This window comes from Melanotaenia boesemani, chromosome 18, assembly GCF_017639745.1.
Source record: "Melanotaenia boesemani isolate fMelBoe1 chromosome 18, fMelBoe1.pri, whole genome shotgun sequence".
NCBI lineage: Eukaryota > Metazoa > Chordata > Actinopteri > Atheriniformes > Melanotaeniidae > Melanotaenia > Melanotaenia boesemani.
The window spans coordinates 1,907,509-2,050,551 of NC_055699.1; the positions used below are offsets into that span (position 1 = coordinate 1,907,509).

At 40.4% G+C, this 143,043-nt stretch overlaps 8 protein-coding genes across 18 annotated transcripts in view; 2 read left to right on the plus strand and 6 right to left on the minus strand.

The window, feature by feature from the left end:
* Positions 1–252: 252 nt before the first annotated feature.
* Positions 253–27,801, minus strand: LOC121628671 (cullin-1). Its single transcript, XM_041967845.1, has 22 exons — positions 27,638–27,801; positions 17,372–17,768; positions 13,875–14,049; positions 13,622–13,789; positions 12,834–12,884; positions 12,650–12,740; positions 10,607–10,770; positions 10,312–10,474; positions 9,602–9,732; positions 9,208–9,315; positions 9,024–9,130; positions 8,585–8,633; positions 8,054–8,185; positions 7,829–7,946; positions 6,452–6,528; positions 4,632–4,750; positions 3,876–3,981; positions 3,701–3,748; positions 3,086–3,168; positions 2,895–3,000; positions 2,501–2,614; positions 253–1,018 (listed from the first exon to the last, which is right to left on the minus strand). The coding sequence occupies exons 2-22, from the start codon at positions 17,509–17,511 to the stop codon at positions 938–940; spliced, it is 2,331 nt and encodes a 776-aa protein (XP_041823779.1). The 5' UTR covers positions 17,512–17,768; positions 27,638–27,801; the 3' UTR covers positions 253–937.
* Positions 27,802–31,069: 3,268 nt separating this feature from the next.
* On the minus strand, positions 31,070–35,576 carry zgc:194621 (uncharacterized protein LOC795037 homolog). Of its 2 annotated transcripts, XM_041968461.1 has the most exons (6): positions 35,009–35,576; positions 33,966–34,024; positions 33,774–33,857; positions 33,614–33,690; positions 32,009–32,114; positions 31,070–31,896 (listed from the first exon to the last, which is right to left on the minus strand). In XM_041968461.1, the coding sequence occupies exons 1-5, from the start codon at positions 35,416–35,418 to the stop codon at positions 32,046–32,048; spliced, it is 699 nt and encodes a 232-aa protein (XP_041824395.1). In that variant the 5' UTR covers positions 35,419–35,576; the 3' UTR covers positions 31,070–31,896; positions 32,009–32,045. The 2 variants fall into 2 exon arrangements, with proteins under 2 accessions (XP_041824395.1, XP_041824396.1); XM_041968462.1 differs by lacking the exon at positions 32,009–32,114.
* A 1,949-nt stretch (positions 35,577–37,525) lies between these two features.
* Positions 37,526–62,778, plus strand: si:ch211-230g15.5 (polyhomeotic-like protein 3). 5 transcript variants are annotated; one of them, XM_041967924.1, is made up of 13 exons: positions 37,526–38,080; positions 40,979–41,576; positions 45,394–45,546; positions 47,175–47,267; positions 48,148–48,355; positions 49,902–50,294; positions 50,331–51,131; positions 52,999–53,333; positions 53,978–54,143; positions 55,870–55,981; positions 56,210–56,330; positions 58,210–58,534; positions 61,925–62,778. In XM_041967924.1, the coding sequence occupies exons 2-13, from the start codon at positions 40,995–40,997 to the stop codon at positions 62,077–62,079; spliced, it is 3,444 nt and encodes a 1,147-aa protein (XP_041823858.1). In that variant the 5' UTR covers positions 37,526–38,080; positions 40,979–40,994; the 3' UTR covers positions 62,080–62,778. The 5 variants fall into 5 exon arrangements, with proteins under 5 accessions (XP_041823858.1, XP_041823860.1, XP_041823859.1 ...); XM_041967926.1 differs by having other exon boundaries at positions 49,902–50,258; XM_041967925.1 differs by having other exon boundaries at positions 49,902–50,072; positions 50,109–51,131.
* Positions 62,779–64,210: 1,432 nt separating this feature from the next.
* On the plus strand, positions 64,211–68,459 carry cldn11b (claudin 11b). Its single transcript, XM_041968377.1, has 3 exons — positions 64,211–64,566; positions 65,157–65,321; positions 67,872–68,459. The coding sequence occupies exons 1-3, from the start codon at positions 64,341–64,343 to the stop codon at positions 68,129–68,131; spliced, it is 651 nt and encodes a 216-aa protein (XP_041824311.1). The 5' UTR covers positions 64,211–64,340; the 3' UTR covers positions 68,132–68,459.
* A 4,689-nt stretch (positions 68,460–73,148) lies between these two features.
* Positions 73,149–80,344, minus strand: slc7a14b (solute carrier family 7 member 14b). The gene is made up of 7 exons (XM_041968370.1): positions 80,044–80,344; positions 77,292–77,528; positions 76,945–77,162; positions 76,669–76,815; positions 76,127–76,335; positions 75,259–76,043; positions 73,149–73,921 (listed from the first exon to the last, which is right to left on the minus strand). The coding sequence occupies exons 1-7, from the start codon at positions 80,342–80,344 to the stop codon at positions 73,560–73,562; spliced, it is 2,259 nt and encodes a 752-aa protein (XP_041824304.1). The 3' UTR covers positions 73,149–73,559.
* A 5,710-nt stretch (positions 80,345–86,054) lies between these two features.
* Positions 86,055–87,642, minus strand: rpl22l1 (ribosomal protein L22-like 1). Its single transcript, XM_041967780.1, has 4 exons — positions 87,544–87,642; positions 86,734–86,850; positions 86,417–86,538; positions 86,055–86,272 (listed from the first exon to the last, which is right to left on the minus strand). The coding sequence occupies exons 1-4, from the start codon at positions 87,550–87,552 to the stop codon at positions 86,128–86,130; spliced, it is 393 nt and encodes a 130-aa protein (XP_041823714.1). The 5' UTR covers positions 87,553–87,642; the 3' UTR covers positions 86,055–86,127.
* Positions 87,643–89,223: 1,581 nt separating this feature from the next.
* Positions 89,224–94,949, minus strand: eif5a (eukaryotic translation initiation factor 5A). The gene is made up of 5 exons (XM_041967779.1): positions 94,862–94,949; positions 92,973–93,160; positions 92,463–92,567; positions 90,637–90,768; positions 89,224–90,394 (listed from the first exon to the last, which is right to left on the minus strand). The coding sequence occupies exons 2-5, from the start codon at positions 93,138–93,140 to the stop codon at positions 90,329–90,331; spliced, it is 471 nt and encodes a 156-aa protein (XP_041823713.1). The 5' UTR covers positions 93,141–93,160; positions 94,862–94,949; the 3' UTR covers positions 89,224–90,328.
* A 3,512-nt stretch (positions 94,950–98,461) lies between these two features.
* tnikb (TRAF2 and NCK interacting kinase b) overlaps positions 98,462–143,043 on the minus strand; it is a 77,860-nt gene continuing 33,278 nt past the window's right edge. The window contains exons 10-33 of one of the 6 annotated variants that reach the window (XM_041967781.1): positions 141,242–141,417; positions 141,082–141,148; positions 140,775–140,973; positions 140,231–140,347; positions 135,568–135,654; positions 131,206–131,403; positions 129,504–129,800; positions 125,607–125,771; positions 123,739–123,981; positions 123,043–123,149; positions 122,846–122,961; positions 120,765–120,856; positions 118,740–118,748; positions 117,039–117,220; positions 115,598–115,712; positions 113,529–113,637; positions 112,391–112,567; positions 112,162–112,305; positions 111,139–111,273; positions 110,809–110,909; positions 109,959–110,108; positions 108,861–109,020; positions 102,974–103,113; positions 98,462–101,958 (exon numbers count right to left, since the gene is read on the minus strand). In XM_041967781.1, the coding sequence (XP_041823715.1) occupies positions 101,875–101,958; positions 102,974–103,113; positions 108,861–109,020; positions 109,959–110,108; positions 110,809–110,909; positions 111,139–111,273; positions 112,162–112,305; positions 112,391–112,567; positions 113,529–113,637; positions 115,598–115,712; positions 117,039–117,220; positions 118,740–118,748; positions 120,765–120,856; positions 122,846–122,961; positions 123,043–123,149; positions 123,739–123,981; positions 125,607–125,771; positions 129,504–129,800; positions 131,206–131,403; positions 135,568–135,654; positions 140,231–140,347; positions 140,775–140,973; positions 141,082–141,148; positions 141,242–141,417 (3,370 nt within the window). In that variant the 3' untranslated portion in view covers positions 98,462–101,874. The remainder of the gene's footprint in view (positions 101,959–102,973; positions 103,114–108,860; positions 109,021–109,958; positions 110,109–110,808; positions 110,910–111,138; positions 111,274–112,161; positions 112,306–112,390; positions 112,568–113,528; positions 113,638–115,597; positions 115,713–117,038; positions 117,221–118,739; positions 118,749–120,764; positions 120,857–122,845; positions 122,962–123,042; positions 123,150–123,738; positions 123,982–125,606; positions 125,772–129,503; positions 129,801–131,205; positions 131,404–135,567; positions 135,655–140,230; positions 140,348–140,774; positions 140,974–141,081; positions 141,149–141,241; positions 141,418–143,043) is intronic. The other 5 variants (XM_041967783.1, XM_041967782.1, XM_041967785.1 and 2 more) reach the window with 5 other exon arrangements.

Genomic DNA, 143,043 nt, shown 5'->3' on the forward strand with positions numbered 1-143,043 from the left:
ATCATCTCAACTGACGGCCTGGTTCAGTTTCCACAGAGCGGGACAGTTCAGGCTGGTAAGGTACACGACTTTGACTAAAGAGGTAAAGAGCTTTTCATCCTGAATCTTAATATTTATATGAACTTATGTAGCTTAAAGCGTTTCGACTGACCGATCTTTAAACGTGTTATTTGCTGGAAACTGAAACGAAGTGTGTGATCGAATCCTCTGACCAGAGACGACTTTAAAGGAACAGACTCTCAGAGGCAGGTGTTAGAGAAATCTTTCCTTGTTTTTATTTATCACACATTTAGAAAATGAACCACACTATACAAATGTCCACCGTTCAGTGATGAAACAGGCCTCCTGCATGAACCCCACCTCCAACCAAACCTGACGACGTCAGCAGATCCAGACGCCTCATGCCGGCTCTAAACTCACCGCCTCTGGTTCGGTCACGGTTTGATCCTCGTTCGGTGGACTGCGTCAGCGGCCCAGTGACTCGACTCTTATTTTTACTTTGTAATCTTTTTCGTGGTCACTGTTGCGCAGGTAGGCAGTAGCATGCAGAAACCTTTGGATGCGGCTCTCCTCTGATTGGCTGTAGACTAATTCATTATGTTTGCACTATGCAGAGAAGGGTTTGTTTATTCCTCTTAGAGTCTGTTGTTATTTACAATATGACAAGGAAGTGAGCGCTTCAGAAGGGACGGGACGAGCGAGCATGTAGCCGGGGTTTCCCCGCCTCAGCAGGAGGGGCGTTTGTTCCTTCATCGCTGCAGGGGGAGCACAAAGTCCTCACCCTCCTCCGGGTGGAGGTTTGTCGTCATCTCGAGTCTGCCGCTCAGAGGGATCCACACTTTATTACTCAGACATAAAATTAAAAAGAAGAAGATTACAAATAAAAATAAAACTGAGGAGAGCCGGTGAGCGGGCAGGTGTGTAGGGGCGGCGGCATTCAGGCCAGGTAGCTGTACGTGTCCTTCTCGCCGTCCACTCGCTCCAGGTATTCCTTCTCTATCAGGATGTCGATGCATTTCTGTCCACAAGAGGGAGACAAAACCAAACTTTAACCATCAAGATCTTAAAACCTCTTAAAAAGTTTTAAAACACTCAAATAACCAACTACCGAAATAAAGAATCAAAACCTAACAAAACATGAGAAAAGACTTTAAATTTTACTCTTCGGCTGACTTAATGTCCCCATGTCTTTAAAACAAAAACAGCTTGTTATAAATAAATGGCTTTATGGATGGAAAGATGGACAGAAGGATGGATGGATGAACAGATGGATGGATGGACGGATGGATGGATGGACAGAATGATGGGTGGATGGGATTATTCTACTTTTACAAAAGCGATCCCACCAGGTTTAACTGGTTTAAATGCTGGAAGTTCTTTCCCTTTGATGGAGGCCGTAGTTCATTTTCCCTGATGGATAAAAAGAATTTTGATGGTAAAATATTTCTTTTGGGGTGAAAATGACCCTGAATGAGAACACGAGGATGAAACGCTTGGTCTTGAAGGGACTCTCGGTGAACTGAGGACCTATCTAGGAATCAGGTTTACATGCATCTCGGCTCCATGTGCGGAACCTGGATGTAAATAAGTCTGGACGGTTAAATGATCCTGATTAATAAGCTTTCATACAGACGTGTTTATAAAGTTTATTTAATGAAAACCTTGAATAAAAATTGGGCCTGAACTGCATTTTAAAGCAGCTGATTGGTCTTCGTTGTGCAGATCAGGCTAAAACTAAATTATTTTACAAGGCAGGTGTTGGATTATTTTATTTGGCAAAACTTTGAATTTTTATTACAAAAATCTGGAAATGAAGTCCATTTGCTCGCTTTTTATTTGGAAAGCTGTTAAAAAAACTTTAAAACTGGTCTACCTTTGAGTCCATCATTTCATTTCTTTTGTAGTTCAGGGTGCACACGCAGCCATGTAGCTTCCTGGTCTTTGCTAGCTTCCTGGTCTTTGCTAGCTTCCTGGTCTTTGCTAGCTTCCTGGTCTTTGCTAGCTTCCTGGTCTTTGCTAGCTTCCTGGTCTTTGCTAGCTTCCTGGTCTTTGCTTAGCGTTAGCTGCTAATGTGGGAGCTAAATAAGCTGCAAAATGGTCTCCACATGAACGTTGTAGCTGCTGCTACACACACACACGTTCTTCTCTGTTCCGGTGTGACAGCAAGAAGGAAGATTTGCTGTTTTATTTTACACACATGCTGATGGAAAAAACTGAATCAGGAGTACGGGGCGACGATCAGGGAGAAACCTCGATGTTTTCGTCTGATTTGTGTTGTAATCAGATAACTGCCATCCTCAAATAAAGCAGACTGGATTATAGTGTCTACACGATGACTTGAATAATCTGATAACCCAGAAATGAGATTTTTGCTGTGTGTGTGTGTGTGTGTGTGTGTGAGAGAGATCAGCGTGTCTATGATGCTCGGGCGTACGTGCAGTACTGTGACGTCTGACGTTAGCCTGAGACGATGAGGGGAATGAAAGCTGTGTTTGGTTACCTTGATGACGGGGACTCTGGGCTTGAACCGGGACGACAGCTGGTTCAGGACCTCAGCCAGGAGCTGCTGATGCTTCAGGACCTTCCTCATCTTCATGATCCTCACTATGGCCGCCTGCAGAAACACATCTTTATTCCACATGACCTGCAGCATTTAAATGTTTTTGACAGCAAGTTTACTGTAAACGTGATTTTCTGAAAAAGAAACTAAACAAAAACAAAAAGTTTCTTCGCTTCAATTCACATCAGAACCCAAACAGTTATTCACCTTTTAGTTTGTTAGTTTGGCAAAATCAGCTCAACTCGTATGATTTTAAAGTGGAAAATAAAAATCTGGGCTGCATTTTACACTGAAATGATCTGGCTGATGTCTGAGAACACAGGGACCTCCTCACCTGGATGAGGAGCTTTCTGTCCTCCTCGATGTTCTTGTGGGTTGTTTCCTGCTCCTGTTTCTGCTCCGTCTTCATGGGGACGTTAATGTTCACCCTCAGCTTCTTGCTGCAGAGAAAAACAAGATGTGTGAACAGCTGAGCGTCGTTCTTTATGTCCGAGTGTGTTAAGGTGGAGGAAATCCGTTTCTCACTTCTTGTATCCGAGGAAAAGCTTTATAACTGTGTCGGGTTTGAACTCCACCTCGTCCACGTTGGCGTTCTCGTCTTCCAAAACCTGAAGGTCAGAAAGTTTGCATTTAAGTTCAGACCTCAACTCTCACTAGAAAACCAGAAGACCTTAATCTGCACCAGCGTTTGAAAGGTTTCACTCTGTCAAGAAAACTTCTTTGATTTAAAAGTTTCATTAATATCAGAAAAAGATCTGATTTAACGTTTAAACGTCGTCCTCTGGTGAAGCAGAAAGGCTGACACATACTCTACACGATGCAACAACTTTTTTCTTGTTTGAGGCCACGAGAAGAAAATGACGCCATTTTGTTCTCGTAGATGTGTGTGGAGACATCTTGCAGCGTGCAGCATGAGTACATGAACACAACATGCAGTAAATAACCACACGGAGGCCGCTGCAGGCCCCGCCCCGTCATGGACGAAGCTTCTCGTGGAGAATGAAATTACCGGACCAATGCAAACTTTTTTTTCTTGCCTCGAGAACAAGAACAAACTTCTCGGACTTTACTGGTGTGAGATCGTGACTCGCAGCTCGTGACAGCCGACACCAACAAACACACAGTTCAGATTTTACGCACCAGCAGCTTCGACTTTAACAAGATTTGCAGAACTTGAACCAGAATGTCCTGAAAGAAAAAAAGAGAAACCTGGTGTTAAGAAATGTAGCCGAACGAAAGAAAATCCACCAGTTAAATTTTTACTGGATGTTTCAGGGTTTAGAAACGCTCGTTGGACGTGAATACTGCTGCTTACCGTCTTAATCTGCGTGCTGTCGGTGAGCTGCTGCACGGTGTAACTGTCCTCTGTGTTGTACTGCAGCAGGATGGCCATCTGGAAGGTGGAGGCCTGCAGCGTGTACCTGTTCACAACAACAAGGACTCAGCTTCATCAGACATGAGACGAATGTCTCCTCCTGACTTCAGACTTGAGACGAATGTCTCCTCCTGCACATCGTTCTTTAAAGATGATTAAAAGACGGCACCGAGACGCCGTCTCTGAGGCTGCCGACGTCCTGCATCAACAACCTGCTTCCACCAAAGCTCGGATTCTCAGACCTGAACCGACGCCAGCCAACGACAGCGGGCAGGTGTGAAATCTTTAACCCTTTCATGCATAGTGGACACTACAGTAGAGACCAGATTAAAAATGTTTTCTAGTTTGCCTCATCGATAAACAGGAGTAGAGGGTACAGCTACATTTTAATAAATATATCAGTATGATTTGTCATGATTTTATAAAAGAGAAAAATAAAAAGTTATTTAAGTCTAATGAAGCATAAAGTATCGGTGTACATCTATACAAGTAAAATGTACTACATGGAAAAATAAATGTGGTAGTTTTTAAATGCAGAGAGATGAAAAAGGTCTGACTTCCAGAAAAATGGTGTAAATTATCTGCATAGAAATCCTACATTTAACTTAAAGAGGCCCATAAAGAAGACAACTTTATGATAAGAGACAGTTATGTGTCCGTTTTAAGGAGAAAATTCTGCATTTTCAGGGTGCGTACCTGTTCTTGAAGCAGTTGGTGACCAGCTCGCCTTTGGACAGGTGATAGAGCCAAGTCAGCTTCCTGCCGCTGTGTCTGCTGGCGTAAAACGCTGTGAAGCGCTGGTAGCTTCGCTCCAGCTGCACACGGAGAGAAAGTTCAGAGCTAAACCTCAAACTGGTCTGGAAACAAAGCTGGGACTGAACGTCACACAGTGACAGGTCTGCAGGCAGGTAGCTAAACCCAGTCGTATGAACATCTGGACCCCGGCACCATCATCCCTACAGACATGGCAGACTGGGTCCAGATTCTTATTTCCAACCCGATAACTTTAAGTTAAGCCATTACAGGAGGAAGAAAACCGATTTATGGATCATATCATTTCTGGCTCCAGCGGTGTGGAAAAGTGTTTGCCCTCATCCCAATTTTTTTTTTTTTGTCACATCCTAAATGTTTTAGATCAAACAAATTTAAATATTAGTCAAAGACATCACGAGTACACAGAAAATGCAGTTTTAAATTGAAGGTTTTTATTATTAAGGGGGGAAAATCCAACCCCACACGGCCCTGTGTGGAAAACATGCCTGTGTTTTATCACACCTGAGTTCAGTTTCTCTCACCTGATTACTGCCACACCTGTTCCCAGTCAAGAAACCACTTAAACAGGACCTGCCTGACAAAGTGAAGTAGACCAAAAGAACCTTAAAACCTAGACATCATGCAGAGATCCAAAGAAATTCAGGAGCAAATGAGAAAGAAAGTAATTGAGATCCATCTGTCTGTAAAGGGTATGAAGCCATTTCTAAAGCTCCAGGACTCCAGCCAGCGAACCACAGGGAGAGCGTCATCCACAAACAGCCAAAACATGGAGCGAACAAAATTACCCCAAGAGTGTAGCGACGACTCATCCGAGACGACTCATCCTGCAGGCCTCACTGCCTCAGTTAAGGTCAGTGTTCATGACTCCACCGTAAGACTAAGACTGGGCCAAAATGAAGGCTCGTCTCAACTTAGCCAGAAAACATCTTGATGATCACAAAGACTGCTGGGAAAACTCCGGACTGACGAGACAGAAGCTGAAGTTTTTGGAAGGTGTGTTACATCATCCCAACAGTAAAATATGGTGGTGGTAGTGTGATGGTCTGGGGACCTGGAGGACTTGCTGTGATAAATGGAACCATGAGTTCTGCTTCTACCAAACAATCCTGAAGGAGAAGGTCCAGCCATCGGTCTATGACCTCAAGCTAAAACAAACCTGCATCAAAGCAGGTCCACCTGGTCAAAGTCCTGACCTGAATCCTACTGAGATGCTGTGACATGACTTTTAAAATGCAGTTTGTGCTTAAAAACCCTCCAATGTGGCTGAATTACAACTCTGCAAAGATGAGTTGGCCAAAATGTCTCCACAGCGCTGTAAACGACTTATTGTAAGTTATCCAAACGCTACTGCTGCGGAGGGTGGCCCAGCCAGGTATGAGGTTCACTGTTCCACAGGGCCATGTAGGCTTGGATCTCCTTTCCTCCTTTAACAATAAAACTTCACTTAAAACCTGCATTTTGTGTTTAACTGATATTTAAATTTGATCTGAAACATTTAAGCCTGAAAAAAAAGAAATGAAATGGAGGAGCAACCACTTTCACACCACTACGTTGTATTTTAGTGTAGTTGTGGCTGTTGGTCGAAGTCGTTTCTGAACCTATTTGTTCTCGTTTTGATTGACCTTAAAAATTAAAAAATAAAAAGACTTATTTGATCTTTTTGGACCTTTCCATAATTAAATATGTTCATTATGAGCTGAGACGCTGCAGGTTTACAGGTAAGTGTGTGTATGTTGGATTACCTCAGACGGCAGAGCAAAGGTGCAGGACTGCTGGAAAGGCCAAGACCCGGAGCTCAGAACCTGGATACTGAAGTCCACTGAAACACACCACAAAACATCCTTTTTAGTTTATGAGCCCTCACACACACACACACACGTATACTCATTTAATCATCATGCAAACAGATATAAATACACACGTTATAAATTCATTGGCCACATTAGTTATGAAAACACAATCATGTACAAGGAAGTCGTTTGTTGAAGTGGTTCAGTAAACGTGGCTGGCGGGTATCCGGTGGATGTGTGAACCCGAGTTTTTCCTCTGATTTAATCTGATCCATGTGAATTAACACATGCGGTGTGTGTAAAACACGTCTTGGCTTACGATGCCTCTGCATCGCTTCTCGTTCATACTAAACAAACATACTAATCACAGATGCTCAGCCAATCAACAGCGAGAGATCCTCAGCAAGGATGCAGGATCACCTTCAAAAACACCAACAACATCCTGCTGCGCGGGATCATGTGACCCGCGTCATGTGACAAACGTCATGTGACAAACGTCATGTGACCCGCGTCATGTGACTCGCGTCATGTGACTTGCCGCCTCTAGCAGACACACGAGGCATCACGATGAAGCTGTGATGAAGTTCCACACAGAAGGTTTTGGTTTTATCAGTAAATTAGTGTCTTGAAAGCAGCAGAACAACCAATCACAGCTTTTCTGACCACAGACGTAAAAATTCCTGTATTTCAGTTTAAATGGGCGATGCAGAAACAAGGGCAGGTGGTGAAGTTTTAACATTTACATAAACATAAAATTAGATTTATCATTTATCATTATTTGTATTATAGAATAGATTTATTTATTTATATATACATTTTTTAGCCACATGGAAGAATTAGTTTAAACTTCGGTGGGATTTAATGATAGGGTTGGTCTTGTACAACTGCCAGGAATTAAACTCTCCTCATTAATTTAACACGTCACATATGTCACACCAGGCTATAAAAGCAGGGGAAACAGCTCAGGAGTGAGGATGTGCTTGTATGGAGTGGATATATCGATGCAGGTCAGAGGGCCGACTCCCAGCTGCCACTGGTGTGAGGTCATGGCAGCAATAAGAGCTGTGTCTTGTCTGTTTTGATGTGCCGTCAGTAGCTGAAGGACTGACCAGGTCTTAGCTTGTGATGGTTTTCTGACTTTGACACAGCTTTAAATTCCATTAAAGTTTCAGCTGAGCTGCTTCAGCAGCTGCATAAAACAAGTCGTTTTTTCACACAATATGCAGCAACGGTAGCCCTGCTAGTTTTTTAAAGCTGCTTATGGAGTACACACGTTTATTAAAAATAAATCTAAATCTAACGTGTGTGTGTGTGTGTGTGTTTTCTTACAGTCCAGAGGTTCTGAGTTGGTCAGGTGTTTCTTGAACTGCTCGTTCAGGTCTTTACTGACTCCGATGTCCTGGAACATCCGCTGCAGTTTGGACGTGTACTCGAAGCCACACGCTTGCTGCAGCAGAAGAAAACAAAAGTCAGCGGGACTCTGAGCGGCTTCGGTGGCGGTTTGCTGCGAGCAGGCGGCCGTGTTTACACGCCACACCCGGCTGTTAAGCCCACCTTGAGTTTGGAGATCATGCTGGCCTCTGCGTCGTCGCTGGCGCTGTTCTGGTGGACCAGACGTTTGGCTAGCATCTTGGCATAAAACTTCTGGAAAACATCCTTGTCCTCTATGTACTTAAAAACCACCATCTACACAACAGGAGAAAACACGTTAATTCATTTATTCACATATACTTGATTTAGCCATTAATCTGTTACTGAGGTTTAAAAACCCTCTGTTACATTCATATGTAAATGAAGCTCAATCAAACCCTGGATTAACACACTAATAAAAGTTATTTAGTTATTTAAGTGGATCAGCAGCATCTACACTAATCTACAGCACAGTGTAACAATCTTAGGCCACCCCCACTTTCTTTTCTTTATTCTGGAAGGATAAATGAAACAAGTGCAGCTGAAACGTGTAAACAAAGGGAAATGCAGCTTAAAAAGGTTTGTAGAACAATCTGGTGGCTGTGTTTACAGATCCATCAACTCTGCCGTGAACAGCACGGTGACGCTCAGGCAGCAGACAGATAAGTGTCGTACCACTTGGTTGAGTGTGTCCTCCAGTTCGGCCTCCTCTGGGTTTTTGGAACTGAGAAGAAACATAAACAGAAAACAAGTTTTTCTTCTTTTGTTCTTCACAGATGGTGAAAACTCATTTGTCTGAAGTGACTGAGAACATCGTCAAACTGTTTGAGTTGCTGATCAGAGTCCCTTCAAGTTAAAAAAAACACCTGTGAAAGCATCACCGCTCTGGGAAAACAGCTGACCAAACAGGCTCCACTCGGGTCCATTTTCTAGTTTGTCTGAGAGCTTTTAGTCCCCCAGTCGTTTGTGGTTTGTTCAAAACTTTCACAACCTCGTCTTTAACGTTCAACCTCAGCTCATAGTTAATTGGACAAAAATACTGTGTGTGTGTGTGTGTGTGTGTGAGTGTGTGTGTGTGGCAGCTCAGCAGCTACAGTCACATTTAACAACCCACCTCTTCTTCAGTAAAGAGTCGCAGTATCTGGCCAGCAGCTCGGGAGACTTGCTAGATGACTGAGCCATCCTGGTGACAGCGTTGTTGTTGATGAAGCGACCACACGCCTGCAGAGACACAGGTCCTCACAAGGTTTAATGGACAGAAATATCACCTTTAACTCACCTCACAAAGGATCACTGACCTTATCGAGAGCTGCCACAAAACCGGCGTCGTTGTTGAAGGCAGACATGACCAAGGCGTTGTACTTCTTATGGACATCCAAGGTGGTCTGAACGTAAACTTTGGGGTCCTGTGGAAACAAGTACAAGTTGTCTGTTTTCACCCATCAATTTAATGAGAAACCGTCTGAACTGTACAAAGTATAATAGTGAGCAAGTGGTGCTTTTAGCCGAGTAAACAGTGACATGAAGCTAATTCTTAACTTCAGCTGCTGTTGCACATCATCTATCCATATATCCATACACCATGCACCACGGGGAGGAAAGGAAAGGAAAGGAAGGGAAAGGAAAGGAAAGGAAAGGAAGGGAAAGGAAAGGAAAGGAAAGGAAGGGAAAGGAAAGGAAAGGTGTCCGTACATTGAGTGCAGCCTCTCCACACTTCTCGATGGCTGCCAGGCCCTGGTTGTGGATGTGAGTCTCTAAAAGTTTCTTCAGTTCGCCCAGCCCGTCTGTGATCCGCGACACCAGGTTGTACATCCGACCCAGATCTAAGAACAGAGACAGCAGCTTTACACTCGAGGTGATAATGAGACATGATGCCAAACACAACCATCTTTTAAATGTCAGTTTGTGCATCAAAGAATAGTTTGTGAGGGAATAAGAAACTCCAGGCAACCGTCTCTACCTCAGAAATGTCTCAAATTCAACACTTCATTCAAGCATCAATCTATTTTCTTGGGTTTTCTTTGAGTTTTAACTTTTTGCAACTTGCCTGTAAATTCACACACATCTAATCCATCACATACTCTGTTAATCTTATTTATCTCACATCTCATCTTGTTTTATTATCTTTTATTTACTTAATCTCAGAATTTTGTGGCTTACTTGACTTTCAGATGAAAAAAATAAACTTGCTGAGATTCAATAAAACCAAGGCTCTGAAAAACTAAACGTCTTTAATGTATATTTGTGATTCTGGTTGCAAAAAAACCCATAAAATCTTTTAAAACCACAAACAGAATCATTTGTTTTCTGAAGAGTTTTAGTTTTAAAACACTAAGTCCTAGGTTTGTGTAACATCAGCCTGCGGTTGTTCAAGCACACAGAAAAATAAATCTCAGGTTCACCTTCATTCTTGTCTGCATCCAGCAGGTTCTGAAACTCTGTGTGGAAGATCTCCAGGTGTTTCTCAATCAGGACTTGCTCGCATTTCCTGGCAAGTTCATCCTGGGTGGATTCGTGGAGGTAAACCTGCACACGCCGCTGCTCCTCCAGGAGACGGGCCTCCGCCTGAGGAACAGAACATTAACAGAAATAAACAAACCTACAAGTTTCAACTCCTCTCTGAGGGTTTGGTTTAGAAAGCAGCAGGAAATCCTGATGCTGCAGAATCCTTTCATCCATGCTCAGCTGCATCCTCACCTTCTTCATGTACTCTGTGACCGGGTTCTGCTGCAGGAACTCGGTGCTCTCACGCGTGTAGAAACGTTCTGTGTCAGTGAGGAACTGACACTCAAAGTACTCTTTGTACACGGACAGCGTGGGACCTTTAGCAAAGGCGTCCTCTTCGTTCAGACCCAGCTCAACTGGAGGACACAAGAAAGAGCAGCTACTAATAAAAGCCGTTTAACATTGAATTAAAATGCTGCAACACAGAAAGTCCTGTTAATCTTCAAGTTTGAAGGATTTCATTTTTGCTGCATATTTATTAGCTGCAAGCGTTTGAATTAAATCTAACATGCAACACAAAAAGATATGCGAGTCTTCATGAGAGGAGTTCTGTCTAAACAGTCTAACAGAGCCACTGAAATGATCACGTGAAAACATGCTGAAACACGTCTTTACACAACATGTGTTTACCAACAGAGCGGATCCTCTGTCACCGCTGGTCTTTATCCTTCAGAACAGGCTAAGCTAACATTAGCTCTCTGACAGCTCAGATTAACGGCTTCACGCCTGCTGCTCGTACAGGGAAGGTGATGAGTGAGAAAAAGGGTGAAAGTGGCCCAACGCTGTCACAGCATGCTGCGGCTAAAAGCTGAAAGTGTTTCTCTAAAGCAGAAGACCCACAATTCTCAGGTCATTTTCAGTATTTTGTTAAGTTATAAAAACAGTTTATTTTAAATCTGTGGGTTCTGTGTCCTTCTTGAAAACTTGTGTAACTTTTGTTCTTTTTGAACATCTTATTGATAAGGAAATCAATAAGGAACTCCAATGAGCTGATCAGCTTGTCATTGGTAGTCAAAAATTTAATCCTATCCCTAATCTTAAGTATGAATTTGAAATTTGACCTTTGGCAGGTGTATGCGGTTTAAAGTTTAAAAATAATATGGTTGAGTGGGAAATATGAGTATTTGTTAAACTGTGACCCAGTTAAAACTAAAATAAGAATTTACTCTTCACCCAATAAAATGCTCAGTAAAGATATTTGCCATCCATCCTACACACTGGAAGAAGATGAAACACCAGACATGTGGTGATATTCTCCTACAGGCTTCTACAGGACGTAATTCCCTGGATAAACAACTGAAGGATGCTAATACATGGATATTGATTAATGCAGTGGGTTGCTTTAAATTAGATTTTGCTACATGATTTGAAGAGAAAAAATGCCTCATATAAAAAGGAAAAACAGGAAGAGGAGGGACCATTTTTAATGCAGTTGGTAGCAGGGGAAAATAAAACCGTGGGAAAGCACTTCCTCTCCGTCATGGAGGTAGTTTGGATGGAAGAGTTTGGTGACGGTTTTTCACAACATCTGATTAAACAAATTTCCACAGAAAAAGTTCATGTGCTGGAGATCCTGTGGTGACAGATTGAAAATCATTTCCATGTATTTTGCCGGTTAATCAGCTGTATTGGATGGACAGTGGATGGACAGTAATGGGAAATGTACTGGAGGTAATTCTAATTCTTCCTAATTGCTTTTACACTTCATATTTGGACCTGAGGCCACAGACAGTGAAAGGATGGCCAATAGATATTTGTTCAATCTTATACTGATAGCTACTAAGAAAGCACTAAGAAGGAAATGCATGTCAGACTCCTAGAAATCAAGGCTGGATTAACGTTGCTCACGATATTTATGTGATGAAAAGATGAAAAATGACCTTAAGGTAGGATGTGGACAAGGTGCTAATTACTGGGAATCTTGGATTACACATGAACATTTAAGATCCAACTTCACAAAATTACTGTTTCCAACAAATACTATATTTGCTGACTCACAGTTCAGTTTCTGTCACTTTTTTATTTTTACCTCTTTTCTTTTGTTTTTAGGGTTTTCTTTTATTGTATAAAATAAAAACTTAAATAAAATGCTCAAAATTTAAATAAACCTTTTGCTTGGACATGTGAGTGCTGTTCTTGATCTAAACTCCAACATCACTATTTTTTTACATTCTCATGTCTGGTGACAACAGGAAGTTGTTTCTCTTCACTTCCTGGCTGTACTGGAGGACCTACCATAAGACTGGACGACACCACTGATCAGCCTGGTGTTTATGGTCTCACCGTTCCTCTCCCTCTCTATCAGCTTCAGAACTGCATTTGTTACCTAAAGGAGACAGAAGTCGGTTTGGTGAAAATCACCAGGGAGCAGGAGTAAACTGTTGTGTTATTTCTCACTTAACATAAGAGTCACACACACCTGTTTGTTGAGGGGTCGGAATAAACATTCCCTCCAGGTCACGAGAGCCAGCTGGGAGGAAACAGAGGGGAGGGTGGAAATGAGAGGAATGAACCGTCAGAAAGAGGTCAGTGCTTAGGGCGCATTCACCCCGGGATAGTCTGCTAGACTCGGTCCGATTAGGGACTCAGTTGGGGTCCGGACTGCATTCACGCTGCACTCCTCAAACGAATCGACCTTTTAAATAATGTGTTCCGCTCTCTGCCAGAGGTGGAACTGCACAAGAAATAACGGAAGCAGAAGCCGAGACATAACGAAGAAGAAAACTCCATCACATCCGAACACCCGAACAACTTCTGTTTTTCCACATAACAGTAAAACATGGAGCTGCATCAGATCCTGGTGGTCTTGGTTTTCCCGAATTCTTCCAGGTCTGACTGCGAGCTTTTTCTGAAAGCGAGGTGGACTTTCCGAGCAAACTGACTAGGATTCGAATTAAACAGGCTGGAGTGAACGCACCCTTCGTCTGGTGTTTCTGAGAAAACAAGTTTGGGATATTTTTAATTCTAAATTCTTTTATTAATCGATGTTGACAAAGACATGAGAAGGTTGTACTTAAACTGAAAGGTGATCACTGTGCACATTTTCTGCTGTGTGTGTTTGGAGAAAGACTGCAGGGAGAACCCATCAGCTTACAGACATATGGGACTCCTAATCACTTAATCCAATCATATCATCCCCATCAGCACCAAACCGGTACCAGTAATAAACTGCTAACTTCTAAAAGCCTTAACACCGATCTGACTTACAGAGTATATTTCGTAGATACCCTTGCGTCCCTCATCACACTCCCGTCTGACCCAGTGCCGATTGAGGTAGGCACAGATCCCGTTGAGGACTTTACTTGAGAAACGATAGTCCTCCCACTGCTGGGTGTAAAACTTCAACACACACTCATCCATCAGATCCTCGCCGTCCTGAAGGGGAAAACAGGAAAGAGAAAAGTGAGGATCTGTAAAACAACTCACCTGAACCTCGGTGTGTATGTGTGTGTCTGCCGACCTTGAGCAGGCTGGTCAGATAGTTCTTTAGGAACTCCTTGAGTCGCTTGTAGAGCTCCAGGCCCACAAACTGAGCCCCGCCCGGAGTGGTGGACTTTTTGGAGGGCTTTGCTGGAGGCACAGAGCCCCTGCCCTGGCTGGACTGGTGGACACTGGTACAATAGTTATATACATGTCTGAGGGAAGGGTTAAGGAATAAACACAAAGATGCTCACAGACTAACAGTAAGACCACAATTCGTTTCTGGAGATTTGCATCTTCACACCTTTCTAACCAAATTAAATTTCTCACATCTGGTTGTTCTAGTTTAAGAATTTCAGAAATCTACTTTCCCCCCAAAATTCCTTTATGTAGAAAATCACTGGGCAAGCACACCAACCATAACAACAACAAAAACAAAAAAATAAATAAAAATAAAAATTACCATCATGGATTTTATCATCTAAATGAGTACTGATGTTACAGCATTGAGCTCATATGAGCTCCACTTCCTACTTCGGGGAAACGATGGCAACCTTTGGTGCAGGACAGGAAATATGTGCTAACAAACTAAACTTGCTGTCAGACAGACGTGTGGCCAAACCAACAGGTGGCCACACACACACGCCACAGAATGAACCCTAACCGCCTCGACTTCCCCTCCCCAACACGATTTACAATAAAAATATTAAGTCTGTCAAACACAACACGTTAAAAGCAGAAACTACAAGTAATTAAGATTTTTAACGCATGACCAGTCCCAAACGTCAAGCAGTTCTCGGTTATCACATGGAGGTTCTTCTAGGCGCTCAGTGCCGTCTCTCTTCTTTCGTTTATTGTTCAGCTGATAAGGAGGAAACTAGCGGTTCATGGTTCACACCATCACATATTTACCTCGAAATGTTGTTTTGGTCAGGACCTTCTCTAACACAGCAGTTGACAGACTCCTTAATACTTCATGTATGCAGTGAGTCTAGAAAAGTTTTAATGGGGGCCAGGCAGGCCAGGAAAATGGCACAAATGAGGCCTTTTTAAGGTCTAGATTTTTTAAAACAGCAAACTGATCATTATAACTAAGTGATCATCTAATGTAAAAAAAAGAAAAGAAGTGAAGACAAGCCTCTTAAGAATATCTCATTGGCTGTTATTTTTAATCAACAGTAGTTTCTGGGTGATGCTGCCTTGTAGGACTTTTATCACGGCTGCACAAAGACAGACCGTCAGTTTCCACATCAATATTGTTCCACTTTAATCTGGTGGTTTTATGACAGATATTATCACCATGGAGTTGGTTGGTGAGATGATGTTGTTTGAATTCTGCATTATGACCCAGAACATGGTCGAGATGATGCAGAGCAACATTACATGCTGCATTTACTGACCTTTGGGCATCTGATGTTTACCTGGGGGACGGTCAGCTAAAACTAAATATTTGTAAGAACTGGCTGTTTACACAATAAACTAAAAATGGGTTTATTTCAGGCATAGAAGCGAATGATAATTAAACATGGCGAATTTATAAGCTGTCAATAATCTAATAAAACCTAATAAAAAGGACTTGAGCTGGACACCAGATAAAATTAAAACAGTCCCGTCTGAAACAGAACAATGTTTCCTGCTTTCAGGACTCTAAGGACAATCAGCCATCCAATAACACATATCACACACACCAGACCCGGGAAACGTGGGTAAAATGTAACTAAATACTTATTTTAAAAAAACCACTGCTGTATTTTTTAAGTTTTAGTTTAAGTTTAACATACTGTTTGATGGCACTTTGACATCTATTATGCACATTTTCAGCATCCTGAAGCGGAGAAAATATACTTTGCAACTTTTGCTTCCAGGACACTGCGTGATGTTTCAACTGAGTTTCACGTTACACACCACGTCACACGACAGAAAGCGGATGTAAACACACCAACCATTTTAAACACAAACTGTAGCTGAGTCAGCCCTAAAAAAAAAAAAGCAAGAGTAGGAGGAGACAGACAGAATAAGGGAAAAGACAACAGTCCACATCAGACTGGTCTGGTACAGGTAGGATATAAGATGGGGGCGCATCACTGGAAAAAAGTCTGCCAAAGTTTTGTAGTGCATCTTTAAAGATTTCTTGGCCAGTTTTCTACACTAGTGTTAGGGTCGCTGGCTCAATTTCAACATTAAAGCAGCACAGAGATCCCTGGAGCGAGTAAACTATGTTATAAACCAGTTAACAGTCTGATTAAAATACTGAAGTGTAACACCTTCTTATTCAATAAAAGCGGCCACGTCAGAGTGGGTCAGCAACATTAATGTGCTGGTTAATAGTCTTTAAATTAGTGGAACAGTGATTTCATCAGATGACAATAAATCTATAAAATAAAAAAAAATAAATCTGCATTTCATTAAGAGTGAAAGTCTAAACATGGTTCATGCAACAGCCAGTTGACAGTCTTAACAGCATTTCTTTTCCACTGATGCTCTAATCCATCACTAAACTAGGACCGAAGAGTGGTTGTTAAGTAAAAAAGAATATACAGAAATATCTTGCAGATATCAGAATTTTGTGATAATTGAACTGGTGTAAATTACTTTGGGAGGAAAACGTACCCCTTAAACAAAATCCTCCTTCCCAAACACACACCTCTACCCTTCTAAGGTCTCAGTTATTTTCCTCTTCATGTTTCTGAGTTCTCTAATTTACTGTCTTTATTTAAATGCCAAGTACAGGGATGTCCAGCTCCGGTCCTCGAGGGCCACATTCCTGCAGGTTATAGACGTCTCCCTGATCCAACACACCGGATTCAAATTAAATTCCTTTACCTTAACAAGTACTGTCCCAACATGTTGTACCCATTAATCTGGTTCAGGTATGCTGCAGCAGGAAACATCCAAAAGTTTCAGGACAGCAGCCCTTGAAGACCGACTTTGCACACCATTGCTAAAGAAAACTGTGTGGAGGTAAATACAGAGAGGGCGTGGTACTGCAACGCCTACCTGGTCATAAACTGCCTCAGTGAAAACATTGAGTGTAATTTGTCCTGATGAAGGAAGAAACCCTTTGTTTAGTTTTATTTAGTTTAAGACTAAACTACAGCACCGGTGTCATGCCTGGCAGTCAGATGTTGCATCGTAATTTAACTATTTAGACCAGGGGTGGCCAACGTCGGTCCTCGAGAGCCACAATCCTGCAGGCTCCAGCACACCTGGCTCAAATTAAATGGATCCAACAGCCTATAAGGATCTGCACAATGACTCATTAGTTTAAGTCAGGTGTGTTGGAGCAGGGAAATTTGAAAAACCTGCAGGATTGTGGCTCTCGAGGACTGACGTTGGCCACCCCTGATTTAGACATATGCACAGTTAGAGGCAATGACCAACCCCAGCCCTTGCTTGAAAATGTTTAACCAGTTTCCTGAAAACAGTTGCCAATTGCTCAAGAGTCACTAATCAAGTCAGCTCATTACATGCATTTAAAAATCCACACAACATTCAAACATTAGCCACAGCCATGCAGCGTCGACCTTTCCAGGATACGTGTAGAGTTCCATGTACCGTGACTTGGCCATGCTTTGCCGCGTGTACACCTGCTGGATGCCTGCCCGCAGGTCGTCCCATATCTGGTCCAGACCTATCTGTTTCAGTCCGTGGGGGTTCTGGGTTCTGTTTGACGACATCGTAGAGCCCCTTGTCCTTTCTTCTACTCTCCCAAGCTTTCCTCCTCCTGTGAGCGTTCTCCCCCCCCCCGGCTCCTCTCCTCAGATGATTTCAGTCCTGTCTCGCTGTACTTTCAGAGCTTGTAGTCCATCTGGCAGCCGCGATGGAGCTTCAGGAAGCTGGATGTCGGATGTGAGACAGGATGCAGTCCTATTCTGCACGCCTGGATGGCGCTGTCTGCCACTCCTCGGCCTAAGCACACGCTTCACCAGATGACCTAAGAGGGGAAAATTCTCATTAGTGACTTTTGACAACAAGGTGCATCAAAAGTTGTGCTTTTCAGAATTTATTTTAACCATCAGGATCAAAAATCAACACTGAAAGTTTTTATTGTCATAGTACTGTGTCAGTCATTAGCCAGGCAGGTTACAAGGATTTATCTACCGACACCTGGCTCTGAGTCCTAGAAGCCCAAAGCTGACCTGATCCTGACGTCACTAAGCTAAAGACAGATTAGTCCACTTCTATGCCTCCCTGATTTCTCTTCTAGCACAGTTAAGACAACACACAGGTCCCCTGCCTACATCTAACCAAACCAACCCATTATTTACATCTGAGCAACTTGTACAAGAAAGTGGCAACTTGCCTGCATCTGAAACTGCTTTACATTTCAGAACAATCTAAACACTGCTCAAATAATACAAGGTCAGGTCATGACTATCGTACGGGTAAAATCAGAGGTGAACAGCAGCAGTGACAACAGTCCATGAAGCCAGATCATTAAGGATAACAGAGACCTAAAGCTGTAATTTCATCCCTGCTGATGGGACACAAGGAGAAGGTAAATGAATGCCAGAGTTTGCAGCATCGACATCTCTGAAGCCACAGAGGAGGAGGGAAAAGGAGACATGCAAGACCGTGACGGAAGAAATGCAAGAACTGCATGAACTTCATGTAGAGAAAAGCTCTTCCAGACCAACACATCATAGTTGCTGTTTACGTTGTTAGATAACAAACCTACTAAAATATACAACCAAAACTGTCATACAGGCCAAACCATGTAGGGAGACATATCAGTTGGTGGCAGGAACTGGATGGTTTTCATCTTGATCAGTAAAACATAGGTCTCTCTCTCTCTCTCTAAGCTGAAATTCACAAGAGTTCACATTATTTCCTCGGTAACAAACAGCAGCATCAAGGCTTTGCTCACAGCTGTGACATCCATGAACAGTCTACAAGATGCAATGCCAAGAGGAGCATCAGCCTCTGCTTCCTTTCATTTCAGGTAACGTGGGATACATTGCACTTCAGTTTCAGGAAAAAGGTATTTGTCTTAAAAATTCAAATAAATAAATAAAAAAGCTTTAGTCACCTTAAATGTAAAAGCCATTCGTTTTGGTTCAAGATTTTGTTCTGATCACTTAAAAAAAGTGAGATTAATGGCTTAGCAAGTTCGTAGACCCAGTCAGTGTGGCTCAGTGTTGGTTCTCAGCCTTGATCACCGCGGTAGCTCGTGTTCAGATGTTTAGATTGACTCACGTGTAAAAAGCTCCACCGTTCACAGATTCTTTTCCTGATGATATACAAGGCAACAAAACCAGACTGAAACCTTTCAACAACTCAGCTAGTCAGTCAGAATGGGTTATATAGGTACATTTTTCCTGGTTAAGTAAGACGAGCTCTGCAAGGCTGTCATCGGGTGTTTAAACATTTTAGAAAGCAGTCAATGAGTTGTATGCTCCAACATGATTAGAGGATAAACTATTAGTTGAATCCCCAAATTTCAGTAGTTTTCAGTCATTTTTGCAACTTAACATGAATGCAAAAGCTAAAGAAAGACTGTGTGAGACATTATTGTATAAATAGTATTTGTGAGAAAGTACTATTACAAAAATACCACTGCATATTCAAAAATACCCCCAGAGCAGTGTGTGAACGTAGCCAAGGAGTCTGGAGAATGAGGGTAGATAAGTAGAATCTGCCGTGTACATGTAGGCAGCAGTACGGCTATATTTAGAAGCACCAGGCAGCGATGCCAGTCTCTGGCCATTCCCAGCTTTTAGAGCCACAGAGGCAGGACGTGACACAAGAGCAGGAGCCTGTTAGTGGAAGAGGGGAGGAAGCTGAGCGGCCAGTTCGGTGTACTTCCTGTTGGGCTGCTGACAATAAACATGTGACGTCTGAACAACCTGGCTGCTACAAATCCGCCGGTGACTGTAAAGATGTGAGCAGGAAACTATTCTAACATTTTGGTTTTTAAACCAGAAAAACAGTAGTTTTCGTCGTCGGTTGCTCAGGACATTTTTATGCAGTTAACATTAAACATTCATGTTCAGATAAAAACTGAAAATGAAGCCATTTTCTTTTACAGCAGGACTTGCTGTAAAGTACTATTACAATCGGACTGCAACTTATTTATATATATATTTATTAAATATATATATTTATATATAAATATATATTATATATAAATATATATTTATATTATATATATAAATATATATTTATATTATATATATAAATATATTATATATATATATATATATTTATATTATATATATATATATATATATATATATATATATATATATATATATATATATATATATATATATTATATATTTATATTAACAGAACAGGGAAAATTAAAGAATTCTTAAATGCTAAAATGCTCCAATATGATAGTATGATGCCTTCAGACTGTTGGTCATAACGTTAAAGCATAAATTGTAAAAAATAAATTTTTTCAACATCAAATTGTTATTTTCCACTCTTTTAAAAACATCCTTGAACTATCTACCAAACAAGTTATTTATTAAGGTCTATTCCTACTTATCTAATGGTTGAATTAAATCATTGATGTTATTTGCCATAAAAATGACACTAACATCGTAACATTTAAGTAGGTGGAAAAAATGCACATGCATTCATTCTGTTGACTGCGTGAGTTGAACAAAGTGAAGAATTACCTTCATAATTTCTACACCACCTCAATATATTGTTTTCATAACAGCCCCCCAAACGAATGGTTTTCTACTATAACTATGAGAATATGGTTGTTTATTTACTCACAAGGCAAAGCACGAATAAACAATGAAGGAATAACCCTCACGACTACAAGCTTCCAGTTCAGGTACCGCAGTGTGTTTTCTACTAGTGGCTCTTTAGAACCAGTAAGGGCAAAGATGACAAACAGAAGCACTTAGGCCACTGAGGCAGATGAAAAGAGACACCACAGCAAAAAGCTGCAGGCGCATCAAGACTGGGATTATATCTTCAACCAGTAAAATCTGTTGATCGCACCACGCCCCACCTCCGTCTCCATCTTCCCACCATCAGACTGTCCACAGGACTGCAGCTGCAAGGTGCTGCCACTGTCCTCCTCAAACAGCTACCAACGTCTTGCACAGGCACGAAACCTCACCTGCAGACTACAGACAACTCTGCAAACATTTTTCTGCTGCTACTGGAGCAGAGTTTGATTCACCAACATGATTAAAACCAGTGGATCTTTGTGCTGGGAATTAAACAAAATATATGTCATGAAATGATGAGTCAGCTGTTTATCAACTAAACAGAACAAACTGCCAACATATTCATCAATAACCAAAGTAATTACTCTGAACCATATCTACACTTTAGTTCAATAGGAAAAGCAGGGCCTGAGCAACATGACATCTCTTTAAATTAGCATGAGAACATTTTGTCCTGCTGTCGATGACTCAATGTCAACATGAGCACAGGAACCGAGTCTGACTTTCTGAACAGTTCATTTCTAAATCTAGTAAGACTTTAGCAACACTGCTGTGACTACAGCTGTCTGACTTCTAATTTATGCCGACATCTTTCTAGAAGAGAAATAAGTTTATTTCAATTACAGTTTGACAGTGTTAGACTATTTCCCCAGTGGAGTCGCTGGTCTGGTTTTTCTTCTTTCCCTCCAGGTTTGTGGACAGACCTGCTTACAGTTCCTCCTCGATGTCGACAACCTCATGATTTTCTTTTCCAAAAGATCGACCATTACAACATACTGAGAAACCATGCCTACCTGCTGGTAAAGATGGTCTCCAACACACTAAACACACAAAATAAATCTAATAAAATAAATTTATACAATTAAAATGACCTGAAAGCATTTGAGGGCATCTAATCCTAACTGATGTACCAAGAAAGGAGCAGACCAGACCAACTGATGTCTACAATTAAATGATCCCTATATGCTTAATGGAAAGTAGGTGTCAAAACCTTTTACTTTCCACCTGTCAGTTATTTAAAACAGAAGGAAAATGAGGTTGTTTTTTTTTTTTATTAATAGAGCTTTGAATTCTTTGAATTCTTCGGAGTGATGCTCAGACAAGTTTCTCTATAATAATTATAATCTATTGGTAGATCACATTTTAATCCCCCTCAGGGGTTTAAAACAGTATTTTGATATCATAAAGTCGAGGTAATTATTTCTACTTAGCTATTGATCTATGAAAGATTATGACACATTCATGGTTAATTAATTGTCTCCATCTACCTGCTTGAGGCAGATTAATCATAAGTTGAAGTCAGAACCTGGATATACTTGTTTTTTTTTAACGAGTAGGTCTGTGGGAAGGTCTTGGTCATACTTAGAAATTGAATATGGATTAAAAATGAAGAAATGAAAGAAGACCAAGAATTTAAATAAAATGACTTCAAACAAAAACTTGTCTATTCTTTAAAAGTTATTCCCTGACTTTTTACAGTTGAATTAGACAGAAAAGGTGCAGGAACGAAATTCTTGCATGTTGGACATGGAGGGGTTGCTGCACCAAGAACTTCAGCGTCATGCAATGTATGCACAACCAACTGACATGTCGGCACGCCACGTTAGCTCAATAAACCTTTACAATACTTCTGAGACTCTGAGTACAAAAACTTTTACGAGCACCAAGATAATCCTTTTACTTCTCACCCGGAGCTGAATAGGATCAACATGTTGTTGGTATGTTAAGTGATGGAAACTGAGCTTGACCTGTCGGCAGCGAGCTCACGCAGCTCGGCCCATCTAGACCCGTTTCGGCCTCCATTCCTTGCTGAAGTCTGGAAGGCAGCACCTCTACCTGAAGTGCTCCACTAGTTGCCATGGCAACTGGAGCAGACAATGCCTCAGAGTAGCCATTGGACTACAAACGGCAAAGTGTTGAGGTCTGTCTCTTGGGCTTCTATTCACTGGTGGTAAGAAAAGTGCCCTTCATAGCAGCACTGGGATCAGATTTCAGATTCCCACACCAGAAGGTATCAGATGTGTGTCGCCACAATATCTGACCTACAATCAGCTCCACGGCTATGTGCCTGGGGTAACGCGATGTGGACAGTTTGTTGAGCAGGAAGTGTTTCTAGAAAGCTTCTTGTGAAACAGGAATCTCATCCCTGTTCATCGGCACCAGCTCCATGTTTGGTGCATTCTTCCTTCAGACACCAGGAAGGTAGTCAAGTTCAGAGGTCAGACCTAGTTACAGAAAACAACTAAACTATATGCGTCTAATCCACACTATTAAACGGAAAAGACGCACTGCCGTGAGGCTACTTGTGCTTAGGATAAACTTGGAGCGCACCTTTCTGCTTTTTAGAGTTCACCTTTCATACAATGGCTTTCTTTTAGTTTTGCTGTTGATCTGATTGTACAAGCAGTGCTGATGTATTACTTTAGAATTATTACCTGAGAAACCACAACTGGACACTATTTTCTCACATTTTAATGAAAAACTAACAGATCAACACTTGGATCTATAGTGCTGCAACTATTAAGAGAGCAACAACAACCTAATAAAAAAATATCTTCTGAGATTCATCACAGTAAACATGACGATGACTTTTTACAGTACACTATAAGTAAATCCAGGACCTCTCCAAAGAAGGGCGGAAAAGACTAAGAAGGTAAACAAGTAAGCCTGTCATCAGCCGCCAGCACGAGAAAAATCAAAACACTTCACAAGTTTCCAGAACTAATCATTTTCTTTACATTTAAATATAACTGCCAACAAAAACAAGCGCTTACCCTGCTGTCAGCAGCAATATATTGTCTCCAAAGTCCAATCAAACCTTGATATTAGTGGTTCTAGATGGCAAAGGTCTGCTGGAGACCTGGCAGACAAACTGACAAACCCCACCTGCATTTAGTTCCATTTCTGTTCTCCACCCTTAACTAAGTCCTTACAGAACCTGTAATGCAGCTGAAACATTTGCTGAACTAGAGAGATTCAGGAAGTGGTGGAGAAACGAGGAAGAAAGGGAGGGAGAGCAGTGCTCGTGGGGAAGAAAAATAAGGCTCAGCTCAGTAAATCAGATTACCCTGGTCACCGTGTGTCCTGGCCAGACTCAAAAGCCTAATACCCTACTTTTGAAAACACAAACAATGCAAACTTAGCTGAAAAAAACAAAACAAAACAATAAAAACAAAGCACCTGTCACCTCAGAGTAGAGTCAGAACATCTAAACTTGATGCTGACTGGATCTCCTTCCTTAAAAGAATTGTTTTAGTAGCTAAAACAAACGCATGAAACTCCAGAGGCGACTCAGGTGTAACAGAACTTCAGATGAGCACTGCGGGTCGGTCACCAGCCTCTTAGACATGTTTGCAGCACACATTAGGGTCCAGAAACCATCATGTGCTCGCTTTAGTCGCAAAGATGGACATTTAATCAGCGTAAGCAGCTGCTGATATCTGCTGCTCTGGTCAGAATTTAGAAAAGCAGACTCACGACTCACTTTAAAATCACTTCGGAAAGCTCTGGAAGCGTAACAGAAAACGTTGTACAGCATGACAATGCGACATGTTTGAAGTCCTCTAAGAGGAAAAAATCATAAAGCATATTTTGTACCTATCACCTGAAAGCAAACATTTTCTACTGAAAGCAACATGTATAATACAGCTGGTTTGTAATTATGCTGTCCTAGAAGGGGCATTAGTCATTTTTACGCCGCTACACACAAATAAAACCAACTTCAGTTGTGCGGACCGACATGATGGTGAGCACAGAAATGATCAGTCAGCTACACTCGCTAACAGTAACCTTTAGAGTAATAACCTTTAATATTTCCATTCACATTAGATAAAGAAAAACAACACCACTTTTAGCCACAAAAAATATGTAATGTACAAGCTGCTGCTGAGGGGAAATAAAACTCCTCTCAAACCAACAGGTCCCACAAAACATGACAGATCAGATGTAGCAGGAGAAAATGAGCCTTTTCTTTCCAGCTTTTTATTAGTGAACAGAAAACTTTCATACAAAAAATTCAGCCACGTTCCTATTGTCATTTTTTATCTGTATTTCTAAGATCTGAAAAGGAAAATCCAGTTTACACATTCATTTGATGTATTTATTATATATATTTTGGAGGCCTGATGCACATTTGGGTGAATGGTAACAACGTTGTGTTTCGTGTCTGACTCTTCACTATTAAAATTTTTCCCACCAGCTGTTTCTGCTCCAAGCTGGAAACCTACTCACATGACTGACCACAATCTTCCCAGATTTCACATCAAAATTAGTCCTAATGACAAACTCTCCCCATTTTTCTGTCATGGATGTCAACCACAGCTGCTTTAGGACCGCTACCTCTACTGACTTAAACCAGCAGCGTAATCTATGCTGCCGTCCTCCAGCATTATAACAGCGTGCCTTAGTCTCTTCACACAAGTCGATAGAAATATTTCTGATTCACTCTGCTTTTCAAAAAATCTCATTAATGAATAGGAACACAACTCCACGTTTCAATAGTTTGATTCTTAACACAAAACATTTTGCAACTGTATTAAATAATACAGGACAAAACTGTAGATGCCACGTTAGAGCAATAATACCTTGTCAAATTAAAAAGTTTACCATTTTTACATGGCTGGCTCAGCAATACTAAATATGTATTTCCTTATCTTCTTTCCATTCCAGTGAAAATGTTGTAAAAGGCCTATTAAAGCTCTACCCAAAGTACACAGAAAGCTGATTTTGAAATATGCAGAATAAATGCTTAACTGGTCCTTAAAAAAACAAAAAGGAACTTTTTAAACTTATATCCCAAAAACAATTTTAAAACAAAACAAAACAAAACAAAAAAACTCTAGCGTTACTGGGACTGAGTTACACATGTTAAAGAGGTATGCTCAGTCATTCACCAAAACGACTTCAGAGTCCTCCTAAATGTTTCTTTCTTTGTCAACTATTTCCTCCATAGACTCATGGAGTCTCTGGCTGCTGCAGGTCTGCACTACATTTTAAATATAGACCTTAGTTTGCTGCTTGATGGGTCGTATTTTGACCACCGAAACTCTAGTAAACTATCAGCACACAACGACTTTAATTTGCACGCTGCATTTAGTAGGACTTTCTTTGTTGGACAGGTAAAGTTATACATGCAAACAATAGATCCTCTTTTCTGAATTTCACTGTTTGATGCATTCGTCCTTATGAGCTCATCAGCAGATGCTTGGTATACACACAGAGGAGGGACATGTAGTTTTTTTACTAAGTGGGCTCTTAGTTGGTTGTTGTATGTAGCCTGTGAATATTTGCAAAATAGCTTCTATAGCAGGGGTGGCCAACGTTGGTCCTCGAGAGCCACAATCCTGCAGGTTTTCCAAAATTCCCTGCTCCAGCACACCTGACTCAAATTAAATGGATCCAACAGCCTATAAGGATCTGCACAATGACTCATTAATTTAAGTCAGGTGTGTTGGAGCAGGGAAATTTGGAAAACCTGCAGGATTGTGGCTCTCGAGGACCAACGTTGGCCACCCCTGTTCTATAGTCTCATGAGAGGTGTTACTCTAAGCTAAGAAAGCTAAGAAAGCTGGCTTTATTATTATTATTATTATTTACCACATCAACTGGACTCAAAACACAGAATGTGTGTCAGATTTGGCACAGCTGCCAGGAAGAAAAAAATGGGAAGGGGCAGACTAGATTGTCTGGACTGTTGTCAGGAAAACAGGGCTACCTATGTGTTAGTAAAATACCATTCAGTACATTATTAATGTTGTGCTTTTTATTTTGATTTCAGTAGTGTTGATTTTACCCTTTTATGGTCACTATGTGGTAAAGTGTTTAAAAAATAACAAAATCAAACTAAAATATCTGATTTTCATCCTATTTTTTCCACATTTCCAGCTAATAAAATGGTCATGAAGCTATTTAAACCAGATACAACCTTAAAAAGAAAGAAAACAACTGACTGACTTTTGATATAAGAAATACAGTATTCTGTCTGTGTGAGCAAATAATGATGCAATATTTATAAGTGAGCTGAAAACTAACAGAATATGAAACATTTATATGATACTGGAGCAGGACTTCTACAGGTAATCAACTGAAATACTTCATTTCTGCTCATCCACAACTATAAACGACGTAGTTGATGCTAAGGTTTGGCAACAGTTTCAAACGAAGAACAAACTGTTGGGCAAACAACAATTACTTTGTTTAAGCAGCACAAGCTGTGATAGAGTCAGGGGAAACAGAAATAATAACTTGCCCCGCTTAAAGAGTTATTCACAGGTCTCTAGGCCAGGAAGTGAGTGGTTTTAACACTGGCGTTTTCCAGGTTCTCCAGGAGTGTTGGGTTCAAATCCCTATCCAGCACACCAACGCGGCAGAGGGCCCATCGGTTCTGTTCAGGGACGTGCTGCTATTGAGTAATTTTATTCAAGACATTGTGATCCCATAAATACGCCCTCAAGCTGTGTGTTGGTGGCTTCCTGAAATTATTGTTACAAATACCTTTAACTACGCTACGATCAGTCTGACACTACTACGCAACACTGCTAAGTCTTATTAGCTTCTTTAGATTAGCCAGTTAGCTTGGCTGCCTTGCCGTTGGGTGGACTAGCGCGTAATCAAACTACTGTATTTGTTCATACTTATTAATCACCTGGATGCAGATGAGGTATTTGGAATATTTGAATGCCTAAGGTAATCTTCATCGAACGAAAAGCAGTGGTCAGGACATACTAAATGCCTGGTGTAAAATGGCAGCCTAGCTTCTGGGACTGTTCAATAATGAGTCAGGAAAACAGTTGGCTAACCGTTCAGTATTAGCCTGCTAGCTTTTAGCCACATTGATTGTCATTAAATATGAGTGCCACAGGCCCACATCCAGAACTCTTAAATGTCTTCTTACCATTTTAAGGCCGTCGCTGTGACTGTAAAGTCGCCGTAAGGATTATTTTCAGGCTAAAAATCGGTCTCGCCCGCCGTCTTTCGCGTCTCTGTGTGTGCTTGCTGTGTCTTGCTAACTGCGACCGCTTTGCTGCTTCGTTCGCACAAAGATCATCTCAGCAGCCACCGAATCATGCCACCTTCAGGTGCTGTGGGAAATACCGACGTTAAATTACAACTTCCCCACGAACACGCAAATAAAGTCGATCTAAGGTTAAATGTTCCAACTTAGTTTATTTATATAATTTCACTTTAATGAGAAAAAACATTCTTATAGACAACGACCGCCTGATGGAAGTCCAACCTTTTGGAGAAATTTGGATTTAAAAATATTACAACATATATAAATGAAAATTATTTTAAAACACCAACTGTTTGCATCAAATTACATTTAGCATAGTAGGTGTGGACAGAGCTGGCCTGCATACAATCCTCTGCAAGGGGACTTTTAGAAAATACTTAATTGTCAATTATTAACTATCTTGTTTAAACTGAATGTTTTATTTGTTTGCAGGCGAACGCGGCTTTGGGGGTCACTGAGGTAAAAACTCTGACTAGGGGGAGTTTGGAAAGGCCATGGAGAATTACTTCGGGCGGCTTTGAGGAGATTCTGGTCCATCATCTGACGGTTCAGAAGGGGGAAGCAGTGCTCCATCAACACTGTGTACAGGGACGATGGAGGGCTGCTGACCTCGACTCGGGATGTTGTGGGTCGGTGGAGAGAATACTTCAAAGACCTCCTCAATCCCACCAACACATCTTCCAACAAGGAAGCAGAACTGGGGGACCCTGTTGTGGGCTCTCCTATTTCTGATACTGATGTTGCTGAGGTGGTGATAAAGCTCCTCGGGGCAGGGCCCCAGGGGTGAATGAGGTCCACCCAGAGTTCCTTACGGCTCTGGATGCTGTAGGGCTGTGTTGGTTGACACCTCGGATTGAGGAGGAGCAATGTGGGGTTCATCCCAGTCGTGGACCAACTCTACACTTTCTTTAAGGTTCTGAAGGGGGCATGGGAGTTTGCTCAACCAGTCTACATGTGTTTTGTGGACTTGGAGGAGGCGTTCGACTGTGTCCCCCGGGGACTCCTGTGTGGGTACTCCTGGAGTATAGATTACCGGACCCGGTGCCAGAGCTTGGTCCGGCAGTAAATCAGATTTGTGTCCAGTGCGGGTTGGACTCCGCCAAGGCTGCTCTTTGTCACCGATTCTGTTCATAACTTTCATGGACAGAATTTCTAGGTGCAGCCGAGGTGTTGAGGGAATCCGGTTTAGTGGCCTTGTGGAAAACAAGAAATGTATCAATGTTGTTGAATATACACAAACATAATTTGAAATACAGTAAATAAGTTTTATTTGTTTTTATTTATTTATTTATTTTGCTTTAAAAAAAAACAGAGCTTTTAAAATTTTAATGAGCTTGGAAGTAAATATTTGGCGATATTTACTCTATACAACCTGCTGCTGTTTATTTTCCAGTTTTTCTGTCAGTTGGCATTAGCTGAGCTTATTTTCTTGTCCTTTTGCTTATTAGTTTTTAGTAACACATTATGATGACACTAGTTGAAATAAAAAGCCACTAAGCAACCTGACATGTCTTTAAATTTATCTTTAAATAATCTTTGTTAATAAAAAAATAGTATACAGCAATTTCCCTCTGGGATTAATAAAGTGTTTTTCATTTATATTCCAGAAAACCTTGCAGTGCTTTTATAATTGAGCTCTTTAATCTTTTAAGCTGAACACATAAATAATAAACAGGTATATGTGTTGTTATTTCTTTATAACCTTCGCAACAGTCCTATGTACTGTCCACTTGATTAAAAAGATGCATTTGTAAGTGTAATTACTGCAAAATTTACAAAAAAAGAAAAACACCCTCCTTTCAAACAGTTACTCTAGAAAATCTGTCAAAATCTTTACATGTAGAAAAATACTTTTCTCATCAGATTGGATCATTTTTAATTCTTCCTCCCAAAATTCACGAGTATGAAAAAATAATATTATTTTGACAAATTCATATTAAATAGTTTATTAGTTTTAATTTCCAGGTATGTAATCAACAACAGATTCTCCCATCTTTAATACAAAATATAGTCCCACAAGATCTATGCACAGCTCTCAACCTTTAATCTTCCGAACCTGCAAATGACCTTTGAATGCAGCATTGCGTCACATTGAGCCTCCGGTCAAGGACTACAATCATGGCTACAGATCCGCTTTTCAACTACATACACCCGCAACACCTGTGGCGCATGCGCAGTTTGCTGTTTTAGTCGCCTGACGTGACATAAATTTTGCATCCCGGAGGCAGAAGCACGACTCTGACATTTAGCCCTCTTTGCTCTTCATTTGTTTTTTTGTCTGAGTGATGCAAACGTTGAAAATGTGACTTTAAACTAATCGTGATTTAAAAACAAAAACACACACGTGACCTTATATTGTTGTTACTGTATTTTATTGCTTTAAAAGCCTACTAGTATGTAGAAGTCTTTGTGTTTAGCTGTTCCTCATTATAATTATTATGTTAATCTTTTAAATTGTTTTTGTTTTTATAAATGTTCTCCAGAGACTTGCGGAAAGATCGTCACTCTGTCTGTGAATCGCGCGGAGTGCGACCTCTGCTGGAGGATTGAGACAACTACAGAATTACATGCTAACTTTTTATAGCCACGAAAGTGGGGGATGTTGACTTTAGTCAACAAAGTGCCATGAAAACAGTAGATTTCCTCCTTTAATAAACTAATAATAAACCCCCAGAATGATTCCTGAAAACTTACAATAAGAGTGTTATTGTAATTTGTTATAATTAAGTGAAAAATCTGATTCAGTTCTGGGCAAGCATCTGTTGACAGTTAATGTAAAATCTTCTCAAAAATATCATGAAACACAATCACACACAAACACACACACACACACACACACACACACACACACACATATATATATATGTGTGTGTGTGTGTGTGTGATCAATAATTCCAGTCTCAGAATAATGTTCACCAAATTATATATAAAATATTAGTCTTAAATCAAGAAAATTTAGTCATGTAAAACACAATTATTTGCTTAACCCATAAGAGCCATTAGAACAGTTTCTGAGACATTTTGCTTCAATTTATGGTCTAAACTTAAATTCCTGTTGAACACAATCTGATACTCGTCTTCTGTCCCCTAATAGATACCCAGAAGCAGAAAACCACGTTATAATATTTTTAATGTATGAAATAGTAATAAATGGTAGATATCCCTCCAAAAAAATGTTAATTTTTTTGTTACATTTTGTTAAAGGGCCAAATAAAGAACTCATATTAAAAAAATACTATTTCACCCCCAAAAGCTAAAAAAGCATGAATGAACATACTCTACAAGTTATTATGTAAATATTCTTTATTCCTTAATGTCACAGGGATTTTTGTCCGAAACCACTTTAAATCCAACCAGTGGACCACATTGAGGCCAAACTGTTGCTTCATAATATTTATTTAGATGTTTTAAATCTTGTGTTTCATGTCAGTGTCCCTGACAGATTTCATCCTATCTGAGCTGCCCAAACCCACCACTTACACAGTGTTCTACATAAGAAAAGAAAAACAGAAGAAACAGAAAAGAATATCTATGTGTTTGATGTTTTCTTATTCCTGCAACAGTAAAAAGACTTTCAGAAATCCTGACGACGTGATGTCCCAAAGGTCAGAGGACATAACGGTGTAACCTGCCTTTAACTGCAAGTCAGAAAGCAACTGATAATATTAGGAACAGCTGTAGTCCACCAAAACCGTGTTTTTACTTGATTTTGCTTGATTTGAGAGCAGAATTTGATACAAATGATAATTAAATGAGTGAAAAAGCAGCCCAAATAAAGACTTTCAGAAAGCCTGGCAAACTATTGCTCAAGATCACTTAAAAGATTACAAGAGAGTCTGAAGGAAAATGTGAAGATTTGCTGATCAAGGCTTTTGCACCGTCCTGTTTCTGGACTTTCTCATGAGGCAGAAATGCGTTGGATCCTTCTTCTGATAACTAACTTTATACATGAATACAAAAGTGATGATGTATGTTATTTTAAGGGAGTTGTGAATAATATTCTTACATTTTTATCAATAAATAAAGTTATTTCTACATTGTTCATTAACTCTGTGAGCAGTTGAGCTGCCAGCGGAGACGAGATGAGGGACGAGTCAGCTCGTCAGGACGGCAGTTTCCTCCCTCACCTGCTTTTTCACCTGAAATAACAAAGAACACAAGAAACACCTTGAAATAACTGACGTTTGCTTATCATGTCTTTTTATATTAACACTTAGAAATTTGTATTTTTTATGAAGAAACGTAGCCAACCCTTTAAAACATTCAGGAAAACCCGAGATGAAAAAGTTTAATCCTCTTCTGATGAGGTTATATTTGCTGGTATTGTCTTAAAATGCAGAAAAGTTGTTGTTATGTCCTGGATACAGTAAATTAAGAAGAACAAATATGCAGTTAATTAAAAAAACACTCTTGTATGAGCAAAAGTAAAAATATTAAAGTGTAAAAATGACAACAACTTACATTGTTAAGTAAGCTGAAGTGTCAACGGAGGAAAAGGAGCCTCTGTTCATGTTATTAAACTTCATAATAGAATTATTATTATTGATTATACTAGTAGAGGATTTTACTGCCACAACTGGCTAAGGAGCTGAATTCTTCATACCTAGTTAAAATTTTTCAGTTAATAAACTTAATTAACTGATTATAAAATCTCTGAAAACAGCAACCATAACAGCTGTAACAGGTAAATGTGATAGTCCATCTTTAAATTAATCCACAACAGGTTTATATTATTAGAATAAAAGAAGGTCACAGAAGTACTTTTGAGTTGTTGTCAGGCTTGAAGATCCTCATATGCATTCTGAGAAATAATCTTAATTTATAAAGTAAGAAGAGCTTCAAAAGAACATATTAACTAAAGAACAAGATCTTTGAATGTGTGCTGAAGCTGCAGCAGTTTACAAAATATACTTGGTTTCTTGTTTTAATTGTGATAAATCAGATAATCTGGCCTCAATCTGAATCCCTGACGCTGTTTAGGACGCTGTCTTTTCTAAGGTTTTATGAATCAGGATAAATCAAAACAAAAGAAACAAATTCTTTGATCCTTCTCAGGAAAACACACTGGTGTAAAAATCCAGACTGCAGCCTGTGGTGGAACCTTCAGAGAACCTAAACGAACTGAAGCAACGCAGTAAAGAATCAAGGACTAACTTTACTCAACAATAATATGACAGACTAATAAAATACTGAAAAGTATTACTTTACATGATGGAAACTAGTCTTCTGAATTTTGATTCTTGACGCCACTAAGAGAAGTCTCTACCGATCTTCTGTGGTCGGGATTCTGCTTTTAGCCATTTCTTTGTTATCGCTGTAATGCTGAATATCCCAAACAAACATCTGTCTTCATTATTTGCAGAAGTTGAGTATAGAAACCCAAAAAACAGTTATTTCTAGCCGAGCATAATTTTAATAGCAAACATATTTCATTATTTTTCATAGACAAGTGACCAAGAAGACTGAACTTTTGGACATTTCACCAGCAGCTGGAAGAACTTGGGAAATATGATATTTATAATTGGAGTAATTAAACATCTACAAACAGTCTTCCAGCCAAAAGCTCTCCTGGAGTTTAAATTTGTAATTTTCTGCTACCTTCTCGCTCCCATTTCTGCCTTATGTAAGATGAATTTACTATTTTAATTTAGACTTTATCTCAGATTCTAACCTGTTCTGGAGCACGTTAGGTTTTCAGCATCAGTTACCATGGTGATACAACCTGATAAGAGGTGAACCAGCTTTGTGATGCCATAAAACCCAGAGCTGAACCTGAAGTCACCTTGATGAGCCAGTAATTCTGCTTCCAGTTGTATAAATTAGCACGCAGTACGTTTTTATGCTCTTAACACACACCTGTTTCTGTTTCCTCTTTGTCAGCAACATTTCCTGCTGCTGCTTCAGCCGCACTTCCTCCAGACTCATGCAGCCACCTGTTAACCAACACACACACACAGTCAGAAAATCACGCAAACACAAGAAGACATCAGATACTTTTTCTTTGCAGGTCTCCCACCAACACTGCTGGGGTTGATGGACACGTAGGTCATCGCTCTGCTCAGCCGAAGCTCCTCTAAAGCGACGAGTTCAGCCTCCGCCTCTGCTCAGCCAATCAGAGATGACACAAGGATGAACAACAGCACGAGCACAACGACTTACATCCAGCTGCTTCAAGGCAGCGCTGAGGAAACGCAAACATGTGACTCACTTCTCTGGATCTCTCTTCTTTTCTTTGGATTCGGGGGGATGACGGTGAAAGCTTTGTTACTGAAACACAAACACATTCATTCTCCATCACTTCTTATTTAACAACATGTCAATATGCTGCAAAACTTTTTTTAATCCTTAAATTATTCACACATATCTGTATTTAAACAAACCTCCAACCAGTTAACTTGTGATCACACGACCCAAACAGACGAATAACCATAACTTCACAAGTTTTCCAGCTGTTGCAGCGATGTTAGCCGTTGGAGTGTTTGAAGACAGGTAAAATAAAAAAATATCTGTTTAGCAGCTTTGTGTTATTTTTGGTCTTTTTTGGCAAGAAATCCATCGAACCAGCATCAGATGGATTTCTCTGCCATGCTGGACTTCACGCTTCTCACATTTCTACACAATAAATGTCTGTAAGGAGGCTCTACTGGTTCCAAGCAGGGCTGAGGAGAGGAGATAACTATTACCATAGCTACCAGGGCTTTATTAGTACATTTTTAATTGTCCTGCATGAAGAATAAAATAGCAAATAGAATGATTATTCCTGTTTCATTCACCAAAAATTCTACTTCATACTGAAAGCAAACATGCAAAGATTTTAACTGAAGGTGCAACACCAGGAAAACAGTCTTTTTTCTTTGGATATTTGCAGCACATGCGTGAAAAGACAATACGATGAATATGTATGTAAAGGGAAACGGAAGGATGTGGCTCCTGTGGTTGTGGCGTGCAGCACTTCACCTGCAGGGCTGTTGTGCCAGTAGGTGGTAAAACGTGTGGGGATTAACTCGCTGCAACAGATGGCCACAGACAGCAACATGAAGCAGGATACTGCCTTTCAGAAATGCTACTGGAAGCTTTTCTAAAACCTCTGAATTAATAAAGAATGCACTAATAAACAATACTGATGTTTATAACATAGCCAAAGTTCTTTAAGTACTTGAAGCACCAGGTTGTATTTGTGACTTAAATGTTCACTGGTTTTTCTGGTCGGGACCCCTTGAAGTCCCCAGAAGCCCCTCCTGTCTGCCTCACCTCTGTTCGGCATGCTTCGCCTCAGCTCTGGGGCCCCTCTGCCCCACACACGCGGTCGCGTCCCGGCATTTCTGGTTGGCATCGGCTTGTCTCACAGAGCTGGTCGCCCTCCGGTGGTCCGTGTTGTTTTTGGGGATCTTCTCTGTATGTTTGGGGGCAGTGGATGTAGACCTGGCTTTCCTCTCGCTCGGCTTGGCGGGTGAGTCCCGCACACCTGTGGAGGTCCTGTCGCACCGGCCCCGCTGCTGCGGGCACCGCGGGCAGCTCGACGCGCGGCTTTTACGCACAGCGGGCACTTTGAGTTCACTTTCTGTCCCGTTGGGTACTTTTGATCTTACCGATTTGTTTTTTTCGAGATTTGTCTTGGTGGACTCCACAGGTTTGGGCTTAATGAGCTTTGTGGAAGGCATTTTTATTTCAGGGCAAAGTTTCTCTTTCCGGTCTTGAGTTTCTGGAAAGACGCGTCATCTTCTGCTGCTGATCTGTCCTCAGTTTTTAATGATAAAAACGTCAAATCTTAACTTTCTCTCCTCGTGATCCGGTTGCCATGGAGCTTGTACCCTAACAACTCCAGAGTCAAGTCCTGGCAGTACAGGCACACTTCCGCTTCAAAATTTTAAAATAAAAGCCCACCTTTTCCAACTTAAAAAAAAGTGGTGGATCAAGTTCTACAGAAGCCAATTCTTCTTCTTTTTTAACATGTCAATTTATGTCATTATCTCCAGAAAACAAAAATGTTTTCTTGCGCCAACAGTCTTAAAAATGATAGAAAAACAAAGAGGTGTTTGGTTGGGACAACACGCATGCCTGAACTAGCTGTTATAGGATTTGACCCAATGAAACAACTAAATTAGCCTAAGTGTTAACCCCTTATGTTCAACTTTATCTTGATCATCTCATAAGCTTGATAAATTACAGAGCCCCTCTGCTGCCATTAACAAAAAAATATGAATCCAAGAAGGTCGCTGGTTCGAGCCTCGGCTGGGGGGAGGTTCGAACCTTGGGGGGAGGTGGCCTTTCTGTGTGGAGTTTGCATGTTCTCCCCTTGTATGCGAGGGTTCTCTCTGGGTTCTCTGGCTCCCTTCCACTGTCCAAAGGCATGCATGTTAGGTTAATTGCTCACCCTAAATTTTCCCTCGGAGAGAGTATGTGGCCTGTCCAGGGTGTACCTGCCTCTCACCTGCTGAAAATGCTGGGATAGACTCCAGCTTACCCACGACCTGATATGGATTAGACAGTACAGCAAATGAATGAATGTGTGGGAACTGATAATAAACCAACCACAATATAATGAGCTCCTATATGGCTGCAGCATGTAACACGGATCATTTCTATGTTGTGATGAATCATCACAATATCCCGTGATGTAGTAACACGTGATGTATGACGTAGTTTCAGTGCATAAGTAATCCATGGCCATCAAAATCTACTATCACCAGACAGGTCCTGAAATAACCAAGCAGTCACCTGAAAAACTAAAGATAATGAGAAAAATGACTTATTACATGAAATGGAATAATTACTTCAAGATATCCAGAATAAAGGTAAAAAAGATCAAAAAGTAAATAAACAAATAAACAAAAAAAAATGTTTATTTGTTTTGTGTGTTTTGTTTTTGCTTTTTTTATTAAGAAGAGATCATGTCTCAGTTAAAGATGCTAATAAAACCTGGGGCTGTTCTCCATGTCCTGTGAAAGTCAGGGGACTCAGTCTGAATTGATGAAATGATTGCACAGCGATTTTATCTTGAAGGCAGACCCACCTTGTTTCCGGTGAGCTCGTGGCTGTCTGAGCACCTGCAGATTAAAGTTAGTGACGCAGCAGAGTTTTTGTCAGTTGGTGCTCGTCCAGCTGCCTGTCCAATAACAGAGGCTCATCGGATTACTGACACGCGCACCAGTCACATGACCACATCATTCCAGATTACGGAGCGCCGTTTGACAAAAAATGAGTTTGCTTACAAAATATACAGCATGTCCTACAACTATATATATATATATATATATATATATATATATATATATATATATATATATATATATATAGAGAGAGAGAGAGAGAGAGAGAGAGAGGGGGGAACTAAAGCAGTTGGAACAAATAACGTTGTCTTTGTGACAGGCTGCTAGTGTTAGGATTGTTTCTTTAATGTATTTCCATTTATGTTTGCACATGGTTCAGAAAATCGTAACACACATTTCCACTCTTCAGATATAAATAAGGATGGGCCGAGATCTCTTCACAGTACTCTGATACAATAGACAAATTCTATATGATTCTATAATTATTCAGAAATGTGGGCTTGTCTAATACTAAAACAGAACGCATAGAATTTTTTCTGCATACTTTACGCACAGCTTTCTGTAATGTTCTTTCTGCGCAGTGTTAAATTAACCTCTTTTTTCATATTGTTTATTTACTCTGTGCCAACAGTGACTGTGTTGTTCCATTGCTGCACAGTGTTACAGTGTGCGTGGCGCAGTCCTCCTGAACTCTGAGTGGAGCTGTCTCGCTTCTGTCACTGTGCTAAAAAACGGTCTTCCATCGTTTTTCTCCAGCAGCGGACTGACCAGGCCCTTGCAGCCGCTACACGGTGGCCCCGAGCCGGCCTGATTCCCGCCGCAGACCCGTCAGGTGAGACGGCGGCGGTTCACCGGAGGACGGCATGCTGCATAACGCCTCTGGCTGCAGGATTTACGGACTGCTTCGCTGGGGAATGCCTGGTCTGTGATGAAACCCTAAACAAAGTGCGACACAAACGCACACAGACCCATGCACATTACAAACGGACCTGTTTTGCATCGTAACTTTGCTGTTTTTGCCTCAGATCAGGGGGCTACAGGGGGATAACCACACAGTAGGTGAGGCTGGTGAGATTATTGTCTGGGGAAGGGTGACGCGCAGCCCTCGCGCTGTCAGACGAGGAAGTGAGTCTTCATACACGCCCATTTCAGCCTGCTAAAAAAGCCCAGGCTCGTTCATCAGATAACAGCAACAGACTTTATAAACATGCGCTCACTTTCGGATGGACGACACCACGGGGAATAAACCGCCAGACGACGCCGATCTCAGCAGGTAGGTGACCAAACGCTTTACGCAGAGCGTGGACATGCAAGCTCCTCTAATGTATTTATCGTGAGACTTCTCTGTGAAGGCCTGTGTCCATCTTTTTTTTTCTTCTTCTTTTTTTTCTTTCTCTCTGATAGTCACATGTATGATTTCTGGCCTAACTGGCACCAGCGTGTGTTAGTGACTCATTAGTATCAGCAGCCTCTCGTGCAGCGTTAACGTGAAACTGACTCGTCCACTTTACAAGCTGCGGGCCAGATGTCAGCATCTGGAGTGGCACCTGTCTGCGTGGTTGGTTGTCTGCAGTCTCAGCACCCTTTTAAACCAAAGAAACCTCGCTGCTGGTGAGACCCCGAGGCCCAATTTTGCGCCCATGTCTGCAAGTGATCGTCTGGTTGATCTTTGTTTTGCAAAGTGACCGCGCGGCTTCTAAAGACTTTAAAAGACTAAAGACGGTTTAGTTGCAGGATAACTTAATTAATCTTTTAGGCTTTCTTTCTATATAGTCAGATCACTAATTTAAGCTACAAAAAGAACGTTATCGTTATTCTTTTCTAATTAACGGAACATCTTTGAGTTGTTTGAAGCCCATGTTTTCTTGGACTTAAGAAGAAAGCGCTCTTTCATTTCTAGGGTTTGACATGCCAGCATACACACAAATAAACATATCTTCTTCAAAAGGTTTTATAATTAGGTGAATAAAACATCAGATTAACTACAAGGCATGGCATGTCTTTATTATTTAGTCAACATGCAGTATTATGTGAAAAGTCCACCATTACTGCTCCTACGGGAATAAAGTAAAAGACCGGCGCAGCTGACCAAACGCATTTGATCAGCTGATCATAACCAGTCTGAGTACACTGATAAAAGCAGAGGTTTTTCCAGTTTGCTGCTCTGCAGTGTTCTGTTAACACATTGTCAAGGAGGAGAAACATTGTTCTGTCAGTTTAGCATACATTGTCATATCAGCATACGCATAGTGCAAACTGACGACTGCACCCAACCCCAACCTTAACCCGCATGCGCATTAACACACTGCATGCTACTCTGATGCGTATGCTAAACCGACAGAACAAACATCAGCAATGATCTTGGAGAGATAACTGTTGCTGCCCATCAGTCTGGGAAGCATTATAAGACCATTTCTCAACCATTTGGAGTCCATCATTCTAAAGTAGCATAGATTATTAACTTGAGGAGAACATTGAAGACAGTTACCAATCTTTCTGGGAGTGGACGGCCCAACAAGATCAGCCAAAAGTCCATGCAACGCACAGAGAAACTGCAAAAAAGTAGAAGAGCTACGTCTAAGTCTTACAAAATAGAAGTTAATAACCATACAATTAAATAAACTGAACAAGAATGACTTGTTTAGAAAGGTTCCAGAAGAGATTAACAGGAGCTTTTTATTCTCACACAGACTAACTTTTGTTATTCAGATTAAATAATAGATGGAAGTTTAATTTTTACTTTATATGGTCAAATATTTACTATAATGATATGAACAGACACTTTTCAGTTTCCCTTGCTTGGCGGGTCACATAAACTGCTCCTGCAGCTCCAATCCAAAACACATGGCTGCAGGTAGATACTGTCGGTGTCGCGTGTCAAACAGATGGCGGCTCTCGCTTTAACATCAGTGAACCTATGTGCTTCACAAGAGGGCAACTGGACTTCTTCTCTTGGTTCTCAGAGAAGTTTCCCTTCTCATCTTCAGATCTGACTGACTGGTGGAGAGTTTCAGGTTGGAGATGTTCAGATAACATGTGAAGAGCCTCCATGAAATCTGTTTTAATTTCTTTCCAATTTCTGTGTTTTTAGCTTCTTTCCTCCTAATTTTGTGTTTTACTATCTAAGCCCATGTTTTCTGGGGGGGCTGTGTCTAATCATGTAGTGGATGTATGAAATTTCAGCAATTATTTTGCGTCCAGAAGCTTTTATGCCAGTTGCTAGAGAGGAAAGGGGGTTAGAGACAAAGGGGGCAACCAGCAGCAAAGGGCTCCAGGCCAGGATTTGAACCAGTGCCATCAGCTGGCTGCTTACATACTTGCTTATATACAGCATTATAAACATCCCTTTATTTATTTGTTTACATTATTATGTTTCTTCTTATTACACGACAGGCTCTCCTACAAGTAGTTTTGTGGACAGGGGCCGATGATTTTTTGCCCACCGATCAAGCTCCAGCTGCAGCTCAAACACTTAGGAGAAGCAAGTTTGATCAAAGCTGATCTCATTTTCTGACAAATATCCTGCTTTTTTTTAACGCTTCACCCACAACGGAGGTAGCTTTTTCATTTTCTAAAGACATTTCTCGATTTGTTGGACAACTTTGGTGTTTCTGTTGGTCTCTGAGCTGTCGTTGACTTTCTGGGGGAGACGTGAGTCCTGCCAGTTCAAATGACGCCTCACAGACAAGATGCTGCAGCGGACAAAATACGCTTGACTCTTGTCTCACTTTTTTTATATATGTGGCTCAGACACTGTGAAAAACTGTTAGATTACTGGGAGAAACAGATCACACCTTCGTATGGTGGGGGTAGTGTTTAGTGTCTTTGTAGAGTACCCACCACATGTACAGAGGCTATAGGTCCTCAGCGCAGCTGGCCCAGGTTTGAATCCCGACCTGGGGCCCTTTGCTACACGTCACTTCTCTCTCCCACCATCTTTCCTCTCTAGCTACTGCTTAGTAAAGGCCACTAGTGCTAACAAAATCTTAAAATAAACAATAAACAGGTTCTCCTCTTGTGTACAGAGGATTTCATGGTCCATGTGATGACTGCAAACTGACCAGGTTCTGTGGCTGCTAAACAAGCCCATGCCATCAGCCCTCCACCACCATGCTTGAGAGTTGGTATGAGATATAAACTAACCCTAAATCTGTCTTTCTTTGTTTCTCAGTGTGTTTCAGTGTTGAATGATGGAGAAGGAGCTGGTTCAGCAGAGCCAATCAGAACAGGCCACCAATGGAACCAGTCCTCAGACCACAACCCCAACATCCGACCCCTCCACACCTACAACGCCCACCCCTCCTCGGCTCACCCCTAACCCCATGCTCCTTGACTCCCCTGCACCCACGTTAACACCGACCACCTCCTCCCCTCCTCCCCCTCTCACCCCTGCTCCCTCCGTCTCCGTAACCCACAGATCGAAGTCGGCGGGGGTTGCCCTTTCCCCCCACATCCTCATCCAAGCTCCCCCTAAACTCACCACCACCGCAACCCCAGCCCTACGCACGTACTCTCGACCCATCCTTCCTTCCCCGTCAGGCTCCTCCAAAGCATCTCCTGCCACACAAACTTCCACCTCCTCCTCTTCTGTTACAGCAACCACAAATTCGCCCCTTCTCTCCTCCACACCATCCTCCTCTGCAACGCACAGCAACACCACAATGTCAACCAAGACCTCCACCAGCCTGACAAATGGGAACACCAGGCCTGGGTCCAACTCCACTCTAATCACACCCTTTCATACACCAGCCAGTCCACCTGGTAGACAGGTAAGTGATAAAGTCAATATTGCATTGGAGAGCATTTAAAAAAATTTCTAGATAAGTTGAAAAACCATCATAGATGCTGTTTTTTTTACAGCTTTCTCTGATAAGAGCCTGATAACAATCCATGTAGCGTGTTATTTGGCATGTAGAACCAGTTTTTCCAGTTAGATCCCATCAGCTGCTGACCTTTCACAGCAGCTACTCTTACTGGGGTCAAAATCAACTAAATTAAACATTTTATTGTATTTGGTGTTGTCTTGGTTTTATGTAGGGCGGGTATCCTCACTAATTTTCTGAATGGATTTGATTCACAGCAGCTTATTAATTTCTCAGATTGATATTGATTTCTCAGGTAACTATTTTTATAAAGCACTGAGTCCATTTATGTGACAATCAAAATCAGTTATCTGGGAGTAATCAGATTACTGTAATCATCTGATCTGACTCATCTGTATGCATTTCTGAAATACCATAAAAATACCAGATTCAGAGCCAGAAATGCTGTGATGAACGAAAAAGAAACCAAACAAAACAAAAAAAAAGTTTTAAATGTCCTGATGAACCCGTTTCATTCACTGGAGTCAGATGGCAGATAAAGGGTTGATGTTAATAAAACCTACAAAGAAGATCGGATCCATTTTAAGCTGAACTACGACTCAGGAATTCCTACAATGATGTAGATTCAGCTTGTTCAGCTGTGCACGTTTCCGTGACGACCGCGATGCTATCGCCATAACAACGGAGGAGGAGAAATCCTCCATCTGCTCCTCACTGGAGCAAGATGCTTCCATCTCCACTTGCTGGAGAACATTTTTAAAACTCTCACAGATTTTCAGCTGGTTGACGTGTTTTCTGACGTGTACTTTTTGATAAAAGGACGAAGTGTAAACATCACCTCCTGTTGTTGAACGTGGAGGTGCCCTCCCTCCTCTATTTTTCCATTGTTGTGCAAAAGCATATTAGCTGTCAGTATAGATGCTGTTAGTCCTTTAGCTAATTTACAGGCTTCAGTAAAGCTACTGATCCTAATTTGTCTCCATAAGGCTGCAACAATACTGAAGTCATGTGTCCATCTTTAGAGTCAACAGTCTGAATAAACTTTTTTTGTAGTCTGGAAAAAGCTACCGTGCTGTTAGAACAGTTTTAAGAAGTGTTAAGGCTTCTTCAGCTTCTGGAGTCCATTTTAATTTATCTGTCATTGCTGTGACGTTCATCATTGATAAGAGCAGAATTCAGCATAATTTGGTATCCAATTTCCAAAACCGTTCATACCTGATAATGACATCATTTGCCTTTTAGTAGCAAGCTGTGGAGCTTTTAAGACGACTTGTTTCCTTTCAAGGTCACTGAGTTTGTTATCAGAACTCAGAATGTGGCCTAAATATTTTACCTCTTCTTTCCACAGCTGCGTTTTTTTTTACCGACTTTTGTGACCGTTGTAAAAAGAAATTTAAGTAATGCTGTAGGATCTCAGATGGAGGAGGTTCAGATGGAGGAGGTTCAGAAGGAGGAGGCTCAGAAGGAGGAGGTTCAGAAGGAGGAGGTTCAGAAGGAGGAGGTTCAGAAGGAGGAGGTTCAGAAGGAGGAGGTTCAGATGGAGGAGGTTCAGATGGAGGAGGTTCAGATGGAGGAGGTTTTAAACCTGGGCTGCTGTGGGAACCTGCTGGGGGAGGAGCACTGTGTTCAGATCAAGGTCATCCTCCTTTTCCTTCATCATGAATTTCTTTTCTCCTTTATCTTCTGTCTGTTCCCTTCACTTTAATTTCTAATAATAATAATAATAATAATCAACAGCTGGACAATGGAAAACTTAATTTACCAACAAATTGATGTATTGTTCTATTTATTGACATATCCTACTTTATCCCTGGTAAGAGTAAAATTATTCATAAAACATTCAAATTCTTGTACGACTGAACCCTGGAGTTGACTGCTTTGGCCTCCCCGTGTGAAAACATAAAATAAACACAATCACATTTGTACATGGTGATAATTTTCTCCGCCTGTAAAAGTTTATCCCAAAATGTCATAAGTGTTAGTATCACGTCTGATGTTGAAATGCACATACACATGTTTTACGAAAGAGATTTAGTGTACATGTCTTTTCCTGCAGACAGATCCGCGTCATCAGTCCTGTTTTTCAGGAAAATAAATGTGTGTAACTGTTAATGGCGTCAGAGTTAGCAGCGTTATAAAACAGCAAGCAGCCGAAGAACCTGCTGGAAGAAAAATGTTAGAGGAAACTTCAGTCGTCTGTCTGTTCAGGTCACTCAGAAAACTTTGTCAAAGTCACTCGTTCTGCGAATGGTGTCTTTTAAATAAAGGTTCAAAGGGATGAAAAATTTACAACTTTATTTTTATTGCATTTTAGAAAAAGCTTTTCGTAACCTTTAAAAATGGAGTTTGTACACTTATTGTACTTATTATTTGTCCTTATTATTGATATTTGCTCACAAACTGTTCCCTTTAATATCTGAACATTAAAACAAATCTTTTGTTTAGATTTATTTTCTTTTTAAGAGCTTTGCATTCAGAGTTCCTAGTTTAAAACATCATTTTGATGATTTTAGGCTGTATATTCTTTTATTTAACAAAGGAGAAGTTTAACTTAAATGAAAACAAGTTTTTGTGTGGAAAAACTGAGATATTCCTCAAGGAAAAGCATTTAAAAGAAATGACCCTTCATTGTCCAAAATTTCAAACAGCATCTAATGATAATAAAAATGTTAAAACTTAGAACATTACTAAATCAAAACCACATCTCTGCACCCAAGCTTCATTTACTAGAACTGAAATCATGGTAATCATTCGAAGCATGTGCAAACAGACTACTTCAGCTCAAAAGGCTCAAAAGCACATCTGAGATGTTTATTTTTATTCTAATTTACTAAAGGAGGTGTGTTATGTAACGCCATGATGACATGCTGGTGTTAGCTGACAGAATAAAGGACTCTTCAGGTACCGATGGATGCTGCATCGGCCGAGTCTGTCAGGTAGTTTTTGCTGTCTGGGTCAGTGTCAGTCTGAAGGTTTCTAACTGTTTTCTTTCTGTTTGCGTTCATCTGAGAACGTTCCGCCTCCTCAACCTCAGCTACCTCGTTTGTTTACTTTGTGCCTCAACATATAGTTAAATTGTGGGCAAGCAACACACGCACACAGTTTACGTGCACAGACGTTGCTGCATTTGTTTTTCTGCACTTTGATTCCTGAGGGAGGCTGAGACGTGTGATCCCCCTGTGGTTGGAGGAAACCCTCCATTCCCCTCTTCTTAAGAGGAACTGTCCCAGGTGTCCATGCAGTATTTCAGAGGCGTGTCAACCAAGACAGCCCCACAACATCCAGAGCCTTGAGGAACTCCGGGTGGATCTCCTCCACCCTGGGGCCCTGCCACCAAGGAGTTTTTTAACCACCTTTGAGTTTAGATGTAGCAGCTTGAGGTGTGAGGAGCTGTAAAAGACTTTTTTCTTTTATTCTAATAAAATTCTCTAGAAATTATAGCAACAGCTCAGTGGTTTTTTCACTTCTCAAATTGCAGTTGTACTTGTTTTGTTAGTTTTAAACTGTGGAAAGCAATGAATCACTTTCCCTGTTTTCCAGTACTGCATGCTAACCATAATTATCATTTATGTTTTGAGAAATGTTGGTATAATATTTCTCCTGTTTTTAGAGGAATATGTCTTAAAAAAAGATTAAACGAAACCAAACCAGTTCCTACAATATGAAAACAGGTCCTTCAAACGTGTGAAGAGTTTACTTGAACGTTACCGTTTCTTTACTGTCATTCTACCCTCCATCCTCTCCTCTCCTCCCTTTGTTTCAGGTGTCACAGTCTCATCCTACAGGCACACCTGGTCTTGTGCGAGCCAATCAGAGCCCATCCCCTGTCAGGCAGAGGGTATCCCAGCAGACCTTGCTCCTGGGTAAAGGCCTCAAGGGGTCTGGCCAGGACCAGGTGCTGCTTAGAGCTCAGATGGTAAACAGACACACACAGACCCACATTTACATAGATTTCCACATGTAATCCAGTTTGCCGCAGACAATGTACACGGCAGTGAGTGCAGCTGCAGGAGATGACCAGTATTAAAATGAACCAGTTGCATGTCAGACTTTAATCATGTGTTCAAGGTAGTCTAGAAACCCAGAAACAAATAGCTTTTCTGCCTGAAAATATGCTTTACATCAGCTTTTACAGCAAGAAAAACTCACCAAAAAATTCTCTAATATGCACCACAGAATATTATAAAGAAGTATATACTGCAGTTACTGTTTTATACTTGATCTGGTCTGAAATGAGCTGGTTTAGCTGCAGTAGAACCAAGAAATGAATAAGTGACGTTGACATGGATACTTGTTTGATGTTACACTGTATTCTTGATTTATGTTGTACAATATTTAATGTTTTTTTGGGGGAAAACTAAACCTAGGAACGATTGATAAGGAATGTAGGTTCTTTCATTTAAACCCATCTAAATCGGGAGCTTATGGGTGATGTGTGTTCCCCAAAAAATGTGTCCTCCACAAAAACAGTCTTTCTTGATTTATTAAAAACAACGCAACAAAAATTTAGAGCTTCAGTAGATCTACTAAACTCTAACTTCAACACAAATGAACACGGTCAGCACAACGCCGAGCTCTCCTCACCCAAAGGTTCTCGTTTTTATGTCCATCTCACTGAAACACTTAAAACACAAGCTGTATATCGCATAACAGATCAAATATCTGATATCAATATTTGTGCAAATAAAAACTCAGCAAATTTTTAAATTTTTACCAAAATTTAATGCTTAAAATGTAATAAAACAATGAAACTAATGCATATGGCACCTAAATGGACTATAATGAAAAAAGAAACCTTTTCACCTAAAACAGACCAAATTAAGCTGTTTAGGAAAAGTCAGTTTAGTCATAAAAGTGTATTTTAATGACTAAATGATTTAATGTACCTGGATGTAATCAAGTGAAATTAATGATAATTATTATTACTGTTATACTTTTTATTTATAGGTGCTTTCAGGGCACTCAGCCACTATATAAATACAAGATAAAAGAATAAAGGGAAAGTAGTAAAAAACACACAATAACATATAATTAAATATAGTAAAAGCAGCAGTAAAGTGCAACAGCGAGGTCATTCCAGTCCCAGAACTAAAGGGAATATGCTCGTCTAAAAAGATGTTTTAAGGTGAGAAATGAAGGTTTTATGTTGTCGGAGTGCTTTTATAGCCAGTTTGAGAGGTGAGGGAGCGATACCAGAGGTGAGAGAAGAATGGACGATAGCAGTTAGTGCAAAACAAATTTTTAGTACAAAAATATTTAACTTGTGTTTCTTGGATTAAAACCTGACATTTAGCTCAAAGTGTCCGTTTTATGGCCAAACCAAACATAGATGGACATAAAGCACAACCACATCTACAGCTATACAAGCTCCTTCTGCTTGTTTGTGAGAATATATCTGTTATACGTCTCTAAACTGTAGATTTGAGGAGTTTTTTTGTGTGTAAACAGGAAACACATTCACACTTGCACCCCTGCTGGCCTGTTTTTTTTCCTTCTTCACTTATATTCTCCTCATCCGCCCTGTTTTTCCTGATCTCCATGCAGCTTATTCTTACGTCCGCTATGCGACCTGCACAGTCATCCTCTTCCTCCTTCTCTTCCTCTTCTGCCCCTTCCTCTAACCCTGCCTCCGCTCAGGTAAACACCCATGCAGATACACTTTTTGCTTGTGCATGAACCTTTTTTTTTATTTTAACTAGCAGTTTGCTGAACACTGTTATTCCTTGGCTACTCTTGCTGTGGCTGCCAATCTCCACATTCACACACATGCTGTTAACAAAGGTTAATAAGTGCTAAATTTAATTCAGTTTAATGTTGACCTGTGAGAAACCTGGTTGAGAGTACAGATTACTGTCTGTGCAGTATGTGGATTAGCCATGTTTGTACTGTTTTTGTATCACATCTAATGTCTGCCTGAAGTTTGTAAAGAGGCTGAAAACTATATAAACTTAAAAGTCACGTGCATTTCACTGCACACAAACCAAAGTGCAATAACTGAAATATTGACTTAATATTTTCTGATCTGCAGACTAATGAACTGTTTAATCTGTGTTTAAATCAGTATCACTGCCAGTCTGCAGTTTATTTTACTGCCACTGAAAAACATTTAACTCTTGTTTTGTAAAAAGAGAAGATTTTAGTTCAACATTTTAGCAGATAGAAGACTGTCAGTGTATTATGATTAAATTTGACAGCGAACAGAACACAGTCTGTTTGTCATGATAAAATGAGATTTTTTGTCAGTTATTTGACAATCAAGAATTTAAGTTTCCATCACGCAGGATTCATTCAGAGCACGAAGGACAAGTAAAACAATAAAAAATTAGAAAATGGATGCTACATTTTATTTGTCTCATTTCATTCTGCTTGGTCTCACACAGAAAAAGTCAAATTGTGATCCTGAATAGTTCTTCAGTTTTCATTTAGTCCAGTATGGTAGAGGCCAAGCCTAGCAACTGTTGCTAGGCTTTCAGAAAATAATGAGATGAACCTGAACATTTTCTTTCCTCCCCTGCAGCTGCAGAGTCTCACCTTGAGGCCACCTCCCCCTGGGACCCTCACCATCCCCCCCTCCCTTCGACTGAAGTCCCCCTCTTCGGCTCCACCACCACCGTCTCGCCCTCACGGCGCCCTCTTCCCTCCCCTCAGGCCGCGACCGCAGCCCAGCACCACGACAACAGAGAGCCCGACCACGCCCTGCCGACACCTCTCCGTCCCTCCTCCAAGTAGGTTCTAGCTGGAAGAGCAGCTCACACTGGATTATTCTCTTCCTTTAGTTATAGAGGGATTCAAAACATTAGCCCATTATCCAACAGGTGAGGTTACAGTAGCTTTGAACATCTTTATTTACAGTCTGCAGTTTCTCCAAGCCAAGAATAAATGCTGTTTATATCCCATCTAGATAGACGCTCCATATTTTTGGGTTTCATGAAGCTGTTTCATGAAAATTTGACTCTTTTTCCTCGCTGAGTCAACCTTTTACTCCTCTGCTTCTTCCATCATTTGAATAGGAAAACCGAATTAGCAAAACGTGAATGAAGCAACAATTGAGCTTTGATAAAAAGGACAAGACGCTTCCTGTCCGTGTGTGAATGGAGACCCTCCAAGGAGCCGGCAGCGTTGCCTCAGGTGCTTCAGAGCTGGTCTCACAGCAACTGGGCTTAAATCATCTTTACACACATGAGCAGAGTTCAGATCCACACGGTCTGTTTTAAAATGTCGTCCAGAGAGGAAAAAAAAAAACGATTGCTTGATCAAAAATGAGATATTTCAACATTTTCTGGTTTTAATGTTTGTTGGTATTGTGCTTTGTTTTGTTTTACAGCTCGGGTTTACTTGATGTTTTTAGGGTTCTGGACTAAAAAACAGATAAAATACTGTCTAAAGAATTTCTTTGGTGATTTGGAAAAACACCTAAAGACAAATTATTTAATCTTAAAAGCAAACATCAAACTAAAAGATTTTATTTCAAGATTAAGGTTTTAAAGTCAGGTTTAGCTTTCATTTACTTTTGGATTACGTATCAAGTGCTACGCTGTACAACCCTGTTCCTGTGGTACATATAAAAATAAGTAACTTAATATAAACAAAATATATGAGATGGTAAAACCTAGAAACCACAATGTTTTTCTTTTCAGTTTCTTTCCAGCAACCTGCAGGTCTGGATTTTAGACCTGTTGACAAGTCTGGCTGCTTCTTATGGTGTTTGGTCCAATGCACACTGAATTAATTGGTTCCATAAAAGACCTGGAATAATGGTCTGTGTGAACAGAATAACCTGGACAAGATTAACATGCAGTTTCTTTTCTGCACCGTAAAGCTAGAAGTGGTATTTGTGACTGTAACTCCATGTTGTAAAGCTTCTCTGTGCGGTTCTATCGGTTAGTAAAGAACGGTTCCTAATGCAATGATGTCTGAGGGGGAAACATTACACAATGAAACTCCTCCAGGTTTCTTATTTGGTTTGATAATATTCTGGTTTGTAAAAGGGGAAATATGCACATTCTTTCCAATCTTTAAGGAATATTATTTTGAAACAGTTTATTCATGTTCTCAGATATTTACTGACAAACTGAAGATCCTCCGAAATGCAAAACTGGGTGTAAATTAAGTAAAATTGTTCAAAATCATTAAATATTGTAGGTTTGTACTGCCTGCAATGGAAAAAGGTATATATGAGAATCTGTATGTCTTTTTTTTGTTTTCTTTTTTTAACCTGATGCTTTGTTTGTCTCTTTTTAAAATTTCACTCTTCATCATCTCCTCCCACAGCTCTCTACTCTCCAGTTCGAGCCGTCCCTCTGAGGCCCAGGCTTCATTCGCCCAACAGTCACAGAGCGGCAGCTCCACGCCAATCCTCGACCCTCCAACCGATCGCTGCTGCTCCCTCCAGTCAGGCCTCTCCCACCAGCCAGCCACCAGCAGGGCTGAAACCGCCGCCTGGTCCAGGTCAGCCAGCAGGGCTGAAACCGCCGCCTGGTCCAGGTCAGCCAGCAGGGCTGAAACCGCCGCCTGGTCCAGGTCAGCCAGCAGGGCTGAAACCGCCGCCTGGTCCAGGTCAGCCAGCAGGGCTGAAACCGCCGCCTGGTCCAGGTCAGCCAGCAGGGCTGAAACCGCCGCCTGGTCCAGGTCAGCCAGCAGGGCTGAAACCGCCGCCTGGTCCAGGTCAGCCAGCAGGGCTGAAACCGCTGCCTGGTTCAGGTCAGCCCCAGCATGACCCGTTAACTTTAACAAACCATTTCGAACGCTCGCCGTCTGCAGCGAGGCAGCTGCAAATCATCGCCCTTTCTTCGGGTCGACAGCCACAGACGAGCACGTACACTCATGCTGCGGTGCGGCCCACATCTCCAGTTATAGAGTCACCGGAGCTTCCCAGCCAATCACAGAGTGCTGCAAGCGGTGAAGACATATTTCCTCTTCCTCGAAACCCCTCCCTGCCAAAAAACACCTCTCCTCTGTCCTCCCCTCCATCTCTCCTGAGTCCAGCCTCTCCTTCGAGTCAAACTGGCCCTCAAACACAAACTTTGAGCCAGAAAGGAGAGAGAAAGGACAGTGATGAGCAGGGAGAGAGAAGCAGAGTGAAAGCAGGAGTCAGAGACGGCCTGCAGGTGGAGAGAGATGACCAAAGACAGAAAGTGAAGGAGGAGAAGCCGACTGAGGAGCAGATAGTTGAGACGGAAAGAGAGGAAGATCAAATGGAAGTAACAGAGGAAGGTGAAAGTGACAGAGAGAAGAGAGGGAAGGGTGAGGAGAGGAAAATGGAGGAAGAGAAGGAGGAAGGGGAGGCTCAGATGGAACAGTCTGATCTTGTTCCAACTGATGATTCCAACATGCAGTCAAAACCCAACCTGGGTCTCCCCTCAGCTCCAGTTCCAGATCAACCACCCGCTCCAGAGGTCTCTGTCCAGAGTCAGAGGCTGCCAGAACCACACCGAGACCAGCAGCCCGGCACCCAGGAGGACTTCTGCGAGAACATGTCGACTCAGTCTGACAACCAGTCAGGTACCTGCAGGCACACACCTGTAGATAAAACGAGCGTTTCCTGGACGTTCTGCTTGCTTATCGCAGCAGACGTTCATCAGTGAGAACTTTCTGTTCCAAAAAAGCCCCAGAAATTAAACTTTTTACATCATGCTTCAAGGAAAAGACAGGCAGATTATTCCAGCGTATTTGTGTTGGAGCATGAGATTAACTTCCAGCACAAAATAAAAATAAAAGAGAACCACCACTTTCCCTCAGAACCTCCCCGGTCCTCCCAGTGGACAGAGATCCTCTGCATTAGGAAGCTGTTCAGATTATCATGAAATCTGGACTGAAATTACGCCGCAGGAAGAAAACTAAGCTGACAGCTTTCTTAAAACTGGTAGCCATGAAAAGAAAGAGATTAAAAAAGTTTAAATACAGAAAAATTAGCTGCCATGACTTAAGTTAGACTTAAACTCAGTCTTAAGCTCGACTCTGATGGCAGCATAAGAAATCTTTGTGTTTTTCTTTGATATTATGCCAGAATAAAAAAGGGTTTATTTTGGAGGGAAAATGTGGTTTACTTATTTATTTTGGCTCAGGGAGCATTTTACAGTTGAAAAGATGCTTTGTGTGCAGCTCTGGCCACCAGAGAGAACACATTCAGCGCTGCTTCAAAAGCTTTTTCTCCACTATTAAGAAAAATAAACAAACGAGTCCATCCATCATCAGCTTTAGTTTCCACTGAGCCAGCAGCATATGGAGGTCCAGGCGGCTTTCAAATAGTAATACAGCATCACGATGATGAGTGATTAATTGTAAAATAAAAATAGAGACAATTAATTCATACAAAAAGAAATCAAATTGCAAAGTAATTTAAAGTAAATTAAAATATTAAAGAGGAATTGCATATTGAAATAATTCATAATTAAATACTGTGATATGTAAATTTCTAAAAGTAAAAATAAGTAACACAATTTATAAATTTGGCTATAAATATCTTTCTATTTCATACATTTAAAACAGTAATTCCATTTTCCATTTCCATTTTCTTTTCCCCTGCATTTTTAAATCCTTTTTGCAGCTGGATTTATTTACTGGTTTTTTATATCTGTCATTTCTTTCAAACTGTTCTTAAAATTCATACAAAGCTAATTAGGAAAGTTTCATACTCAACCAAAATCCTTTGACTGATTTATTTTCTTTGTTACTTCATTTATATATATATATATCTATATATATATATATATATATATATATATATATATATATATATATATATATCTATATATATATATATAGATATATATCTATAGATATATATATATATCTATATATATCTATATATATATAGATATATATCTATATATATATATATATATACATACACATTTTATATATATATATATATATATATATATATATATATATATATATATAAAATGTGTATGTATATATATATATATATATATATATATATATATATATATATATATATATATATATATATATATATATAGATATAGATATATATATATATATATAGATATCTATAGATATATATCTATATATATATATATATATCTATATATATCTATATATATATAGATATATATCTATATATATATATATATATATACATACACATTTTATATATATATATATATATATATATATAAAATGTGTATGTATATATATATATATATATATATATATATATATATATATATATATATATCTATATATATATATATATATATATATATATATATTTCTTATTGTTGTTAAGAACCCATCATTCACCACAGAGCCAAACCTAACAGTAACTCAGACACGCGGGGTGACTGTTGGATTAACGCAGACTGAAACATCATATTTATCAGATGATTTTCTTTGCTCTTCCCAGCTTTGTCCAGCCTCTCCTCCCAGTCTCCCCCCTCCTCGCCTTTCATCACCCCATCAGCAGAGAATCCTCCTCCCCTCCTCTCATCTCAGACCGCCCACCCGACTGACCTCAGCCTGTCCCAGCACGAGACAGAGAAAGTGGACAAAGAGGTGTGTGATTCGCAGCACATGGATGAAACTGGGGCGGGGCCTGTTGGACAGTCAGAGGAAGAGTCTGACAGCTTCATCCAATCGCTGAGCGGCCCCTGGGAGCCGAAGGCATGGCCTGAGGGACGGCAGGTTCTGACTCACCTGGTGGAGGGATTCGTCATTCAGGAGGGGCTCCAGCCTTTTCCTGTAAGCACACTTTTAATTTATTTTATTTTATTTTATGTAAGTTATTATTATTATTATTATATATATTTTGTTACTAATAAAAAATATATATTTTTTTTAATCAAGCTTTATCTTTTCATAAGGAATAAAAATAAACAGAATTAAGTTTTTCTTCACTGATATTTTTCTCACCAGATGTAATCTTAAGAATAAATGTTAACATTTCTTAATGCTAAAAACAAATTTCAGAAAAAGAAATTCAGAAGAACTTTTGTTATATTAAATTAATTAAATCAGAAATGTTATCCTTTCAGAGCTTCTGTGTATTTGAATAACTTGGGCTGATAATATCAATTAAGGTTGCATTATATGTACTTTAAAAAGCTTTATTTGTCTCACTGTGACAGAATGATGTGAAACCTTAGAATAAATAATAATAATAATAATAATACATTGGATTTATAATGCACTTTATATTACAAGATCTCAAAGGGCTACAGGTTGAAGAAAGAAAAGAAAAAAAAAAACTAATTTTTAAAAAATATCTAAAACTAAAGGATGTCTGAGAGAGGGAGTCAAAGCTTTTGTTGAAAAGAAATGTCTTTAGACCTCAGTTGCTGATTATTATCACCTTGTATTTACTTACCTGTGTTGTGTTGATGCAGGTAACCCGTTCATCCCTGTTGGTTCCAGAGCAGGTGGCCAAACCACAGGAAGTCAACGGGACCAATGGGAGAGCAGCACTTCCTGTGAAGGACACAATAAAGCAGCCTGAGCACTCGACAGATTCAGATGAAGAGGAGGGAGGAGACACAGACGACCCCGGGACCAGTAAGAATTTAGGGAGCTGCACACATTTCCCTTTTACCTGAGTGAAAACTCTGTCGGACATTTAAACCCACACGAAGAGTGTAAAATTTAAACTGTATGCTGCATTCAGGGACCATTGGAATGGTAAAAAAAAGGATAAAATAAAAAGGATATGACCTGATACACCTTTGAGCAGCCTGCAGGGGAAAGAAACAGTAACCAGCAACTGCTTGGAAAGTTGAACGAACTTAGGTTAGCAGAGAGGAACCGAGCTTACCGGTTAGAACGGGATTTTCTCAGTCTTCTGATTGACTGTTTTACTTTGAGATTGTGACAGGAAATTTATATTTTATTGAGTTTCATACGATGTAATCACATTTCAGTAAATACTAGGGCTGTGAAATGATTAAAAATCTGATTATTCACAGCTTACATATTAATCACGATTAATCACCATTTGCGACTATGTCTGAAATTTGCCCGTTTTTACTGTATTGTATCAACAGAACGAGCTGATGCTGAAAATATTAATGCAGAATTCATCTATCATCATCTCACCAACCGTCTCCATGGTGATAATTTCTGTCCTAAAACCAACAGACGGGACGACTGAAGTTAAACAGCCGACATTGATGAAGAAACTCGGATAAAACTGATGGTTCTCAAACTACATCCATCAACATTTCATGCATCAGAGCGTCTGCAGCTTTCCCTGAGCTGACTAATTACTTGCAGGTTCAGCTACAGCAGTTAAAGGGAAGGCAGAAACAATGGTTTCATTTCTATTTTGGCACATAAACCACATCAGATCTGAGGCCTGGCTTTGTGACAGGTTCAGCATATCCAGAGTATCCTCTGATTATCTGGCTTAACCAGTCCTAACAATGGCGAACCCGTTCAAAACGTTTGATTTTGATTATCGGCTCAGTAAGTCAACCCAGGTTTTCCAGCTGTCTGTCACAAACAAGGACTGCTGTCTTTATGTAAAAATTAAAACGTCACTGCATTGCATGAAATATTGCTTTGTTTTGGGCTTCAAGGCCACCGTAGCTTTCCAATGTTGTGGATTAAATAAAGGACCTACAAACATTTATTTGGGCTTTAAAAAATCTCTGAAAAGGTTTTCACTATTTTCTGATGCCAGTGCATCATGTAAACAACTGCATTATCTGTCATTTTTATGGTCTCAAACAACAATTTGACACTTAAATTTAGTCTAATTATATTAACAAAAAAGGAAAAACTTTCAGCTGTTATCCAACAGGAAAGAAAGAATGAAAGCATAAAGAGCAGAACATGAACTAATAATATAAACATTGGTTAAGCAGAGAAAACAATAGACGGACAAAAGCCGGATAACTGAGGACATGCAGCAATCTCATGATGAATTTATATTTTAAGAATAAATACAAGTGACATTAGGATAAACGTGATGGTGAAGCAGAAAACAGTAATTCTGTTTCATATATTGGACCTTTATTAAAGTAAAAATCTGTGCAGCCTTTCTGCTCTCAGGTAAAATGTTTGCGCTTAAAAATCTCAGTTGTATAAATGTACTAATGTATTAGTTTTTAATCTATGTTCTTTGGATTTGAATGTGTATTTTAACACGTGTGCTGCTAAACTCTTGACAAAGACATCTTAATCCCAGTGGGATTTTTTTTTCTTCTTTGCCTGGTTAAATAAATATATAATAAAAATAAATGAATAAAACACACCTGACCATGAACATGTTTGTGTCACACAGGGTCGGGCCATAAAGACCGAACGGTGCTGCACTGTCAGTTCTGCGGGAAGAGAGGCCACGCCCACAACTTCATGCGTTCCAAGCGCTTCTGCTCCACTTCATGTGCACGCGGGTAAGACATTTCATTGGCTTTAGGGCAAATGTGAAGGAGGGGAAGCTGTGGTGTGGTGTATTGTGTGTGTGTGTGTGTGTGTGTGTGTTGCTGCTGCTGCAGCAGGATGTGGTGTGCGGTTCCCATGCAGAGGCACACAGGTGTTACATGCAGAGCTGAGTGTGAATCAAAGCTGCAGAAAGAGGAAGTTTCGGTTTCTCTCACAGCCTCTCCTGGTTCCTCTGTCAGGTTCAACGTGCGGCTGACGAAGCGCCTGCGAGCTCTGAGTGCAGGCAGTCGATCGGAGAGGCCTCGTCCGGCCCTGAACAGGGCCGAATCTGTACCTGGGAAACCTCTGCTGCTGCGGCTGGTAGGAACCCATAAACCAATCAACACTTTAAATCCATCCGTCCATCCACCTACCATCCTCTATACCAACGACGGGTCGCGGAGCACTTTGAAACCAGTAGTGATATTTACACCTAAAGCTTCTTCTCATGTAAATTCTCCACATATAATCTCAGCTTTTTAAATAATTTCAGAGTAAACATACTGAAGTGTTGTAAAGTTGCTCATTGTTACGACCCTCTCTTTAACTAGGGGTATCAGGGTTGATAACAAAACAAGCCGGACTAACAAGATGATATACAATAATAATTTATTAAACAAACCCCAGATTCAAACAAAGAAATATACTCAGTAGATAACAAAAGGTGTCCAATTACAGCTAATATATCATGTCCAGGTAACTCAAAATACTTAACAAAAAGGTGTCCTTAATTAGGTAACAATTACAAATACAATTAACTCTATAAAAAGGAAAATAAACCAACTTATATCTAACAATTAACTAGAAATACAATTAAAATGATCAATTTCAAACAAAACGTCTCCTAATGAGAACGTAACTTAAATTATCTACGAATCCAAATTCACAAAAATTACTCCTAATGAGTGAACCAAAATCTCTTTAACCAAAACTCAAAATCACTACTCAAAGGTGAGAGTGTCTCTTCTACTCAACCAAACTAACAAACAGGGAATCTGAAGGCTTACAAACCACCAGGGTCAACTACAACCAGCGTCTACCATCCCAAACTGGCTAACTGTGCACGTAAGGAACACAGCTGCCCCCAATGATTACATTTCCTCCTTTTTAAAGACCCAGAGTCCCACAGAGGTGGGGTAGAAGGTTGGTCCTGCTGTAGGTGGAGCTGTCCGGGCATCAACCAATCACTGAAGAGAAGGAATCTGTAACCAATCCTCTTGGTGCAACCGAACAGCAGAATTTACACATTGACAGGCTGTAGGCCCGGGGATGTGACACTCATGATTATTTCGCCTTAAACCCTCTAAATATCCAGTTTGGTCAAACGGTTCCCACCATAAGGCTCTGGGCCCTCAAACTGCAAAGGGTTGGTGACTTTAATTTTAAGAAATAATTATAATTATATTATTATATATTATTATATAATAATAATTTTGCTTCTTTTCTGTTTAATTTTCAGTAAAATTTACCTCTTTAGAAATGGGATTAAAACCATATGATAGACTTGTGGTAACGACAGTACTGCTATTAAAACAAATTAAATCATAATATTGGAGGATGTTCGTTCATTGTTATTTTATTTGTACTATAATGATGAATGACATTGACGCAGTGGGATTGAAAGGGTTAAAACCCAGATTACATAAAACTGCTCTATGAATAAATAAATAAAAATATCTATATATTAATTAAATAATAAAAATAATGTAATGGATAATAAATACTTGTTCAGATCAAATAAAGGAATCCATTGCATGTAATTTGCATTTTTATGAATGCGGTTGGTGAAGATTTTGGTTGTTTCCAGACAGATATGTTTAAAATGTGAAGCAAGTAGAAACAAAAAGTCCATTAAAAAGCTTCATCCAGGCTGATTTGGTTTAAAAAGCTGGAACCTGATTAATGAAGAATATTGTTTTTCATTAATAAAGTGCTCAGATAAGTTAGGCTGTTTATAAAGCCTGAGGAGCTGCAGCACAGGAACAGTAACCGTCTTTCTGCTCAGTGATTCCAGGTTTTTTCTTCTTTGATCTAAAACAAAAAAAAAGTTCCCATTAATCAAAACAATTTTATTTCATTATTTGGTTTGACAATCATTTTTCACACCCTGCTTCTGCATGTTAAACCGTTTCATTCTCACACATCTTAGACAGCTGGAGACTTAAATCTGACCTCACCTTGTTTTATCAACACGCTCCAGCCTCGGGATCTCTGGAGCTCCAGTCGGCGTGAGAAGGAGGGGAAGGAGAAGGCAGCGTCAGCAGTGGAGCACGAGGAAGAGGAGGAAGAAGAGGAGGACGAGGATGTGGAGGGATGCAGAGAGGAGGAGGAGGATGATAGAGAGGAGGAGGATCATGTGGTTGCCATGGCAGCCAGGATGGAGCACAGGGCTGCACGGAGAGCAAGGAGAGCATCTGCGCCTGCTGTCACGACCTCCACGCCCTTAACGCCCACCACTACGTTTAAGCCCGCCCCCTCCCAGTGGACCGTGGAGGAAGTGACCGCCTTCATTCACACGCTGCCAGGTTAGTTTACTCTCTGAGCTCCTCCTCAGGCTCACTCCGCCTCCTCTGGATTGGCAGCCTCTACTCAAAGTGTCTGTTTGATTTACACCAGTACTCTGAGTCCTTACCGTCAGCAGATGATCGGGGGGGTTTGTGTGTGGCCTCTCTGGCTCCACTCAACCAATTATATGTTTCGCAAAACGATTAAATTAACCACAAGGTGAGGTAACGTGCATTCTTTTAACCTCAAACTGTCAGTCTCAACAAAATAACCATGAAGCATCTGGAAGACAGAGAGAGCCCAACGCTGTGGAGACGGAGATAAGAAGATTTTCTTCTTCAAGCCCTGATGTTATCTTTAATACATATTTATTAATAACTAAAAGATGGGTTTGTGTTTTATCACTCTAGGCACATTTCTCAAGGTACAAAGTCACAGAAAAATACACAAACCCAGAAAAGAGAGGATTTCCAGGTTGCTGCAGAATTAAAAAAAAATAAAAGAAAGAAAATCGAATGCAATAAAAAAAAAAAAACAGGAATTCAGGAGGGCACCGAGGATTGGCCCAGACCCACGTTAGGCGGCGTGAACCGACAGATTTACAAGCAAAGAGGAAGAAAACAGGACTGTATATAAACTCAGGGGCTGACAAGTCACACGTGGCATCAGTTAGGACTGAGAAACAAGCAGGAGCAGGAAAACAAGGACGTTTTGTCAGATTTAAACCAACATACATCCGTTATCTATACCTGTTTACTGCAATTCAGGGTCACTGTACATGAATAAAGCACTTCAAATGAAACAGGAACGTTTTTGAAACGGGAATTTTCAAAACCATGAGCAGCAGGAATAAACACCAGGTGATCAGATCTGATGTCGATCATATGGTCGACACAAATGCAGCAAGTTTGCTTGGTTCTAAACAACAAGGTAGTTTACTGAAGCTATTTTCTGCCTGTGTGTACTAACCAGCAAACAGCTGCTGGTAGTTTATCTTCTCTGCAGCTCGTTCATCTTATTAATTATCAGTGACACAGTAAACCTGGATCTCCGACGGATCGTGAGATTTTTTCTCCATGTTGGCAAACGATTGCCCTCCTTCGACAAGACAACTCCTCCCTCGCTGCTTGTTGTCATTTCTAGCCGGCTCCTTCTCCGATGATAACAAAAGGACTGGAAAAGAGGAGTGAAGGAAGGCACATGCCCTGCTGCAGGAGGACAAACTATGCATGTTATGCTTATTTAGACGCGTCAGCAGTGAGACTAAAACGACGTTTCTAAGCTCAAAGTTGCTCATCATACATTTACAGAACAGCTCTGCTACTGATTCCTCCCATCGCTTCTTTTTCTTTTCTTTTTTATTAAAAAGAATACAATTTAACAAGTATTACAAAATATACACATTTATTTTTTGGTTATAAAGTAAATAAACGTAAGCATACATCAAATATATTTAAACAGTCACACATAACATTGAAAACAAGACAAGACAAGACAAGAACTCCCCACAGTTTAGCAATTCTGTTTATCTGTCCGTATCCTGGAATAATAGCCACACATTTACCAGGGGAATACCGGTAATCCTTTAAAATCTGAAATTTAAAGGGTGCCATTAGTGAAGAAACAGATCTGTAGATCCCTACAGTGCATATTTTATTTTCTCAAGCTTTAAAAACAGCGCCGTGTCCCTGAGCCATAATGATATTTAGCAGAACTCTGGTACAATAACACACGGCGGCGTCCCAACAACGTAAAAGCTGTCATTTCATTTTGTGCTGGTGCATGAGGAAGCCCAAACAGAGCGATCAAAGGGCAAGGCTGCGAGGTCCTTCCAAGCACAGCCGCCATGATAAAGAAATGGATCCGGAAGTTGAGACGTGGGGAGCCGTGGCATTCACACATTTGTCTTCCACTCTGGAGACATTTCTGTAAGTCTGGATTTAGAGAAATAAACCCAGTGGACAACCTGAGGAAGCACTTTGATATAAAATTTCGAATTGGAAAATATCAGAACAACGAGATGTGGGGAAGTCAGCAAAACTCATAAAGAAACCCTTAATATATAAATTGTTTAATTGTTAAAAGCCTTTATCATCTCAGATTGTTAAATACAGGGTCCTCCATCTCTTCTGTGTCAACATCTAAACAATATTCTTCTGCTCGTGTGTTATGGCGGTAATGTCCCTGTTTTTCTGTACAGAAGAAGCTGCTGCACTAATAGATGGAAATAGCTCACAGATATTTATTGTTGCACACTGCAAACCTCTTCTTGACAAGAGCCCCCTGTACAGGAGGCATCATGAGGTATGTGCAGCACACACTAAGAAGCAGCAGTCCTAACATGAAGCTAAACAAAATGATGGGGAGAAACTCTGCTGAAACACTACACCAAGCACTGGCATCCAAAAAGCACAATTTAAACCCCAAGAAATTATTTGGGCATTTAACAAAAACATGAGAACATCACTTAGAGAAAAGAGCTTTAGAGCTTCTCATAAATACTCCACTTTAAGCAAACCACACAAAGAAGGTGTCATACGAAAGCAGAGACTCTGCTGATAACAGAGATGTCTTCCTCATCACGGAGGGACAAAAACTGTCCGAGCTAGCAGCCAAAGACAAAAGAAAAGCACTAAGTCATAAATCATGTCCTACTTTTGCTGTTTTGTGGTAAAAAGTTTCACTCCAGCTCTGAAAACTCTGCTGTGTCTTCAATGCCTCTGCCTTTACTAGAAATGAACTATGAAGGTCCTGGTGGTTTCCATGGAGATGAAGGTGGTTTTATAATAAAATATTAATTATTCCTATGATAAACTATTTTAGGCTTTACTTCTTTCTGGATCCTCATTGTGTTTCTGGGCTGAATTTGGGGGATATCCCTGGATTCTGCTGACTCTGACCATTGATAGAGGTGTCCATCATCAACACCAGCTGATGGCTTCCTGAGATATTTACCTACCTACCACCGCTGTTAAAACATCTTTAAAACTGTTCAGTTTCACTGTTTTAGCTTCTATTTTTGCACACTTCCTTATCAGACATTACTTTACTCATTCCTATGACTGCTCTAGTCATTCCTAGATGAACTGGGCTGCTATCTTCATGTTTTCACCAATAGTAATGTGGTTTTCTTTTAGGCGGAGATTATTATTTACATTTTCTACTGTGCAGCAGCCTGGTGAATTTACTCTGACACAGAAACACACGTCTTGATTCTGACACTTCTGTAATCTCTCATGTCTCAGCTTTATTTTGAGACCAGATTTGTACAGCCCTTTTAATAATGAAGGTATATGCCATTCATTTTGGGTATGTCATTTCAGACAGGAGGTAAAAAGAAAAAGGCCCTAAAAAGGCTAAATGACATTTATTTTAGAAACTTGCCTAATAGTTTTGTGTTGCTGTGTCAGGCTGCAGCGACGTTGCAGAGGCTTTCCGGGTGCAGGAGATCGACGGCCAGGCTCTGCTGCTGCTGACTGAGGACCATCTGATGACCAGCATGAACATCAAACTGGGACCTGCTCTCAAGATCTGTGCTCACATCAACACACTGAAAAACCAGTGAGGGAAGAACTGACATGGAAAGGCGGTGAAAAAAGGTCATGTTTAATACGGAGGAAATAAAGGCAATAAAGACGGGAACCATGAGGAAAACAGAGAAAATCTGCAAGGCAATTGTGTGGCTACAGAAGACAAAAGCTGACACCAAGGATGACAGAACAAAGTCACAAAAAGAGGAAATTAATGGTAAATTATAAATTATGAGATTATAAATCGAGGTGTGGCCTTAGTGGACAGAAACGGGGGTGCAGAGGCCCGCGGATGCCAGTGTCCATAAGAAAATCATCTGTTTTAGGCCCTCTGACTGTAGCAGGAGACTGGAGAGGGATTCTTTTGTAAGTTTGTGTATATTTTACATGCCACCGGAGAGTGTAAATTTCAAGCTATTTCATGAAGGATTTTGAACATTTAATATATTAAATTTGTCTATTTAGTTTTTTTAGAAACGTGACGTCAGTGACAAATCTATCCCGTAGCTAACATAACCAGTGTGTGTTAAAGAAAAACGACAATTAACACGTAGACTTTGTAAGTGATTAATGAAAGTTTAATGTTTTATATCAATATATTCTGGACAAAAACATGTCTGTCGATTTAAAAAAAAAAGTCACTAACAGGGTAGAGACTGGTGTCTTCAATCGTCACATTTTTATGGTATCATGCTTGAAATTATTTAATAAATGAATAATTAAACAAAAGAATATATTGATTTATCTTGTTTTGAGTGATTGAAGGTGTTTTATACAAGAATAGAGGGAACACCAGCAGAGGGCCTCAGTGAGGTCTTGTCCTACACATAGGTGTTTTATCAACCAAACTTATTTGAATTCATAAAAGGAAAAGAAAGCTTGGGTGTGCAGAATATTTTTCCTCTGGTGCTCTTCAGTTCAGGGATTCAGGTTATACTATAAAGAGATAACTGAGGCACTCAAGAAAATAGGGAATAAAAAGCATTTTTTAAGCCATGCTAATCTAATTAAATATATATAAACATGCCAGCGTTTCAGCCAACAGGGCCTTCGTCAGGGCAAATGATGAAATGTTTGTCAGTTTGATTCATATAGAAAATCAGCTGCAGCTGCTCTGCGTGGGCAGGTCACGTGGTATAATTGACCTGCCAATGACAGAGTCAAAAATTCTATACAAATAGGTTAACATTACATAATAACCATATTTAAAAGAAATATGCATATATAATCATATACATCTAGATAGGTATTGTTCCTTATTACTTTAAGAAACCACAGGGTAGTCACTGACAAGACCATTATTAAAAAAAAGGAGAGAAATCTAGTTCCCCATTCAAGCCTGGGTACTGTTTAGCTTTTAGTGTATAAATCCAGAATGATTCTCTTTATAGAAGTCTTAAGTTTTAAGTCTGTCTCCGCCTCTAACTGAATTTTCTGCTCTATTCCTGATATCTTTAATGACTCACAGTTACCAAGATATTGTGGATTACCAGTTCTTATTGCGTACTTATGTTCAGCCAACCTTACTTTCAGTTTGCGCTTTGTTCTTCCGATTCATCTGTGGTTGCTTTTATATCGGATATATATATATATATATATATATATATATATATATATATGTATATATATGTATATATAAATAATTAGATTAATAAAGGCTTTTTAGTCCCTATCTTTTTGAGTGTCTCAACTATCTCTTTGTAGTATAACCTGATTTGAATTCATGTCTCAAAGTTCCTTTCTGACGCTCTTTGAAATGCAAAAACTCAAGTTTGGACATATTCCCTCCAAATGTCTCCGATCATTCTGTACCCGCTGCTTGTCTGATAAGTTCTTGTTTTTCTTCTCTGAGGATGTCTCCTCTCTTCAGCTGGTTTATGTTAGGATGGCACATGTGCTCTGATTGGCCTTGGACTGAGCGGTGCGTTTTTCACCACACCCCATGATAAATCTTCCTGCTCCGGAGACTCTGGCGCACAAACGGGAAAACTGCTGATTAATTTGGAACTTTTTAAGGATTTATTTAAATACGTTTATCTTCTCTAAAACAGAGACAAATTATTTTTAAATATTTTTGCATATATTTTTCACTACATTGCCATTTTTAGACCATTTTTTCATTTGCTAAACGTGTGATAATTTGTTTTGCTTTAAAACTTTCGGGTACAACCTACATTTAAGAGTTTCTCTTTTTTTGCTGACAGAAAAAGGAAAAAAATCTAAAGAAGCCCCAGAGATCCAAAAACTAGTTCAACTTATTTAATTTCGAACGCGTAAAAACGCACGGCAGTTCCCCATGGCGCAAATCTGTAGGCAAATCACGGGAAGTGGGGCGAGCTGCGCGGGCTGGGTCGGCCTCATCGTCGCCACGGCAACCAACGACTGGGTCCAGACCTGTGACTATACGGTGGCTACTTGCGTTCGCATGGACGAACTGGGCTCCCGGGGCCTCTGGGCAGAGTGCGTAATTTCTCCAGCTCTGTACCACTGCGTGGCTCTGAACCAGGTTTTCTCGCTGCCAGGTGAGGGACATGGATGGATGGATGGATGGATGGATGGATGGATGGATGGATGGATGGATGGAGACTGCAAAACATCTGGATAATCTAAATATCAAACTCATCCTCAACAGTTTCTCTCAGGTTTTTCCAGCTTTAATTGATGCGTCTGCGGGTTATTTGTGTGTGTGTGTGAAAGAGAGAGGGGTGAGTGGCTGGATTAAAGTCCTTTTTTAAAGTGATGCATAAATAAAGAAAGAAAACGGGTCTCCGTTTATGGTATATTGTGTTTTACTGATATTAAAAGTTAAGTGATTTTCAGGGAGAACTTTGTAAAACATTTTGTCTCAACCTGCTGCTTCTGTGGGTTTTTATTTTGTACCAAAAGATAACAGATTCTTGAATATTTTGTCCAATGACCCCGTCCCTCTGGACAGACGGTTTAGAATACGTACAAGGATATTATTATTAAGATTAAGCCTAACACATGGTGATAGACGTATTTTGAGATAAGAATATTGTGCTTGGCCCAAATCAGCGCACGTATCCATTCCTGACTGTAAACGTACCACTCTGAGATGAACGGTGATGAAACACATGCTTTCTATCCTCAGCCTACGTCCAAACCTCTCGTGCTTTGATGATCTGCGCATGTCTGCTGGGTCTGCCTGCGATGCTGTTGGTGCTCATGTCGATGCCTTGCGTGCGGCTGCCGAACGACACCGCGATCATCAAGAAGCGCCGCGCCCGAGTAGGAGGTGTCTTCATCATCATCATGGGTGAGGAAGACTCGGTGGCTGTAAGACACTAACCTATTTATACGGTGCAAAACTTTTGATCCAGTTTTCAAATTTTCATATTTTTTTTCCAAGCAGGGATTTTCTTCTGATATTTTGAAGTGGTCACGAAGAATAGTTCTCCAGCTTTCTGAGGGTCTTTCAGTTTTTCTTTGGATTTTGGCTTTTTTCCCCCCAGTAGCTAATTTTCCGTTCATCTTGCACATCATTTGCTACCACTCCTTAGTTACATATATGAAAATTGCTCAAGACAACAGTTTTACTGTCAAAATGGTGTTTTTTTTTCACCAACAAGGTGATTTCCAATGAGCATTTAGATTAAAACTCGGCATATTTCAGTATGCTGTGAAGCGTGTCCTTAACATTTTTGTGAAATCTGGACATGCAGGTGATTTCCTTAAGAAGAAGAAAAAAATCCATCAAAGACCTGAAACAAAATATGCAAAATGCATCTGGACCTTAAGTTGATCCAGCTATGGACGAAGCTTCATCAGAAATGGTGTCCATGGAAGGATGGCTGTCAAGAAGCTTTTCTTAAGGGGGGAAGAGGTGCCAAATGATACAAGAACCTGACTGAAACTCAGGCTACAGGTCTTATGGAGGGATGAATCCTCCCTAGAGACCAGACTTCAACATTGCTGAAGCAGTGTGGGATCATCTGGACAGAGAACAGAACAAAAGGCAGAAAACATCCAAAGAAGAGCTTTGAGCTGTCTTACAAGAAGCCTGGAAAATATCCCTGAAGACTACTTAAATAACAAGAAAGAAGGTTTAGCTCAGGGGTGCCCAAGTCCAGTCCCCCAGATCTACTATCCTGCAACTTTTAGATGCAAACCTTCCCCAACACACCTGAATCCAATGAAAGGCTCATAATCAGGCCTCTGCAGAGCTGGGAAATGCGGATGAGGAAAATCAGACATTTGATTCAGGTGTTGGAGAAGGGATGCAACTAAAAGTTGCATTCAAGTAGATCTCAAGGACCAGACATACATCCCTGGTTTAGATGATGTTGAAGAATAAAGCTGCTCATACCAAATATGGACTTTTAGAATTTTACAACCTCTGTTTTTGCCTTTGTATAAACATTTATGTTTCCACATTTCAGTAAGTTACTGGAAATATAAAATAAAATTATGCCTGAATCAAGACCTCTACACATTAAACCTGTCATCTTACAACATTGAGCATTTTAATAATAAAAACAGAGGATGCCACATGTAAAAAAAGGGAAAAAAAACAGACATTCACTCATCAAATCAAATCAAACTTTATTTATAAAGCACTTTTCACGCTGAAGGCAACACGACGTGCTTTACATGTTTAAAAAAATCATGCAAATTGAAAAAAAATTTCATGTTTGTCTCAATAAGCTACGGAAATAAAAATGTGCAGAGTGCAATGTTATATGAAAAAAGGTTTTGCTTCTTTCACATTAAAGAACATTACAGTACAATAAAAATATATTCATGCTTCTTTTTTCAGTAAATGTATCTCTATTGTTTGTGACTGGCGGCAGGTTTAACTGAACTATGTGAATTATGATTAATTACGTGGTCTCTGGGGTCTTAAAATGAAGAATATCACCATCAGTTTTTGGTTTTACAGCGTTGCTTCCGTTCATCGAGCATTGCAGAATTAATTTCTTCCAGCTTTCTGAAGGTCCCACCGCAGCATTTCAGCCAGGTTGAAGTCTGGACTTCGAAAGGATCACGGTTCTTTTCTTTTTCAGTCATTCTGTCGTAGATCTGCTGCTGTGTTCAGGATCATTGTCATGCTGCAGGAACTAAGTTTCAGCTGTCAGACAGATGACTCCACAATAGTAGACAGAGGAGTTCATGGTCCACTTGATGAATGCAACGTGTCCAGGTCCTGTAGCTGTAAAACAAACCCAAATCATCAACCCTCCACCACCATGCTTGACAGTTAACATAAGGAGTTTTTGCTGATAATCTGTTTGGTTTCTCCAAACATGCTGCTATGAATTCTCACCAAACGTCTCCACTATGGTCTGGTTTGCCTAAAAGACATTGTTCCAGAGGTCTTGTGGTTTGTTCAGATGCAGCTTTGCAGAACTAAGCCATGCAGCCATCTCCTTTTTAGAAAGAAGAGGCGTTCCCCTGCAACCCTTCCAAACCCACCAATCCAGTCTTTTTCTAATTTCTCTGCTATTAATGTTAACATCTAACTCGCTAACTGAGAGCTGTCATTGGACAGAAGCACCTTGAATTAAACAGTTTCCCTTTAGAGGACAGTAGTTCCAGTGTTTACAGTGCTTGGGTCTTTCCCAGCTGGAGGATGAGGAATGAAAAGAGGGTCATGGTCTGGCAGCTTGGCTTCCTCCTGACTGGGTTCATGTGTCTGATTGTTCTGCTTCCTTTAGGATGAGGTAGGTACTTCCCTTCTCCAGGAAAGCCAGATAAACAGCTACAAACATGACATACAAAGTGATACTCATGCTAACAGTTCTTTACAAAATGTAATATATTTTTCTGTTTCTCTTTGTCTTTTAAACAACCGTCTGCTGAAACCCAGCTGTGTGTGGCATCGTGTCGACTGTCTGGTTTCCCATCGGCGCTTACAAAGAGGAACATCTGATGTCGTTTGGCTTCTCTCTGTATGCCGGCTGGGTTGGTAGTGGTCTCTGTCTGCTGGGCGGCATTGTGATAATGTTTTGGAACCTCACCTACATGGCCACCCCATCCAGGGACAACAGCTTCTACTACTCCAGACAGGGGGGCGCAGCTACGCTACTAGACCCCCCAGCCAACCATGCAAAGAGTGAACGTGTGTGATGGCCTCAGGGTCTGCCGTCGGCCAAGTTCATCCATTTTCCTTTTGACATATGGCTGACATAACTGTAACTTTATCTTTAAAATAAAAATTAAATGTTAATGCTTTTTGATAACACAATTTTACTCAACAGAATAAATGTAGTTTTTCCCTTTAAGTACAAAATCCACTTGTTTTTCGTTTTTTTGTCTCTGTCTTCAAATAGAAATGGACCAAATGGAGTTAGAGGCAAGTCTGTCCATTTTAAAAATAAAAACTGTCTTGTCTGGCCTTTGGGTGTGAGTGTGATTGATGTTTCTTCCTTTTCATCACATACTGATGTTGGTCAGCAGCCCTCAAAGTCTGTTTTAAAAGCACATGGTACCTTCAAAGCATCACGTGTGGACGTGTGGAGGCATCGACTTTCAAGACGGAAAAAGTCAGCAAAGCTTTCTGTGTGTATATTAATGACTATTTTACCATAAAAATATGATGTTACCCAAGAGTTTCTAACGAATAACCCTAGAACAAGTTTTTGATAACCTTACATAACGCAGGTCATGACTTATGATGCAATTTCCTGATTTCCTGTTATTCTCTGAACAGTTTCAGGTCTGATTAGACAACTGATCCACATGTATAAGAAATCTATATCTTTGTCTGGAAATTGTTTTTATTTGTATATTTTTGTATATAAATTATTCTGCCTTTTAAACCCTGTGATGTTTTTATTTGTTCCAGGTTTTCTGTGTGTAAACATTTTATATTATTCATATATGTCTGAATCTCTATTACTTTATTGGAAAGAACTGTAATTTCACGTTGACAGTGAATGCAACGTAAGAAAATCTGCTGACAAAGTGCACCTGGTTCATTTTTATTTAATATCCTTCATTCTCAAACATCAATCATGAGTAAAAGTCAGATTCCTCAGCTTTTGACCAGCTGGAAAACAACAGAAATAGCAATACCTCAAAAAGCACATGGAAAACATCAGTGCAAGGTTGGACTCAAACAAGCCCTGTGCTCGATGGTCAGATGTTTATCCATGTTCTCCCCTTATTACTTTCTTACATGCTTGTTAGTTTTATTAATAAATCACAACTAGAGCTTGACGTTATACTGTCACTCTTTACTGTCACAGCTGTTTCCTGTGTGTCAGAAAGTGACCATAAACAATTTAAACAATTTAAAACTGACATGAAAGACTCCCGAGCACACGTCAGTGTGATGTTGACCTCTTTAAAGCAGAGGTGACAGGTTTTAGTGATATTTAGCTGTGAAACACCCACCACCTCATGCTCTCCATCCAAAAGCAAAACAAAAGTTGTAGCAGCTCCTGAAAATGTGAAAGCAAATTGAGCTGCATGTGGTTTCAAATGAATCTTCTTAGGCTAACACAAAAGAAAATTATTACATGAGATTTTACAAAACATCATGCTGACTATTTTACTACAATTTTTCTAAAAGATTACTCAAACTTTCACTGACAGGAGGTGTGGCTCAGTGGGTAGAGCGGTCTTCTTGTAGCCTGAGTGTTGCTGGTTCGATCCTCAGCCCGTCAAGCTCATGCGGAGGCATCCCTGAACAAGACACCGAACCCCAAAGTGCTCCTGATGGGTTGTGGTTGAGCACCTTGCATGGCAGCTTCCTCCATCAGTGGGTGAATGTGATGTGTTTTGGGTATCATTCCAGGTACAAAAAGCATTATTTAAATACCATTTATGGATCTCTTAGAATGTTAGATTTACTTTATTAATTTGCTCCATACCTGAACATTATGTCAGTGTCACCTATACTTGTAAGATATTTTGATCTACTGGTTATTTGTTGTATAAATACTCTAACCTAATAGTAAATAAGAAAAAAAAAGACGTTAAAAGACATCACATGATGGTCCTTTTTCTGCCTTACTTCCGTTTAACTGAAGAAAAATCTCTGGCAGCACTGAGAAATGTTTATTCTTCATCAGAGGGGATTTTCTTTGGGTCAAAAATATGTCTTGTATTCAAAGTTGTCATTTTATTTCTCTTTCAAACACTTCTTCCAGCTGCATTCAGAGTTTTTTTCCTCAAACAGGCAGCAAAGTTCGAGGATTTTGTGTTTCTGGCCGTCTGCCCCTGAAGCCGACCGTGACCTCTGGTCTGAACGAGTCCAGTTAGTCATGTCCTGTCGGGAGGATTAGATCAGATCAGCAGCGTCTATAGATTTAGAGGGAAGTTTTTATGATTTCAAAACAGAGAATTTTTGCTAATGTGCACATTTTCTTCTGATAATTTATATTCATTCATTAATAAATAGAAGTTTAATAGATATGAGAAGTATCTACTCCTATTCAATCCCACATAAGCACAAAACCACGTTGTAAAATTCCAAAATCCACATTTACACTGATGATTATTCACTCATGCATGTTGCCCCCACATTTACTAACCTGCATGCTGATATCGTCACTGTGTTGTCTTGTGGGTTTAATCTCCAATATCTACAGTTACGTTCATGTTTTTTCTTTGTGTTGTGTAGCAGCAAACCAGATTTGTTGAGCACAACACAGCAGCCAGACCACCATTCTGCTTGCTAGAAAAAATATATTTTTTTACATTTCCTGACTTTTCAGCATAATCAATAAACAGCTCATCATCTGCGTAAAAATGTTCAAATACTGTAACACAAGTCCAGTTTTTACCCAGAGACTTGTCCCCTCAAACGGATAAATTCCTCTAACAGAACAGCCCCCCTCATTTACACACATTATTACACACAACCCTAAATAATGGCAAACTTCCAAACAAGAAACAAGTACAGACTGTAAACAAAGTACACAAACAGAGGAAAAGCTAAACCTGCGCGTGGCATTCACTGTCACTCAGTGTTCCGTAGAAATGAGCAGTAACTACGGGAAGCAGAGAGGATCAAGCTGTCTGATGTCCTGAATGTTAATGCCATGATGAGATGGATGGTCAGAAAATAAACTTCAGTTTATGTCTAGCTATGTAAAATTTATCATAGAGAAAACAGGTTGGTTAGATTTGTAAAATCTGAGACTCTATGACGCCACCTTCTAAGGTTTAACACAACCTTTTAACACTTCCGCCTACAAAGCAAAGCTTTTCTTAAAATGTGAGATTCTTTCTAAAATTCAATATTTCCCAGATGAACTCCACAGAAGTTAAGGACAACTTCAAATTACCCTTAATTTCTGTGGTCTGAATAAATTTCAGATAGGACTATACAGCAAATAAAGCAAAATCAAAAGCAAAGTGATGACGGTAAGTTGGTCCATGTCTTAAAACAGTAGTAAAGCCACAATCTGTTGCTGTGAGATGGTTAGGGCAGGATTCAGATGACTTAAAAAGAACTGAGACCCATGATGTGGAAGCTGTAACCATATTAATATAATACATATAGAAATTAGCTGAAACACAGGCTGTAGTATCAGAAATATGTGGAACAATCTGAGCTGGGGTCGGCTCTTGGCTGTTTCTGCTTTAGCTTTGCTCTGCTTAAAAAATACTGGACAAATATCTGCTCTGTGGTGTAGTTTTACATCATTAAAAAAGTCCATTGCAGCTGTGGTCTTAGTTTTTCACCTGTGCTTCTTTACTATTTATCTCTTCTGGTGCTTTATCCTCTTTATGACATTGAACATTGTTAACCTTAGTTAACCCCTTCCAACTAACTTTTAAATTATCATTCATCTAACTGGGCTATGCATTGTTAGTTTTTTTCAGGACTGCACATCTATGAAAAGACACCTCTCTGTGTGGCACTAAGAGCAAAGCAGACTGATACCTTCACAAAGGTATAAAACAACTTAATGAAAATAATCCTGAGTAGGAGAGGAAGTCCGAAAATACAATAACTGTGGAAAATATTGTAAAAGATGAAGGGTAAGAAGTAGGCACCTGCCTTCATCCTCCTCCAATCTCTGTAGCAGCACTGATGATGATAATGATGATGATGATGATGCACATGCAAAGATATAAAATGTTGATATGGTGGATCAACTGAAATAGTTTAAAACAGAAAAGGAAAAAGCGACATGTATAACGTTATGAATAAAAAAGGCCCATGCGCGAGACAGCAGAGATAAATCACTGAGAAACTTTGGCGAGGACCAGATTTTCTAGTAATACCATTACCTTCATACTCCATTACTCCATTACTCCCTCCCACAAAGAAACTATATGAAACCATATGAAATGGCAGAAAAATAGCCAGAAGTCCAGCCCTGCGTTGCTTTTCCGTGCAGCAGAAATATGACGCCCAACTTGAAACTCCTGACTGGGAAGTAAAAAGCTTGTATGGTGGAAGCAGCTTTCCTCAATGGGCTGAGCTGTTTCTGTTTGGTGTGTGTGAATCACCTAAAAGAGGCAGATTAACAAGGACATGCTTCTTACACTGATGATGTGAACCTCAGCGTTAACGTCTGCTACTATGTTCGTGGTAAAGACCAAACAAATCGTGTAACATAAAATACACACATAGCTGTGTTATCCAGCATATGCAGTTCCAACAATAAGATCAGAATGGATGTGTTCTCATCCAGTGGCTGTTGTTAATGAGCTATTTTCTTATCCATATATATGATTTTATATGGGGATAAAGTGAGCTGATAAACTGAGTCTCCCCTACCACACTTCCTCGCAACAATTTAATAAGCAGAAAAATAAAACAAAGCAGAAATTTAAGTAGAAATACATAAATTACTCAAGTCTTGGAAAGAAATAGACACATACACCTCATGTTATTAAACTCTGCCCCCTTGTGGTGACTTTTTAAGACTAAATTCACAAATGCCACCTGTAAGCCACATGTCTGCATAAAATAAAATAATAAAAAGAAGCAACTCTTTTTCATATTAAACTTTTAGGGACCTTTAGAATAAGAGATCTTTTATCAATAGTTTTTATTTTGATAAAATAAAATAAAATAAAATAAAATAAAATAAAATAAAATAAAATAAAATAAAATAAAACAAAGTTGGGTACAACAGTTAAATGCTTTACACACTCATTGTTTAACTTCATACCTGTTCAAGAAACCTGAAACATTGTCATTTTTCCATCATCATCATCACTGCCTTCCTCCACATGTAATCCACTGAATAATGACGGAAGTGATTCATATCAGTTTTTCTTCATTCACACCACACAGGAATAATATCAGGCCAAATGTTGAACCACAACAACATGTAATATGAGCTTAGCTTCAGCACTAACACGGCAGAGCAGGGTTATTGGGCTGTGAAGGAAGACGGGACCAATCTCACAAACTACGAAGCTTCTGCAGCTGCAGTGCGCTTCATTAGTTAATATCAACATAAAATCTTGTTCAGTAGGATTTCATTTCATTCAGAATCACATGCAGAATTAAACATTTTATCCATGCTTGCAGATTTTGGGATTCTTTCCTTTTTTGGTGGATGGAAAAGTATGAAACTTCCTTAGTTCAGTCATCTTCATCAAATCCGTAATTGGTCCTTCCTCTGGACTTGCTGTTGCCCCTTGTATCCTGGTCTCCTGCTCCAGACTGGTACCCGTACTGCTCGCCATCATCCTCATATTGGCTCTGCTGCTCGCTTTCTTGGTCATCACCTTGGTTCTGCTGTTGGTTGTGGTATCCCCTCTCATCTGGGGCAGACCAACCCTGGTATGGCCTCTCATCCTGTTCCTGGGGGTACACGTCAGCAGAGAAGGTGTCATCCAGGTGGTCATCATAGCGCTGGTAGGAGCTGGAGTGCGCCTGCTGCTCACGGGCATTTAGCTCCAGTGTACTGTGCCACACTCCATAACAACCATAAATGAGCAGACCTGAAGACAGACAAAAAAGATCCAGGTTTCTAGTCTTTTATAACAAAACACAGCTCCTGATGAAATGCTCTTTAACAATTGTTTTCAAATATCAAACATGCAAAGCTTAATGACATGCTCCCAAATCCTGCAACAGTTCACCATCAGTACTGGATCAGTCAAGTTTAGACTTTACAGCTCTAGCACCTCCGTAACTATGAATAGTATAAAACAGGTAAAAAAATTGGAAAGATGGAACTAAAGCCAATTTATTCTATTATAATTGTAAACAACACTACATAACCTGTGATCTTACAACTCTGTGCTGCTGACTTGTTTCCATGGCACACTGACATTCATTATGCACATTTCTGGAGCCGATGCTGCCCTGCAGCATCCCGAGGCTGAGAAACTGCACTTCACTGTTTTCTTCCAGCCTAACGCATCAGGTTACAGCTGCATTTTGGACTACAGCACCACATCACACATCAGCAACTGGATATCAAGAATCTAACCGTTTTGAACATGCAACATGGCTATTTCATAACAAAATGCAAGAGAACATCATTGGAGAAAGAGAGGAAAAGAAAGAGAGAAAGTTTCAGAGCAAGATTTAAAACAAGAGCCAACATCTGACTGACTTTTACTGGCTGGAGAGAGTTCAGTGTAGAGAAAGGATGTAAGACGGATGCTGTCGTTAGGGGGCGGCAGAGTGTGAAAGTTCAGGATTGCTGTTGTTCAGTAGTGTTTCAGTTGTAGTGTTCAGTGATTTCTTGGAAATCATCTGTTTTTATGCCACAGCTCCTCTAAAAAGTCATATTTTAACATCTATAAATTATTTTTTGAATCAAATTACAACAACAACGTGACACATAATAAATACATAATAAATGTCAATGGGCCACGATGAAACTGTCTTTCTCCTGGCTCACTTTAAAAGCATCCCCACCATCATGCTCCCATTTTTAATCCATCCATCCATTCATCCATCTGTCCATCTGTCCATCCATCCATCCACCCACCCATCCATCCATCCATGCCTCCATCCATACTTGTTGACAATAAAGCTAAAAAGATATCGAGGTGACAAAGTACTTCAGGCAGTTGCAGTGCAGCATGTCCTCTGTGGAAAAGAATAACTTCTCTTAAGGTGGACTTACTACTTTCTGACTTTGCAGATCTAACTAAGTAACTTTGGGCTACATTGTCTACAACCACTTGAAAATAATATATTCTTTCATGTGTACATGGCTAATATAGTATGGTTTTAATAGACCATGATAGAACAGATGTCATTATTTTCACAGCAGGTTTTCATGTGTTACTGCTAATTTACAATCAAGGATATTTAAACTAACCTATGAGGCACCAGATGATGAACCTGGCCCAGGTGAGTGGAGACAGTTTGAGCATGAGGTAGCTGTTGACCAATATGGCCGCTGCAGGGATGAAGGGCACGCATGGCACCATGAAGGGCAGCCTCCGTGTGCTCTCTGGCTGTTGTATGATCAGAATCAAAAGCTTTGCCAAGGATCCAACCATCAGTACGGCCATCAGACCTGAAAACACTGCTCCGGCCCCTGTGCCCTGCTCAACACCAAATATGACAGTGGACCACAGGAGGAAGGATGTGAAGAAGAAGAGGAGGGTGCATCTGGTCACTATGCGGCCAGAAGCAGGGGTGGGCCGTGCTGAAGAATCAGGCATTCCTAACCGAAGTCTCAGGGTGTAGTAATGACCTCCCAGAAGCCTTTTCATCAGCGAGGCATGGCCTGTGTGGAAATCAGAGCCGTCTCCCTCCCCTTCAGTCCCACCAGTGTGATAAGAAGATGACCCGTCATGATCTGATTCTCCATAAAGTGTCTGGTCGTCTTTTGTGGAAACAGGTTCACCATCTTGGAACTTCAGGCCATTGATGTCTTCCTCAGAGTTAAACTGGTGTGTGTCGATCTGTTGGTCGGGCTGGTAGCGCAGTAACAGCACACACACACTAACCAGAGTGTAAGCCAGCAGAGTGCCAATGGACATCATCTCGATCAGGTCTCTGAGGCTCACCAGCAGAGCAAGGATGGCTGCCAGGCTTCCAGACACAACACATGCCACAGTGGGAGTGTGTGTGAGCGCCGACACATGCGACAGGAACCTTCAGTTACAGACACACAAAGTAAATTACCTCATGTTAAACCCCCCAGATGTCCCCAGATGTTTGCACACCTCAAGCCTCACCTGAACAACAGTCCGTCCCGGGCCATGGCATAAATAACCCTGGGCATCGGGAACAGGGAGCCCAGCAGGGAAACAGTGAGACCAGCGATGGAGCCAACAGCCACCGTGTACTTCCCCCACATGAAGCCGTGCACAGCAAACATCTCCATCAGAGGAGCCGAGCCATCGATCAGGTTGTAGGGAACCATGAGAGTCAGGATCACACTCACCTGTGGAAATCAGGGATGTAAACAGATTTGAGAATGTGCTTTTATTATCGTTACATTATATTAAGAAGCTTAATTGCATTTTTGAAAAACCACAGAGCAGCAGAATGTCGGTCCAGAGCAAAGAAAGCCAAAGCGGAAAGTGAAAGCTAGCCTAGCTGACTTTAGCATAAATAATGTTGTAAAGCATCAAACGCAATCAATTATGCTGTTTTTAAAATAATAATAAGCTGATAATATTAAATTAGAATATTAAAATAACCATGTTTCTGCTCAAAGAGATTTTTTGGCCTTTGCTTCAAAGCATAAACACTGACAACAACGTAATGTGCTGACCGACACATAGGCGGTGAGGCAGGTGACCAGTGAGGCAGTGATGGCATAGGGGATGGAGGTGTTGGGGTTTTTCGCCTCCTCTCCTGTCGTTGCAATGATGTCGAAGCCGATAAAGGCATAGAAACATGTTGCTGCACCTTGCATCACCTGGACAGGAACAACAAATCGCTAAATAAAGATGATGTTTCAGAGTCATCTAAAGAAAATATATTTATTCTTTTCTTTATGAAGCTGCACATGATGCCTCTTAACTGCAGCCATGTCACAGTATCTCACCCCTGACCAGCCATATGGCAAGAATTTGCCACTCTCCCAGTTACTTGCTGAGAGGAAGAACAGTCCGGCCATGATTATGAAGACCCAGACCACCATGTTGACCACATTCAGGATGTTATTGAAGCCAACAGAGTTCCTCACACCAAGCGCTATGATCCCTGTGACCAGCAGGGCGATGAACAGGGCCAGCAGGTCAGGATACGTGTCCTCGCCCTTACCTGAGACAGACACATCAGCATTTCAATGAAAATATACTGATTCATTCACAAAGGCTGAACAACCGTTCATCCTTATTAATGACTCACTGATGATTTTAAAAGCAATAAACTGAATTTTCTAGCACTGACCGAGTCCTCTGAGCGTGCCCAGATGTGTTATCATGTAATTGCTGATGCTGTGATTGGCCAGAGAGTCAAACATGCTGCTGAGAGCGGAGGCCCCTGCTGCTGTGCCTATCAGGTACTCCAGGATCAGGTTCCATCCGATGAAGAACGCCACGAATTCCCCAACTGTCACATAGCTGTATGTGTAGGCCGAGCCGGTCGTTTTGGGGACCCGGACACCAAACTCTGCATAGCACACTCCTTCGAAGGAAAAAGAAAGTTAAGTTTAAAGTTTTTCCTTTTTTGTTCTTTTAGGCAGGATAGCTTCATTGATTACATTAAAAGTCTGATTTAAAATGTATGAAATTTAAATCCAAATATAATAATTTGCTAATCTCATAAATCCCCATTTTATTCCCAATAGAGCATGAACAACACATCAGATGCTGAAACATTTGACCATTTCATGCAACACATCCTAAAACGTTGGAACAGGGGCAGAAAAGGCTGAAAAAGTAATTAGCAAAAGCAAAAACCTCCAGAAATCACTGTCTTTGAACACAGTTCTTCCTGAACTCCACAAAAGCAGGTTAAAGCTCTATCATGCGAAGAAGAGGCCAGATGTGAACATAATCCAGAAATATTGTTGTCTTCCTGGACCAAAACTCTCAAACCCATTTAAAATGGTCTGAGGCAAAGTGAAAACTGTCCAGTGGTCAGATGGTTTAAAATGTAAAATTCTTTCCAAAAAGCATGAACGGTGTGTCCTGCAGACTAAAGAGAAGAGGGAGCATCCAGCTTGTTATCAGTGGACAGGTGAAAAGCTGCATCTCTGATGGGATGGGGCTGCATTAGTGCCTATGGCGTGGGCAGCTTCCACATCTGTGAAGCTCCATCAATGCTGAAAAGTACATGGAGGTTTTAGAGCAACATCTGCTCCCATCCAGACAACGTCTCTTTCAGGGAAGGCCTTGCAGATTTCAGCAAGACGATGCTGAACCACATCCTGCATCCATCACAGCAGCATGGCTTCACAGGAGAAGAGTCCGGCTGCTGAACTGGCCTGCCTGCAGTCCAGACCTTTCACCAGTACACAACATCTGGAGCATCATGGAAGCAGAAATCCAGCAACCAAGGTCCCGGACTGTAGAGCAGCTAGAATCCTGCATCAGACCAGAATGGGACAACATTCCTCTCCTAAAACTCCAGCAACTGGTCTCCTCGCTTAACAGACGTTTCCAGACATGTTAGAAGAAAAGATGCTACACCATGCTGAACACCACCCTGGAACTACTTTTTACACCATGCCGAACACCACCCTGGAACTACTTTTTACACCATGCCGAACACCACCCTGGAACTACTTTTTACACCGTGCCGAACACCACCCTGGAACTACTTTTTACACCATGCCGAACACCACCCTGGAACTACTTTTTACACCGTGCTGAACACCACCCTGGAACTACTTTTTACACCATGCCGAACATCACCCTGGAACTACTTTTTACACCATGCTGAACACCACCCTGGAACTACTTTTTACACCATGCCGAACATCACCCTGGAACTACTTTTTACACCGTGCTGAACATCACCCTGGAACTACTTTTTACACCATGCTGAACATCACCCTGGAACTACTTTTTACATCGTGCCGAACATCACCCTGGAACTACTTTTTACACCGTGCTGAACATCACCCTGGAACCACTTTTTACACCATGCCGAACATCACCCTGGAACTACTTTTTACACCGTGCCGAACATCACCCTGGAACTACTTTTTACACCGTGCCGAACACCACCCTGAAACTACTTTTTACACCGTGCCGAACATCACCCTGGAACTACTTTTCCCACCGTGCCAAACACCACCCTGGAACTACTTTTTACACCGTGCCGAACATCACCCTGGAACTACTTTTTACACCTAGCCAAACATCACCCTGGAACTACTTTTTACACCGTGCCGAACATCACCCTGGAACTACTTTTCCCACCGTGCCGAACACCACCCTGGAACTACTTTTCCCACCGTGCCGAACATCACCCTGGAACTACTTTTCCCACCGTGCCGAACATCACCCTGGAACTACTTTTCCCACCGTGCCGAACACCACCCTGGAACTACTTTTTACACCGTGCCGAACACCACCCTGGAACTACTTTTTACACCTAGCCAAACATCACCCTGGAACTACTTTTCCCACCGTGCCGAACATCACCCTGGAACTACTTTTCCCACCGTGCCAAACATCACCCTGGAACTACTTTTTTTGTTTGTTTTTTACAGATGTGTTACTGTCATTAAATTCAAAAGCTAATATTTAAAAAACTCAAATTGAGCTGATATTTTCCATGAAATCTAAAATGCCTCAGTTTAAACATCAATCATGTTTATGTTCTTTTGGGAATAAAATATGAGTTTAGGAGACTTGGAAATAATTGCATTTAGTTTTTGTTTATATTTTAAACAGGTTCCCAACTTTTTTGGAACTTGTATATTTCTGTTGGTTTCCATTACAGACTGCAAAATTTTGGGGAGGGAAACATTTAAATGAATCACAAAGACTAATTTACTAATCATTTTCCTCGCAGTTCACTGCTGATTGCACCATTTTTTACTCCCTAAAACAACATGCTTTATAATACTGTGATTCTTGGTGCACGGATGAGGCACAGGCATTGAGAACAGCCAGCAATCACAAATGTGTCTCTCAGGGTTCCTCTTGAGTTATTACTTTGAATCATTGGTCACTTCTGAGTCTTTTACCTGACAGTACGGATGCCACAGCTGCAATGATGAAAGACAGGATGACCCCTGGCCCAGCCATCGCCTTGGCAACCAGTCCAGCAACCACATACATCCCTGTGCCGACACAGCTGCCCACCCCGAGCGAAACCAAGTCCACAGTGGTCAGAACTTTTGCCAGTCCAACCACAGACCCCTCTTCCATCTCAGTAACCTCGTCTGAGCTGTGAGCCATAGAGCCCACAGGCTTGGTCCGTAGTAGGCGGGAGTACATGCTGTACCAGGCATTTCCCAAAGACAACCGGCCCAGCCACGCCGCCATCACTTCACCTGGTTATTACCTGCCAATATCACCGAGTTACTCAGTCCTCCTTCCTCTCTTCTCTCACTGCCTCCAGCATTGTTTCAACCTCATGAGCAGTGTCCTAAAACCAGCTTTATCAGGTTTGTTTCATGAAACTGAAGTCCAAATGGAGAGCAAAGACTGTGAAAACAGAGAAATACATATTAGAATATTTAACTTGTGGACAGTAGTAGAGGGTTATGGAGTGTGGCTGGTTTGGTGTTACAGTCTCTGTTAGCAGGATCAATGTTACATTTCATGAGAGTACAGAAAAAGACCGAACAAGCATGGTTTGTTTAGAAGAGATTCAGCAGGAAGCTTAAGATTAAGTTTGCAAAGTTCCATCTGAACAAACCACAACACTTCTGAAAAAATGTTAAACAGACAACAAGAAGGTGGAGATGTTTGGTCAGAATACACAGCAGAAAATTTGGAGAAACCAAACACTCCGCTTTCTACCTCGACCTCTCTACCATCCATCTATCTCTGGTTTGGGTATTTAATACCAAAAATAAAGTGTTTCTTAAACCATTACTCTTCCCATTTCCAAGTTTTGACCATTACATTATTGTTGCTATTTATATTTAAACTGGTAAAGTTTGGACACACCTACACATTAACTTTGACTGGATGGGTGTGTCTAAACTTTTGGCTGGTTCTGTATTTATCACTGTTAACTCTGCCATCCTTAACAAAACAAAAATATTGATTATTACCATTATGCAAAGAACTGTTTTTCTCTCTTTTTTTTTGTGAAAATTTGAAAGAGTTAAGAGAGCCATTCAGAAACCTCAGTGAACAGAAATATGAAGGAGAAGGGACTAAAGTTCATGAAAAATGATGTGAAAGGCTGATGATGTTTTACAGAAAATGTTAATGCTGCCAAAGATGGTTCTACTAACCGCCGAATCGAGGTGGACACTGTTACTCGTCATATGTTGTTTTTTACCTCAATCAAAGACTTAGTAAGAACCAAATGATTTTCTTTTTTTTCTGATGAGTAAAACTTAAATATTGAAAAAAGAAGTAGTATCTTTTAAACTACTTGTAGTTACTGATCAAAGTTTATGTGAAAGAATCAAGTTGTATCTTAATATTTCTTTTAAGCCTCTCAGGACATTATTTCATCACTTTATAGTTTTCCTTGGCAATGCAACCATCAGCCACATAGTTTGTTTGGCTATCCCCTGTGCTGCTGGAAAAAATAGATCTTTTCTTAACTTTCCACTGCAAGCAAAACAGACACACAAAAACGTCTTTAGCCCCTGAGTCCAGTTAACCTGTTCAGTAATCCTTCTATGCAGATGATGTGAGCAGGTGAAGATACCATCAACTGTTCTCCTCAATCATCAGAGCGAGACTCCCTCTTTGAAACATTAATGACCACCAAGGATCCACTTTCACAGTGGAAAGCTCCGATATGGAAGCTAAACCTGAACTATGAACAAGTCTGCACTTGTGAAACAGCTGCTTCACACTCAGAAGATTCCCATCAACACCTGAATTTAAATCAACTCCTGACCGACATCAGCAGGTTAGTTTCGATACGGTGAAGATAACAGCTAGTCTGAGGCCTGCAAGCACTGATAACATCCAACAAGCAGATAAAGATGCACTTCTGAGCAGGTATCACACTCACTCGTTGTGTTTCCCCTCCTGAGGCAGTGTTGGGCATTTGGTTCTGTCCTCGTCCACCGGAGAGCTGCAGGAAATGCTGTCCATATGAGACGGCCACGTTTAATGATTCAGACCTGATACCATGTGATCAAGCTGATAAAATATTCAATACTTTAAAAGTGAGCAGGGGTGTGTGCATGTAGCTGCCATCATGCATTCATGGGAGGGATGACAGGGCAGCTGTGAGGTTGTGTTTGGTGCATGGCTGGGAACTGACCAGGTGTGTCTGTGGATAGAACCTGCAGGAGACTGATCCCAGTTTTTGGGACATTAATCTAAAAGAACATCTAATTTATTATAATAATAAATAAATCATAATAATAATAATAAATGATCATATTCCGGAAGTTAGTTTAAATAATACTAATACCAACAAAACAGTTACAAGAATTTTAGTAAAACTTTTGGCTGTATCGTTTTCGACAGGTCAAATTTGTCCAGCTGCAGAAAAGTTAAAGGGCAAAAATCAACTTCAAAAGTACTGACCGTTAAAAGGGGGGGGGTCTCTAATCACTTCACTAAAATCATTTTTATGTTTTTATTCTCTTAGAATGAACCATTTTTACCTGCTTGCCATGAGTCCACATACAGGTCAGCTGCCATATTTGTGTCACAACACCTGTGTGTGGTGTGGGAACCCTACGCTAACCCTACCCTAGCCCTACCCTAACCCTAACCCCACCCTGACTCTGCCCTAACCCTACCTGCTGTGTTTGATAGGTGCTAGAGCATTGTCTGGGGTAAGTAACACCTTAAAGGGCACATAGAAGAAGACAGCAGTCACCTGTAGGGCAGTGATGACTGTTGATGACAGCCACGGGAATTTCAGAGATCCCAGAAGTAGAAAAGAAATAAGGCTTAGTTTTTAAACCTGAAGTCTGCTCCAAACCTTAGTTCTTTTAAATCAGGTCTTACAACTCTTTTATTTGCCACTGCTTTTAACTACGGTAGAGAATATTTCTTTTTCTTTTTTAATATATTTTCTTTCATATGTACATAAATAATGATGATAATAGGTGGCTGACGTATCAAATGTACCTCATTGTCCGTCTTATATACTGTGTTCTACTCCCTTTCCCCCTTTCATTTTTATATATTTGTACTTACTCTGCGCTTTTTTAATTTGTATTGTATTGTTGCATTGTGGTCCTGTGTATGCACAGTTGTATGTTTGTATGTACGTTATTTATTCCTGCTGGGGCCTCTTGGCCAGGTCATGTTTGCAAATGAGAACTGGTTCTCAAACATTTTTTTTTACCTGGTTAAATAAAGGTTAAATAAATAAAATAAATTGTATGTATTCCATCTTCTGTTTCTATCTTAGCCTGTTGTTTCTATTTAATGTCTTTTATTCTTTATTGTCTCTCATTTTTATTCCTTTTATTTTGTTTTGACTCAATGTTTCTTCTGTACCCTGTCATGATTCTTTTAATATTTTATGTAAAGCACTTTGAATTTTCCTGTAATGTCATTAACGTCATTCAATGTGCTCTACAAATAAAGCTGCTTTGCTTTGAGGCCGTTGGAACCACACACAGAGGGAAAACATCTGGAAGAGGTTTGGCCTCCGTCCATTCGCAGCTGTGCTTGGCATTTGAGGTCATTTCTACAATTCTTATACACTGCACATTTATAAGTGGTTTATTTTACAGTGCAGTAAATAAAATGAAAATAAAGCATACATTTGTTAGATCATGTGACAGAGCGTACACATCCTTCAGTTCTAATGTTTTATGAGCACATCATAAAACTCGTCTGGTTCTTACCAGATCCTAAATTTAGTTAAATACAACCTCAGAGGAACAACACAACACATGATGCTGATTATTTACCAAAAATAAACAATCATTAGAAAAAACCCACAAAACTCAGAAGAAGTGTGTGAAAATCTGAGTACATCCCATGGTTCAATAGCTCGTAGCCACCAAACGGCCTCACGTGACTCAGCGAATGCGAGGTGTCCACGTCCAGCTGATATTAAGTTATCAGCCCTGCATCACTGAGCTGCTGAGACATCCAATCCTGGAAGATCAACAGCTGTCCTCAATGTTTCCCTCTGGCTGATTTTTGTTTCTCACTAAAGAATAATGGACTCCAAACCATTTTCAAACAGACTTATGATCCTTCCCACATTCTTGGGCAACAGTTGCTTCTTTAAGATCATTGCTGATGTCTTTCCTCCTTGACTTTGTGTGAACACATACCTGAATCCTCCAGAACTGCAAACTGTCACCAAACTGCTTCTGTATTTTTTAAATAAATAATGACACAGTGCACAATGTCATGTGTTGTTTATCTAACACAATCTTTAGGACCCGGTAAGGAAACGATGATTCTTTATGCTCTGATATGTAAAACCCTACCGCTGAAAAAAGGTGCACGTTGTTTTTTTAACATCACTGAACATATGAGATGTGTTGTCACAGCCTGGTTGTAAACGGATACACAGATTCAGATTACAGGGGAACCAGCAGACACGGTTACACGACGGTTTATAATGGAAAACACAGGACTTCACTGTCAGCGCAGCTTCGTAGCAACACGCTGAACGTCTTCACTGGTTATTTCTGAGTCGGTTCATTTTTATGTGAACCTGCTTTCAGCTTTTAAAAATTATGTCCCCCCCTCAAAAAAAAAAAACATTTAGATGCAAATATTGAGCTTATGTGAGAACTTTTCATTTTCGTTGTAAACTGTTTGTTTTTCTCTGTGTAATAAAATTGAACAGCTTTGTGAATCCTCACATAAAGATTTGAGATGCTGCTGGTGTGACTGGTAACTGCAGAGCAGCTGAAGGTGGATGCATTCCTGAAGCTACGTGCTCTATGTGCAACAGATTGGAAAATGGGAGTTAGTCCAAACACTGACCAAAGAGCAGAACATGTTTTTCTGTTGAAGGGAATTTTTCTGTCTGTACCTTTGGGACAGTTTATACGGAAGAAAAGAGGTAGAGGCTTGAAGGATGTTGACATCGTGCCAGCTGACAACATGGAAAGAAATTTCAGTGCCTGGATGAATATGCACATGCTTGTTAAACAAAAGCTACAGGCCTCCTTCTTTACAGGTTTACAAAAAACCTTGGAGACAACTGAAAACATTGTGGTTATCACTTCTGTCAGTCATCACATTCTTGCATTTTTTTTCCTCAGTTTCTACTCATTTATATCCACCTTTTTTCTCTCTGCAGCTTTTTGTTTCTATTGAATTGCTGCATTTTTACCCTCCTGTAGTAATCTTCTTTGTAGGCATTTTAAGGTGAGATTTAGCAAATATTTTTTCTATATGTAGTTTTTTTGGTACCTTCATATCCATATTCCCTCTATGTAGGTTAGTTTTTGTGCATAATGCACAAATTCATTTTGTACATCAATTTTAATTTTGCCTCACAACTTTTAATTATATGTAACAGTACAAGTTGCTAAATATCTTTGGCATCAGTTTGCAGCATTTTCCAGCAGTAGTGCACATCTTTTTGAGTTGGTTTTTATGCCTTCTCTGGAATTCAATTACAACTTTGATCCATTTTAATTGTGTGGCTGCTTATTAAAGCTGCATTTGTTACTTCATTGCAGAGTGAAGACAAGTTTGCTAACTTGAAGCACCACCTGCTGGTCATTTTCCAAGCTGCTTCATAAAAGTTAGTGAATGTTTTTGCATGTTGAGACCAGACTCATCTCATTTCTCTTAATATATATATATATATATATTCTTACATTACCTCTGTTGTCATTAGACTTAGTTGGGTTTAAATAATAACGTGGGCACAGAGTTTTAACAGATTCTTAACGATTAAATTTCTTTTGAGATTTTATGCCAACTGTGCCTGAGAGGAAAGAAAAAAAAGAAAACAGAAAATAAAGTGGCTGAATCGCTCTCTTTGGACTTCATTTCAATTACTTTTACACTTAAAAAACAAACAAAAAACTAATCAACTACAAAACAGTCTGATCTGAAATAAAAAAAATTAAATCTGTGCATTTTTTTCATAGTTATGAAAGAATTTTTACAAAATAAAGACAGGTTGTTTTTTTTCCCCACATTTATTCTCCAGATGACAGACAGTCATTTCATGCTGCTGCTGCTCATCACTCGTCTGCCTCCGACTCCTCGTCGTCCTGACTGATCTGGAAGTAACGCAGCTCATAAGTCTCCTTGTCAGACGCCACAACCCTCAGCCAGTCACGAAGATTGTTCTTTTTCAGGTACTTCTTTGTCAGGTATTTCAGATACCTGGTGGAGATAGCGAGGAGGTGTTCAGTCTGAATTATTTCAACATAAAAAGATCGCTCGTTTGAAAGATTTCCAACTTGTTTTTAATGTTTGTGACATTAGTTCTAATGGCTTGTTCAGGATCAGCAGCATATCTCCTCTCACCTTTTAGAGAACTGCTTCTCTGACGTGACATTGATCTTGTTCTTCAGGCGGCCAACCTGGACAATGTTACCTAGATTCCCCGTCTTTCCGTTCACCTTGATCCTCTCTTTGAGGAAGGTTTCCTATTGAACAGAGCACAGTGACATACTAGGGAAGGGAACCCTAGTAAATTTGGAACTAGGGAAGGGTGCCCTAGTCCACACACCCGGTCAACTGCTTGATCACTAAATTGACCATTAATGGCAAAGACAAAGCTATGAAATATTACATCTGCAATAAAAGTTCTGTCCTAACAACTGCAGGCAAGAGCAACTTACAAAGTTTGCAGAGTCCAGGATCCCATCCTCTACAGGGTGGGTCAGGTCCAAGGTGAACTTCCATGAAGCTCCCTTTTTGGACTTCTTGCCAACAGCTGGCCTCCTCTGTTTGATCTGCTATAGGGCAAACAAACAAAAAAGCGTGTATGTTACAGAGCAGTAGACTACGACTTTCACATGGCCTTTTTTCTTACAACAATTCTTGTAAGACACCTCTTTGACAGAATATATTCATATCTTCCATTACAGATGTCAAATAACCCATTTACCAAGTATTCTGCTAGTTCTTCGCATTACTGTTTCGTCTTTATTTTTTGCTTGATCATGTGAATGTTAAGCTCCTGCTTAAGGGTATGGGCCTGCACTCAGTGCTACACAAACTGATAACATGTAGGCTTACCCTGCAATTATTAATGGCATATATGCACTAATATGTCTTAGTATATATTACATAAGACCGGTAGCAGGTTAAGCCGAAAAGAGCAGCGGATCACACGCAATATTTAAATTGACTTCAGTAATGCTCCAGTAATGGCCCAGAATAGCAAAATCCCTCTTCACATAAAACCATTTCTTACCAACGCTGACTGGTCTCTAGTGAATTGAACACGTGTAATCAAACTGGTACAAGCTAATGCTAGCTGTTAGCTTCAGTGTTCTGTTCTTTGTAAAAAAACGCTTACAAATGTGTATTTTTAGCTCAGATATTGATATTTAAACTTCTTCGTGAACAAAGTTAAAAATAAGTAAATAAAAATAACTGAATTACCATTTAACTACGTTAATGTATATGGAGCTAAACAAGCTTACCGGCGCCATGTTGAGAGCTCGAACTGGAAAGGGAAAAGCGGACGTGACGCAGAGGTGACGTACGGCGTGCCCCTGGAACGCCCTTTCCAAATATGGTCAAAATAATTTAATCAGAAATGAAGGCATTTATGAAAATAATGGGTCTATTTATCAACCTATATGCAAACTGGTGCTTTTTCAGAACTTTAATCTGTGAATTGTCTTAATGTTTATTTACATTTAATTATAAACATGCCTGAAGAAGTCTGGAATAACCTTTCATGCTACTGGTATTTTTATACCTACATTCCTACATTCATTTAAGAGACAGTAAGTAGAGATGAGAGTTTATGTTTGTGCAGAAACAGGTAAGGCTGGGTGTGCATGTATGATTGTGTGCGAGACTACGCTGAGGTGCATTTTTAAATTGCTGTTATATATTCTGGTGTGTGGAGGTCTTTTAAATTGTTTTTAATATGCATACTTTGTTTTATGTAAAGTACTTTGTGTTGCTTTGCTTGAAAAAATGCTTTATAAATAAAATTAGATTTTAAAACAATGGCTCTCGGAGTTAAATTTTGTCTGTTGATGCAGTAAATGTGAGAGATGATGCAACTCCAAAGGTCAACTGCAGCCCAAACACACCCTGATAATAAACCTGCTGAGCTTGGTCAATCATTGACAAACGGTTCTGTCCTGGGCCTCCATCATCCAGCAGCACTTCTTTTAACACACAGGATTTAAAAATCCTCATGAGTCAGATGAACCATATCCAGTGCGATGACTGAGAGGACAACAAGCTTCCTTCCCCTTTTCCAGTGTGGAGACGAGGGTGATTCAGCTTCACGGTACAGTGTGAGGCATTCAGACAGGGTAGGTCTGCAGCTGCCATGTTTTCATACACACAAACAGATGCTCCTGCAGAGGAAACAGTACACGAATGTGCAATGTAATGAGCCAAAAGGAAGCCTGTGAAGGTGGATACCCTTAAAATCATAATGAAATCAGCCTTTTTTGTTTTTAATTGTCAGCCCATTTAGCAGATTTCATGTTAGTTCAAATATCGTACATTTTTATTTTATTACAGTAAGCTACAATCCTTAGCCTGACTTAAAAATAAACAAAAAAACTTCTTGCTAAATCTAATGAGCATCACAGGCAGCACACTGTGTTCATCCTGAAGATGACCAACTCAAACTATTCAATGTTTTATTAAAAAGCCTTTTAATTCTGAAGATACCTGTGAATTTCTCATAATGTTCTTTAGTATTTGGATCTGTGCTGTAAAGCCTCCTGGTTTTATGGACTTTGTGCCACTGCCAGCAATTAGTTTTCTTAAGTGACCAAATGCGCACACAGCAGTAAAAAAAAAAATATCTACAGATTACACAGGAAAATATTGCAATTGCTTAAAAAAAAAAATTAAAATAAAATGAGGGGAAGGGGCCAGGGAATACTTTTGCTTTCAGTATTTTTATTACGAGGAATTTAAGTCATAAGTATTTTAAAGCCCAGTATATGTATGTGTGTATATTCTATATATATAAAAAAAGTTTACCAAGACCATTGCGACAAACATCCTGCACTTGACTTTAAACAAAACAAAAACCCCTTTTAAGAGCTCAGCAGTCTTTTAAACAAGCCAGGCCATTTTGACAACCTGACTAGCAGGGATTTTAGAGACAGAAAACCAGACAGTTGTTGCAGTTTTTGTCCATTTGTATCACTGTTTTTATTTTGCCATCTCCAGTCAGGTGACAAAGGCCTCGAGTGAACAAAAAGTTTGCAACTCAACCACCCTCCCTATCCTGATTGAGTCCCTCAAAAGAAACACACCTCACTGCAAACTGCCTCCCACATTTCGGAGGCCCACACCGCTACACACTCACGCCTCTTAAAACAAAATAGAACACTCTGTAATTGGGGGATAGCCAGGGCAGCAGAACGGGCCCTCAACTGCCCCGGCGGGCCAGAGGTGTGAGCGCACAGGACTGTCACGCCTCTCAAACTTCTACACAGACAAGAGACTGGCATCACAAGGGCAAATCACTTAAGTTTCTTGTTGGGAGGAAAACAAAAAGGAAGAGAAGAAAGGGGGAAAAAAAAAAAAAAAAAAAAACACCCTTCTCTTTTCTTGGGTTTAGAGCTCTGACATGCTGGGGTGGACCTCAAGTGCTCTTAAGTGCTAGCCGCCACCAATCCAAGTGATGAGGGAAAAACTGACCTTGTTGCACCCAGTCCACGTAGGATCCAGGAGCAAAGGCCATGCTGAACGGGGTATGGCTGCTAGTAGGACAACCTAAACACGAATTCAGTTTCTACTGGGGAAACCCTCCCTCCCACTGCATTTACAACTTAAACTGCACCCCCTTCCCTTCCCTCTAAAAGGCTTTAGACCTGCTATAGTCAAAGAATATAAAAAAATAATCATACAAAAGCTGAATCCCGTTGTTATTTAAACATTCAGGAATGTGAGTGGCAAAACCAACACTTTGAAGGCAAAAATAAGCAGGAATGAGCAACTGATCATTATTTTTTTAAGTTGTTTTATATAAAGTAGATTGTTAACAAAACCTCAGTGATCAGGCAGAGGACCACACAGCGAGCTGCAGTGGAACATTCCCAACAGTAATGGAAAAGAGAAACGAGAAGGGGGAGAGAAAAATAAAAGATCATTGATGAGCGAAATTACAACAGAATGATTGAGGTTGTCTGTGAAGGCCGACGCTTTGGTGACAGAACCAATGAGAATGCAAGAGACTGGTTGTGGGGGGTGCTTGTTGCCTGGGCAGCAAAGTCCATCTCCCTATTTGCTGGCCAAGACCTTGGTAGCGACAGCACATTCCTCCCCCATGGCAGAAATCACGGTGACCTGCAGAGAGCACACAACGTGTTCGAGTCAATCATCTGAAACTTTACACATGCAGCATGCGCGCCTCACATTCTCCCCACGCAACTTTCTGCTCTAATTCAGGACTGAAACTTCACATCTGATTTATATTAAGACACCATTTCTGCCCCAAGTGCTTGCTGAGAATTAGAATGTTCTAATAAACCAAATTCATTGCTCAAAAACAAGAAACAGCACCAGTAACTGGCTTAATTTCAACTTACCATGAATTCTTCACCCCCTTCAAACTTTGCCTCAATTTCCCTCCCGACTTCATTTTCAGGAACACGCAGGTCCTCTCTGATGTCGCCGTTGTCGCTCATCAGGGACATGTAGTTTTCATTGATGTTAACCAGCTGGGAAGAAAACACATCAAGTCATTAACCCTTTCTGCAGAGCAGTACCTCCTTCCTCTGCAGAGCTCAGAACAACATTTAACACCCTTTTGGTTAAGTAAACAAAACCGTTTGTTACGTCGTCTTGCAGCTGATGAACAGGTCAAACAATGCAGCACGTTCCACATACTTGTTACAATTTCCAAGGATGACACACACCAAGAAGTCTGGCGCGTCCGTGCAGCCTTTCTGTCAATACCTTACACATCACAAACATTAGAAACTGGTTATTTTCTTTTTTAATGAAACTAAATCAATGCACAGCCTGTGCAGCTTATAGAGAATCTAATCATTTAAATATCCAATTAAGACCTGAGCTGAAGATAGACTGAAACACCCATGTCTTCAGTCTTAACTGGCTTGTAACAGTACATTGCGTCTCCTTTAATTACCTCCCATTTTAAAAAAAATTAAGCCATCACAACTGCAAACAATGTAAAACGTAATTATGTGAATATGTAAAAATCCTGAGAAAAAATTAAGCTTGCTGTAATCTGTGCAAAGCTTTTCAAACTATAGGGTAATCAGAAGATATTGGTTGTATTAATATTGACCTACAACTGTTAACTAAAAAATATTGAGTATTTTATTTTCTCCTCCATAAAAACGTTTGAATATTTTCACTACATTGAGATAATGTGGCAGCAATAAGTTGGGGCACTTTGTGCTACTGAGTTTAATCTTAAATTTACTTTTGAAAAGCTTTTTGTCTTGTCCGACTTGTCAAACACAGATTTTGCTAATTAGCCAGTTTCATAAGACAGAAGCAGGAAATTCCCAAGTATGACAGGTTATATAAAAAAAAAATCTTCCATGCCTAAAAGAAAATCATGTAACATGTAAATCCCATCCAGGCGGCTTTAACTGGACAATAAAGTATGAGGTTAACAGGCCATTAAAGACAGCAAGTGGGGGCTTTACAATTATAGCAAAAATAGTGAATTATTCTGTTAACTGACCTCAACAGCTCAGTGATCTGTGTGCTCACTCATTGCAATGTTTCTTTGAAAATGTTCCCAGAAAATTTACTTACGAGGTAAAAAGTCACAAAAGAAAGTGATAAAACTAAATACCGTCTACATCTCTAGGCAAAAACATGCCTCACATTTGAGTATACATGTTCAAACAATATATTTATTCATGTTGTACTAGCTTCTGTTATTCCCTAAAGATGTACTTTGTGCATGTGGCTTCACACTGAGCACTTTACCATCATTTCCCTGAATTTAAACATAAAATGACTTTATTCAAACATTCATGTGACAAATGTGTTTACTCACAGAACTGCGGTGCATCACAAAGCTAAAAACAAATACGGCAAAACTGTTTTTTTTACCCTTTAATTCCTTACATTTCCTGCCCATAAAAGCTGAATTTACTACTTTCTAAAGGAAATTATTTAATTTAAATGCCCGTAGATTTTTTTCAGGCTGCCATTATCTGGGGCAGTAAATCATAACATCAACACTTGATATGAACTCAGCTGCCACCAGACCAGAGCTCCACTTTATGCACAAAAAAATAAACGACTGAGCTGTGCGGCCGACACAGATGGCAGGAGTCACGTGTCCTTCCTAACCGAGTTAAACTGTCTTTGGGTCACTGTGGTGGCACCAGCGTGAGAAAGTTCCAGAAATGTTTGGACCGTAGCGTACCTGATAATCTGTCCTTTTGATGGCGGGAACATCCATGTTGTGGGTGGAGGGGCACATATCTTCATACTTCTTGTTGGTGAAGATGTCAATACCAACCAGGTTAACCTGCAGAAAGAGATCAGTTTATTATATGGTGACACCAAGTGTCAGAATTACAAGTTTAAAAAAAAAAAAAAGTTCCTTTCCGTGAACATTAAAATGTTTTTAACTTCATTTTTCTTATTTACTGTGACCAAGACCAACATGAGAACAAAGTACATGTGGTGGCGCCCTGATGTTAGAAAACAGATTAGACCTTTTCACTCCCAAAGCAACAGTTCTGACAACTTAAATCAGACTGGTCTGAAATGTGAGATCCTTCTAGACTGAGCTGAGCCCCAACTCTGGCTTAAGGCCACATCCCTGGTCAAGTCTGCCCCCCTTTCTGAACTCCATTTAGGAATCTGCATTTATGACCTGTGGCAGCTCAGTTAAAGAAGGTACATTAGCATGTTTAAAGTGTAAATTTACCTTTGCATGGCCGTGCTTGCCGGTCTTGGAGGTAGACATCTCCACAATTTTGCAGGGACGTCCCTTCAGCACAACATAGCCGTTCTTGCGCAGAGCAGAGCACTGCATAGGGTAGGTGGCGGAGGCGCCAGACTCACCAGTCTGGAAGTCAAGATCAGGATCTGCCATGGTGCGTTGGGTCAGGGGCGCTGGAGAGACATTCAGAGATCACCAAATGTGCAACACTACACTACCTGTAGTATGAACAGGCATGAAATGGACAACTTAAGCAAAATCATCTTGCACTCCAAATAATTTCAAAATAAATATTTTGCCATTTGTACATGTGATTGAAGAAAAACGTCTACTTAAGTCTGCTTAGTGAACACATCAGCCACTACAGCTTCCTGGTGCCAACAATTACTGAAAGCACATAACACATACTATGCAAAATCTTGGGAATTTCACTACAGATTACTGGACACACATCTTGTTTAAATTTTTGGATGAACTTCACAGATGATGCGACTACTCTTAGTTAAGCCTCAATGTTGATTTAATTGTTTTAGCAAATGTCCTCACAATAACTGCTCATAAGGATTTTAGACTTGCAAGAAAAGCTTTAAGGGGTGCAGAGCTACTAACACTGACATATGTTAAAAGCTTAATTTCACAATTAAAATGTGCTATTGTCCTTTATATATCCAACCGTTTTAACAGCTACCATAGTATAATTTAAGTACCTAATCCTCTTAAATCCTGCGCCAGGTTGCTATATTATTTAATTCAACATATTTTTACAAAAACGGTTTGCAAATTATATAGTCACAAATTGTCTAATACATAGTATGTCACTAAGATAGTGTTTTTACTTCTATAAAATGATATTTTGTAGTGAGCTGATCTTAAGTCCTGGTTAACCCAGGACTAACCCCCCACCACTGCAGCCTTTCCTGGGCCCCAATATGTGGTTTTCTACTTCATTTATCGCGTAAGGTAAAGGTGCTGCTCTTGTTGTATCCTGCAGATTAATTTAGGTCTGGTCTGAATATATTGAAGGGATAAACCTGCAGAGTCCCTGAAACGTGGAAGCATGAACAGCTAACCGGCTCAGCACGAGGCTTCACTGTGGAACCAATCCACTGCGAGATTTATCTCGTTAGCGATCAAAATTCAGTTGAACTTTACGGCCAACATTAAGGTAATTATTGGGACAACTAATCTAGTGTATTTGATAAATTGACTGTCTTAAAGGGTAATATAACAGCTTGCGCTGTTACTGTTTGACTGGCCTTTTATTTAACAACAGAAACAGCGTCACAGACGTCGATACAATCCCAACGAATATTACATGCGTTAGCAGAAGTTATTATGGACGATATATCAGGTTAAAATCAACATAAATATTTCAATGGATAAACAACCGGTATCTCTGGGTTTCCGAGCGACACATTTGACTGCCGCTATCTAAATGTGCGAGTAATGCTATGCTAGCAGCGGCTAATGATGCTAGCCGTCCATTCAGCTTCGTCCAAAAATAGCAAATAAATGACGCCCGGTCGACGGCAGTTGGAGCATGAACCTTTATTTAGCGTATATAAACAAAAACCTTGCTACTGATTTGCAAATGAAAGATTAAAACCAAACAGAATGCCAAGAGACTTGTTCCAAGCGCGCCGCTGAAGGCCGCATGTCCCTTTGATTGAGCCTAGTAGTGCTGGTTAGAACATGGACACCCACACCCTGCCCTCGACTACATCCACCAAGAAACGAAATAACTACTTCGACGGCTTTAAGAACCTCTACACAGCTACTTTGGTACCTCTTAATTCGCTATGAGTTCGCTTAAAAACCAATAAAGTCTTCAATTTATTCCCTCAAGGCAGAAACACGCGCCATGCCACACTTACCTTCCAAGAAAAAAAGAGGACCGAAAATGCGCACGCGCGGCCAACTTTACTGCAGCATCCGTAGAGGAAGAAAGGAGGAGGGGGCCGTTTATGTGTTCCGGTTGCAGGCATGCAGGAAAGGTTGCCAGGTCCAAGCCAAACATGGCAACCCAGCAGCTCACTAATTGCCTCATTACGGTGTTCGATACTGCAACATTTGTGGTCAGGGGTTTTAGAAGGATAAACTACCCAATGAGATCTGCAGCCACAGATTTTCAGTCCAGTTCTTGTGACATTAGGGATACCTAATGAATGCATACCTAATGTAATAAAGGCATACCTAATTTGTTTCTCTTTTCCAGTTTCCTAAAGAAAAAAAAGACAGTGCTGATAAAAAGTGAAATTTGAAATTGGTCCTTTGCTGTTTAGCTTAACAATCAGAAAACACATTCCTCAGAAAATGGACAGGCACACGGACTGGGCTAAAAAGTAGTGATAAATCAGCCAATGTGCAAAGAAGAAACTTTGAAAGACCCTGAGAAAGCCTGGAGAACAATTGCTGGAGACCACGCTAAAACTTTTAGGCCTGACTTTTTAGATCCACTTTATCCATTATTTATTTGCATGTTAGCTAGGGCATATGAAAGCAATAAATCAAAGTTTACTCAAGAAGAGACACTTGCACATTTCAATTTATTCATACTAGTGTAAAGGTAACGAATATCCAGTTATACATTGTCTTGTTGGAACCTGTAGGAAACTGGTCCGCAAGGACTGGAGTTGCTGGAGCTGAAACTCTGCCGTCTTTGAAATTCCTGAGCTGGTGGCGTTTGCTCACCCAGCTGACGTGTCACAGCTTCTCCTGTGTGCCAAGAGATCAATCTGCTAACACCCAGGTTAACCCAATTCCCACCCTATCAAGTCTAGAGCTCCTGGAGCCAGTGGCTTCAGTGGATGGCTCCCATTTAACTGCTACCTAACCATGGCTTGCTGGAACCTCTGCTGTGTTCTCCACCTCAAATCTCCACATAGCTTGTTCTCATTTTATTTGCTCATCACAGCACATGCGAATTAGTTGTTCAGCTCCAGTCTGCAAGTAGTCAGAATGGGTTAGTGCAGGCTGTAGAAGTTATCAGCTGTTTGACCTCATCTTTCTGAATGTTTTGGTTCTCAGCAGGTTCAAAGCAGAAACCTGCAGTCACAGCATGGATGGCTGATTTTGTTCATGATATGTCTTGTAATACATAAATAATATCTTATGGGCATGGTAAAAATGTTAAAATTTTTTAAAGTGAAGACTGATTTTAAAGCAAAGGAACATCTGACAATGTATAAAATAGTATGGTGCAAATATCTCTATCCATCCCTCTTTTTTAATTTACATCTAATTTACATCAAGGAGCAACACTTTCTTGTAAACTTGTAAAGTGATCTTGAGAAATTGTTCTCCAGGCTTTCTTAAAGTTTTTCTTTGGACATTGGCTATTTTATCATTCACTTTCAGTTCAGGTCTTGTACCTGACAATCTTTAGTTTTACTTATTTTACTTATCATATTTCAGTATTGTGCATATTGTCATTCAAATATTTAGTCCAAAAAAACGCCAAAACAACTATCTACAGCAGACGAGCAGTTCTTAAGATACAGGGAATAAATCTATGTAAGATCTCACATAGGCAACTATGGCAACTTTATTTATAAGACGCATTTAAAAACAAAACACGCACAGCATATGTAAAACATCTACTGTTCATTGAAGCCTTGTAAGAAAAAGAAAGCTTGATATAATTATACCAGCTATTTTAGCTTTTTATACTGTTTATGTTTCAGTTACACTTCACTGCACTGATGCAGCCTCTATTTCATGTTTTCCTGAACAGGTTAATAATCTTGTTGGCTTATTTTGAACTTGGGCATGCATTAACCCGCTAAAGTACCACTACATTACTTTCTGACCTGAAAAATATGTGCTTCTGACTCATTTTGATGTCTCAGGACATTTATTATGTACATTCCTGGAACTGTCGTTGCCCTGCAGCATCCTAAGAGTGAGAAACCATTTTTCACAGCAGCATTCTGCTTTACTGCACACAGCAGCAACTTGATGTCGACATACTAGCCGTTTGGAATGTGCACCAAGGCTGATTCATCCCCAAAAAACAAACAAATAAATAAATAAAATAAAAAAAATGCATGAAGACATTATCGGTGAAAGCAAATAAAAGAAAGAGATAATGGGACAGAGCAAGAGATAAAGTAAGTCAACGCTGGACTTTTTCTGGCTGGAGAGAGCTCATAGTGCAGAGTGAAGATGGATAAGGTAAATTTCTATAGTGAGTCTTTAACACCTGATCCAAGAAATAATGGACAGAAAATTCCAAATTTTTAAATCTGAAGTTTTTATTCGGCTTTTAACAAAATGTAAGAATATTATTATTATTATTATTATTATAAATAAATAAATTAATAAATCAGAAAAATAATTTTCTTATACAGTATGTCCAGTATATTGAATGGGCATTTTTGGTGAAGTCTAGTCAGGTCAATCAAAATCGATTAGTCGTGAAATCATCATGACATCATCAATAATTAAGTGAAGAACATTTTATTTGAACATGGCAGTTGTAAAATGTGTGTGAGATGTTATTTGTATAATGAGGGTTTTTTGTGTTTGTTATATTGTTAACATTGTGTGGGCTCTAGTTTTCTTTATTGTACAGCAGGTAGATGAAAAAGGGGGTCAGGATGATGCCAGGCTTAAACCTGGGAGGGCTGCATTTATGGGGCAGCTACTGTGTAAGATGAACGAAACACCAACAGAAACAGCTGTTAAATGTCCGTTTCTGCCTCCAAACCCAGGTCAGAGGCAGAGGCGAGGTGATTCCTCCTGGACTGAAGCTGCAGCTAGCCTCGGGATGAACTTCCTTCACTGTATCCAGCAGTGAAGCAAACACAGGAGTCTACTGGAACCAGAAGAAGTTTCTCACACCTGACTTTCTCTGCTCCTACACCTGCCCCACCCCCTCTGACTCAGACCTGCCCCATGTGTCAAACCAGCTGACATGCTTTCTCTCTCTCTCTCTCTCTCCATCTCTAGCTTCACCTTAAAGGAGCCACGCTGTTCTATTAACAGCACTGCGAACAGTACCATGTTGCAATGAGTCAGCTTGCATCAAAACAAAAAGTCTACTTTTTATTTTTATTGTAGTGTAAAAGAGATCCACCAGGGGGCAGAAGACTAACATCAGAATGCATATCATATACCATAATGTGATGCAATAGTTCAAAACTGTATGAATTAAATATGATACATTAGACATTAAAAAGTTCACTTTATATTCCATGAAAAGCTTTCCAAATTCAAAATTTAATCATAGCTAATGCAGACTGGTGGGCGGTGCCTGATCAGGTCGCAGGAGTTGACCAATCACAGCACACTGGAGTCTCTGTAGGTTCTGCCCAGCTTTGTTTTTACAGTGAGTAAAATCACTCTACAAGCTTTTCATGTGAACTTTAAAGAGACCTGGTCATCAGATTTTTCTCCTTTAGGCTTCCTCTTTTTGCTGTGTGTGTAAACTTTGTTGTCTACGTGTGGTGCGAAAAAAAAGAGCAGAACAGGTGTTTTTGCTGTACAAGGAGAGGACATTTATTGAAGATTTCCCAACATCACAGATGTGTTTATACCAGATTGAGGTTGTCTTTTGACTGGTTCCAGTGATTCAGACGGGGTGAAAACATACACTCACATGCATGTTGCACACCTGCACACGCACCGACTCGCCTACACACTCAAGCACACACACTCATAAGCTGACAGTCAACATACGTTCACAGTCTGATACGTACAAAAATTTAAATACAAATAATACCACAATAAAAACATTGTATTTCTTTTTAGAAATTCTTACAGTAAAGCTATGTTTTCTATTTTGTAGAAAGACAACTAAGCTTTAATAAGTGAACATTATTTTTGTCCTTCGCTAAAATGATCAGCAGGATATCATCATAATGAAAATTATTACAGTATATATATCTTTTATGCTATGCTTTCTCACACTGACTCTGCCTCCTGACCTTCATTCACAGGTTGTTAATAAATCCTGCAAATCTTAAAGGCTTCAGCTGGTCTTAAAATACCAATGCTCGCATGTATCCCATCCTTTCAGATCTGTGAACAACAACAAAAGAATGAAAATCAAGTAAAAATGAACCAGTTTCCTCCCACAAATACCAGCATTTACAGTCATCCAAATGTCAGTTCCACCCCAAAAAAGCCACACTCCTGCACACTCTTGACATACCTAAATTAATATAATTATTCAGTGTATAATTATCCAGTGTACCATCTTGGCTAGATAAAAACCCAGATGCTAAGATATGTTGTTCAGTGTTTGAAAAATGCTTTAGGGTTCTCATCATCCAGCTAGCACAGTCAAACTTACAAACATATTGCCTTAAACTTGAAATTCATAACAAGTGAAGACAGGTAAAAAATGTATGTCTCCATGCAGACTGCACAACTTAATAAAAACAATGAAATTACAAAGAGAAAAGTATAGTTTGACTCCCTGCTTGGCTTGCTGCTCTACTACAGATCAGACAGATTTACAGGGGTATGACCCCCCCACCGAAAAACAGAAAGAAAGAAAGAAAAAATATTGTTTTCTTCAGCGTTCTCACCTGTTTTACAAAGTCTGTCCTTAACATCAAAGTGAGTATTTACACAGTTGTGGTGCACGCAGAACAGTATGAGCAGGAAAAAGTTGGTGAGAACAAATGCCAACAAAAGTAAAAACCTCCAGGAGTTGGTAACTACTCTACAGCCTAACTCTTCCAGCAAGAAATGATGTGGAGATTTTTCTTGTTTTGTTGCAGCAATAGTACAGTATCTACAATATTTCTTCCCCTGGCAGAAATACACCAAGACAAAGCAGCCATAGTAGCTGACTGTGCAGCATCTGCAGTGATGTGTAAAATGTCTCATTTTCTTCTGTGACACTAACTGCTTGTGTGAAGCATTACTCTCTCCTACTGAGAAGAGACAGAGGGTCTTTGCAGCACTCAAAATGAGTGTTCACACTATGAGCACTACCATCCCCGAGTCACAGTTGCTCCCCTAATTTCAGCAGATAGAGACAAATTCATTGAGCCATTTGGGCTCCCGCTGGCTGATACAGCTTTGTTACGGAAATCCGCGAAGAAAGCATCCATAATCTTTGCTACATCAGTCACAACAGCCACAATCAATCCATAATTTGAGTTCAGCATTTGGCTTGTTGCTCTTGTTCTACACAAAGCTGGAATAATTTGAGGCTATTTCCAAAATGCTGTTTTCAGGTAGTCTGAGCAAAAATTATTCAGAGATTTTACTTCAAAAGGTTAAACAGCTGTACTGTGTCAAATTATTTTTGTTTTCTGGATTTATTTGGGCTTGTCAAAATGCAGCAGAGAAGCACTTCAAACAACCCCTTCCTTACGTAATAATTGCTAGAGCACATTAACTTTTATCCAGCCAACAATGCAGTCAAGCTTAAGGAATGTAGGACACTACATTTAGTAGTAGGACCTTTTATAATTGTTCTAAACTATAAAAAAGTTATTTAAAGTTGTTTTATGAATGCATCATCACAGAAATTGATGAAACATGTTTAATATTTGTAGTCCATTAGGTCTACAGACAGTATTCTTGCCCAGAGTGTGAAGTGGTATTCCGCATGGACAACTGTGGTGTGGTGGAGTAACAGTACTCCATAGTACTATGTCCCATGTAAGAAGGTTTATTCAGAGGAGCTCATAAAAAGTGAGATATGAACTAGAACAAGGTCATTCTAATCTGTATGAACTTAACTGTTATCTTCCTGTGAAGCTTGAGGTGCAGAACGCTGCATCTGTCTGCATTCCTCTCAGTTTATGAAGATGAACGCTGACTCGGAGCCTCAAGTGGTTGGTCAGGGAACTGCAATATTTGGCATTCACGCAATAACTTTCATACTTTATCTTTGAGGCTGCCGCTTCAACAAATGTGCAGGGAAAACTTCTAAAAAGGCAGCAGGAGCAGCATAAATTGTCAGTTTGGGCGTTTCAGCAGCAGAGTTACACCGACTTTCCTGTGAGGCAGACACTGCAGGTTAAAAGCTCTGGTTAGGCTCTGTTCGGTCTCGGCCATCAGTGGCTTTAACAGTGAGACACGAGAACAGACTTATGAACTGACAAACATTTCCCCACATTTCTCCCACGATTGTCAACTTTCATCTGGCATAGCCCACAGTAATTCAGTGTTGAATAGTTTCTGTCACTTCTTAAAACTTTGCAGCTCTGATTGTGATGCTGAGCTAAAAAGGCTGATTTTCTTGGTGTGGATTTTTTCTCTCGGGTGCTCTTCAAAATAATGATTTCTAATCTTATGAAACTGAAATCAGTGAAGCAATAATGGCTTTGCAATGTGAATATAAGCACTTGTTGAAACTTGTGCACCTACTGTTGGATTCAGTGACAACCTCGAGTGTTTTTTCTGTCTAATGCTACTTTGCTTTTTCACTACAAGAACAAGAGCACAGTGATCGACTGGCTGCAGTTAGGACACCCGAATCATTGCCGGCAATCTTCCAACATACTCGCAGTGTGAACACCCTGTATAAAAGTCACTGATGTGCTACAGAAAGAAGTTCCCCACAGCTCAAAGGCTACTCGGCATGTCCTTTAAGTGTCCAGATCAACCGTCAGCCCAGATCAGTTGTCCTCAGTGGAGGTGAAGGCGACATCAGCTGACAGGACATGGAGTCACCTTTACCCTGCAGGCAGTAATGCCATCCATCAGACTACAGCTCTGTTTCTACGTTGGGGTACAGTCATGTGGTTTAAGTCCTCCTCCAGATGCTCAGTCCATTCAGCAGCTTGTGGTTTCCATCCAGGAGTACACACACACACGCACATACATTTACACACAAACACCATACACCTGTAATCCCACCCTCCTGTTGGCGGCTGACTCAAGGTGAAGAAGAGGAGGGTTGTGGATCGAAGGAGGGTGTTGGTTACCAGTTCATCATGGAGCTTCTGTTGAGGGTCATAAAGAAGACTTGACTGCTGCCTCCAGAACGCACTGAGGCAAAGAAAACCTGCAGAGAACAGGATGTACAGGGTGTGTCAGCGAGCTTTGGTTTATTTAAACAGATATCTGACAACTAGTACAGCGAATCTGAAGTGGTTTATTTATGAACTTCCTGGTGAATAGACTTAAAAATGCACATCAGTCTGATTAAGACTTGTTAGCTTTGTTAAGGAAGCAATCCTGTTTCAACCCCCAGAAAATTTAGTCAGCTGGGACAAAAAAGGTTAAGTTGATTGAAATTTCATATCCTAAACTGAAACTTTGAAAATGCCCAACGTTTGTCTCTAAAGAAGCTCGGGCAGGTGTGTGTGCTTGTATCATCAAAACTTTACTGGCATCCAAAACGATCAGTCACATTTTCCTTTAATGAAGAGCTAACAGCCACCTTGAGCTTCAATACCTCTCATCAAGATGTGATGATTATATTCAGGTACAGGCTTTAATTGTATTGTTACAAGGTACTGAAGGACCCAATACATATTTACTGCAGAATGGCCCAAACTGCATGTTTGGAAGAGCCTTTCCTTTGATTGTCCAAAACGTTTTGCTTGTAAATTATTTCTCTGACGCTGAATTAGCTTGAATGTGAGCGAATACATCATCAAATAAGCAGAGTTTCACTGAACTGTTTCATCTGTTTTCAGGTGGGGAATCACTGATACTGATGAAGAGGTCTTTAATGCAGCATTGGTTAAGGAAGTGATCCCCAACCCTGGTTCTCAAGGCCCACTATCCTGTTGGTATTAGGTGTGTCCCTGTTGCAACACACATGATTCCAAATTAAAAGGATCTGAAGCTCTGTACAAGTCTGCTATTGATTTGAGTTAGGTATGTTGAAGCAGGGACACAGTGAAGGACAGTGGGCTTTGAGGACTGGAGTTGGGAATCCCTGGGTTAGGGCCTCTGCCTCTACGTTGGATAAAATAGGATAACTGGAAAATCTGAACAAGCTATATATTTTTAGACTGTGGATGTCATGCACAGAGATGCAGTCTGTGCACAGGCTGCAACAGAAACCTCACCTTGTCGTTCCTCTCTGTCAGGAACTTCAATCGCTGAGCTCGCTTGTGCATGAAAACTCCATCGAGGTGTCCCGTCTCCACGGAGCGGATCTCAATGGCCTTCTCTCCCCAGCCCATGATCTGGTTGGAGTGGATGTAGGCTGCAAGGACAGGAGAAGGGTAAACATGCACACACACGAACACACAGACACGCACGCACACACCCACACACACAGAGGGGGATTGGACAGAAGAAGACTCAGCACCAGTTTCACATCCAAGCCAATCACACCTCGAGGCCGCCTCCGCCTCACCTACGGGAGATTATTGCAGCAGTTTCTGACTGAAGTGAACGATCTCGACATCAGAGATAAGGAAGACGCTGTCAGAGCTACAGTAACACAGGACAGCGTGACAGACTTGCTGAGTGTTGGATCGGTTTGACATCAGAATTTGACTCAGTGAGCATCTGTGGCTGTTGCTTGTGGTCTGAGCTAGTTTTCTTTTTAGCAGCTACGCACTAACATCCTTCTGATGGTTCACCCATGGCCGCGCATCTTAATATCTTGACAGAACAAGTTCGCCAGTCAGAACAATTATGCTGCTTTATGTCAGATCTAAGACCACAAACTGGCCTAACTGGAATTGTTTTCACCCAGATGCGAACACTTGATACATACAGACACTACTAAGTGATGGCCTCATCCTCCTGGTCACCCAGGGTCCATGCAGCTTCAGTTTATAGTTGCTGCTCATAATCCAAAATGCTTAAAATGCAAACTGGACCAACCAGCAGCTCATCAACACAGCGTGTGAGCAGAAAAAAAATATTCAAATGCAGGTTTTTGTGTTTTTCCTGGGAGATGGGGGGCTGAGGCCGGGCTTGGCTGTGAGAAATTCTGGTCTGATGGTAAAAGACACACAAACATGTTAACAGAAGATGATGACATAAAAGTGCTTCAGGACAGAGATGCTGCCAGCCAAAGACACATTTTCTACAAACCAGGAAGTTTACTGACACCTAAAAAATAAAAAGAATTAAGCTGAATGGAAAACATGGATCACAAAATTTAGCAGCCATCCTTGTTTTTTTTTTTGTTTTTTTTACTCTGCTCCACTACATTTAGTTTCCTCTTCATCTGTTTAGACTAAATGTACCAATAAATACAAAATTATTTTGATGTCACGCAGACCCTTCATCACACCTCTGGGCTGCTGAATCTTTCATCTGGTTGAACTTGAACTCAAGGATGAAAGTAAAAATGAATGCAAAATCACTTTTACAATATCAGACAAAACCACAGAACAAAGGACAACAGAGCAAACCTGAATACACATAAAAAAGGAGTGGAAACTGAAGACATCTGACAGTAGTAGGAGAGAGGATTGGAGGTAAATCTTTGCAGCAGATGGAGGTTCAGCACTTCGTTAAAGACATACACTGAGTTTTTGGGATGTTGCACCTTTGCTCAACTTACCTGTTAAGTGATGAGAACATTGGTAATGAAAGTCTTCATGTGTACCAAACAGATCATGACGTTACAAAGCTAATCATTCTGTGTGATGTGCTTTTATTGTCGCTTTCGTGTATTTCGTTTTACCTTGAAATTGACTCAGCATGAACATCAGATTTTAACAACCAAGTAAGAGGAATGAGCTGATAAAGTATATTGAGCCTACAGCCAGAATTTTTAAACCAGTTCCTATTAAAGCTGCTACATCATCATGATGATTTATACTGAACACTAAACCTGCTCCAGAAGAGGTCAGCTAGAATGGTAATTAAACCAGCAGCTAAAGCAACTGTCCTTTAATGGTGAAGTTCTCTATGAGGTGACAAATTCTCATCTGAAAGAATGTGTTATGCAGTTTGTGTGAAAGTCTTGAGGCACCTCTCATTTCTGGCGTTTGGCACACCTCAGCCTTTTCTCCCTGTTTCCAGTCTGTATGAATGGCTTCTCGACAGCCACCAAAACATGGAGATAATTTCTGATGAGAATTTGTCTAACAGTAGCTGGATAAACTGAAAGTCCAGATGCATTTCTCCAGTCCTGTGTCAGGTCTTTACTGGATTTGTTCCTATTTCTTTAGAACATTACTTTCAAGGCTCGAAATACCAAGTTGTGGACGTAAAATTGGAACAGTGCACATAATTTTTGAGCCACCGATTACAAGCATTTTTACTGTTGGCGAGTAGTAACACAACTCAGGACACCTGTGTGATTATAATATTGGAATCATGGCTACATCTGCTCATCTCCAATGCCGCTGTTCAGCTACCAGGCCACAGCCTGTGCCGGCAGGACAGAAATGCCGACTCTGCGTCTACACACACAATGAGTGGTGCATAAACAGTAGAGTTATCTACTCCCACTGCTGTCTGGACTTGGAGGCAGTCTCAGTTGTGTGCAGACTGTTTCATCTGCCCAGAGAGCTAAAAGTAGTGATCATAACAGCCCTGGAAGCTAATGTTAGCATAGCTCTCTTGCTCCTGCATGATGTCCAGGCAGATGCAAGATCATCCAGATGGAGCCTTTATTTTTGCTGCAGACTTTAACAAATCCTTTTTAAAGTCTGTACTTCCTGGATTTGCACAATATATGCACTGTCCCACCAGAAGAGAGAACACCTTAGACCAGGGGTCTCCAACGCCGGTCGTCCTGAGCTACTGTCCTGCAGGTTTTAGATGTCTCCTATTACAATACATCTCTGCACAAGCCTGTTAATGGCCCGGTGATTTGAGTCAGGTGTGTTGCATCAGGGTAGAATCCAAAACCTGCAGGACAGTAGCTCACAAGGACCGGAGTTGGCGAACCAACTTTATTCCAACCAGAAACGGGCATATAAGCTTGTCCACCTTCCCCATCTGGATATGTCCAACCACCTCTCCCTGCTCCTCGTTCCTGTCTATGTCCCCTATGGTAGGAAAACCAGATTAATGACAAAAACTGTAAAAATCTGGCCTGAGGGAGCACCACCCAGAGCTCCAGGAACGTACTGATGCAGTCTTAACATACACCAAGCACTGCACAGACACTGCAACTGTAAATAAGTGCATTCCAGTCTATCTAAATCAAAAACCCTGGATGACCCCTGTTGTAAAGTCACTCCTGAAGGCCAGAAACGTGGCTTTCAAGTCAGGTGACAAAGCTCTTTACAGTGCAGCAAGGTCTGACCTTAGGAGAGATATTAAAACAGCCAAAGAGGAGTTCAGTGGAAAAGCTGAATCACCTCCAAGATAACAATACAAGGCAGGTGTGGGAAGGGATCAACATCTGATACATGGTGCTACAAGAGCATCTCACCAGCTGTAGTTACTAAGAGCATCTCACCAGCTGTAGTTACTCACACAGATGCCTCACTAGCAGAAAAGCTAAACCACCACCTCGCACGATTTGAAACGTCCAGTTCTGCTTGACCTCCGGTGTCCTGCCAACAGCCCCCCAGCTCCATCTTTCCAGGAACATCAGGTGTTTTTTGTTGGTGCCTAACCCAAGAAAAACTGCTGGTTCAGATGGCAGTGCTGATCAGCAGGCACTGACATCCTTTGTGATGAAGTGCTTTGAGAAGCTCGTTCTTCAGCACCTCAAGTCCAGCCTCTCCAAAAATACTCAACCCTCACCAGTTTGCTTATAAGGCAAACTGCTGTACTGAAACCGCTAACACCACAGTTCTCCCTACAGCCCTAAATCATCTGGAGCTCCCAGACACCTACGTCAGGTTGCTGTTCGTTGATAACAGTTCAACATTCAACACCATCATTCTCACACACATGAGTGTATTCCTCATGTGCTCCTGGATCAAAGACTTTTGACCAACCACATAAAGGTGGTAAAGGTTGACCATCTCAGCATGAGCTGCCCTGAGGGCTGCATGCTCAGTCCCCCTCTTGTACACTATCTACACCCCTCTGAAACCACGGTGGTTGGCTTGATCATAGAGGGTGGTGAGTCAGTTTACAAAGAGGAAATACAGGAGCTGTCAGAGTGGTACATTAAGAACAATCTAACACTAAACACCACCAAGACCAAACAATTGGTCATTGGCGGAGAAAGAATCATTCCCCACTCGCCATCAAGGAGGCATGTCTGGTGCAAGTGGATTCCGTCAAGTTCCTGGGGACACTCATCCAGATCGACCTAAAGTGGACGGCAAACACCTCAACACTGATTAAAAAGGCTCATCAGAGGCTCCACTTTCTGTGAGTACTGCAGAGGCACCACCTGGAGAAGAAACTGATGGTATCCTTCTACAGGGCCTCCATTGAGTCAACGCTTGTGTGGTTTGCTGCCTGCTTGGCTGCAGACAGAAGGGTCTGCAGAGGATAATCAGAACTGCAGAAAAGATCGCTGGATGCCCTGTGCCATCCCTGGACCAGGTCCTGCTGCTTGGGCAGAGCTCTGAGGATCTCAGGAGACACTTCCCAGCATGGACAGAATCTGTTTGAACTGTGGCCATCAGGAAAGTGCTTCAGGTCATTTAAGTGCAGAACAAACAGACTAAAGAACAGCTTTTACCCTTGGGCTGTCAGAACCCTGAACTCCTCACTATGAGCACTGCTGTTATTCTGTCACAATGAGCTTATCTACTGGCTGAAGCCTGTGCAATAATTACAATATACAAAATGTTACCTACTGATTGTTGCCTTTGTGTGGCCCTTTTACTATATTTTGTATATAATTTATGTTACTTTAGTTTTACATAGATTTGATAGCATTTATTTTTGTTTAGATTTTATGTTTTTATTCTACAATTTTACTTTTATTCTACTTTTTTTAAGCAACTATCGACAAATCTAGCAACTGTTTTCCTTCCAGCTGTAGTCAGAGCAGGACATTTTCACCTCTGCGCCACACTCAGACCAAACATGAAACACGCATACGTAAAGCTGCCGCCTGCTGATTTTTATCACTCAATGCTTTTTTTTTTTTAACTACAAAAGGACAGTATAGTCCCTTGAATTAAGAGTCTTTTTTTATGCATGAATGGTTTAAATGTCAGTGTTAAGTAGCTTAATAAACATACAAACACATTCTTCTGTAAATGGTCAGGTACAAGGACTGGACTGAAAATTAGTGACAAAGCAGCAGAAAAACCTTGAAAGACCTCCAGTAAGCCTGAAGAACTTTCGCTAAACACCACTTTCAAAGGTTATAAGACAGTCTTGCTCCTTGCAAGCATAATAAAAAAACGAGGGGTGGATAAATACTTTTACATATGTGTTGCTTATGTATACTCTCCTCTTCTTCAACAACTGAAATATCAGAGGAGGGAGCAAATGTAGATATTAATCCCATACGTCTCAGCTCTAGAGTATTAGAACTAACATTTTTTTTAAATATACAAGTTGAGAGAGTCCTCTGACTTGGTATACAGCCAGAGTCATATCCATACGCATAGATTTGTCCCTTTTATTTAGCTGAGATTTGAACTGATTGGCTCTTGAGGCTTATAACATGAAATCCTGGCTACGTTAAGACTGGTTCTGGCATTCTGGTGGTTTGGAGTTGGGAATATCTAGTTATAGTCATGTCTGTTTTTTTTTTATTTAAAAAAATGGCCCACATCAATTTTGTTTTTCAATGGTCTGATTGCTTTAAAAATGGAAGCATGGAGCAATGAAGCAATGATGATGGTAGTGCTTTGTTCTCATCACTTTTGCACGTTAAGTTGAACAACTCGGTCTCCCAAAAACTGGCTGTATCCCTTTAAGCAGCCACCAAAACAGGTGAGACTACAGTCTTGGGTTCTTGTTTAAAGGTGTAACTAAATACAAAAGATAAGAAAAAGTAGGAGTGTTGGTTGGAACGGAGGAGGGTGTGGTAGATAGTGAGGGTGAAAGATGATCTGCTGAAACCGCTTATAGAGGTCAGAGGTCAGGGAGAAGCGAGCTGATTGGTTGACGTACCGACGGAGGTGGGCATCTCGCCCCACTGCAGCACCACGTCTTTGGTGATGCGTCCGTAGGTGTTGACGTAGACGCCCTCATCCTCATAGCACAGCAGCATCTCCATGCCGTCCGTCTTGGGCAGAACCACGATGGCGTGCGGGGTCACCTGACCCTGAATCTGCCGGAACGACACACGGGATTTGGTTTGAAGGGGGTGGGGGCAGGGGGTTGGGTACTGCTGAATCTCCCCCAAAATCTCCTTCCCCACCCTGAGAGAGAAGAAACTGCTGCAACAATAGAGTCTCCTGCTCCTCAACCACGCAATTGCCATGGAAACAGACATGAGCACAGCGTGATTCATGACTGGCAAAAGCAATGTGAGGCGGTTGCTATGGTTACTGTCTCCCTCCCCCGTCCATCTCTGACTGTAACCAGACTGAGGTTAGAGGAGGACACTGACTCACCTGCTCCATCACTCTCATTCAGCCACCAGTTTCTGTGTTTCAACACTCATCCATTCACCAAATTCTTTCATCACTCATTCATGTTTTCAGGCTTTCAATCATTCCTGCACTTATTTACTTTCTCATTCACTCACATCAAGCCACTTTCTCAGTGTCACACTTGTTTTCTTGCTCACCTGTTTATTCAGCCATTCACTTACTAACTGATTTCTATGTTATATTATATTTATATTATTTCCATCCTAAACTGAGTATTCCAGAGGATAATAATTCATTATTCATTCATTCATAAATATAATCTCTTCACTCACTCACTCACTCACTCACTCACTCACTCACTCACTCACTCACTCACTCACTCACAGTCGGCTTTTTACATGAGAACTCTCATTTTTTATGAATTAATTGATTAATTAATTATAATTTCATTCACTCAGTCACTCACAATATCACTCATCCACTTTGTTAATTTTTTCATGGTCCTTAATTTTTTATTTACCATTCATTCTAACAGCCTAAGCAAACCATTAGCTCTCTAATAACCTGAATTCAATATTAATCCAAGTCTCCACCTGAATATTTAATGATTAACATTATGGGGACCTGTGATCGGGAAGCAGGTCCCCACAGTGTACTCCTACCAAAGTCTTACATGTGAGGGGATGTAGATGTCGTAGGTGTTTCCAGAGTCCACATCGATGACATGGAAGCCAACACTGGAGCCATAGATGACCTTCAATCTCTGGCCTTCCTCCACAGTCAGGTCCACCAGCTGAGGGCGATGCTGCAAGTCTGTGAAAGACTGACAGAGAAAAGGGGGACTGATTAAAAGACGAGGTCTTCTGAGAACCAGAATAAAAAGAATGAACACAATAGATTTTCTTTCTTTCTTTCTTTCTTTCTTTCTTTCTTTCTTTCTTTCTTTCTTTCTTTCTTTCTTTCTTTCTTTCTGTTTATATGCCAACAATGTTAATGATTCCTCATAAGTAAAAAACACACCCCCACTTATAAAAACAAAACAAAAAGCAGGCCAGCCCTCTTCCCGTGTGGTTATTCGTACAGACAAACGGAGGCGACTCGGTGCTGCAGCAATGTGTGTTTGCAGATAAAAAGATCTGAGCAACAAACATTTATTATTACTGTCTTCAAATCATGTTGAGAACATTCATTTTATTTTATCAAATGTTGGTTAAGATTCTGGCTTGGATTAAAAACAACTGGCAAAAAAAAAGAAAAAGATAATTATTTGTAGGAAAAAAATACAAAAAAGCATGAATTGTGTCGTTTTTTTTTCACTCAATACATTTTTGTTCCCTGATATTTTATTTTCTTTATCTGTCAGAGACTTTTTATTAAATAGATCCTTTACATTAGTAAGGTAATAAAGGGCAGAAAATGAAAAAGAAATTTCCCACCATCCTGCTCATCCATATCTGTGTTGTTCACGCTAATAATTTGAAATACAAATGTGATTTGAAACACCTCAAGTATGCTCCAATTACCTTGAATGCCATAAACTTGTGGTAGGGTTTAGGTGCCCAGGCGTAGATTTCAACTGAGTTCTTCAAAGCGATTACCAAGAATTTAATCCTCTCATATTTCACTGCAGGACAACATAAAAGAAGTTACATGTAAAGGAAAAGTCCTGGGATTCCCAGCTTCAAAATGCCTGAAAAGGCACATTTAGGAAAAAAAACAAACAAATGCCACAGGGATAAAAATAAAAAGAAAATTTATGGGGAAGAAATAAATCTTAAAATCACTGTTTACATGAAAAAAGTTATAGTTACCCAAAAACTAGTCACCAAATCGTATTGAACTAGTTTTCTTACCGACTTTGTAGTGCACACAGCCCTCCAGGTCTCCTACAGTGATCCAGCCCTGCTTCTTTTCTACTTCAGGGTCGTTGTGTAATATCCTGTTCCTCAGCCATGACAGGTAGTAAACACGTAGCTTGTTCTTCTTCCCTGGTTTGGAAAAAAAGGCAGCAGAAAAAGGCCATTTATCTTTTTGGCCTGCTGCAGAGATCCAACAACCCACTTAACCGCACCACTGGTTTACCTTCGAGTGTTGCGTTGTAGGAGGACAAAGGAGAAAAAAATAAGATCCACAATAAACCCCACCTGATTCAACTAAAACTGATTGATCTGGGACCAAATAATAATTAACAAACATGCCATGAAAAAATAAAAACGCCTCCATAAATGGTCACATTAGTGGAACATTATTTAAACAAAGGATCAGTGCAGGTTTTGTGTCTGGACTTCAGGCTTGAGTTTATCCAAGTGGTGCTTTATGGACTCTAGTGTGTTTAATTAGCTGTAAATTAAATTTGAAATTAGCCTAAAGTTTATACTCACTGACCACTTTATTAGATACACCTTTTCAAGCTTCATACCGGTTCAGGCTGCTGTGTTGTTGAATCTATGACACCAAGAATGAAGCCAGTTCTAAAGGAAAAAGGGGTCCAACACGGTACTAGCAAGGTGTACCAAATAACAATAACCTGAGTGTATAGAGTGTGTATCCATAGTTGCAGCAGCCACAATGATGTAGAAGAAGCTACTAGTATAAGACCTTACAAATGCAACCTTTTCTTTTAATTGTTACAAATACATTTCAAAACTAACTTAAAATTTCATTATTAGTCTTTTTCAGGCCATTAAAAAGCTTTAAAATGTTTCAGCAACAAAACTTCCACATCGAAGCAGCACAAGGAGCTTTTTTAGACTGATAAGTTAAAAAAGTCTAAGTTCTGTAATACTGACACGACAAGTTACATAATGTCTAAAGATATTCACTATGGAACAGAGGAATGTAAAGCGGCCTGAAGCGGGTAACAGAAGTGTACCAACCTGAGATGGTGACCAGGACATTGAGTCCTTCCAGGACGTCCATCTGTTGGAAGCGCCTTCGGTTAATCAGGTTGTAAACTTTGCCCTGACCGCTTCGATCCAGCAGCATCAGGCCATTCTCCGTCCCCACCAGCAGGTTCACCCCTGCAGACACAAAGATGTCCAAGTGTTACCAGCCGGGTAACTGCACAGGTCGAATGATACTGTGAAGTTGTTGCTGTCATCTCACCCCAGAGAGCTGCACACAGGATCTCAGAGTTGAAGCGTTTCTTGTATTTTCGGATCTCGGGCGTGTCGCTGTGCGGTCGGATGTTGGTTGGATTGACGTTAACCACGGAGATCTTCCTGGCCTCGTTGAGCCTGGCCTGTTCCTGCTCCTGCTTCAGGAGTTCATCAGCAAACAGCGCTGCAGCACAACACAACAGCATCGTCATGTGGTGGAAGGTTTCTTACAAAGATGTACGTTACTTTTCCTTTTCTGCTATTATTATTATTATTACTGAGGAAAAACCTCAACTTTAAATGTGCCAACTGATCCATATGCCTTTTTAAACCAAAGGAACTTTATCCCACTGTTAAAGAAATGACCAAAACGCAGATTTTTTTCCATCCAGGTTATAATTTTGGATTTTTATTTTATTTTTTATAAACTGCAGAGATAGCGATATTTGGTACCTGTGGTTACATTTTTTTGGCTTTGAGTTCTTTGATTGTTTACATTGAAACAGTATTGGCTCACACGAAAAGCACTTAAAAATTCAGGCTCAGGAATTAACGATATTGTATTCAAGCGAATATCTGATATGCACATATATTCTCAAACTAGTGTTGATCGTTGATGCCAAGTCAGATACGGACTTGTTAAGCCTCTTGTAATGAAGAACTTATTTAATTTATATTTTTAGAATTTTATGGTCCAAATTTAAAGAATAACTTTAACAACAACAACAAAATAAAACACTTTAACATTTTTTAAAATGCCATATTTTATCTTTATTTAAACAAAGAAAAAAATTTCATGGTGTAACCAGATACTTGTTGAGAAAAAATAAATATTATTTATCAGAAATAAAATGTTAGACTGGGGAACGGGTTATACATCATGCTGCCTGTAAAAACATTATTTGTCTTACAATAGATCAGATCTGCTTATAATCAGACTTAAAAATAAAAGATGAAGTTAAGACTTAAAAGTTTGTAGTTTAAGTCTGTTAAGTCTAGGTTACCATGGCAACATATTAAACAGTGACATCACCAGCAGAGATATCTGGCCTAAAGAAGAACCCTGGGCGCTGAAAGTTGATTATAAAGGGAGTGAATCTTTTTTGTCTCGTCCCTGTGAGACCGTCTTCATATAGGAAATGTACCTGCAGCAGAGTTTTTATCATCGTCGTCGGTTGGGGAGGTCCCATACACCCTCGGATCGACAAACGGTGTGAAGGAAGCCTTGGAGCCTCCACCACCTCCCATCCCGTACTGCAGAGCATAGAAACAGGGTGAGCCTTAGTTACCAGCTTGTCTAATGGTTTGTTAAGAGACAACAGGGTGAAACTGATGTCAAAATAAAGGAAACACATGATGTGGTCAATGAGGATATTTTTGTTCTCCACAGCTTTCAGAACTTAGACTAAGTTTCCCAATAAGACGAAGTGGTCTTCATTAGTATTTCCTTTATTTTGCCAGCCGTGAATTAGGATCAGGGTGGAGGATACTTCCTGGAACAGAGGAAGGGAGGAACCAATGAGCATTCAAAGGGAGCTTTTTATTTTTATTATTTTTCCCATCTGTGGGGGATTACCAAAGCTAAGGTGGGGCAACAAATCAAAGGTGCCGCATGTAATTTTTGATTTATCATACCGCCATCACAAAATGCACGACATGAAGCCCAAAGCTGACCTGAATATTTTCATCCTGAATGTGTTACTTCACTGTTTGACTGTTTGTCCTTGGGTGCCCTGAAAGGCGCTTTAAATAAAATGTATTATTATTATTATTATTATTATTATTATTATTATTATTATTATTATTATGAAGACTGATTTATATTTTATGTTTTTAAGGGTGGTTTACTTACTTTTCAATCAAATTATGCAACTTATGTTAGAATATTTAATAGTACACAAAAATTTTGAGTGATGTACTTGCTGTAAAATCTACCCTAGCTGCAGGTCAGAGGTCCCGCCTGTGTTTGCTTGAATGGTCTTAAAATCAGGGATAGAAATAAAATATACGTAAGGGCTTTTTTCAGTCTTGAGAGGCACTGAGCCTGAGTTTGCAGTCTGGTGGCTGCTGGTAATTTCCCATCAGCACCAGATACGGGGGTTTGTTGGCAGGTGAGCAGGTAACCACGGTGATAGTCTTTCAGGATCAGGTGAGGGAGGGAGATTCAGGGCCGGTATCTGGGTGCTGCTCCACCTACTTGTGCCCCAGAGGCGTCACCAGGGGAGACCAAAGGGGAGGTGCTTTGCTGCACCAAATCTGGGAGATTGGTGTTGCCAAGGAACAGATTAGCGTTTCCAGGGAGACCATTGCTGGCGGTAGAGCTCCGCCTCCGCCCCCTAAACCTCTGGAAAAAGAGAAAGAGGGACGGAGTACTGTGGGGGGAAGCTGTGATTGACAGGTCAGGTGAGGGAGGAAAGCTAATCTTTTGAGTGAAGGTGAGCTCGCTTTTTTACTGTTTTTATTCTTTTGGAGGCAGGCAGGCACAGGAAAGGTACTCTCATACTTAGCAAACCAAACATACTAAACACAACTGTGATGCAAAATTTCCACTTCACACAAGTGGCTGATGCAAGTACAATTAGGATGTTTTAATGTTATTGACATTTATTTTGAATGTTTTCTCTTGTAAATAATCTTTCTCACTGTAGAATGATAGAACTCCATTAATTAAGAAATCTAATGACCCTTCGCAGATTGATGGACAGCAACAACTGCTTCTCTAAGATGATTGCTGATGTCTTTCCTCCTTGGCACCTGAATGCTACACAGCAGCAATCTGCCAAAACGCCTGCTTTCATAGACGTACTCACACTGATATAAATGATAAATTAATTTAGGTGAATATATTAATTATACATTAATCATTTATTTAATGTAATAAAAGACAAACTATTTAACTGTTTATACATTTCTTGTTAAATTTTTTGCTAAACTGTTATAAACAAACATGTTAAGTCAGGAGCACGCTGACTCTTTTAAAAGGAACTGAACATTAGTCTGGCATACATGAAGTTTGACTTTATCTGAACATTTTTGTGGTCAAAGCTCAATCTGCAAACAATAACATCAAACCTCTTTGTGTGTGTGTGAGTGTCGCTCACACAGACCAGAACAAAAACTGCAGACCTCCAGCCATGCAGGGATGATGTTTCTGTGGAGTCAGCAGGGGTGGATTAAATAAAGGCCAGGGGTCAGATCCAGGACTGTGTCTCACCTCACGCATCATCAGGGTGTTGTCCTGGGAGCTGTTTCCATACAAATCACCATGGTCATCATTGTGGCCTCCAATCATGCTGAAGGACTCATTGGTACTTTGACTAGCAGGAGGCCTGAGAAACAGAAATAAAAGTGATAATGATTTAACTTTTACTAACGTTTTTTTTTCTTGTAAATCAGAAAAACTGTCTTGACCGGCAGATCAAGGAAAGATCTTATTGGTCTTTCATGTCTATGAATATCAGAACAGTTGTTGACTGTAAATTTAGAAGAGAAATTCCTCGATTTTTTTATTTGAAATGTTTATTTTATTCTCTGTTTATTTAACGTTCTTCAGTAAAAAGTTATTACAAGATTTGTTTCCAGAAAAGTTGAGGAATTTTCTAAAATGCAATAGCAAATATAAGACAGTAATTTGATGTAGCACTACACACACACACAAACACACAAACACACACACACACACACACACACACACAAACAAGAAAAGAAATAGAAAAAGAAAAAATAGATAAAAACTTATAGAACAAAAACATCAATAACATCATTCTGGAACTGGTGAGGGTGTCAGGATTGGATATAAAAGAAGCATCTCTAAAGGTTTAGGGTGCATTGACACCAAATCTTTAGATTCTAATCCTAGCTCCTTCAGTAATTCTTGACGGAGCGCCGCCTCTGATGAGAAGGGGAACAAGTAATTTAAAAAGGTCCAGTTTGTTTGAGTGGGTGCAGTATGAAAGCAAACTCTGAATCCCCAATCATACCGGGTCTCATGGACCATCCTGGTGTGAATGCACCCTTAATGTTTCCAAGCAAGGACAGGTCTGTGCTCACAAACTCCATCAAAGGTAAAAAAGAAAAGAAAAAAAATGAGTATAAAGAACTTTGGTCTTTCAGCAAAATATTGTGAAAAGATTCAGCGAGTTTGGGGAAAACAGAGCATGATGACCACGAACAGAAACCACTGTTAGATGGTTGAGACCTTTGAGACCTCAGACAGCACTGCAGCCATAATCAATACAGTCCTCTGCTGGATTTCAGCTATCAAGGTGGAGGATGTCAGACCTCATTCTGCACCACTACCAGCAGTATGGCTTCATACACACAGTGTGTACTTCACTGGCCCTCCTGCAGTCCATATCTGTCTCCTATTGAAAATGTACTGAGTAATATAAAGAGGAAAATCAGACAACCACAGAATTTCCTTAAAAAACTGCAGCAATCAGTATCCTCAGTTTCTGAACATTAAGATTTGTTTATTTTTTCTAAATGCAATTAAGTTGGTCAGTAAGGACACTGAGAATTTAAGTTTTCATGGCATTGTTTTAGAAATAACTTTTCTAGAAATTGGTTTATAAATTTTAAAGGCTACAGTGAAAACTGTCTAACTTATTCTCAGCTGGAGAGAAAGCTGCTGTTGAGTTCATTGCATTACTCACATAATGCGCGGTATGTCGCTGACAGCCACCGTTCCATCGTTAGCTCCGCCCTCTCCCTCCTCATCCTCGCTGCTGTGAGACTCTTCGCTGGATGACGAGTAATCCGTCACTTTGACAGGCGGGCGGCTGGTTTCCTCTCCCTGTCGCAGCTCTCTCAGCTCTTTGGCCAGAGCTGTCAGATCCTGGAGGACAAAAAAATCAACCGTCATACACGATGAAATGGAGACACTCAAAGGTTTTCATTAAACTAGTGGAAATAATTAGTGTTCTGTCTGTTTTAAGCCATAAAAGTTTAAAGAGATCTGTCCATCTGTAGAAGGTCTTTACTCATCCGCTGCAGGAACAGTCTGGAAGTGATGCAAGATTGACTTTTTAATCAATTTTAGGCGTGTATTACGGTGCACGTGAAGAGTTTCATTAAGTGACTGGAGGTTCACAGTTCACCTGCTGCTGTGTGCAGATTTACCTGTTTAAAAAAAGCAATTCAACATCAAATATAAGCTTTGGTGTCTTCTGAACCTCACAGAGTCTCCGACTGCAGCAAAACTGAAGCAAATTCTTCAAGATATCAATCTATTTCTGACAGACACACACACAAAAAAACCAACCAAGCAGATTCACGGAGACACCATGCAGGTTGTTAGTAAGGTCTATTTAAACTTCAGCCAAATGACTGAATCTCCGTCACGAGGAGGGCAGCAAGCAGGCGGAGAAAACGGGAGGAGGAGAGTCAGTAGACAGACATCGCCATGCCTCAGTGTTAAAGTTCAAAACACTTCAAATTCAGCCTCTAATATTTCAGAGCAGCCACAGATAAAAACACACACGTACACGCTTCAGTCAGCTCAAGCAATGCATCGGTCCTGTCGCCACGTTGCAGCACGTTTCAAAGTTAATCCAGCAGAAAATGACTGCTGTGCTGCTTTGGATGATCTACAAATGACACTGTTTTCCTCTGGATGTGTTAACCTGAGACCGGCCTTCTGTCTTCTAAGACGGCATGAACAAAGCGACTGGATGGTTTCAGATGAAGAACATTTAATTTATAACTACTTTAATTTCATTTACATTCACAAAGCAAGACTTTAGCTGTTCAGTAAAAAAAGACTCCACAGAAGAGTTTACATGAGGATATCCAAACTGAAACTTCAATTTAATCAAGTGCAAATAATGAAAAATAAATAAAGACAGGAAAAATGTAATTAAATAAATTATTAAAAATATTTAATTAAATGTATTAAATTAGTACCAAAAATGTGGTTAAAAGGAAAAAACAGGGAGTTTTTAACTCTTACAGTACAAAAAACAACTAATATATTAAATTCATCTTTCAAACATTTACTAGAAACTGATGCTCTGAGAAATAAATTACTACAAAAACAACATTTTATTTACTTCTATTTGAGTTTTAGAATCAAAACCAAATTTAGATTTTTAAAAAACACTAATACATGTCTGATATTTGAAATAAAGGAAGTAGAATGAAAACTGGTTTCCTAAAAAATGATCAGGGTATGTTAACTTCCTCCCGACCTGTCAGACATACAGGATTCACTTTAGGACTGAAGCATCACAGCAAAAACACAAGCCACCATTTAAATATCACTGCTGGGACTTTGTGCACATGAGCGTTACATGTAGGAGGTGGACAGGGTGGGGGAGATGTGGTGACGTTGGTGGAGGGTAGTGGGGTTATCTTACCAGCTCCTCCTGATGAGAAAGAGAGGAACGGTAAAATGGAAGAAGAAAGAGAAATAGAGTGATTGTGGATGAGAGCAGAGGTGTCTGAGGTGACATCAGGAAGAAAAGAGTCCTACAGTAACAACAACTTCCTGTCTGATACAAGAGAAAACACTGCAGCAGCATCATCTTCCAGGAGACATGGACCAGACGGGACACATGGGTCAGGTTTGAGGTGCTGATGGTGTTTGGATCATGTAAAGGAAGATTTATTTATTTATTTAATTAATTTTTGGGGGAAAACGAGAAATCTGGTAATTTGAATTTTAAAGTGCAGGAAACTTTGTAAACCAATGAAATCTACAAACTGGGAGTGTTAGGGAACAAGAATTTAGCGACTACCACCACCATGATGACGTCTTGTTTGAATTCTTGCTTGTGTTGTTCTTACTCTCAAATGTAAGTCGCTTTGGATAAAGCGTCTGCTAAATGACTGAGAATAGAATAGAATAGAATAGAATAAAGACATTTTAAAAGGTGATAAAAGAATTTGATTAAATTGAATTAAACCTGGATTGAACTGTACCGTATCTTTAAAGTGCCTCGAGATGACATGATATAAGTAAGCAGGATTTAAAGGAGCAATAAGCAGAACTTCCTCATTTCTAGACAAAAGAAATAAAAATGGCACTGTGAAGAACTAGCGGAGTAATTTCATCTAGAGTATAGCAGGACGTCACACACCGTCTCTCTGTTTATCTCCAGCCCTGCGTTTACCAGCCGGCCCGGCAGCACCTTCATGTACGTTCATGTGAATTGTTGCTTCCTCTCTCCTCTCCGATCCCTTGGCCTTCCATCTCTATAAAAGGCTGGAGCAAGCGAGCAAAGACAGCTCATATTTATGAAGCAAATTGTTGGAGAGCAGAACGAAACGTTCACCTGCAGACGGCCATGATCCCACATTACCTCCAAAAAATAACGGATGTTGGCGAAGTTGTTGGATAAAAAAGGGACATAACTCGGATTAACACTGGGCTTGTTTTTCCAAACAGGAGAGCACTGCGAGCGCTAAAGAGGCTGCAATTTGACCCGGAGCTAGCTCTTCTCCTGGACATACAACACAACATAAGTCACTTTGACATGTCCCACGAAATGGTGAACTTGTTTGCTCGGTGTGTTTGCTCTTCTCACATTCGTTCGCAGACGAGGCGATTTGGGGGCGGGGGGAAGAGGTAGAGGAAACTCACTTTTTGCCCTTTAAACTACAGAATTTTTCAAATTCAAACCTTAATTCTTTTTGGATAGTGTTTGAGGATTTATGCCATCACAGAGATAAAGCTTTTGAAAATATCTATTGCATGAAGTCACATGTCAGCAGGGAAAGTACTCTTGCATGTCTCGCATCTTCCTTGCGCAACATTAGCCGCTTTGGTTTGTTGGACCTCTTTATTCAGCAGAGAACTGTATTTTTTACTTGCTAGTTAGCTGAACATTCACAGAATAGTAGTTTTTTTAAAAAATACATACTGTATTTCAAAGTTATCTGATCATTTTTCATGAACCAAAAACCAAAATGTTTACGAGGGCTTTCTTTGTCTTCATCAGTCTAATTCGATGTTAGAGAATCGACATGTGCCGACTTTGTTGTGACAATTAGTGGACTAATTAATCTTGTTTCTCTAACTTTTTTTTTAGAAATGTGAAAATGTGACATGTGAAATTTTGCAGGCCTGAGGAGGAACCATCACACAAAAAGACAGAGGGACAGTGTGAGATAGAAAGAGGGGTGAAGGAGGAGAAACATCACTGACCTCGTCTACAGCTTTTTTATAGCTCTGACGGACGATGGAAGGAAGGATGGAGGACAGGATGAGAGAGAGACAGGCAGAGTGAGAATGAACAGCATCATGGTTAGTTCAGAGACAGCCTTCAGTCTGAGTCCCTGCTATTTTTATCGTACAGGAGTTTGTGTGACTGACAAACACAGATGGATGGATGCATGTAAGTGTGTATTTGTTTGTGTGAATGAACAGTGTGTGTACTCACTGCAGGTCTGCTGGGTCGAGTCACCTCTCTGCTGTCGTCTTTGGTGTCGTGGGAAGAAAGAGTCGAACCCTCGGTTTTAGCAGCTGAATTACCTGAAAACACACAGATCAGGATCTAGATCAGCATCCAAGGAAATCCTGCTGCAAACTGACCAACAAGATAAACCAACCACCTGAGTGATGGTAACAGGTGAGGACATGTTACAAAAATATAAAACATATTTGTACACTCATTGGCCACTTTATTAGGTACACCTGTTCAATAGCTTAACAGAAATAGCTAATCAGCCAATCACATGGCAGCAACTCAGTGCAAGATGACTCACTGAAGGTCAAGCTGAGCATCAGGATGAGGAAAAAAGGGGATTGAAGAGACTTTGAACGTGGCGTGGTTGTTGGTCTGAGTATTTTCTGGGATTTTCACCCACAACCATCTCCAGGGTTTCCAGAGATGGTCTGAAGAAGAGAAAATATCCGGCGAGCAGCAGTTGTCTGGACCAGGACGCAGCAGAAGACACACCGGGTGCCTCCTGCCAGCTAAGAACAGGAAACTGAGGCTACAATTCACACACACTCACCAACACTGGACAATAGAAGATGGAGAAACGTTGCTGGTCTGATGAGTCTCCATTTCAGCTCCACATTCAGATGCTCGGCTCAGAATCTGCTGGAAACATCATGAAAACATGGATCCATCCTGCCTTGGATCAACGCTTCAGGCTGCTGCTGGTGTGATGGTGGGGGGAGATTTTCTTGGTCCACTTTGGGCCCCTTAGTACCAACGTGGCCTGGTTTAACCAGCACAGCCTACCTGAGTATTGTTGCTGACCATGTCCATCCCTTTATGACCACAGTGGAGCATCTTCTGATGCTACTTCCAGCAGGATAATGCACCATGTCACAACGCTCAGATCATCTCCACCTGCTTTCTAGAACATGACGATGAGTTCACTGGACTCCAACGGCCTCCACAGCCACCAGATCTCAGTCCAGTAGAGCAGCTTTGGGATGTGGTGGAACGGGAGATTCTCATCATGGATGCAGCAACTGTGTGATGCTGTCATGTTAACATGGAGAAAACCTCTGAGGAAGGTTTCCACCACCCTGCTGAATCTATGCCATGAAGAATTAAGGCAGTTTTTAAGGGAAAAGTGGATCCAACCTGGTACTAGCAAAGTGGCTGCACAGTGTGCCATCTTCTGGGAGACTTCTGCTGTAGCAAGTTATCTTAGCAGGGGTTCAAACCAAAGAGGAGACAGCTCTTTAATGCTGAGTAGTAAAAATATTCAACTAAAGAAGAAATGAGGTAAAATGAAAAACAACGTAGTCACAATATTTTATCACCACACCATCAGCTGTCAGCTTGACTTGTTGTTTTCTACTTTACAAGATTCTTTTTTTGGGAATTTTTCTAAATAAATTTTGTGCTGTTATCTACAGCCATCAAAGGAGGAAATAAATATATTTAATTTATAAGTTTGTGTCTTTATTATGTCTTCATAACAGTTGATAATTAACATGTCATCTATCTAATTACTGTATTTGTAATATTAATATCAGTAATTTTGTACTTCTTTAAAGATCAACAGTAACCGAAAAGACTGATGAAGACACATTTTTGCTACTCATTCATTTAGGACTCAGTTGTAAATCAAGTGATGTTAATTAATAGTCAGAATAACGAAATTAGCCACCCAAACATACGCATGTTTTCATACTAATTCTTTATGCTACATCTAAAATGAGCAAACATCACACATATAACTTGTGAAGGGTTATATATGTCTACATTTCTGGAAACAAAAATATTTGAAAGCTGAATGTTTAGAAATCATTTATTATAAAATTACTGGCAGCATCAGATTAATAGGAGCAGCATATATAGGACTATTTATTACTTTAGACTAATACTATTTTTTTGTAATGGGGCGCCAGTGATGAGGTTTGCTGAGCGCTCCACATGGGCTTTGACCAGAACCACCAATGAGCACTCTGCTCAGTTCTGACTTCTGAACGGATCTTCAAAGAACTGTCTGCAGGTTCAGACTCAGTCAATCATCAGATGAGGGTGTATGTGTTCACCTCGCTCGTTGGAGCCTCCCTGGGAGCTTGGGGTGCTGGAGCTGGAGGAGCTGCCGCTGCTCGTCCTCTTCAGAGGCGTATCCATGGAAATGTCAGTCCTCCGCAGGTCAGGGTTGCTACAGCAACACAAACACCGTGGAATCTCATACATGAAGGAGACTGTTACTGGAACTGTGTTTGGATGTGTGTGGGCGTACCTGGCCCGTATGAGGTGAGCTCCGGCCCGAGGACCAAGTCCAGGACCGTTTCCAGGAGAGTTCTTCCTGACCAAAGCAGGAGAGATGGAGGTTGTCCTCTGAGGAACCTAACAACAAACAAAAAACATAGTATGGGAGTTATGTTTTGTCAGACAGGATTTATCTTGATCAGTCTGAGGTTGTTCAAATCTGAGCGCTGCAAAAACATTCAGAAATTATTCCTCAGGAGAATTAAATCAAACTTAAATGAATATTTCAAGGGTCACTGAGCTTAATGCGACTTGACTTGGAGACTTGCAGAATCTCAAAATTCGCTCAGGTCCACAGAGGATGTTGTTGTTTATTCAGCCACGGTATGAAGAATGAATGTGAGTATGTGGTGCTGGCTACAGCAACAGAAAAGTAAAATTCAATCAGATATATTAAATCAAACTTGCTCAATGCTTTTCCCCACAGATAAGAATTCTTTTATCTTCACTGCTGGCGGACTTTGAGATTTGCATCAACATTCACAGACAAGAGCACATCCTCTGCTCTAAAAATGAACACAAAAACAAAAAGCCTCAAAGGACACAGAGAAAAAAATCAAACATGCTCGCATCACAAAGTCAGAGCCTGGAAAAAGAAAAAAAAAGCAAAGTTACACATGCATGCACACACACATACACAAAACACTCAGGTGGGGCATGCAGAGACCTTGGGCGGCATGTCGTCATCCTGCCGCAACCAGGAGCTGCGGTCCAGCTTGTCGAGGGGGGGCGCCAGGCGAGAGAGGGGCGGGGGAGGAGGGGTGTCGGAGGTGGGGTCGGAGTTCTGCCGGGGCATGGGAGGCCGGGAGGGGGTGGGCGATGCCGAGGTGGAGGAGGACACGCCGTGGGGGTCGTACAGAGACTGGGAGCCTGACAGGCCGTGACTCTTCACCTGTACCAGGTGGGCCATCTGAACACACACGCATACACACACACACGCAAGCAGGAAACAGGCAATGCCGAGGAGGAAGAGCAGGATCAGGATTCACTTGAGATCAGGAAGCAAGTCAAGAAGAGCTGATGCAGAAAGAGTGGTGAGAAGGAAAAGGAGGTGAGAAAGGGGGTAAGAAATGCTGCGTTCACACTATCATGTTGAAAACCTGGCAACAAGGATGACACGTCCTCCAACAAGTCAACAGTTTCCACTGCTGCAAGTCTGAGCCAAGCAAAACAGAGCCGCAGACAACCACTTCTTTATGGTTAGAAACACCTGAGAAGAACTAAACCTGCAGGTTCTGCAGCTCCTTTAACAGAACCAAAAAAGCTGTTACCAAATCTCCAAACCTGCACTCGTCTCTCCTCCGAGCACCACAAGCCAGATGAAATCCACACAGCCCTGAGATCCTATCAGAACAACTTAATAGGAATTAATTCTGCACTGATGCCAAGGAGAGGGACCGAAAGTACATTTAAAATGTGGGATTAACATGTCCCGCCCTCCTCCACACGGCAGATAAGGTTACACTAGTGTATCCTCGCTTCTCCTGCAGCTCCTCCTGCAGCTCCTCCTGCAGCTTCTCCTGCAGCTTCTCCTGCAGCTCCTCCTGCAGCTCCTCCTGCAGCTCCTCCTGCAGCTTCTCCTGCAGCTTCTCCTGCAGCTTCTCCTGCAGCTTCTCCTGTAGCCTCTTGGCTCCTCTGGTTGAATTTAAGGAATTTAAAACTGCTTTAAAACATTTTGCTGAGATTAATTTCTGGATTACAAGCTGCATTATAAAGTAGAGGGAGACCTCACTCCTCAGGCTTCTGTGTTCTGAGCCAATCAAATTTAAGCTTGGGTTAGAAATGAAGTAAAGTTTTACTTTTATCTGTTTCTGACACATAATGAGGTAACGATATAGCTGATTAACTATCATTCATATTAGACCTGTGATGGCTGTAATAAATAATTTGCTCTGACTTTCAACACACAGTCTGCAGTTTAAGTTTTCACCCTTTTTAAAGCCACTGAACTAAATTAAAGTGACTATATGTTCATGCATAATAACACTGAACCATGAAAAAAATGATGTACATCACACATACTTTAAAAACGGCTGTTTGTATGACATTTCAAGCATAAATATAAATCTAATTTTACATATTTAAGGGATACAAATGGGCTACATCATAGATTAAAATATGAAAGGTGCTAAACTAAATATTCCTTTTCTACTGAATGTCTTCATAGTTGAATGATTTTTCTATTTTTCTCCACCACAGTGTTCATATGAGCTCTGAAGCTTTCTTACAGCTAGATCTGTAGCCAAATACAATATTCCAACATAAGATAACATAAAATGTTCCTCATAGTTTTTTACACTTCTGACAACAATCCTTGTGCAAAAAGCACCACATAACTACACCCTCCATGTCGTGGCATGTTTTTCTCTCTTACTGTCCACCTCCACCCTTCCCACCTGGTAAAATAATCCTAGTCTAGTCAACTTTCCTTCCCTGCTGAATGAACTTTGTTATGACCCTCAAATTCCTCTTTAATTCGTCATAAACTTGCAAAAACAAGCTTAAGCGACACAGGTGAAGGAGTCAGATACTCACCTGCGGTTCAACGGAGCGGTGCATGGGTGGAGTCCGGGCCTGCTGGATTCCTCCGCTGCTGAAGGACTCTGAGCGAGGAGGCAGCGACGGGTCCGAGATCCGGTTGGAGACTTTATGCTGCAACGCAGGAGAAGTCTGTCTGTTCATCTCATAATGCTCCTCCACCTGACACACACATCAGACCGCAGTCATTCGGCATGCAGCAAGACTGTGTGTGTGAAAGCCATTTAATCCAAACTGCATGTTTTTACTGTCCTACATGTGTGTTTGCATCTGCAGCCGTTTTGTTTAGTGACGCCTCCATTTACTGGATTTGTAAAGTGGCTAAGATGGATCTCATTCCTGCTGGAGACTTTTATATTTGTGGAATTAAATCAGGGTGTATTCAGTGCTCCCTAATCTCTGATAACTCGTGCAATGATGGATTATTTTGTGGTTTAAACAAGCATTAGTTTGAATTATTCTGCATCATGAATAAGGTTGAAGATAACACAAATACAAAGGTAAAAAGATGACGAGCAGAAATATTTAGCAAATCAAAAGGGTATTACTATAATTTAACCTTTAATTTAACCTTTAATTTAGGCTACAAATACTGTATTATGTCCTCTTCTAATGAATAGCCTTTAGAGTAGTTGATGTATGGATGTGTAGTTACTTTTCCATTACCAAAATGTGTGTAAAAAAAATCATGTATTATCTAATTCTGCGTTTACTTATTAATATTCCAGACATTTTTCATCCTCCACATATCAGCACTATATCTAAGATGTGCATAAATAAATAGATGTTCTTCTTGTAAAATTTTAATATTATATTCCATTTACTGCACTCTGCTGTCAACATTAGAAATATGAGCTCACTGGGAATCAGGGTGATTTTATACATCACATCAGTCTAACATCCCTGATAATGCCATGTTTTGTTAGACGACGCTGCAGTAGAGAAGAGCTCAAACTCATTTCTTTATATTTATATTTATATATATTTAGATGTAAATAAATTTTAAACCATGTGCTCCCACTTGAACAGTGTAGAATTAGTACTTTATTTAGTATTTGTTACTGGTCTAAAATAAGTGTTTGCTGAATGTACAGTTATGAATGTAGCATGGAATGATGAACATCATTCAAATCTCAAGACTTAGCTTTCCAATGGTGAAGAACGTGTAGGCACTTGGAAGGGAGACAGAGTAAAATACACATTTATTTGTCATGTCTCACCTACGAGATGTCTGTTACCAACGGGTTAAATAGCACAGACACTCCCAAACTCATTTAATTTTACAAATTTGTGATGTACGCCCACCCTGAATATTCCTGAAATGTTCCTTCTTGGTTGTGGGAACAATCCCTGAAAGTTTACTTTAGAAGTCGTATGAGATTTTAGCTGCATGTTTTAGCTCCTCTTGCTTTTGCCGAATTTGTGCATTTGACTACATCAACCTTTCCATCACAGTTGACCTTTATAAAACCTAATGACCTAATGACTCTGCACAACATTCTTATTGTTGCAGTCAGAAATACCAAAATACAACCCATTAGGAAGGTTGTGTGAGGATCACTACGCAATGTACAGAGGAAGTTGGGGTTTTGCTTCCCTAAAAGTTAAGGGTACATAACTCCATAGAAGTGAGCCCTGGTACAGTGTAACTGGTGGGAACCACATGCTAACATAATGGCTGCAAACGTCTTTCACAGCCACTAATGAGGTTTGCTTTGACTGCAATGCTTTCTACGAAGGTTAACTCTTCCTAAACGGTGCACATCTATTTTTAGAGCATAACACTGAATGTGTGCGTGATGGAAATTTTCTTTTCCTGAATCTTCAGGGGCCATCTCATGAGGCTGAGATGAGGGTAGACCTCTGTACAGACTGTGTTTCCATGTGTGATGTCCACAGGGGGAGGGACTGATATAGCTACAGCTGCCCTACATCTGTCTACCAGCTGCCACCAGGGGGCAGGCCTCGAGATCTGCCCTAAATGTGTGTGTATGTGTGTGTGAGGGGATGTTCACATGAAAGTGCATGCTTTAAAGCTTTGATTTAATGAACCTTGAGTTCAATCATGGAGTAAAGAGCTGCATTTTCTTCAATAAAATGCACTGGAGCTACTTTACGAAGTGACACTGGAAGCGAGGAGCATTAAAAGGTTCACGTTAAAAGGTATCACTCATTCAGCAAATCAATGAGAACTATTTATGTAATAGCCAATAAATCATAAAATACACCAAACAGAAAGGCTTTAACACCCTGGGATTAAAGATGATGAGAATGAAACCTGAAAGAGGAAGGTTTTTGTTAGCTAAAGTTAGTACCTGTTAGAGATCCAATCACACCATCACATGCAATAAAATAGCAACTATAAAAGTCCTTTAATATGACCCCAGAAAATTAATTTAAAGACTAAGAGCCCAAGCATAAAAAAAAAACCTTTTACACCCAGGAAGTGTCAGGAACCTGCAAAACTGTGGTTACATGGAAGATTGAAAGACCTGAGAAAGAATTACTGAAGACTTAAACAAGAAGAGAGCTGGTGCATTTCCAGAAGTTTAGCACACACATCATGCTCAATACAGCCCTGTGCAAAGGTCCTGATCCAGCCCTCAGTTCATTCTATTTAGCTTCTAAGCAACAAAAAAAATAATCTTTGACGTTGAACAATAGTTCTTTAGGCCTTCGAACGTCTTTAAAAGCTTTTTTTTTACTTTTCTGGATAGTGTATTTTTAACTAATTTCTTGGTTGCAGCCACGAAAAATGCAGGAGATAACACAGTTAAAAATATATTTCTGCAACATCGAGAAGATTCCTTCAGGTTCTGAAAGTGATGTTCTTCAGAAATGAAAAACGTGATCCGTGTAGTAATAGCAGATGTGATCGGTCTACTATTGACCAAAGTCTGATCTGAAATTGTCTCCATGGAAAGGTGGCCATCAAGAGCCGTTCTTCAGGAAGTAAAACCGGGCTGAAGTATGCCACATGACACAAGAACTGGACGGAAAATCAGTAGCAGCAGATCTGATGGAGGGATGAATCCTCCCCAGAGCCTGGACCTCAACATCACTGAAGCAGTGTGGGATCATCTGGGCAGAGAACACAACAAAAGGCAAAAACATCCAAAAAAGATCTTTGAAAAGTCCTTCAAGAAGCCTGGAAATCTATTCCTAAAGACAACTTAAAGAAATGACAGAAAGCCTGTCTAAGAGGGCTCAGACTGCTTTGAAAAATAAAAATGAGCACACCAAGGATTGACTTTGAAGCTTGCTGGAATTGTACAAACTTTGCTTTTGCCTCATAAACTGCGTACATTCATGTCTGAATACATGAAGAAATGAGGGTTGGCTTAAGACCTTTTTCACAGCACTGCCAGCGATGTTATAAAGACATTTATCCTCACGTCTTACAATAGCTTTGCCTACAATTTCTCAATACATGTTCTTCACATTATACTAAAATAAATTCTAGATGCCAAATTAACATGTGGTGTGTGTTTTCATTGTTATAACCGAGAGTACACACAGTGTAAATCAGCATCAACCGCTTCCTCACAGACAGAGGGAGGTTTATCCTGATTTCATCAAAGAAGTTGGAGGTGATTCAGCATTTCTGTACCAGGAGTTAATCTCAGTTTTGGAAAACACCGACATAACCAGTCACAGAGAAAATTAATCCTAAAACCTTCATGAGAAGTGTTAAGTTTAAGAAGCGGAAAATGGAAAAAGATGAGGTCACATCATCGTTTGTGTTGCTGCCAGTTAAAGGACGTGAGTTCACCTGGTTAGAGAGATAAAGCTGTTAATAGAGATGAAAGGAGAAATCATTCTAGCAGCCAGGGTTAATTAGGCAGCCTGAACGGGCTGCAGGGTGAGAAAGCAGCTGTTCATCTTCCCACTGACCCAACGGCCTGGGCTGCGGCCCCTGGAGTCAGGCTGCCTGGTGGGGCTCCCGCCCGGGCTCTGCCGCCGCATTACTGGCTCAGCATAGTTCGGTTCGGGTACGCAGGTGATCCGGATTCGAGGCACATGAAGATGATCTCTGGTGGGGCTGACGTGGGAAGGATATGAAGGGGGGCGGCTAGGCCTGTATCCAGGGAGCAACAGCAGGTTGTCGGGGTTGACGTCTCGTACCTCCTTGAAGGAGTGGTATTTCTTTGGAGGGATGCGGGGAGAGTTACTCTGAGCTCGACGCATCACCTGAAGAGCAGGGTGAGTGTTGACAACATAGCAGGTAAAAGTTGAGGGAATGCTCGTAGAAGTCCACAGATAAGCTAAGAGTGTTTCTAAATGTCAAACTAGCAAAAGGTAAGAATTCACTTCAGTCTGTTAAAGGAAAATGAACCAAACTGACTGAATAACAAAGCTCATCAAAGCATCTGCAAAGTTAAAGAAATGTATATAATAGAATTCTGTCAATAAATTAGAACAGAATTCAGTTCATTCAGTAAAATTTTACTCTTCTCTTGGTATCATTTTACAGAATTGCAAGTTGAGGAAAAATTAAAACTTAAAAATTAAACTAAGCATTTCAACAGCTCATTCAAAAGATCAACAACCTGGCAGATTTTCAGAGCTCTGTATCAAACCTTTGATCCTTGTTTCCTGTAAAATAAAAACAACTTAATGAAACAATGTGATTGGTTTGCAAAAAGTTTCTACAAAGGGATCAGTTATTAAAGAAAAACAGTTAAAGGAATGATCCAGAATGTGTGTGGAGCAGAGACTGAGGGATGCAACGACTTTCCATGTTTCACATCTTTTTATGCAGTTTAAGAAAAAATCCCCACACATATGCTGATTTAAAAGCAAACAAAAACAAAGTTGTCCTTACTGACTCATGCTTTCAGCTCTGCAGCATGAGATTCATCCGTCTACTATGTGATGACTCAACTCAAAAGCACAGCTGCATTGCACAACACTTTCCCAACATGCCACTGTATAAAGTTTCAAAAGGCAATTTTCTGGAATAAAACTCTTCATTTGCTAACATCTTCACAGCCTTTACACTTCACACTCCGCTGCATCAGCTATTAAAAAAAAAAAAAAAAGGTGATTCGAAGGTTGATGGCAGATGCTTCTTCAGCTGCAGTTCAGTGATACCTGGAGGGTAAAAAACTCCACAAACACAACTTCAACATGCACCAAACCTCTTCTCGATTCAGCTCCAACGCATCAGGGTGTGTTTATGCTCATATGGAATAAAACACGAGTGTGTGTGTGTGTGTGTGTTGTATTCTCTTTTCTTGTTTCCTTGTGAAAATCTACCTTTGTCTATTTATTTCATTCTTTTTTGTATAAAAAAGTTCCCTGTCTTAAAACATGAACTCACAGGGGTTCAGCTCCACCTCCTCATAAACACGAAGTTCTTGTATTAAAAACATTTGAAAGCAGAAAGTTCCCTTTTTTAAACCAGCTTTCAGCCGTAGGTATCTTCTAAAAAGTGAGGAAATCGTGAAACAAGTGGACGTTTTACTTGTATTGACCTGTTAATCTCGAATAAGGACAGACGTGGCTTCTCACAGGCCCAGAGCCAACCACATTAACGTGATGCCTGATGAGGTGAAAAACAGATTTTGTGACTGGCAGCCTGTGCAAGCGCTACCTCTTTAGCCCATGCGGGTTTATCGTTGGTGCTGGGCGCCTGGTCTTTGTAGTGGTACAGCTGCTTCTTGTCCTGCGGCGGCCGTGGAGGCTCCTGCTGCTGCTGCTGCAGCGACACCAGGTACGCTCGCTCCTGCTGCAGCTGCCTCTGCAGCCGCTCGGCCTGACGCTGCTCCTCAATCTGCTTCCTCTTGTACTCCTGCAGAATACAAAGATAACAGGAGAGCAAAGGTTAAACTGGAAGAGATGAAAGGAACACACACTCCACGCACTAACACTTGTTTTCTATTACCTTTGTGGGAGCCCTGCAGCAAAACTTCACTACTGGGCATCTATTCAGACCCCACAATCTACAGCCACAAAGCAACCTTTACAATAGTTTATTACAGTGTATGTTGAGAGACATGCACTAGAATTTATATAATATTTACAGACATATATGCCCATAGAAAGCTTTAAATAGTAGCAATAGAGGTAGTAACATATTCAAATGCTTATTGTTTCCCCAAATTCAGCATGGACATTGGGGATTAATAAATGGAATAATTCCTCAGGACAAAGACAGCAACTTCCTGTACTTTTTAAAACACTGTAGGTCTGTAAATGTTGAGCAGATCATCAAGAGGTTTAGAAAGAAAAGTATGTCCGTGTTTAAAGAAATGAGAGATCATTGCAGACCAAGCAACCCAAGCATCAAAAGTGTATCAGAGCATAAGGTTGTTTCTAGCGTATGTTGCAAAGATGCATGTGTATGAATAACACCACCATAACCAGCAGAGATGGAAAAGTGGCAGCAACAAGTCATCCACCACGGTTCGAAGTTTTCTGGCCTCAAAATAGAGACAAAACTTAATTCTAAAGACATTAGCAGTTTTTTAACTTATTGCTGAGTTGTAAGGGACAAAGAATCATCAGTTGGATTCTTAGTCTTTTAGGGAAACAAACTCAATTTTATAGCTCTGAAAAATAATGATAGGCAGCGGATTCATTATTATTGGTCATGCTGTAGATTAGGGGTGTCAAACTTAAATACACAGCGGGCCAAAATAAAGGAACTGGAACAAGTTGATGGCCAGACTGTTCAATGTTAAATTTAAAAAAAAAAACTTTTTTAAATGACCTTATTGCACATATTGAACCTGGAACTAACAGCCTGTGAGTCATTGCCTAAAAAACATCATTAATCATTAAAAAAATGAAAAAAAAGAGTCTGTTCAGATCTGTTGCATTTATTTTTTATGGCTCTATATGCATTTTTCTTTTTCAGAGTAAAAGGTTAATAACTCTTCAACCTTTTGGAGGCTTTTTTCCCCTGTCCAGATGTTTGTATCTGTCGTGGTGCTTCGTTTCAAAGTGTCTTCTTACGTTTGAGCAGCTCTGTCAGGCGACTAGGTACACGATGGCAGCCATGACTGACACACCAATGTAATTGCAGTGCACTGTGGGACTTGTAGTGTTATAGCGGTGCGTGGGGCTCTATCGGCAGGCCAGGTCAAATAGTGATTAGATATGATTGTGTGGACCAAAAATAATTCATTCACGGCCGGATGTTGACCGCAGGCCTTGAGTTTGACACATGTGCTATAGATAAAGAGCTTCATCAGGCTATATTTCTAAACTACATTTAGGTTTTGTTTAACTATCTCTTCAGCTTCTAATTAAAGGAGGCTTTTTTTAAAGAAGAAATTTTGTCCAAAAACAAAACCATAATTACTGATTACCCCAATAATGCTACTTATATAAACCTAGAACATAATTAAATTGCCATTAGATCATGAGATGAGCCTTCATTTCTGCAGAAACTGATAACAAGCTGATAAAGTCCATTCACTTGAATCAGATGTTTTGAGGCAGGTAAGCATGTGGAACATGCTGGGCAGTGCGTGCCAAGGACCAGGATCATGAAATATGTAATACAGTGCTGAGGATCATGCCTCAGTGGTGCTCCTCTGTACAGCATTACATGCTTCATGACCCATTTTTGACAGACTGCGACTGGCCCAAACCAGACAAGTCCAAGTGGAGATCTGTTGAAATAGATGAATTTGCGTGAAATTAAACAAGAGCTCTCACATTTGCTTGGCTCCCAGTTATTATTACTCACTAAAACAACACCAGAGTGCTGAAATTGGTGTTTAAATGCCAACCTCTTTGGCAGCTTTTCTTTAAGAAAAGAGCCACAAAACTCTCAACAGAAACAGTAAACATGCTAGAACAAAACTTTCTAGAACAAATCTTCCATCGACCGACTGCATGTTTCTTGCAACTTCTTGTCTAATTAAAGGACGCATTTTCATCTGAGACGCATGTTAAAGTTTGCATCAGCCTCTGTGTGTGTGTGTGTGTGTGTGTAAATGAACTTCTTCAGGATGTCTGCTTAGATGCCACCGACAAATGGATGACGTCTTCATCACCCACAAAGAAGCTGATTTAAGAGTCATTTCGAGGCCAGCAGCCTTTGTCTGACACGCCCACGGCCTGGTGCTGATTGATTTTATGTTTGGATACATTTTCAGGTGAGAAGAAAAGAAAACCAGGTGATGTATGAGTCTGTTTTGGCTCGTATTGATCGAGCATTGATCGCCATCACTTTCATGTCACAGTTTCTGTGAGTAAACAACGTGCTCAACACGTCCAATTATCATGCTGTTTCCAAGGTCATCAACCTATGTTGTCATGGAAACAGGGGTCTTACTCAAACTCCTTTCTTTGTATGTTTACCAGATAATAGTGTTTAATAACGTACATATGGTTTGTGGTTTACAGATTGTCTGGATCTTTTTTTTATTATTATTTAAATGAGTGTTAATGAAATTAGATAAGGACATGAATCCATCGCTCTCAGTGCATGATGGGAGAACACTCCACATGTTCCTTCAGTCACATGATCAACACTTAGCCAATAAAATGATTGATGGTCATGGCTTCAACCCTCTACTCATTCTGAGGACAGCGCTTTAAAATCACAGGGACAAGAGAGAAAGTGGTAGTCGTATTAGTATAAAAGTAGTCGTTCCAGGATAACAGAGGAACAGGAAGCAAGGACAGAGGACAAACTACTCTGATTAGTTATCCAAAACCTCCCCTTAAGTCTTATTCTCATTTTCCAAAGCTAGGGTGCCCCCTTTTTGTTTTAGCTGGGTTGCTGGGGGCCATTTGGATGACATGATGACTAATGCTCCTTTAACTCACCAGGAGTCTTTACATCGGCAGAACACTCGGGAACAGTCAAGGTAAGGAATTGGGATTCATCTCGCGAGTCTGTGAAAAAGTTTGCTGAATCCCTTTAATTATTAGTTTGATTGAGATCCTGTTGCTGAGCAGGAAAAACTGGTTAAGAGACATTAATGATGTCTCATTTATTAACTCCAGAAGCAAGAACCCAGGCTAAGGTTTGCCTTCAGAGCTGCTGATTTGCAATGTTGGGTAACATAACTCATTAGATTACAGGATAACCGCCTTCAAAAGTTAGTTATGTTACATGTGCTGTATAACATTGTTTAGTTTTGTTTTTGTTTTTTACCCGGTATAAACACTCCCTTTGAAATTCCTTGGGCAGTAAGCCATCTACTGCTCACTGAAACCTCACCAGAAATGGTCTCCATGGGAGGATTCCTGTCATGAAGCCATTCTACAGGAAGGGAAACAGGGAGAAAAAGCTGAGGGATGCTAAATGACACAAAAATTAGACTGAAAATCAGTGGGAACAGGTCCGATGGAGGGATAAATCATCTCCAGAACCTGGACCTCAACATCACTAAAGCAGTGTGGGATCAGAAAGTTGCCTTTTAGTGGCAGGAGGTCACGTCTGTGGTTAAAACCTGACATGACGATCTGGCAGAATTGCAAAAGAGACTTATTAAAATCAGGTTTACTGCATTATTTTACTAAGCTGCATGAGGCTTAGGAAGAAAAAAGTAGTGTACTCAGCCACGGAGCCTGTTCTCGGTCATTTTAGCTTCACCGTTGTGGAATTTACTGACTGGATATTTTAGCCTGGATCTTCTGGATTAACACTCCCATCCACTCAATTTGTGTTCATAACTTTACTTCCACCAATTAAAAACTGCCCTTTTATTAAAATTAGGACTAAATGAATCATGAAGCAATCAATGAGTTATTACTGGCTTGTGGCCCTTAGCAGCTGCTTCAAAGGCAGTTAGTTCTTTTACTTACTTAAATAACTTCATGAAGATACTTTACTTGGTTAAAAAAGTGAACATTTTCTGATAATAAAAGAAACATCCAGTCAAAAATCAGTCATCAAAGTGGTGCCAAATAATGAGAACGTACAGGATTAATTTGGCCTGCTGTTGTTCTGGGTTTTATCTTCTGGGTCGTGTGTGTTTGCGTGTTGTGTTACCAGCAGTAAAGCCTGCTCCTGCAGGAGCTGCTGCTGCAGGATCTCCAGCTGCCTCTGCTCCTCCTCCAGCTGTCTACGGATATACTCCTAACCAATCAGCCCCCGGCCCAGCATCAGACGCCACCAATCAGAGAGTAACCAGGCGGAACAGAAGCAAATCGGAGCCCAGGCAACCAGTGACATCAGCAGAGCAGGAAATACAGAAGAAGAGGAAAGAGGAGGAGGACAGACAAAAAGTAGGAGGTGTGAGATTTGGGATTTAGTCAGAAACAGGAGAGGAGAAATAACATGAAAGGAGCAGCAGGGGGCCGTAATTAGTAGAAGAGAAAGACATGCTTATTACGATGGAGATGTTAAATCAGCTGTGCAAGAGGAGGACATTTATATCTGAAAGGGAGGGAGCTGAGGAAGCATTTCACCGCAGGGAAAGTTCACATTAAACTTTTTCAAAGCCTCTTATTTCCTGTTTTACTGTAGTGTGTGATGACATTACCCATAAGAGACATTGGATTTTTACAATACCAGCATTATCAAAAGACAGTATTCACCAGGGCCCATCACTTTAAATTTACTTTAAATTTGACCTAAAAACAGTTTCAGTTCTGGTAAAAACTGACCTTAACCTTATTGCATCAGAGTTTTAATTAAAAGTCATTATTCTTAGCAGTCCAGTGGACCTCAAAAGCATAAAGAAAAATTTAAAATATTCTTTGAGTTATTGTCATGTTTTGTTTTTTATGGTGAATAAAATCTTATCCAATTTTAAGTTTTGACACAAAATGAAAAATCAGGATTTTATCCCGCTGTGCAGTTGTTTCTGATCCAGTGGTAAAAAAAGTGACATTTGCTATTATTTTGCCATAAACACCTGAAAAATGAGCCATTATTTGCACATTGTCACATATTCTCTGCTGTTTCACTGGTGGGTCCAGGATTTTTCTCATTTAGTGGCCACATTTAAAAAGAGAGGCTCAGTATAAATCATTTCACCAGTCAGAGTGTAATTTAATACTCTATACTCAAACCACTTCCAGTTGGAAATTGCAACTTCCAAATTTAAATAGATCACACCATCATGTAATCTCCCAGCAGTGGCGGAGCTAGACCTTTTTTCATGAGGGGGCCAGAAGGTGGGCAAGATTTTTAAGTCTTTAAGTTATTATTCTAGATCACAATGTGGAAATATTTTCAACAAGTTTAAAAAGGTGCATAGAAAGGTAAGTGTGTTGTGGGACTCAGGATGTGGAGCTTGATGTGGTGGTAGGGGTATCAGTTCTGGTTTACTGTCAAGTGGTAGACTGGATCTTTGTGCTGCTAGCTCCACATGGAGCTGATGGCTGCTGATATTGGGATTAGGGTCCATCTCGGTCTGATCTGTGTCCTTTACTTTTACAAAAAAGTCAGGAATATCTTCCTTTATCTTCATTCTTATATCTTCCTACCTATGACATGTGGTTACAGGATTTATTTCTCCACACTTTCATGCCATAACTTACTTTAAAAATCAGCTAGCAGCCTTACTAGCATCCTGTTTAAATTAAAGTGGATCATGTAGCATTAGCTTAGTCAGTGCTAACGTGGATACTGAGGTTCTCTTTGAGCATCTAGACCAGGGCTATTCAATTCGGTCCGACGAGGGCCACAATCCAGCAGGTTTTCCATGTATCCCTGCTTCAACACACCTGACTCAAATTAATTAGTCATTGTGCAGAACTTGATTGGCTGTTAGATCCATTTAATTTGATGCACGTGTGTTGAAGCAGGGATACATGGAAAACCTGCTGGATTGCGGCCCTTGTAGGACCGAATTGAATAGCCCTGATCTATATAGTTTATTTTCAGCCTCAGTGTAAACATTTTCATTAATTGAGTTGATGTTTAGTCCCTAAATACACTCACTGAAAACTAAATATGACATGGTTTCCCCACATTATCTTAAAACTAATCTAGTGCTAACGTCTAACTTGATTAGCACTGCGAAATAGCTTCAGGCTAACATCTGGTTAATAGCCTTATATAACAATAATGGCTGTACTTGCTCAGGGACAAAATCTCTCTAAGAAATGTGCAGCCAGATGTAAATGTTTTTAAAGGATGACTAATTAGGAAACTAAAATTTACTTTAAACTGGTGTAGTGATACTGGTGATCCATGAGTGTCTGGAAAGACACTTATATTCCCCTTCTCCAGTCACCTGTCAGTCACTTGGGGGAGAATTGCCAGTTATTTATTTATTATTACTAATTGTTGTGCATATCAAAAGGAGTGTAAGAAATGTGCATACTCTATCTGATCTTAAAAGAACAGGATGAGCAATCAAATTCACACTAATGTATCCTGATCTTCGTCTGAAAACCATAAACAAATTTTCCTAAATGGAGCATTATGTACATTATTTGCTTCAGCCCACATTTAGATTTAAACATTTCATGATGTGTGGTCTGAAAGGTTAAGCAAAGTTTGTGATTTGTCACAGAAAGTGACATAATGTGTCATAAATTAGATGTAGTTAATTATAAGTTATCATATAGTTATTTTATAAGGCAGCAGTTTAGAAGTTTTGTGTATTGAAAATTTGAGACGAGTATCTGAAAATCTGAGAAGAAGGAGTAAATTTTGCTACTGTGCATTATGAACAACTTATAATCATTTAATTTTAATGGAGATAAAAATGTTTTTTTTTTTTAAGGTGAAGGAATCCTCATGACCTAAAAAGTGCAATTATTCAGTTATTTATTGTCACTTGCTGGATTTAATCTTCTTTTGCCATGTCATATTCATCAAACAAGCTTATGCTGATAAATTCTTGTAAATGGCTCATTATGACAACAGACTATTTTTTTAAAACAATCATTTACACGAGTGCATTTATAAGTATTACTTGACACCACAAGGAGTCACTTTAACTGTTATCACAAACTTTACATGTGATCTTCAAGATCAAATATATCTTGTTGAAATGAATGTTTTCTGCTTTTACCATAAGGATAAAAAGATGGAGACAGACACATTCACCTCATCGCTGTGTGTTTGCTGTTAGTGTTTGTTGGTTTCAGTCGCTGCGATAACGGGAAACATTTGTGATACTCTGACATGATGATTGTCAGTTGTTGTAATAATATTTTTGGTGAAGACAGTTGGTATCTTGTGATTACCAAAACAGATGTGGTAACAAAACTGAGAAGTGAATTCAGCAATTTTCATGATTGTCATTATAGCAGATATACACTCACTGGCCACTTTATCAGGCACACCTGTTCAGCTGCTTAGTGACACAAATATTTAATCAGCCAATCACATGGCAGCAACTCAAACCAAGGTCTGCAGAATACCATCTCTGGACAGACAAAATGTCCAACCCTGAAGCAGATGGGCTGCAGCAGCAGAAGACACACCGGGTGCCTCCTGCCAGCTAAGAACAGGAAACTGAGGCTACAATTCACACACACTCACCAACACTGGACAATAGAAGATGGAGAAACGTTGCTGGTCTGATGAGTCTCCATTTCAGCTCCACATTCAGATGCTCGGCTCAGAATCTGCTGGAAACATCATGAAAACATGGATCCATCCTGCCTTGGATCAACGCTTCAGGCTGCTGCTGGTGTGATGGTGGGGGGAGGTTTTCTTGGTCCACTTTGGGCCCCTTAGTACCAACGTGGCCTGGTTTAACCAGCACAGCCTACCTGAGTATTGTTGCTGACCATGTCCATCCCTTTATGACCACAGTGGAGCATCTTCTGATGCTACTTCCAGCAGGATAATGCACCATGTCACAAAGCTCAGATCATCTCCACCTGCTTTCTAGAACATGACGATGAGTTCACTGGACTCCAACGGCCTCCACAGCCACCAGATCTCAGTCCAGTAGAACATGAGAAAAAAACCTGCAGCAACTGTGTGATGCTGTCATGTCGATATGGAGCAGAATCTCTGAGGAAGGTTTCCAGCACCCTACTGAATCTATGACACCAAGAATTAAAGCAGTTCTGAATGAAAAACGAGGTCCAACCTGATAGTAGGAAGATGGATCTGATTAAGTAGCCGGTGAGTGTATATTAAGAGAAGCAAAGACTTCACTGCAGAATGATCACTTATTGTAAAATGAAGACATTTTGGGATGTAAGAACATTTTTCATAAGGCTGGACATTTTCACTGTTTGTTTTATAACAGCACAACCAGCACATCTAAATCAAATGTCATCTGCATGTCATTCAGCTCTGCAGGGACCTGGTAACGAGCCAGTCATTTGATTCAGGTGTTGGAGAAGGGTTGCATCTAAAAGTTGCAGGATGGTAGATCTCGAGGACCGGACTTGAGCAGCCCTGTTTCATAAGAAGCACTTTAATGTGATGCTAATTGTAAAATGTTATACTAGCTTTCCTGCAGCGCCCCCTGGTGTTTGGAGGTTGCTCTTTCCTTTTGAGCCAAAAGAAAGGTTGTTCAATAAAAATATTGTCAATTTCTGAGCAACAAATACATGAAATTTTAAGTTTTAATCCCAGCACTCTTTCTATTTTCAGCCATATACTTTGAGCCACCTGTTTCCAAGATATTAAGGGTTAAATATGTGGAACTAGGCTATAAAGATGACATCAGTGAGTTTTAATGAAGTGAGCAGCTCCGCCCCTCTGCCGCCTGTCAAGTCATGTGTTTTCCTACCTGCTCTCTCTCCGCGTGCCTCCTCTCCTCCTCCCGGCGGAGCTGCTCCAGCTCTTCATACCTCCTCCTTTGCTCCCGCTCCTGCTGCTTCCTCACCTCCCGCTCTCGACGCTGTTGCTGTAGGTGGAAATCATTTTACACAACAGGGCTTCAGGTGTGTGTGTGTGCATGTCAGGTGTGTTTCCCTGCCATTTGAGTGAGATAAAGGTGCTAACAACACAGGTGTGGAGAGTTTTGCATAGGGGACAAGAGCTTTTTGTAAACAAGGCAGAGGCGTCTTCACACGTTAAAATAACAGGTTCAATTTTGCATGCAGTTGTTCTCAGTTATCTTGTACTCATCAGTCACTTTTCCTGGTGTGCCAGGACTTTTTGAAGTGATTCCTGGATGTTGCTTACAAAATCTGCAAAATTTCATCTGATTTTCAAAAAAAAAAAAGTGAGATATGTATCATTATGGGAAGTGACCTCAGTGATTTCAAATAAATGAAACTATCATGAGCTGAACAGGAAGTCTGAAACTCTAAAATATTGGCTTCCGGTACCTCCTCGAGGCGTCGCCGCTGCTCTTTCTGCTCCTCGATGCGCTTCTGCCTCTCAGCCAGAAGTTGGCGCTTGTGCTCCTCATTCTGCTGCTGCTCCAGCTGCTGACGCCGGATCAGCTCCGAGCGCTCCTTATTTGCTAGCTGGAGTCGGAGGAAGTCCCGCCTCAGCGTGGACTCGCCGGGAATGTTGATGATGGAGCTGAATGACAGCCATTCAGATTATTGTCAGAAAAATTTAACGTTTCTCTTCTAATTTGACAATTTCAGTTCACCTGCAGCAGCGGGACTGTCAGTAGTCGTGTCCTACCTGGGCTCTCCTACGTCCCTCTCTTCATCCTCCTCCTCGCTCCCACTGTACTCATATTCTGTCTCATCTGAAAAGAAACAGACAGTTTCAGGTCAGTGTTTAAAAGTGTCGATGGAGCCGCGAGCTGCAGTGAGGTGAGACAGAATAGGCATGGCCTCACCCCTCTCTCCCCGCCTCTTCTTGGTGCGGTCGATGTGATCCTTCAGCTGGATGCGGACCTGCCGCTCATTGGGAAGGTCTCTGATGAACGGGTGTTTGAGGAGCTGCTCAGTGCTCGGCCTCTGGCTGTGACTCTTTACAAGACAGCTCTCTATAAACGACTGAAACTTCTTTGACCTGACAACACACACACACACACACACACACACACACACAGGTCAAACACAGGGGCAGAGGGAAAAAAGTGTTTTAACCCTTCCATTGACTTAAAGGTCCCATATTATGCAAAATTCACTTTTTAATGGTTTTGGAACAGTCATACTGGTCCCCCCGCATGTGTAGGAGACCCGTAAGTGTGAAACTCTTTCAGGCGCTCTCTCTCCCCCCTGCTCCACCTCTAGGGAAGTAAGCGCTGAAATGAGCTTGTTTGAAAGCCTGTACGTTAAGACGTCATAAGGGACAATAACCACTCCCCACAGAGCGATGGACCCGTCTACCGGCTCTCAAAGCCCGCCCTCTAAAAATCACCTAGCGCCCAGTGTTTTTCCCTCTTCGGCAACCCTCGTTAGCGGACATGGCTAAGCGACAGAAGCACTGTTCTGTTTGTGGCTGCATAAATGAACACGAAAACGTTTTTTTACTTCCATCCACTGAACCCACGAGGACTGAGTGGATTAATTTTATTTTTGGAGGAAATGTACCCGGAAAACTTCCAAAGGTTTTGCATGTCTGTGGCCAGCATTTCAAAGAGGACTGTTTCCACAACATGGGGGCATGGAAAGCAGGCTTCGCCAACCGTTTGAAGCTGAAGCCAGGTTCAATACCAACTGTCCGTGACACAGCTGGAGAGGTAAGAGCTGGCAGTTATTTTATCGTTTCGGCCTTATTAGTCTGATAGCTTGAAAATATATTAACCTGTCAATCACCTCATGACGGGCGATGCGATGGGCGGAGCCAACAGCTGAGCTGCTCCACCAGGGTTCCGCCCACCATAAACGGCACATTTCTGAAGCTGCTAAAAAGAGGGAGGTGAAGAGAAGCCGCTGCACTCAAACTGAGGGTCGATTTGTCCATACCATGGCGGAAATATTTCATTTAGATATTAATGAATGGTCTCAGATTGGGAATAAAGTGTATAATATGGGACCTTTAAAACAGCTCATTCCTCTAAAAGGCTCATATTAAGGCTCCAAAGTGAGACGGGTTATAACTTAAAAAAAATAAAATAAAATAATAAAAATAAATATTTATTTATCAAGTATTTATTTCCAATAAAAAAATAAAAGAATAGAAGTAATTTTGTATAAATCACATATATCAATCATATAAACAAATTATTATTATTATTATTATTATTATTATTATTATTATTATTATTATTATTATTAACAATATTAATAATAATAATAATAATAATAATTATTATTATTATTATTATAAAAATAAAAATAATAACAATAATATATTTTATTATTGTTATTATTATTATTATTGTTATTAATTAAAATAATAATAATAATAATAATAAAAATAATAATATATTATTATTTTTATTTTTTTTTGTTTGTTTGTTTAACTTTGCTACTATTTATATTTATTTATTGTTTTTGTTAAATATACGCTACCAGTCAAGGGTTTGGACAGAGTCGCCCATTAACTTTTCGCAGGTACTGTACAAACAAATATTGAAACAAATGTAGAAGTGAATAATTTATTTTTTAAAAATTAGAAATAAACTAATAAATAGAAAAGTGTATTTTGAAACTATATTTATTTGTATGTTTTCGCAGGTAAAGCTGCACC

Bases quoted from the DNA above. Each gene is read 5' to 3' on its own strand.
- LOC121628671 (XM_041967845.1), bottom strand. From the start codon at position 17,511: ATGTCGTCAAACAGAACCCAGAACCCCCACGGACTGAAACAGATAGGT. The intron at 8,634-9,023 runs GTGGGTTGTTAA...GTTTCTTCTCAG, and splicing joins GACTCTTTACTGAAGAAGAG to TTCCAAAAACCCAGAGGAGG. The intron at 8,186-8,584 runs GTACGACACTTA...CCTGTTGTGTAG, and splicing joins AGGACACACTCAACCAAGTG to ATGGTGGTTTTTAAGTACAT.
- zgc:194621 (XM_041968461.1), bottom strand. From the start codon at position 35,418: ATGCCTTCCACAAAGCTCATTAAGCCCAAACCTGTGGAGTCCACCAAG. The intron at 33,858-33,965 runs GTGAGTCACATG...TTGGCTGAGCAG, and splicing joins AAGAAGAGAGATCCAGAGAA to AGGCGGAGGCTGAACTCGTC. The intron at 32,115-33,613 runs GTGTGTGTTAAG...TACTGTATCCAG, and splicing joins CAAAGAGGAAACAGAAACAG to GACATAACAACAACTTTTCT.
- si:ch211-230g15.5 (XM_041967923.1), top strand. From the start codon at position 40,995: ATGATGGAGAAGGAGCTGGTTCAGCAGAGCCAATCAGAACAGGCCACC. The intron at 47,268-48,147 runs GTAAACACCCAT...CCTCCCCTGCAG, and splicing joins CTAACCCTGCCTCCGCTCAG to CTGCAGAGTCTCACCTTGAG. The intron at 55,982-56,209 runs GTAAGACATTTC...TTCCTCTGTCAG, and splicing joins TCCACTTCATGTGCACGCGG to GTTCAACGTGCGGCTGACGA.
- cldn11b (XM_041968377.1), top strand. From the start codon at position 64,341: ATGGCGCAAATCTGTAGGCAAATCACGGGAAGTGGGGCGAGCTGCGCG. The intron at 64,567-65,156 runs GTGAGGGACATG...TTCTATCCTCAG, and splicing joins CCAGGTTTTCTCGCTGCCAG to CCTACGTCCAAACCTCTCGT. The intron at 65,322-67,871 runs GTGAGGAAGACT...GCTGAAACCCAG, and splicing joins TGTCTTCATCATCATCATGG to CTGTGTGTGGCATCGTGTCG.
- slc7a14b (XM_041968370.1), bottom strand. From the start codon at position 80,344: ATGGCGGCGTGGCTGGGCCGGTTGTCTTTGGGAAATGCCTGGTACAGC. The intron at 76,816-76,944 runs GTGAGATACTGT...GTTCCTGTCCAG, and splicing joins TGCCATATGGCTGGTCAGGG to GTGATGCAAGGTGCAGCAAC. The intron at 76,044-76,126 runs GTGAGGCTTGAG...CTGTAACTGAAG, and splicing joins CGGGACGGACTGTTGTTCAG to GTTCCTGTCGCATGTGTCGG.
- rpl22l1 (XM_041967780.1), bottom strand. The intron at 86,539-86,733 runs GTAAGTTGCTCT...TCTGTTCAATAG, and splicing joins TCCTGGACTCTGCAAACTTT to GAAACCTTCCTCAAAGAGAG. The intron at 86,273-86,416 runs GTGAGAGGAGAT...TATCTCCACCAG, and splicing joins GAGAAGCAGTTCTCTAAAAG to GTATCTGAAATACCTGACAA.
- eif5a (XM_041967779.1), bottom strand. From the start codon at position 93,140: ATGGCAGATCCTGATCTTGACTTCCAGACTGGTGAGTCTGGCGCCTCC. The intron at 90,769-92,462 runs GTACGCTACGGT...TTTTCTTCCCAG, and splicing joins TCAAAAGGACAGATTATCAG to CTGGTTAACATCAATGAAAA. The intron at 90,395-90,636 runs GTAAGTTGAAAT...TGCTCTCTGCAG, and splicing joins AAGGGGGTGAAGAATTCATG to GTCACCGTGATTTCTGCCAT.